The 109,234-nt window shown below is 36.8% G+C and overlaps 8 protein-coding genes across 14 annotated transcripts in view; 4 read left to right on the plus strand and 4 right to left on the minus strand.

Annotated features, from left to right (window-relative positions):
* The window catches only part of LOC145587274 (uncharacterized), a 6,298-nt gene extending 3,693 nt beyond the window's left edge, over positions 1-2,605 (minus strand). For all 3 annotated transcript variants that reach the window (XR_014101235.1, XR_014101236.1, XM_081644008.1), the window contains exons 1-3: positions 2,060-2,605; positions 1,695-1,793; positions 516-693 (exon numbers count right to left, since the gene is read on the minus strand). Coding sequence is in view for 1 of the 3 variants with exons in the window: in XM_081644008.1 (XP_081500134.1) it covers positions 516-693; positions 1,695-1,793; positions 2,060-2,515 (733 nt within the window). In the remaining 2 variants the exon portion in view is untranslated. The remainder of the gene's footprint in view (positions 1-515; positions 694-1,694; positions 1,794-2,059) is intronic.
* Positions 2,606-23,206: 20,601 nt separating this feature from the next.
* Positions 23,207-26,541, minus strand: LOC145590184 (uncharacterized). Its single transcript, XM_081646939.1, has 3 exons — positions 25,216-26,541; positions 23,747-23,943; positions 23,207-23,618 (listed from the first exon to the last, which is right to left on the minus strand). The coding sequence occupies exons 1-3, from the start codon at positions 26,539-26,541 to the stop codon at positions 23,492-23,494; spliced, it is 1,650 nt and encodes a 549-aa protein (XP_081503065.1). The 3' UTR covers positions 23,207-23,491.
* Positions 26,542-31,192: 4,651 nt separating this feature from the next.
* LOC145587275 (uncharacterized) lies at positions 31,193-43,645 on the plus strand. 5 transcript variants are annotated; one of them, XM_081644010.1, is made up of 11 exons: positions 31,212-31,616; positions 31,896-32,130; positions 32,294-32,380; positions 32,514-32,683; positions 34,583-34,719; positions 38,542-38,719; positions 38,903-39,083; positions 39,324-39,506; positions 40,655-40,767; positions 41,504-41,747; positions 43,093-43,645. In XM_081644010.1, the coding sequence occupies exons 1-11, from the start codon at positions 31,468-31,470 to the stop codon at positions 43,318-43,320; spliced, it is 1,905 nt and encodes a 634-aa protein (XP_081500136.1). In that variant the 5' UTR covers positions 31,212-31,467; the 3' UTR covers positions 43,321-43,645. The 5 variants fall into 5 exon arrangements, with proteins under 5 accessions (XP_081500137.1, XP_081500136.1, XP_081500135.1 ...); XM_081644009.1 differs by having other exon boundaries at positions 38,903-39,506; XM_081644011.1 differs by lacking the exon at positions 43,093-43,645 and having other exon boundaries at positions 31,193-31,616; positions 38,903-39,506; positions 41,376-41,508.
* Positions 43,646-44,151: 506 nt separating this feature from the next.
* LOC145587277 (putative membrane protein At1g75140) lies at positions 44,152-46,560 on the minus strand. Its single transcript, XM_081644014.1, has one exon. It carries the CDS (start codon positions 46,343-46,345, stop codon positions 44,381-44,383), a length of 1,965 nt encoding a protein of 654 aa, XP_081500140.1. The 5' UTR covers positions 46,346-46,560; the 3' UTR covers positions 44,152-44,380.
* Positions 46,561-55,151: 8,591 nt separating this feature from the next.
* LOC145589305 (uncharacterized) lies at positions 55,152-60,495 on the plus strand. The gene is made up of 3 exons (XM_081645825.1): positions 55,152-55,227; positions 55,475-56,615; positions 60,126-60,495. Coding segments are annotated over exons 2-3 (1,134 nt in total). The 5' UTR covers positions 55,152-55,227; positions 55,475-55,482; the 3' UTR covers positions 60,127-60,495.
* Positions 60,496-77,880: 17,385 nt separating this feature from the next.
* Positions 77,881-83,235, plus strand: LOC145589306 (uncharacterized). The gene is made up of 3 exons (XM_081645826.1): positions 77,881-78,012; positions 78,260-79,409; positions 82,876-83,235. Coding segments are annotated over exons 2-3 (1,143 nt in total). The 5' UTR covers positions 77,881-78,012; positions 78,260-78,267; the 3' UTR covers positions 82,877-83,235.
* A 1,897-nt stretch (positions 83,236-85,132) lies between these two features.
* Positions 85,133-88,519, plus strand: LOC145590186 (uncharacterized). Its single transcript, XM_081646940.1, has one exon. It carries the CDS (start codon positions 85,133-85,135, stop codon positions 88,517-88,519), a length of 3,387 nt encoding a protein of 1,128 aa, XP_081503066.1.
* An 8,998-nt stretch (positions 88,520-97,517) lies between these two features.
* On the minus strand, positions 97,518-104,426 carry LOC145587278 (uncharacterized). Its single transcript, XM_081644015.1, has 11 exons — positions 104,239-104,426; positions 104,058-104,142; positions 103,806-103,960; positions 103,564-103,720; positions 103,417-103,483; positions 101,243-101,610; positions 100,498-100,761; positions 99,310-99,628; positions 99,120-99,217; positions 98,966-99,028; positions 97,518-97,735 (listed from the first exon to the last, which is right to left on the minus strand). The coding sequence occupies exons 1-10, from the start codon at positions 104,423-104,425 to the stop codon at positions 98,977-98,979; spliced, it is 1,752 nt and encodes a 583-aa protein (XP_081500141.1). The 5' UTR covers position 104,426; the 3' UTR covers positions 97,518-97,735; positions 98,966-98,976.
* Between the last annotated feature and the right edge of the window lie 4,808 nt (positions 104,427-109,234).

Raw genomic sequence — 109,234 nt, forward strand, 5'->3', positions numbered from 1 at the left:
TGAATGGTTTTACATCTCTCATATTCATTGGTAGCGACTCTACCTTTTATGAGGGTCACAACTCACAACCCACAAACCGTGGCAAGTATCACACACACTGACACACATATACATAGCACAACCAAGAGATACGTATGACATCCATTCCTCTACCATTGAATCCCTCCACAATTTGCCTGATAATAAAAAAAATGCCATCAACCATCATGATACATATGTTGTTGTGTTTATACTCTTAAGACAAGACAAAAATGGACAGCATCATGTACTCAGAAATTCCATAAAAGTATACCAAGTAACCAAGAAGAAGCCAAGACTTACATCCACAACAATATAGAGCAATTGGCAGCTTGAAAGTTAATGATTTAAGTAGGAGACCAATTTATGAATATAAAACATAAAATTAGAAATTGTAATCCGCACAAATCAAGTCATCTGACAACAATTTAAGATTACAAGGAGATGAGGGAAACATAAATAAAAACCAGGTATTTACTTTTTAAAACAGGAAATACCTTTGTCCTTCACAATACGTCTTGATACATCATTTAAAATTTCAGCAACTTGGGAGTCACTCAACATTGAGGCTTTCCTTAGTTGAATCAGGTCTGCAACCGTGTCTCCATTGAATGGTTTATCATTGAATGCATAACGAAGGTACTTCCGCAGAACATCCTCCATGCTAAAACCTGTCTGAATATATCAAATTTTATATCTTTTAGCACATAGCATGAAAAACTTGAGCATGCAAAACAGCAAAAGCACATTAGAGTTTCTGAAAATCATGTTTGAGAGGTTGACAGCAACATATGTAACTTAAACTATTATACATATATAAAATATCCTTCATCCACAATAATTTTTTCTTTCCACCTTGCCTTCAACGTTGACATTATTTGCAAGTAATAGATCCCTCTCAATGCATCCACAAGGAAAGAATATCCCAGACAAAATAAGGTACCACAAATAAAGTAGAAGACTAGTTGTTGGAGAGGCAAGCTCCAAAGAGACAGAATTAAACAACACTAGTGACACGTGTGACTATAATTGCATGGTGTAACCTTCCCCTAAAGCAGGAATTAATAATTTTTTTAATGGTGGTTTAGCATTACAAAGAATGGGAGTAGATATGTTCAAGCATCTAAAATCCACCCCCTTTTAAGTGGATACTAATGTATTTCCTTTAACAACCTGTCGATGGATAGCACCAGTAAAATCACAGACCACTTCTACGGGATTTCAGTTTCCAAAGGACACTTATTTGTGTGTTTAGGGCATAACTTGCAACCAAAGCTTCTCAAAAGCATAGCTTTGAAAAAATTATTTCATAACAATAACAGGATTATAATAAAAGATAATACTGTGAATAGTATTACAAGACTATCTTAGATGATAAGCCTCTAATTGAAGAGCTAATAATATAAGCATATGAAATTACATTGAATAAAAGAAGAAGGAAAATCTCCGACGGTTAAATTTAACACTTAGAAGCTTGTAAATTGGTTAATCTTTTGGGCACATATGTCATTGCCATTGTAAGCAGTAATCATTTTAAGCAAAATGTTGTAATGCATAATTTGTAGTTAGCTTCAATACAGATTATAATGTGTAACATCTAAAAAAATTTGAACAAGGCAAGTGTCTGTTTCTTTCTCTTTTCCCTGCTGGACATTACTTAGAAGCATGCATCTCACCTTTTTCACGATATCCTCCAAAGCAGAATACTGAACTGCATCTCTGCCTTTCTCAAAGAGTTGATCAATTGACTTATTCAGTGTGGCATTTTTCCTTACCTGCAGTTTAAATCCAACAATCACTCTTTGTAAAATGTCCAAATAAGCTAAAAGCCAGCAAAAATTAGGGCTTGTTCAACCCCATATCACTCCATTAAAGCTAAACTAGTAAAAATTAACATACATAATCACAAGGGTCCTCTCAAAAATTCAAAACACAAAACATTGAAAACAAAGGAAAGTAACTAATGAATCGAAACGCAGATAAAAATTGAAACTAAAACCTAAATAAAAGTATGATTAAAACAAACGAAAAAAAAGGGTACCAATTTACGGCGTTTTTCTCTCGGGGAAGTGAATTTGTTAAGCGCCTTAAGAAAGCCAGTAACAAAAGTAATCCCCAAAACAGCTAAAGGAAGCGCAAGAAACCAAGGGAAAGAGGTCTGGCCCACTCGTGGACCAGGGATAGCTTGAGAAACAGAACCAGTAAATTCCACCAAATCCAAAGCTTTTTCTTGTATCCACGGAAGATCTTCCTCGACTTCAATTTCTTCTTCATCTTGTTGTTTCTGGGTTTTGTCATTGTCTGTTTTTGGTGTGGAGGTTGATTTGCCGAATGCTTTGGATTGTAACGAAATCTGGGATTTGTGAGGAGAGAGAAAGGATGCGGAAAAGAGGAGAGGAGCAGCGCCCTTTCCCTTTGAGGATGTCAGAATGCTTTCTCTGGATTTCGAATTGAATGATGACACACAGAATGTTGCTGTGCTTACCATTTTCGCCATTGTTGGGTTAACAACTTTGAAAGGTGACTGTGTTTATGTAATGCGATAACGGCTACCAAATTCGACTCATGTTGATGGAATTGTTGATTTAATTGTAAATGGGCAAAAGCTAATGAGCGCCCCCGGCGCGTTAAATAAGAGAATTAAATTGCAAATATTAGAGCAAAATTAACATTAATTACACCGAATGACGCGTGATTTTGTCATGCATTCCTAACTTAATACCATTTCAACCAATATAATTACTCCTTATCTAACGCCCCGGGGCGCTCGTAAGCAAGATCCTTGCAAATCCTTTCCCTTTTAAGCCCCAGAACATCGGTTACTGTTTGAAATCTACAGTGTTCACCCGTAAATGCCCTGGTTTTATTTTGGCCTTTTCGGACGGTTTTGCCCTTGTTCTTTGAATATCTTTTTTTTTGTTTTTATTTTTCCCTAATTTGATGTTTCCTCTCTTTTGGAATTTGGATTCTATAGTCAATGAGTGTGTGGCCCCTCTATTATTTATTTGTTTAGAATTTGCTGTCTTTTTTTTTTTTCCTTTTTGGGTTTATTAACGAATTGCTAAAATCCACTAAAATAGGTATTTTAATTGCCTACAGTAACTGGGAAAACTGCGTTTTCAGAGTAGATTGCATTAATTGCGTTTTGGTTTACAGTTTTTTCAAAAAAAAAAAATTTTAGAGCTTGGGTATTTTAATTGCAATTAATTTCGTTTTACAGTTTTTTTTTCGTTTTACAGTTTTTTTAAAAAAAAAAAAAAATTAAAGAGCTTGGGTATTTTATTTGCAATTAATTTCGTTTAGGTTTTGGTTTTACATTTTTTTAAAAAAAAAAAATTTAAGGTTCGGTATTTTAATTACATTAATTTCGTTTGGGTTTTACAGGTTTTTGTTTTTTTTTTATTTAAAGCTTTGGTGTGTGTTGTTTATTGTGGGTAGATTAGTGTTGGTGTGATGAGTTTGTTACAAGAGTGGTTAGATTAGTGCAGTCAATGAGAGATTTTGCTTGTGTGACTGTGGTCTTCCATATTTTAAGGCTTATATTAGAGCTGTAGCTTGTTTGACTGTCTATAGGTGTTGAATTTGTGTCTGTTTTGTTTACCAAAGTAATATTTATTTATTATTATTACCTTAGTGTGTGCTTGTATTAGATGTATATATATAGGATTCATCTTGTTTGTACCTTCTCTATCACTTGCATTTTGTCATCTAATTTCTTCTCTTGTTTTTGTGTGCTAAAAGCCTACGACAGATTGACTATATATAATTCTAAACAAAGAAAGCTCAGGTAATTGTTCACAATTGTTACATATGTATCTTATTGATTATTACATTGTTATGGTTAATGCAAGAGCTGCCAGCAATTTTAATGGACCCAGGCTATGACTATCCATGACAAATGACAATTCCATACACCACTGGACTGTGACAGGGACAAACCAGCAATTTTGTTATAATTTGCACATTGATGGATATATTATGTATGCTGTGTGTTTTGTTCATGGAATGTAGTTTATGTACTGAATAGTTATTTGCTTTATCAATGGACTGATTCTTGCAAGTAGTGATATTTGTCTTTAATCATCTGTGATTTAGCCCTGAATTTTTTTTTAGAAGAAAAGTGGTTGTTGTTTTTGTTTTTGGATGAGGTGTTGCTTTCATGCTATGTGTTGTTAGGAGGAGGGTGTGCTTTGTTAGCTTGAGTTTTTTTGGAGGGAAGGGAGGTTGTTCTGTTTCGATCATAGGGCATTAGTGAATTGTTATTTTCATTGGTTTGGTCAACAATGCTTAATGTTATGTTTATGGGATAGAATTTATGTCATGAATCATTGTTTGGGTTTCTAGATTTGATATATACAGAGAATTTGCTGTCTTTCATAGGTCTTAGAGAATCATATTTGTTTATTATTACAAAATGATAGCCTAGATTGCTTTTGTTAGTGGATTGATCAGCAGCCGTTTCAGTGTTTGGGGTGGAGTTTTAGGTGCTGATTTCTGAGGGTTAGTTTAGTGATGTAGCCTTCAGTTGTCATGGAATGTGGTTGCTGGCTGTATGAATCATTAGTGGGGTGTTCTTTTTAGTTATTCTGTGAGCAATAGTAGTCATGTGGAGGAAAAGTGCATGTGATGGTTATAGTTTGTTTTCTGTGAGGTAATCTGTTTTGTACAAGAATTGTACCTGTTAGGAAGAGTTCGGTGTGTTACCCATAAAACATGATTACTTACTATGTGGCTCATAGTTGACTCTGATCATGAAAAGTATACATTGTATGTGTGTGTGTTATACAAAAATATTTAAGCAAGTGTATCATAATCATTTACCAGCAATTGTTTAAGGAGGTGTATTCTAATGACACTTTCTGCCTGTTTATGAAAGTCTATGATGTTACACTAAGTTGGTTTGCTGCTATAGGCTTTATTAAAATTATATAGGCTTGAAAATTAAATGTGTTTCTTGGTAGTTTCAGCATAAGGGCTATGGTGAAATTCTTAGAGTGGTTGCAATGGAGTGTTCTTTAATAAGAATCACGTCTCCATCAATGGACTGATTGACTTATAATTGTTTACAGGTCATGGACTTACCGCCCACGCAAGTAATGATGCCTTTCCGTCCTCTTTTGAAGCAAATTACCAGTTACTTGGACTTTCCTGATCCAGATTACCAATTTGTCGATGAACCAGGAAGCATTGCTTGTGTGGTTATAAAGACAGACTGCGGACCCATTGCTTCTGTTTATATAGGTGGCTATACTAAGAGTGTAGAGGAATCTTATGAGGTGGCTGCTAGAAAGGCTGTCTATGATCTTGTGAAAAAATATGAGATAGTTGTTGAGGATGTGACCTATTTAAGGAAACAAATGTACGATCGATGTGGCCAATTGTTTTGGTTCAAGAAGGAGGAGTTAGAGCGCATTGAAAGGGAGGAACCTAAGATCTGTATGCATGAAGAAATAGCTACTGGCCTTGAAAATAGCCCTAAGAAGATTATAGTAGACTTTGTTGTGCTTTTAAGGGCTATCTTTAGAGCTGTTGATATAAGATGCACTCCAATTGAGACTATTGAACATTCTCCTGATAAGTTCACTTCATGGTTTACTATCATGCCTCACAAAGAAGGGGTATGCTTCCGCTGTTTGTTTAGTGATTACTGCCCAACTGCAGCTGCAGCAAAGCAGAGCTTAGCTAGGAAGGTTGTGGACTATCTTGTTGATGTGTTTAATCTTGTAATAATTGATGCTAATTACAAGGTTACAACAGCTAGGTTTGATGCCATTTTATGCACCTTAGAGAGGGAGAGCTATGTAAGTGCTAAGGAACGAGTCTTAGGCATTAAGGAGCAGCTAGAGCCTTCCACAGTTTTGATTGAACAAGATTGCCTTACCCCTCTTGGGCAGGAGTTCCAGGTTCCTGTGTCTATTCCACCTGTCTTGCCTCCTAAAAAGCGCCTGCTGCAGCACATCTATGCAGAGACAGCTCCTGTTCCCGATTCTGATTGTGAGATGGTTTCGGTGTTTCCAGTACCGAAAGATTTTGATGGCTATTTTAGGCATGCAAAGTTTGTTAGGGGTTAGGAACTCTAGGTGCCTGTGTAGAAGTCAGTGTTTTTATGGATGTATTGCCTGCCTTCTTTTGCTAATTTATTAGGCTAGGTAATTGATGTACTATGCTCAGACTATTTCATGTGTTGTTGTTAGTTTTTAATGCTGTTAAGCCTTGGTAGATGCCATTATGTAAGGCTTCTTTTGCTAAAAGCTCTCTTGGAGCTGACTCTATGTTTCATATTTGGTGAAGTAATGTAATGAAGTTATTAGAATGTTTTATTTTATTAATTTTCTTAGAGTAAATCTCATGGTCCTCTGATGAATTATTTAGTTACTTATTCACTTATTATATTTCATATTTGAGAGTCAGGATTAATGGATTGCAGCTGATAGACCCTTGGAGTTGCAATAAGGGCCTGAATATTTGTAGCTATGTAGTTCGTATATAGCTATTCAAATATGAGTATGTTCTAAACCATGTTGTTTATGCTTCATAACTAATTCAAACTCTGAAACTAATTATTCCGAACATTTTATTTGATGAGCATGTTATAGATCGTCTCTTACGAGAACCATCATCTTCGAAGGGATATAACTCTAAACGCCTTAAAAGTTTAGAGTCTGGATGTCAGGATGAATTGAACAGGTATGTATATAGACAAAGAAATCAATTAAAGTAAAATTATGTATACATGGACATGCTTTATTTAGATTACAGAAAGATTAGTATTAACAGTAGTTACTTCTGAGCCTTACAAAAAATAAGCCAACGAGAGTAAAATGTTCTGTTCCTGTTCCTTTTCTAGCTTACAGGCTCAGCCTGCTACAGAACGTGCAAAGATATCGAAGACTAGGCATCCAATTACAAGTAATCGCATTTGTCTGGAGTCATATAGTATTTTATTCCGGTTTTACTTGTTCCTTAATATATACATATATGAGTGTGTTCTCAATTTTTTATGGTGAGCAGAAACCCCTGATGCAACAATTGGTCAGAAATTACCTGCAGAACCATATCAGCTCCCTTGTCCTACTGAATGTTCTAAGTGTAGGGCACGCAAATTTGCTTTTGAAACACCACACTTCTGCTGTTGTAATGGTGAGGTTAAGATTGCTGCAAATGATTACCCTGCAGAGCTTGTGAGACTTTTAACTTCTATGGATGAGGATGCAAAGCATTTCAGGAAATACATACGATTGTATAACAATTTGTTTGCATTTACATTGCTGGGTGGAAAATATGATGCTAAGACCAAAAAAGGGATTTATGTTTTTAAGCTGCATGGTCAGCTATATCATTACATTCCCTATCTACTTCCTGGAAGGGAAGGGCCTAAGTACATGCAGCTCTATTTCTATGATGGACAGCTTGAAGCTCAGAAGCGATTAGGCTGTTTTCCAGAACTTAAGCAAGATGTGTTAGCTATTTTGATGAAAGTTACTGAGGTCAATCCTTATGCCAAGTTCTTCCGTTCGTTGAGAGAGATCCAAATTACTGAGTCTACGCAAATTTTGATAAACAAGACAACTGTACCAGATCAACGTGTTTACAATGCTCCTTCCACTGATGAAGTTGCTGTCATCTGGCCAGAGAATACATCTTCCAGTGAGGCAGAAAGTCCTCATATTTTGGTGACAGCAAAAAAGGATGCATTTCAGAAAAACACAGCTCAAGATGATTCTATTGAAGATGATTCATCACATAATGAGTCATCTGGAGGTGATTTATGTGAAAAAAAATCATGTCATAGGATAATGCATTACTATGGTTGTTATGATCCCCTGCAGTACCGCTCCTTTTTCCATATGGTGATTGTGGTTGGACTCAGGGGTTAAAAAATATGTCACATGGTGGAGTTCAACAGCTACAATCACATCAAGATCCTGTGTCTTCATGCACTGTTCATACAACAGAGGAATTGATGGAGGAAGAAGCAAGACGTATGTTTGCTTTCTTACCTTTATTATTTAGAAAAGCCAAAAGGATACAAAATCACTTTCACTTTTAAAAAAAAGGAGATTGGATGGTTACATACAGTTATTGAACATATATACCTTCCCATGTTATTGTCTATGGTTTCTGTTCTTTTTAACTAACAAAAAAAAGGTGTATTTGTAGGTGCAAATGGAGGTTCTTCGAAGACAGATAGAAACATTTCAGCAAGGGAATACTATGCATACAAGCTTCAATGCAAGCCAAATAATTTGCTACTGAGATCAGGCAGATGCTTCCAGCAATATATAGTGGATATGTATGTGAAAGTAGAGAATACTCGGTTAGATTTCTTTCGTAAGAATCAACAAACTATAAGAGCAGATCTCTATCGAGAAATTCTAGATACTATTGATTGTGGAGAGAATTGTGCAGCAAATGTTGGCCGTAGAGTGATCTTACCTCCAACATTCATTGGTGGTCCTCGAGATCTTAAGAAAAGATACCTTAATGCAATGTCATTAGTTCAGCGTTTTGGTAAGCCTAATCTATTCATTACAATGACTTGCAATGCTAATTGGTCTGAAATCAAACAGGAGCTTGCTGTTGGAGAAAAAGCACAGGATAGACCAGATATAGTTGTAAGAATTTTTAGAGCAAAAGTTCTAGCTTTAAAGCATCTGATAAAAAAGAAAAAAGTGTTTGGAGAAGTAGCAGCAATGATCTATGTGATTGAATTCCAGAAGAGAGGCTTACCTCATGCTCATTTTTTAATCATTTTAAAGCAAGAGCACAAAATCAAATGCCCTTCTGATTTTGATAAATTTGTATGTGCTGAGATACCATCTGTTTACAATGCCTATCTTAGAAAAATCATACTCAAACACATGATGCATGGTCCATGCGGTCATTTGGATCCAGAATGTCCTTGCATGAAGCACAAAGAAAGTCCTGGCTGCTGTAAATATGGTTATCCGAAGCAGTTCTGTGATGAAACCAAAAATAGCAGCGATGGATATCCATTATATCGAAGAAGAGACACAAGAGAAACAGTTACAATTCGAAAGACAATTATGGATAATAAATGGGTAATCCCATATAATCCATATCTTTCTTCATATTTTGACTGTCACTTAAATGTCGAGGTTCGCTCTATATAGAGGCGGTCAAGTATTTGTATAAGTATGTTTATAAGGGTCATGACAGAATATCTTTCAATATTGTTCAATCTAGAGATGTTGTACCTGTCCAGGATGAAATCCAACAATATCAGTCAGGTCGATGGGTTTCACCTTGTGAAGCTGCTTGGCGACTTTTTGGTTTTGATATGTATGAAATGCATCCACCAGTCCTGCCTCTTCCTGTACACTTACCTAATTCACAGTTGGTACAAGTTAGGCCCCATGAACGACTTACATCGGTGGTTTCAGATGATAAGCATTCTAGAACTTGTCTTACAGAGTTCTTTCGAATGAATTCTAAGCTGCCTTCTGGAACAGGACTGCTATACAATGAGTTTTCAGAACACTATCGCTGGGATGCATCTGGTAAATAATGGTATAAAAGACAGAATAAAAAAATTATCATTGGTAGGTTGGCTTTTGTTGGACCTTCAGAAGGAGAGAGATATTATCTCAGACTATTGTTGCACAATGTTAGGAGCCCAAAGTCATTTGAGCATCTGCGTACAGTTAATGGTCAAGTATGTGACACCTTTCATCAAGCTGCACTTAAATTGAATTTGTTAGAAGAAGATGATTCAGTTGATCTGTGTCTAACAGAAGGCTGTGCTGTTCAAATGCCACTTGCAATTCGCAAGCTCTTTGCTACTGTACTTATATTTTGTCACCCTAGCAATCCTGTCACTCTCTGGATGAAGTATTATAGTTTCCTGTCTGAAGATTTTAGACATCGATATGCTTCTAATCCACAAAAAGTGAGGCAGCTTACTGTTAAGTCAGTTGAATGGTTTCTAGAATCAATGGGTGGCTCTCTTGCTGTCTATGGCTTGGACCATTTAGTTCAGCCTGAAGATGATGAAATATGCATAACAAAAGATATAGAGGATGCATTGAATGCTCCAATACCAGCACAGTGTCTACAATGCAAAAACCAGTTGATAAGGCTCAGCGAGAGGCATTTGATGTTATAATGGATCGTGTTACACAAAAGATGCCTGAAGCTTTTTTTATAGATGGTCCTAGTGGAACAGGAAAGACTTTCTTATATAATGCTCTATATGCAGAGATAAGATTGTTGAATAAGATTGTTTTGCCAACAGCAACATCAGGTATAGCTGCATCTAATATTCCTTCTGGAAGGATTGCACACTCACGATTCAAGATTCCATTGGATCCGCTTGAATCACGTGCCTGTAGTGTACCTAAATAGGGTAGTCTGGCTGCACTATTGAGAGAAACAACACTCATTATTTGGGATGAAGCTTCCATGGCAAAAAAGGAAAATGTTGAATCACTTGATATGTTACTCAGAGACATATGTGATCCTCAGCTTTTGTTTGGAGGCAAAATAGTTGTATTTGGAGGAGACTTTAGGCAAATCCTTCCTGTTGTTCCCAAAAAAATACAACGCGAGGCAGTTGCTGCTAGCTTGGTCAGTTCTACTCTATGGCCACTATTGACTAAGTTTAGATTAACAGAAAACATTCGAGCTAGACACGATCCAATGTATGCAGCTTTCTTGCTGGAACTAGGAAATGGTGAGCTTCAAGATAGTGAAAATGCATTAATTCAGTTGCCAACAGAGATTGTAGAGTCTTGTGATGCTGCTACACCTCAAGATATGCATCTGAGTTCAGTTGCTTTTCCAGAAATGGATATGCCTCCATTTAGCACAGATATATTTACCACTCGAGCTATTCTAACTCCAGTCAATGATGATGTTGATGTTATAAATTCCATCTTAATAGAGAAGTTTCCTGGTGAAGCAGTAGTCTACAACAGTTATGATTCAATGATCGATGATAACTGTTCCATCTATCCTATTGAATTCCTAAATAAGCTCTGTCCTGGTGGCATGAGTCCTCACGAGCTTATACTGAAAATCAATAGTCCAGTTATCTTGATGCGTAACATTTTGCCATCATCAGGACTCAGCAATGGAACACGCCTAATATGCAAAAAATTCTTTCCAAACCTTATTGAGTGTGTTATTGCTGTCGGGCATCATAAAGGAGAGCATGTATTAATACCAAGAATTAATCTAAGGCCATCAGAATCTTCAGCTTACCCTTTCCAGTTTCAGAGAAAGCAGTTTCCCTTAAAGCTTAGTTTTGCAATGACCATCAACAAAGCTCAGGGACAAACACTTAATAAAGTTGCTGTTTATTTGCCACGACCATGCTTTTCCCATGGACAGCTATATGTGGCTCTTTCTCAAGCACGACAGGCATCTAATGTCAGTGTTATAACTAATGTCAATGATGATGAGCCAACTTTAGGTCATGTCAAAAATGTAGTGTCCTATGATATTCTTCGTATGGCTGGCATCATGTAGCTTTATCCGTGAGTGAAACATTTTCGTTTCTTTTCATTAATTTGTTTAGGATTCATTTGTTATTTTTAGTGCTCTTAACGGAATTTGCTAATCTATTTGCCTTCAATTATTGGTTGCAGGATACACTATCTTGCAGCAGATGTTCCTTCTGAGGCATAGTATCATTGTTCATAAATCAAAGTAGTGGTTTTCCTTTAGAATGTGGTATGCTATTTATTTAGGATTTTTTCACATTTACTACCAGCGAAAACACCACGTATCAGATTTACTACCTGTTTTAAAAAATATTTTATATTACTACCACCCAAATTCCCTAACTGTATATATTGCTACCACTGACTAACCCCGTTAATGTTTCTATTTGAGGGGCCCACAAGAACGGCTGGTTGGGTGTAGCCACCATTCAACCACCTTGCAGCCCACCCGTCCCCTCAACTGCCACCCCCTCCCCCCTGCCGGCGCCGGCGCGACCCCACCACACCCCCCTGTCGGCGCGACCCCACTCCCTCCCTTTCCCCCACCTACGCAGACAACCACCCCTCTCCTTTCCCGTTGTTGCTGCCCCGACCCCCACCCCGTACCGGAAACCACTCCCTCTCCCTTTCCCCCACCGAAAATTGCCCCCCTCCCTATTCCCCACACCGAAATCGACCCCCTCCCCTTCCCTTACCCTTTCGGCCATCCCTAATTCTAAACCACCATCCCTAAACCACCCTAAACAAGGGTTTTGATTTCGGTGGTTTGGGGCTGGTGGTTTATGATTTCAATTTCAATTTCGATCTCGAATTTTAGGGTTCAATTGGCTGGTGGTTTGGGGCTGGTGGTCGGGAACAAGAAGGGGAAAGGGGTTCGTTGGCCGCCGATGAAGAACGTGGTGGAATTTCGCGGCGGAGGTGACGGTTTAGCAGCAGGCGGGTGTGCACTGACCATGAGGTTAGGGGTGGTTGGCAGGAGGGGAAAATGGAGGAGGTGGGGTTCGCCGGTTTCGGGGAAACAGATGGCCGCCAGCAGGGGGGAGGGTGGCTGACGCCGGGAAGGGGAGGGGAGGTGTTTGAGAATATTTTTTTTTTAAAAGTTTTTTTTATATTATTTAAATTATTATTTAATGAAATATGGGGCCCACTTAACGAAACCTTAACGGATTCTGTTAAGTGGTAGCAATATATACAGTTAGGGAATTTGGGTGGTAGTAATATAAAATATTTTTTTAAACAGGTAGTAAATCTGATACGTGGTGCTTTCGCTGGTAGTAAATGTGAAAAAATCCATTTATTTATATCAAGAACTTGATAGTATGTTGTTCTGATTCAAGACAAAGCTTCACAGATTGCCAGTAGTGTTTAATGGATTTTTTCCTGGTTTCTCTGCAGTGCTCAGGACAGATTCTGGTCATCATATGCTTGGAACAAAACAAATGTACTGCTAATTTGGCTAGCCACATATATGTAACTCAATGAATAGAACAATTTCTTCTAATGAGTTAGTTATTTGTCACTATGATGATGAAGTCATGCTTTCTAATGCTCATTACTCAGCAGAATGCTTATAGTTGTGTTTCATGGAATTTAGCATATGCTATTAGTATAACTTACTAACTAAAAGTAGCCTCGTACATACTGGATCCTCATAGTCCTACGCGTATCAGGGGCTAGCCTTAGAAAACCTTGATCTTCATGCAAAGATTATTGAGAAACTAATTTGGATCCAGAAATTCTTTTTAATTAAGCAAAAAAATCCAATCAATATTGAGTTCTAATAAGATTCAAATACAAGAGATTTGCAATGACTTGTATTAAAAAGAACCACACAAAACACTGTGTATAATTCATAGCTTATAGCTATGTAAAACATTCTAAATTCTAATGTATGTATTATCTGATAAGAGGCTATAAGTTAATAATAATGATTAAAAATATGAAAATAGATATGCAACTCCATATTTAAATAATATTGAAGTACATGCTATATCTACAAAAAATAAAAGAACCTATTTTAGGGAGTAAAACTTACTGATTTTATGGGAAAAAAATACAACAGAACACTATTACCGTAAACAGTAGATTTGAATTCTTGCTTTTTATTTTGAAAATGTATTAATCAGCTGTGCACATGATTATTATAAGGGAAAAAGGACAGAGCATGTAAATGATCTAATCTTTTTTCAGACTAATAAAGATATGAAAATAGATATGCAATTCCATATTTAAATAATATTGAAGTACATGCATCTACAAAAAATAAAAGAACCTATTTTAGGGGTAAAACTTACTGATTTTATGGGAAAAAATACAACAGAACATTATTACAGTAGACAGTAGATTTGAATTCTTGCCTTTTATTTTGATTTTGAAATGTATTTTTTTTTAATATTAAACATAAGCAAGATGTATACTATAAAAACACTACTGACATTAGGTACTTTTACTCTTCATCAGTCATAAAATTCGCTATTGTAGGGTAAACCATATATAATAAAAAGGAAAGCACCAAAATAGAGCACAAGCAGAAGCTACAATCTATAGTAGCAGCATTAAAACCTCTGCAACTTGACAGGTATGATCAATTCATGTATTATTTCACTTGATTTATTTTGCAGTTTAACTAATTAGATTCGAACTTATTACTACCTAAACATTCATGCATAAAATGTATATGTCATGCCATTTATATTCCTTACAGAACTTTAGGTGCAGTCTATAAAAAATTAATTATTTGTCTATATGCATCTGTAGATTCACAGTTACATGTGTATAAATTCTGAGAGATACTAGCTTATGCTTAGACCCGTTTGGCAGATCACTACTGTAAGAACCAGGATATATATGAATTATTCATTAAAATGTAAAAGGACAAACATTTTGGGCTAAATTACTAATTACCATATCAGTTAGTCTTAGTTAATGTCATAATTATCTTATATTTCAAGTCAAGGTTACAAAATTCACTAATACCCTTGATTATATATGTGAGTTAATTCATTACTTTTACAATGCTATAGACTACAGATGTTACATAACTATTCAAATCATTAGAATCAGTTTGATTTTAGTCTTTCAATGGCTATATATTATTCATTATGTTGCTACATTTATTATCAGCATAGCTTATGGTTAACAAGGGCAATATTTTTAGCTATTACACTTATATTATCAGTATAATCTATGGCTAACAGGATATATATGAATTTATTCATCAAAATGTAAAAACACAAACATCTTAAGTTAAATTAATAATTACTATATAACTTAGTCTGAATTAATGTCAGAATTATTGTGTATTTTAAGGTTACAAAATTCACTAATATCCTTGATTATATATGTGAGTTAATTCCTTAATTTTACAATGCTATAGACTATAATTGTTACATAACTATTCAAGTCATTAGAATCAGTTTGATTTTAGTCTTTCAATAGCTATGTATAATTCATTGTGTTGCTACATATATTATCAGCATAAGCTATGGTTAACAAGAGCAATATTTATAACTGTTACACTTTTATCCACTGATTAGAATAGAAATATTATCCATTTTCTGTGTGATTAATATTTAGGAGTGATTGAAATGCATGTGTTATTGATTTTCTGTATGATTCATCTTCTAAAAGGAAGATCAAGTCAAGTAGCACCTGCTTTCTCCATATTGATGTCAATTATTTGTTAATTAGTTAGAGACAAATGGCCATAATATATGTGTATGTGCAACTTAAGCTTATTTACTTTCATTATTACATGTTGTGTACAGAATCTTGTTATGGCACCTCAACGAAAATTTCTTGATGAACTCGATACATCAAGTAAATCATACAAAATAAAGGTCAACATAGCAGAAAAAGGTCGAAAGCAAGTTTCTGAGAAAAAAATCTTATACCAAAACATTTTCTTACAAGATGATAAGGTATAATCTATACATGCCATTTCTATTCTATAACACAACATCATACATGATTATATCATAAGACATTTCTTTGTCTTAATTTTTCAGAAAAATCGGATGAAGTTGACATTATTTTGTGATCAGATTGATGCATATAAAGATGTCATCTTGTTCAGAGGGAACTATGATATTGCTAATGCCTTAATAAGGCCATTAGATCCCCAATACAGGGCTAGAGAAACAGATCTTCCATTTCAGATGACAATAGGTAGCAGGACTCTCATCCAGTCTTTGGATCCTGAAGAACAACAAGTATTCCCTAGATACCAATCTCTTGCTTCAATTCCAAGAGTCTCTCTTGATGATACTCGACATGGTAGTAAAAAATTTGTGTTGGTATTCTAGATCTATGATTATGAATTATCAGCTTATTCCATTAAGTAACTTACCACCATTTTATTTTCTATTTCAGATATTCTTGTGATTGTGCTGTATGTTGCAAGAGAACCAAGGAAAATCGTGACAACTCTGAATAAAGAATCTTTTGTGCGAGACCTGATAGTGTTAGACCATAGGTGACTTATCTTTTACTTTCAAGAAACTAACTTCCATTATATCATTACAATCCTTATGAGAATTGTACTCTGATACTTATATGCTGCTACTTTCTTTGCAGCACTGATCAATCTATCAAGGTATGCACCTGGAAAGATCTATCAGGCAACCAATGTGAGGCTCTGGTTTCTAACACTGACAATTTCAAGGTTATTGGTATCACAACTCTGCGTCCTGTCACTCGCAAAGGTAACCATAAGGCACCCTAAAAAGTATATGTCTAGCTTGATTTCTTACACTAAGTATAAATTAGATAATTACTATCTCCTAATTTCCTAAACACACAGGTTTCCAGCTTGAATCAACCATGTCTACTGTGATTATTGAACACCTAGAAGGGGAAAAAGCAGCTGCATTGACTGAATGGTATGCTGTTTACCATTTACCTTTACAAGATTCTAAACTGTACATATTTCTTGAACTATAAAACTCATACAGGCTGTATTCTCGTTGATAGGGCAAGAAAACATCGACCTGCACTGATTGATCATCAGAATAGAGTCACAGCAGCATGGAATCCACCTGCAGAGAGAATTTTAACAACAGTGGCTCGCATCAAGGCCAAAAAAGTAAAATATTATGCTATTCATTCACAGCACTTTACTCACTATCAGTAGTAATATAATAGCTCTACCACAACTTCATATTGTCGATGTAGGCAACAACAACACTTCCACAGGAAATATATTGGTTGAGAGTTATTGCATCTGACATTCAGTATGACAGGCTTAGAGCATACATAGGATGTTCTTACTGTGGAAAGCAAACACAGCTCCCCCTTGGAAGAACTTATGATTGCGCAGCCTGCGAAAAACAAGAAATAACTGCAACTCACCGGTATATATCACTCACTTTTTACATTAGCTGAAACTGATAAGAATAATGAAACATTGTACGCAATAAAAGACAACACTAATCCTTAAAATCATACAAACCCGTCAACACATCTGTGGGGCAAATTATACTCACACTTAAGACTAGTAATTCTAGCAGCCATCTCCAACACAGACATTGAACTCCCTTCGTATAATGGTTGTTCGGAATTCTTCAACAAATCCAGAAAATGCTTAGCTTGTGCATTAGGCTCCTCCTCTTCAGAAACACTCGCCTCTTCCGAATGCCCTCGGTCTTCATCTTCATTATGACCAAAAGCATCGAAGACCATTTCACGATATTCATTCACCTCTCGTTCAGGAACTTCTGGAAACCCTTCCCCATGACACATCCACTCATAGTAATTAGGAACAAAACCGTTCCGGTACAAATGAAGTTTAACCGTTTCCGAGTCCCAAAGCTTTTTGTTCTTACATTTAAAACATGGACACCTAACTTCATTGGGGTTGCTACTTTCGGGATGATCTTCCACGTATTTAAGGAATTCATCTACCCCTTTCACAAAGGCCGGATTAACAGATTGTCCAACTTTCCTTTCATACATCCAGCTTTGTTCAGTTCGTTTCATGATTACAACTTCTACACAACTCACGCAAATGTATAATCACATTAGTCACAAAATGTGTTGAATATTCATTACCCATCAAAGTGTCATGGGAATGCAAATAATATGTTATTCTCGTTTAATTAACTAAAATAAACTAAATGGCAATTAATATTTTTTTATCAAAGTAAACTAAACTAATGCTTATTATAAACCAAATAAACTAACATACATAATTAAATAAGCTATTTAATAAAGTAACATATTATTTTTTCCAAAGTAAACTTAACTACCACAAAATGTTAACATTATAAGTTAACATATATCAAACTTAATTTAACTAAGTTAACATTTTTTTTCATAATAAACAAAGCTAATGCCTATTTTTAACCAAATAACCTAACATACATAATTAAAATAAACTAAACTAAACTAACAAAAATGATAACATTATAAATAATTAACATGTATAATTAAACTAGATTTAACTAAGTTAATATTTTTTTTCAAAATAAACAAAACTAATGCCTATTTTTAACCAAATAAACTAAACTAACATATTTCTATATACAATTAAATTTATATATTCACTAACATGTCATTCATCAACTAAACTAACAATTTTAAGTTTTATAATGTCATTAAATTCTAGATCTACCCTTTTTACTAACAATTACACCAAAAAAAACCACACTTATAACAAATAAATTTAATTGACATATAATTTAGAGTGTGTAATGTGAGATTCAATTAATTAAAGTGTTTAACATAATAAAAAAATAAAAAAAAAAAGACAAAAAAAAAATAACAGAGAAGCTTACCTGAGGTGCGATGGCAGAGAAGCTTCAGGGGACAGTGGCGGTGGCAGAGAAGCCTCAGGGGACGGTGGCGGTGGCGGTGGCTGGAGAAATCTCAGGGTTAGGTTGTTCGAAAATTAAAAAAAAATAAAAAAAAAACGAATTGCGGCACTTACCTGAGGTGCGAACCGACGGTGGATGAAGGGGAGAAAATTCAACGCCTCAGGCGGTGGCGGTGGCGGTGGCTGGAGATAGTTAGGGTTAGGTTCTTCAAAAATTAAAAAAAAATAAAAAAAAAAAACAAATTTCGGCACTTACCTGTGCGCACCGACGATGGAGGAAGGGGAGAAAAATCGACCACTCAGGCGGTGGCGGTGGCTGGAGATAGTTAGGGTTAGGAACCTTAGGGTTCTTCGAAAATTAAAAAAAATTAAAAAAAAAAACGAGTAACGCACTTACCTGAGGTGCGCACCGACGGCGGACGGACGGGAGAAAGTCCGGCGGGGGTGGCGGCGGTCTTCTCTTTCTCCCTTCTCTTCCCCTTTCTTTCTCTCTCTTCTCTTCCCCTTTCTTTCTCTCTCTTCCCTTCTGTTCTGTTGCTGAGGACGCGAAAGGCTGTTTTGTGTTTAATAATTTCCGACGGAATTAAATTTCCTCGGAAAATTTGAATTGCGACGGAAATTTCCGTCGGAAAGCAATTTCCGACGGAAATTTCCGTCGCAATTTAGTTTTTGCGAGGAAATTTAATTCCGTCGGAAAATGTGCGACGGATTTTCCGTCGGAAGATCTATTTTCCGACGAAATTTTTCGAGGATGACATTTCCGTCGTAAATTTCAAACTTTCCGACGGAAATTAAGGTCCGTCGGAGGTATTCCGTCGGAAATAAGGTGTTTTCTAGTAGTGACCATTACATTAACTTTTTCTGATGGAACTGGAGCGCTGCAGCTCACTGCATTTACTGAAAGCTGCGTCCCACTTTTTAAGCTATCAGCTGAAGCCATTTATCACATGAAGGCTACGGTAAATGTTTAATAAAACATATCATATGTTAGCAATTCTCAATACTCCTTGATTTACATTCATGCTTACTGTTATTATCACCTAAAATCTATTTGCTTTCAGGATGATACCACTAGATTCCGTAGAATAACTTATAGGCTGTCAACTACATACTTCTTGATAAAGATCGGCCCTACAACTGCCTTGGAACAGAATCGAGTTTTGCAGTGGGGCTTAAAGGGTGTGGAACTGGAGGACATGATCACACCTAATGTTGTAGGAAGCAGCTCCACAGATGCTACAACAGGATCTGGAAGTAGAGATGCAGAACCAGTAGTTGATACTGAAGATGCTCAGTCTGAACAAGACAATCAGTGTGTTGCTCAAAACAAAGACCCTCTCAGCAAGAGCATCAAAAAAGAAACAGTTGCTGCATATGATCTATCAATCTTCAGCCAAGAAGAGGAAGATGCTTGCTTAGTAGCAGAGGCAATGGCTGTAGCAGAAAAAGCAGCAAAAAAAGCAACAAAGTCTACCACAGAGGATATTGTACCCAAAAGAAAGAGGGTTGATGCTGATGATCAGTTTGAGGCTACGACACCAACAAATGATGTTATTGACTACACAACACCTTCAGCTATCAAGAATGCAGATCTCATCAAGGAAAATGAGAAAGATCAAGCTATTCAAGCAGCACAAAAAGGAAAGGGAATTGAGTTTTCTGATAATGACCTAGATGGCTTTTAAATGAAGTAAGAGGATTAGGACTCATGACAGATCAGTTGGGTAACAGCTTCATCTACTAAATCTCTTTCCTATGTATATACTATGCTCTAAAGCTAAATATTTTGCTTAATGTGGCTTTTCAAAGGAACAAGTACTCTTAAATTACATGTTCCTTACTAAATCCACATAAACTAAGTAAGAATGACGGTTATGGCTAACACTTTTGAGGACTATGGTTCTGAAAAAGAACAAGTGTTTATCTATCATTTGCTGCCTAATTGCGACTGCATTAGTATTAAAAGACAGCCAGGCATTGCGGTTTTATATAGGAACAAGTTCTTACAAGCATTTGTTCCTGTGTAACACTGCTTAAAAATGTGTCAAGCTTGACACATATTGTAATTAGTCCATCTAGCTTTTGCTCTCGAGTTACCCAGGCATGTTTTGTAAACAATCAGGCATCGCCTATCTAAGGTATAAAAAGGATGTAATATTGTAGCTGACAATCATCTAATTATTATGAGCTCTTATGTGATATATATATATATATATATATATATATATATATATATATATATATATATATATATATATATATATATATATATATATATATATATATATATATATATATATATATATATATATTATGTTTTATAGTCCTTCAAGTTTTCTCTTGAGTTAGTTTCTTTCTGATACATTGACAAGATTTTCTTAGAATTGAACAATCTCTGCAGTCCTATTGTATCCTTTGATTATTATTTATATATATATATATAACATGATTAGTAATAGTGTAATGCAACAAATATATACCATGCCAAACACATATTATATAATCAGATTCCACCATTTTTATTATAATAAAAATAGCTACATCTTATTCTACAATACTTACAGCCTACTATCCTCTTTCACTAATTACACCGATTATAATTTACCCATTCCCTACATCTACCATTTCAAAAAAGCACCATTAAGAGTAAACATCACCAACATACACCAGCATAATTTCCTACCAAAAGCTAACAACCCCAAAAAAAACTAGCAACCCTTCAATTTATATCCTACCAGTGCTGCAATTGAGCCCCCAAAAAAACACTTCTGCAGCACATAACATGCAATCAGTCAGAAACTTTCATACGAAACATAGAAGAGTCTTCGCTTGTCTCTTTGCGTTGGTTCCCAAAAGCAGAATCCGACTTGGTGTCATCGTCATCATCATCATCAAAGCTATCGCCACTTGATTCTAATGCCTCATCTGAATCGACAACAACCTCTTTCTCAGATTCAGTTTCTGAGTCAGAATTCACATCCCTTTTAGAATTTCCATCAGTTTCTTCATCTTCCTCGCTCTCATCTTCTTCAGCACTTTCCTCCTCTTCCTCTTTTCCACCAGCGCCTTCCTGGAGTTTAGCCTCAGGCTTATCATTGTCTGAGTCAACAATGATGACTGGCCATTCTCCACAGCCATCCCTCTCAACTCCCCGTTTCCTTTTATTACTCGTTTCTCCTTTTTCTTTTTTGCTCTCCACTTTCGAGGTTTCTTATTCCAGCAATTTCAGATGGCTGTCCATCTGTTTCTTCAATTCAATGGAATACAAACGAAAGCTTGCCACATTCTGTTCTTTGGATTTTCGTTCATTCAGCCTCCAAATTGCTGGTGCGAATACTTTCCCAGATGTAGCAGTACTATCGGTGCTTGCCATTGTTATGAAATATAGAAATTAAGAAAATAGAAACGAGAAAATGGATGGACTTTTTAAAAGAAAAGGAAAGAGAAAAAATGAAGAAGAAAGACAGAGCACAACAACAGAAGATTCTACACACCACACTATAAGGAGAAAAATTGACCAATCAAAGACAAGCAAAGCAATCATGGACTTTATGACTTCCTAGATACAGCCGTTCAACGTCTTTACATATTCACTTACGTTTTTACTGCAGAAATAGAAAGTGACTTTTCGTAAATCTACTTATATGCACAATGTCCACGCACACGTGTGCTATCTGTTTTTCCTATTTTTATATTTAGATTTAGATAATAATTTGTCGCACAGCGTAACATTTTTCCCCGGTTTTACTATTTTTAAACAGAAATTAGTCACGCACTATAGTATTTCGTTTTACAAAATAAGACATACTTAATAAAATTAATACTTTAGTACCAACACACGGTACATCCTAAATTTATAATGCTCACCAATAACTCGGTATCTCCTGATCTTAAGACATAATACCCTTCCCATTGAATACTTACATCTAAACTCGATTTTAACACAAAATCTAATAATATTACACCGCCCATTACATACAATGCTTAAGTCGGATAAAAATGATTCATAAATTTAACGACACCATTAAATTCACCCAATCCGTGTTTATTGGGGTATCGCGCGCACCGCGCGCGATGGCTCAACTAGTAATATGAAATAGAGGTTGTACTTAGATTATAGTCAACCATTGAGGGATTAAATGATTGTAGCTTGAAAAGCTTAGGTTGGTAGAGCCAAAAAATCAACTATATAGACGCTCTTTATTCGGAAAATTATTGTTGTAACCATAAAAATTCGGAGCAATAGATTTAGCGGGAAAATGACACTCAATTGTAAATTATAACAAGTTTTTACTTTAACGACTGCCCTAGAAGCTTATTGGTTCCCATCAAAGATTGTTCTCCAAGGGTAACGCAGCTACTCCAAGGGTAACGCAGCTACTCCAAGGGTAACATAGCTACCTTCCAACTCCGTACCTCGATTCAAGGGGTGGAATAACTTCAAGAACTGATCGAATCTTTATGGGGCATGGAAGGCACATGCGTTTAGAGCTGTTGTTACTCCATGTTACGGCTTAATCTTTTTCTTAAATAATTCAGAAGACAAAGGTCGTATTTATAGAATACTCCATCCCCGATCCGGCGCAATCTTAGGGCATCAACTCTTCCACAAAGCTCCTTTCATTGGGTTCAACATCCCGCCTAGTGGTCCCAATCCATGCAACTGAGGAAGAAATATAGTACTCTAGCAGTTCGACCAATAACTTAGCGCCTAATCATATAATACAGTAATAATAAATATAATAGGTTTAAGGAAATTAAAATGGTTAGATCACGTAAATTGTAACCTTAAACAAAGTATGAGTTACAGAGTAAATCTTTAAGATCACCTCAATTAAATCTCTACCAAAGTTCACAAATTTCATCATTACAGTAATTATTTGTAAATTTCACTGTTAAATTTCCTGCCCTCAAAACTTTCACCAGAGCCACAAGGACCATAAGTGACAACAGACTTGAACGTTCAGTGAGCAAATTCCAGTAGTTTTAAAGCATCTCTGTAATAAAATAGGTTAAGAATACTAAACACTCAGCTCTTACCAATCTACAAGCTACTACAGTAGAATTACACTTATATTAGTTATATACACCAGAGTTTCTACAACTTGTACCCTGAAGTGATAAATATGTACACCAAACTCCAGAAGTTGGACTGGCTTACAATCAAGTACTAAATCTTATCTATCCACTTAATGACTTACAAAGCAACTTCTTTGAGGCCGCGCTTTTGAAGAAATTTCCAATAATAATTTAACATATGGTCATTTGGGGTTACCTGGCGCCAATTGCCAGTACAAAAAATTGCATATGCATCAGCAGCATACCTGTACAATGAAATGCAAACCAGTTACCTATTGTGGGTGAATGTTATGGACATCTTAGGAGGATAACAATAAGTCAATAACTTTGCAGGTCTTTCTAACAGTACCAAGGAAGCATCAGTTTCACTCACTTTCCAATCCCATGCAGCTGAGTCACATGTGTCCAATCATCAGATAAATACTCCCTAGATAATTGTTGAATCATTGCTGCTCTCTTTCTATGCAACCCCAAACTTTGTATCATACTTGCAATTCTAGTGACATCAGTGACAATAGCAGCTTCAACATTGGGGCACACATCAAAAAAGTGTGACAAAACTTTCCTGACCTACACAAAAAAAAAAAAAAAAAAAAAAAAAACCGCAAACAAATGTTTACAATCAATCTTGGATGAGTTGGATCCTCAAAATGAATTCAAGTATCAATTAATCCACACAAGAAATCATGACCAAATTATATGCAGTATTTCACCAAAGAAATTCCCTCCAAAGGATACACATGCGCACAAGCACAAACAGACACAAATGAGCATGAGAGGAAGATAAGAAAGCAAAACTTTAATAACTGTTAAATACTCGTTACATAACCTCATCTATTAAGCTCATCCACTTGGACAAGCCATGTTACATTACAAGACAATCGACAATTTATAAATTGCAATAAGTACAGTGTTACTACAAAGTAATAAGCAACAAAGGATTAAAATAGAAAGACACCAAAAGGGGTGTCACACAGGTAAATAAGTAGGGCAGAGGACACAGAAAATGCAAGCTCTTACGAAAACGTGAAGCAATTTATGGTATCTTTCTATGAGAAATATCCCTTGGATAATAAATGCCATATACTTCAAAATTTACGAAAAAATGAAAAATAAAATAATTGCATGAGATAAAGGCTTTAAATAAAAGCTTCATATTATATACTCTAGGACTCAACTCAAATTGATCATCCAGCAAAAGCAAGCACCAAACATCTCCCATTTCCCAACAACAAAGCTGACTAAATAATCACAAGGTATGAACTACGGGTAATTATCTATAGGCTTCTTCCTCAACTAATATACCCAATACATACAAAGTTGCTAAGGATAAAACACTACATTATCTGAAATGACACGTAAAAAACTCAGAAACCCAAAAGCAACATTTGTATTCATCAAGCACTTTGCAAAGCACCAGGATGTAATCCTGAATAATGAAAGCAACTTCAACATATCAAGTGTAGATATGACTCCTTTTCAAGAGAAACTCATCAAGAAAAAAAGTTTCATATAATGTGGACAGAGAGGAAGCAAACCTTAGAAACTAGAGATAACTTATGCCTTAATCTAAAGTCATTTCAAAAATTTCATAGAACGTCGTACTTCAATCGTTAGAAACTAGAGATAACTTATGCCTTAATCTAAAGTCATTTCAAAAATTTCATAGAACGTAATACTTCCATAATCATCTCCAATGTTACTCAATTGTTTTAAACATGAGACACAATAAATGCTCAAACAGCAGCATAAGCATGGCAGTTTAAGAAAATAATGTTTATGTTGAGGGCAAAAATAAAAAATAAGTTATTTTAGTACTTAACGCACATCATAAAAACGTACCTGGGGTCCAGAAGTGATATTTAAAAGCATACAAATCACTAACACTCTCCAGGGATCATCGGCATGCTGCTCTTGCAGAAGATTGTAAGGAGAGCAGGGTAGCCTGCAGGTACAGTCTGGTGCTTTTCTTTGGTAAGCATCAGATCGCTTCTCGGCAGCACTAAGAGTCCTGCTTCCACATTGCTGTTTACCTTTTACAGCACTACCGTCTTCTTCCTTACTCCCAATTTCCTCTTCCCTATTCAAGTAACTGTCCCCTGGGTAAGCATATTTGGAAAGTAACCCTTCAAATTCAACGTACATAGTCTTGTCAACCCTTCTCTTTTTCTTATTTCTACAGTCAGCCTTGTCTCTTTCACCATCAAATTCATTTTCCTTTGACACCTTTCTAAAGTATGGAGAGATCACCTTGGATGCCAAAGCTTTTGAACAGTTTTGGTTATCATGTATAGACCTCAGTGACAAGGGATCAAGGTCATTCTCCTGGCCAGCTGCTGAGTCACATTTCTTTTTTGCTTTTTTGGAAATGTTGCCAGCATTATTCATCTCCATGCGACATTCAAGTTTGTTGCTCTTCCTCAGCATTTTAACTTTGTTTCCTGTTTCCAATTTCTCACAAGTTTTCTTGTTTTGCTTCCTTACTTTTGGTAACGTGACATTAGTCCCAATTTCGTCATAGAATTGATCATTTTGGACTTTTTTCTTCCTTTTCCTTTTATTCTCTTCCTTACTATCATTCTTCTTCTCGTCCTCATTGTTGATAATTTCTAAGAGATCCCTTCCCTTTATTTTCTCCTCAAGGACTTGATTCTTTGTTTTAAGATCCAATGAAAGCCCTCCCAGCGAATTCCTGTCCTCATTTCCCCCCCTAACATAACAATCACCACCATCTTCCCTCTTTACTAGCACATTCAGAATTTCCTTGTTTCCCTTTTTCACAAAATATGGAGAAACAACTCTTTTCTCATTCTCATTCTCATTCATTAAACTGACAAGCAACTCCCTTTCCCTATTCCTCTCCAACCCAACAACATGATCATTCCGTAGTATCTTGTTCCGCTTCCTTTTGTTTTCCTTTTGATTGACAAAAAAAGGGGAAACGACTCTGTTCCTCCTACCCTCTAACAAATTCCCAGCAACAACCTGGCCATTTTGCTCAACAATTCCATTCCCATCATTTTCCCTCAATAATTCTCTCCTTCCCTCAATAATTCTATCACCTCTAAATTTATAATTAGACGATGCACTTAACCCTAATACGATGATAGGATTATTATTCACAACATTAAGAGTATCAGGAGGTACCTTATTTTGTTGGTACGCCATTCAATTTCAAATTTTGATGCTTTCGCTGTCTATAGGAATCAATCTCTCTCCTTCCTCCATTTCCGACTAAAGATAATTAGGGTTTCAATTTTCATTAATTCGACATCAATTTCCGAGAGTAATGTAATTAGGTTTTCGGACTCAAAATTTCTTTCTGGGAGAGTGGGAGAGTGCTCTAGTTTTGGCGGATCACATTCACATGCGACGTCAACTACGTAGTATATTTTGACTTTAGTATTATTCACACCTCTCTCTTTGACCGTATTTTGTGATTTATACGTAATGAAAAATATAATCATATGGAATTTTGTTAGATTCGTCGTGAGATATATTTTCAACATATGAATTATCAACTTTTTATAATTTTTGTTATTCGTTAATTAAAGATATTAACGATTGAAGTTGTGTATTGGTAAACGTGTCAACTAAAAGGAAACGGATGAAGCATATAATAATATATGGGCATATGGCCAAAAAAATATATACTCCACAATTCTGTGGACCGTGGTGCATTGCATTCAAGTGATGCAACTGTTGTCACGACTCACGCCAACAAAAACAAAATAAAAACCTCTACCCACTATTTATAAAAACCTCTACGGTTCTACTAAAAAAAAGTTATTAAAAAAAACTTTACCAACTAACTTATTTTGAGCTAAACGCAAAGGTTAGTTTATTCTTAACAAATTTTAATAAATTTTATTGATTTGATTGATTCTAAATATTTTCCTAAGCATAACAAAAATTATTCCAAAATTTAAGCATATATAATACTCGTAATGATTAAAGATTTCATACATTCTTAAAATAAAATAAAATGAAGCAATCTGAAATATGTTCTAGTAAATGTCTGCAATTTAATTCTTAACACTCCTTTTTCTATGAGATGGCCACGTGATACCCAATTTTGGAGGTTCACAAAAAATGGGATATATACCGTTATAAATGAATATTGGCTATTAAAGATGGGAATGCATCTAATCAGGGTCCTCAGGTAGTAAGGGATTGACACACTACTCATGTGCTCAATTTAGGGGATTAATGCCCTTCCAAAGTCACTTCCTTAGGAGTGCAAATAAACGGAATCTCGCAGTTAAAGAGAGATTACACTACCGGCATATTGTTCCTGATATGGTGTGTCCTGTGTGTGGTGCGCCCAACGAATTTATCCTTCACTCTCTCTTTGAATGCAATGCAGTAGCAGACAAATGGAGCCACTGTGTAATATCTTGGAATACAGGTGATATCCCATCTTCTTCTTTCTCTAATCGTTGGCTTTGGTTGACTAAGAAGTTGAAGGCAAATGAATTGCGCACCATGGCTACTCTAATGTGGGCAGCGCATGGGAGTGTTGCAACCTCAATTTTTTTGTAACAAACTCAAGCAAATGCAATGCTTCTAGCTACATGATATGTGAAGGTTATAGAAGGGCATAGCCGGGCCGGCCCGCGGGAGGCACGGGCCCGACACGGAAATGGCACGACACGACACATTGACCGAGGAGTGGGTCGTGGGCCATGCCGTGATGAACAAGATTTCGACAATTCGGCACAGGCACGGCATGAACCCGCGGGCGGCACGGTACTTTGGCCCGCGACAGCTCGCGAGCACGACACATGGCACGGCCAAACACGGCATGTGGCACGCCAGGCAGGCAGGCACGACACGGCCTGTGACTAATCATTCGCTGCTTCAATTGAATTAATAATGAAACTAACATAAATAATAAAGAACTATAATAATAATAATAAAAAGAACAATAATAATATAATAATAAAATAACATACTATAGGGAATATTTCAAGCATCTCACACTTGAGCCCCACTGTGATCATACACTTAAGCATGGTGACGTCTAAAGAGTAAAAGAGTCGCCAACAAGTTTTAGGAACTTGTAAACCGTTCACAGAGTGAAGGTTACACCCCTTCACGATCCATGAGATCGCTAACTCCATAGGTTTGGAACCATAACTGGATATTCAGGGATAAGGTACAAATCCAACCTAAAAGAGATTGAACCTGCCATAAAAATAGGCATCTACTTTATTCTTCTCGTATTCATGTGCTCTTTCCGACTAACATACAATCAATAGATTAACCTTAAACCTGTTTAATCTATGTTAATTGAATATTAATGCACAAACAAATCTATAATTGGCGATCACTTGAATTATAATCATATTAACCTAAACAAGATTATTAATTATCTTATTAAGCGTGATTACAAGTACAAATTCCCTTTAAACACGCATAAAAGGTGTGATCAAGCAATAAAAACAATAATATATCAAGCAACAATAATAAATTGACAACAATCATCATCATCATATTAATAATAATAATAATCTCAATCTCAAAGCAATAATAATATTAGCAAGATCCTAGGCATGATACTAACAAGATTAATAACAAACCCTAGCATGTCACTAAACAATAAAAATTAAAGCTTTATCCCTAACATGATACTAACATGGTATAAGAAAGAATAGGAAGCATCATAGAAACATGCATGATATTAGAAATCTTAGTTATTACCCTAAACATGATAATAGGAATCATAAAGACATCCTAACATGATACTAGGAATCAAAATAATTAAAGCATGATTTCTATATCAAAATAATAACAATTAAATTACTTACTTGGATGCCTCGTATCTCTTTCTAATAACAAAATACACACGTTAGTAACTTCAAGGAAAATAATAAACAAACAATTAAATTAAATAATTGAAATAGGGATTTGGGACCAAACCCTCAGAAATTATCAACCTTTGCAACTTCGAACTTGGCTAGGTGTGTCTAGAACTAATGTATGTCGAATTTTGTAAGAGGGAAGGTTAGAAAAAGAATAGAGAGAGAATAAGCTTCTAGCTTTTAGAGAGAGAATAGAGAAAGATGATGATTGTTGATAAAAAATGTCTGAAACGGGGAGATACGACCCCTATTTATAGAAAAATAGCCCGGAAACAAATCAAGTCCTACTCGGAATAAAACTGACATCTGTCATCAGGCGACAGACGACAGGATTAGCGCCAGGCGACAGATGTTAGCGCCAGGTGACAGACTTTGTCCTTTGGCGCTAATTAAAAGATAAAACGCGTTTGTACGCGGAATCCTCTTCTTAATATGATTAAGCAGCAAATTCCGTGTTTATCAAATTAAAATCAGGTTTATCATAAAACGCTTATTTTATTCCAAATAAAACTCTTTAAAATATAATTATCAATCCTAATACTATTAGAATTAAAAAGAACCTTTTACATATTCTAGAAGATTAAAATCAATCCTAATAACTTTAGGAATAATAATTAATAGGCCCTCCTCTAGATCATCGGGCCGCATATAAAATTCATTTCGGGCCAAATCTAATTTAATCCATAACTTCCTCATAATTCATCGGAATCGGGCTTATAATATATCGTTGGAAAACTCTTTTCGAGCCCGATCCCTACACTATTATTGGACCCTTATCATGGACCAAACTAAATTGGACTGGCTATTTTCATAAATAGAGTAAGAAAAGAAATGTTTTCAAAAACAAAAAGAGAGATATTTTAATAAAAACATCCACATCACTAGACTTTTCACACTTTCACCTTGTTTGATAATCAAATGATGTGAAAGGTATTCATTTTTGGGTTTGGTTTTGGGGAGACACATTTGGGTGTCTACACATATACATAAATTAATAAAATTATTTAAATAGTGTATCCATTTTAAAAGTTGTTCAAAAAAAATATATCGATTTTTTTTAAAAAAAAAAACAAGGGCGGCACGGTGACTGGCCCAGCCCGGCACGCCAGGCACGTGGGTCGTGACGTGCCGTGGTCTGGGGTGTGCGAAATGGTGGTCCGGCACGACACGACCCACCAAAATGCAGGCACGACACGACATGAGCCACCACTAGGCACGGCAAGGCATGGCCCGCGGTGGCCAGGCACGGCACGATGCCCACCTCTAGTACTGAAGCTAGTGGATGAGAACATGAAGTATTTGTGAAAGTGTTTGGCCCAGCTCAAAGAAATATAGCCATTAGTCCACCCTCATGGGTTCGCCCTCCTATTAATTGTGTTAAAATTAATACTGACGTTCACTTACCAAGTGATGGCAGGGTTGGTTTAAGTGTAGTGATACGAAACCATAGAGGTGAATTACTTGTAGTAACAGCTGTCTCTAGAGGGAAGGCTCTTAATGCAGAATATGCAGAAGCTAGAGCTATAAAATATGGGGTGCAACTTGCCAGAAAGGATGGGGTATCACAACATATGGGTGGAGAGTGATGCAAAGAATATGGTACAGGCAATACGAAGACAAGTTCAAGGCGCAACTCTGACCCACTTAGTCTATGAGGATGCTAGACAACATGAATCACATGATAGCTTATCTTTCGAGTCTTTTAATATTTCTTTTGTTAAGAGGGCATTTAACACTGTCGCTCATATGGTTGCTACTTGCTAGATGGGAGATGGGTAGTAATCCGGAAAGTGTTTGTATTGGTACCTTTTCGCAAGGGATCATTACCTTAGCGGAGCTTGATTTGATTTATTAAAATGCTCGGCTTAACCTCTTTAAAAAAAAAAAAAAAAAAACGCAGTATAACCATGATGGGTGACTGGCGTAATATTAAGATTATTTGAGTGATGATGTGGCGTCTTAAAATGTTGGGAAGGTAATGTGACACAATATAAAACAGCTTACGTGACATTTTTAGAAACGGTATAGATGACGGTGATTATCGAATAACTGAATGAGAAAGGCAGTTTTGTTTGGAGTATTGTTTATAGTTTTGGACAGTGAGTGATAAAGAGAAGAACGGGAGAGACAGCGCATATTGTGGGTTACTTGCAGTTAGAGGTTCGAATAGCGCGAAACCCTCCATTGATTTCTCCCACAGCAGCAGCAACTCACTCTCAATTGAGCAGCAATGGAGAATAAACCCAGAATGTTCGACAACTTTATGACGCTTTTTCAGCGCCGGATTTCCAGTCCTCGCTCTCCTTCCTCCTCCGATTCTCCCAATTCCATTCCCTTTCTCTCTCCTATCGCTAATTCTGTTGTCGCTCGATGTTCCAAGTAAATTGTCCTACCCTCTTCTTTCTTTTTTCTTTTTAATTATTCATTTTGATTTCTTATTATCAATTTTTGCTGATTTTGTATATTAATTTTGATTTTGTTGATTGCTATTTATGTTCAAAGTAACAACTAAAAAAATCTGTAGAATAAATTAATTACTATTGATTAGACCTGCATTTATTTGTGATACTACTAGCTATTTTCCCCAATTATGGAGGATTCGCCTGGTTGGATTGGTCCTGATCAGATAAATTGCTACTACTCCGTATTTGTTTACAGGATTTTGAATATGTCTACGGAAGATTTGTGCAGTTGTTTCGATGTAGAGAACGGTGAAAGTGGCAACAAACCAATCACCTATGCTAGACATTTGTTAGAGTTTTGCTGCTACAGGGCATTTAATGTTTTGACCGCTCGTGCTGATTATTTGAGCGATAAGGAATTCCGTCGCTTGACATATGACATGATGCTTGCGTGGGAGGCTCCCGGGGTTGACGGTGAAACTTTATACAAAGTGAGACAGCAAATTGCTTGTTGATCTTTGTAAGATACCTTGGTATTATAAGTAGCATTTGTCAAGGAATTTGCATGATGGTTAATATTTTTTGAGCCGCAAAAACTTAGTGTTTGCCTTCACCATCTGGACTTACCGACCTTGTTATGTGGTAATCTTGCAGGAAAGCGCTTCTCCCAGTAGGATGCAGAGCGAAGATGATGATGGATGGTCTTTATTTTATTCAAGCTCTACTGCGACTGCTGTTCAGGTCATTCATATGGTTTCATGCCCTAAGGAGTTTGTCAATTATTGTTTATTTAATTGCTTTATGCTCGAATGATATTTGATACTTCTTTGGCTGTTTTTTTGTATTCATTTTTTGTTGTCTTGTTGATTGATAGGTTGATAATGAGAAAACTGTTGGCCCTGAAGCCTTTGCACGAATAGCACCTGCTTGTGCAGTTATTGCTGATGTAGCAACTGTACAAAATCTTTTTGATGCACTGACAAACACTTCTGGAAATAGACTTCATTTTCTTATTTATGAAAAGTACCTTCAGAGCCTTGGTAGGTGTGTTTCCGGATCTTAAACTGGTTGACATCTGCAAGTCATCTATAGTTTTTATGTTTTCTTCTACAAAATATTTTTTGCAAACAAGTAAAGTGATTCCCTTTTTTTTTTTTGGGTATTTTATGAGCTCAAAATAATATGCTATTATTAACAATAACTACTTATTCATAACTATATGGTGCTGTCACTTATTTACATTTAACTATAATTATTAGGTTACCTTTGTTAAAGCTAACTTATTTTTCACTTGTTTATACCCTTTTTTGTTAAGCTATAATAGTTACACATACAAAGTATTAAAGCAGCAAGGGCTTTCCCATATTATTCTACAGGGGAGATTTACAAAAACTGGGATAATTTATAGTTGTGGCATTTTGGGTGATGCTATGAGGACACCTTGTATATTTTTTTTTAACAACTTTTGTTACCAGTGGCAGATCTGGGGATTTGTGGAATGGGGGTACGAAATTAAGTTTGATAAACAAAAAATAAAAAAAATAAAAATAAAAATACAAAATAATATGTGGAGTGTAATCATTTTTTGCCTTCTAATTTTTAAGTTATTAATCCATTTCACTATTGTATTACTATTTGCATGTATGATACACACATCCTCCGACAACAAGGCTTATAAATGAGTAACAAATTATGGCTTTGGGTAAAAAAGGGATTATCTAAGAGACCAGTTTGGAAGAACTATTAAACAACACCTAAGAGACCAGTTTTTGTAAATTCCAAGTCTCTTCGATTTTAACAAATGCAGTAAAAGCAAACTGGTTCGTGGCTTGGGCTATCTACGTAACAGTATCTAAGTGACCGGGTATATGATACAACAAGTCTCTTTGTTATCAATTTTTTTTTTCTAGAATGGGGGTACAACTGTACCTCTGTGTACCCCCCTAGATCCGCCAATGTTTGTTACCACATATGTGGATGCATGCTCCTATTTTGGTTTGGGGGGTTGAGTCTGAGAAAATATGTTGTTTTTGGGTCATATTTTGCTTATGTACATCTTAGGTGTCATCTGAGATATTCTGCTTGTGTTGTTGAGTTGAAGGAGTTCCAAAAGGAAAAATTAAAGCTCTTCTGACTTAGTAATTGATTTGTATTCCCTAAGGTGATTTCTATGCTTTAGTCTTTGGATCGCATCTCCTACAGGTGCCTGAAAGCTGGCTTCTCTGCCTAAACCAATTATCATATTGGTCTGTACACCTCATAATTGGAAAGGCTTAGCTAAGTCCAGGGTGCTATATACTATGTCTCATTTTTGTTCAGTTATGCTTCTACTTTTAGAGGCTCCCCCTCCTGTCATACCAAAGATGGCACTTTTTCATCCCACAGTGGTTGCCTCTTGTTCACAGATCCAACTTTCTCTACAGGGACATTTTGTGCTCGTTAGTGATTGTAGAATTTTCTTTGTATCTAGCAAACTGATAAACCTTACAGAATAAAGTCAAGGAATAGTTTTAGATTTTAAAGATAAAATGCTAATGGATATAGCCAGTGGACAAATTTATGAGATGTCAGAAAGAGGACTGTAGTTATTTGGTAAGGAGTGTTTTATTATATTTTGTTTTGTTCTTGATGTTGACCATCTTGCGTGAGGCACCATTTGATCCTCTAAATTGTGATAACTTCAAAGCTTCTAAATTTTTATATTTAAACAAGCTTTGGGGTCCTATCCATCTCTCAATTTTATTCAACATGAGGGAAACTTTGATGGATTTCTTGTTTGTTAGATTTATGATCTAGTGTAGTTCATTGCTGCTTATGCATTATGTACTGTAGATTTTTTTGTCAGGGTTGATGGTTTGTATTTTTTTTTTATCCTTGCTGGTGCAGGAAAACGTATGGAACTTCTCATGATTTGGAACTTTGTTGGTGATCTATCTTTTGCAGGGTGATCAAGAGTGCAAAAAATGTGTCATCAGTTTTATCAAATCTTGAAATTGTTGATGGGGAGATCATTGTAGATGTTGATGGTACTGTCCCTACTCAGCCAATTCTCCAGCATATTGGAATCTCCGCATGGCCTGGTCAGTCATTTCCTTCTTGGAAAACATACCGTACAATTTGAGTTAGATGATCTTTACATGATTAATTGGAAACTTTTTATTTGTTTTCTTTAATGAAAGAAAAGACTTGTTTATTTAGAATTAGGGTTGTTGAACTTGGATCTTCGTATTAATGAAGCTTAGTTGCCCTGTTTGGGCTTTCTTTCAAAAAAAAAAGAATTAGGGTTGAGTGTGAATTTTATTTAGTTAACAGAATGTCAAGTTTGTAGATTAACCATCAGTGGTCATTAGTCTTATTTTCCAAACAAGGATATCAATATGAGATTGACTATCTTGTATCCAGCTAACATGTCTCAAGCTTGCCTACACTTAGGAATTGGGATAGTTGGAATTAGTGGAAGATCTACATGGGTCTTGAATAACCCGCAAAGTTTTATAAATAATTAAATTCTACAACAACAAAAACAACCACAACAACAACAAAGCCTTAGTCCCAAAGTGATTTGGGGTCGGTTAACATGAATCGTTATAAGGAACCGTCCTTAAAGGGAAAATAGCATAGCGTGACCTGCAAAATGAGGTATTTTTGATAATTTTTTGATAGTTTTGACTTCTAATCGAATTCTAGAGGGCCAAAATGACCCCAAAATCTTAGTAGAGTAGTTTTTGGCTCGATAATCGATGAATTTTTTTTTTAATAAAAATGGAACTTAACGGCTTCCTTAGCGGAAACTGTTAAGTGGTGGTGAAATCTAACTTTTTTGTATTTTTGTATGCGGTTAAATAAAAAAGAAAAGGGAAATTCTCTTTAGTAACACCATACTTTTAAGTTTTCTCAGTGGTAAATTGCAAAAAAACTTATTATTTGTGGTAAACTCGAATTTTTATATTAAGCTAACTATAACATTAATGATTAATTTTAACTTAATAATTAACTATAGTTAGGTTTTTTTTTTGTTTACATTTAAATAATTTTAAAACTAATTTCTTTTTTTTTTTTTTAAAAAAAATCATCTTCTTCCCCAACCAGCATCCCACCACGCCGGCGTCGGCACCAGCGCCCACTCCCCTTCCCCTACCCTCGCCGTCGCCCAGCCACCTCGCACGCTGGCGCGCCGGCCTCCCCAGCCCGCCACGCGTACCCCCTATCCCTGAAACCCACTTCCCTTGCTCAGACCCACCTCCCTTCCCCCCGAAAACCCCTGGAAACCACCCCCAAAATCCCCCAGCGCCAATACTCCACCATCAAAAACCTAATCGACCCTTCCCCACCTTTGAAACCCATTGGTTTTTAGAACCATCGCCTGATTTTCGCCACTGAAACCCATAAAAAACCGAAGCACTGAGGCTGAAGTCGATTGATTTTGCTGATTTTTGTGGCTGATTTTCGCCGGTTGTTTGGGTCGTGGGTCTGGGTTCGATCTAGCGGAGGATAGAGAGGTTGCGGTTGCGTGGAAGGAGGAAAAAGAGAGGAGATTTGTGGTTGCGCGCGGTGGCCGTTGGGAGGAGAGTGCTCGGTTAGAGGAGAGAGAGGAAAGGTAGTGGGCGGTGGTTTGGACGTTTGGGGTTCCGCGTTGGTGGTGGTCTGGGTGGGGAGAAATTGGTTTTTTTTTTTTAAAAAAAATAATTTAATTATTAAAATATAAAAGAAATTAACCATGGTTAGTGAGTTTATATTAAAATAGTTATTCTCTGTGGTAGTCAAAAATTCGAGTTTACCAAAAATAATAAGTTTTTCTTCAATTTACCACTGAAAAAACTTAAAAGTATGGTGTTACCAAAGAGAATTTCCCAAAAGAAAAAGAGGTGGTTAAAAAAAAAACAGGCGTTTTAGTGGCAGTGAAATACAAATTTTCCAAATAAATTTGATACTTTTTGACATTTTTTGATGTTTATTGATAAATTATGTTATATTTGGTGATTTTTATTATTTCACTTATTGAAATGGTTAACGTTAAGATTTAAGAACACTTTAGTGAAGGCATTTATTAAAACCAAGCACCGTAAAATGCTAAGCGGAGGAAGTGTGGAAACAAAGTAAAAGAAGAGACTCTTAGGAACAACAAAATTAAAGATACCTTTGGGGTAAACATGGCAAACAATTAGTTTGTATGGTTAATTGTGCAGGAAACTTGTTCAAAAGTCCCATCGGCTGACTTCTCCTTTCTTAGCTTTTGAGTCTCCAACTCCTAGAAGGTTTTAAAGTGAAATATCTTTTATTAATTTTTTGTAAAGGTTTTAAAGGAACTAGCAACAAACAAATTCTGGCATACATATTAATGAGTTGAAAATGACACCAAGTGCTTATAACATTAAGTAAATGGGGTAGGAAAACAAAGCGGTCAGGGCTTAACAACACAAACTGAATCACCCAATCAAGTGATTCGATACCCTTTAGTGTGGGTGCCATTGATCCCTTCTCGAATGAAGAGACCATTGACATATTGTAAACCCCCAAAATTGTCTTTCGAAGGCCCCCAAACATTTCGTTTTGGGGAGTAGTGTTAAAATTGGTATTTTTCAAAGCAATAGATTGACAATCCATTACTAAGCTAAAACAGTATATTCCACAATGAATTATGTGAAGAAAAAGCTGTAATATGGGTGATTGAAGGAATATTTGTCACTTGTAACCTTTTGTATAGGCCATTTTAGCAATTACTACCTTTTCAAATAATAAATAAAATCAAATTGAATTTTACAACCCTACATTCACGTTCATCAAATTTGATACCTTTTGCACTTTTTGATGTCGTGAAAAGTCTTCATAAATGTTAATTCTACATTTTTACATTATTCCATTTATTGAATTATTGGTCAAATTAAATCATAAGTCAAAATTTTAAAAGTCTTGATGAATTTCCTAGATGTATCAAACAATCAAATTTATATGAAAGTTGCTATTTAGGCTGTAACATACATTTTTTTTTTTTTAAGAAAAGGCTGTAATTTCATTGTAGTCTATTCAGAAGGTTGTAAGTGACAATTCAGATTTTAATGAACGATATTTTAGTAACATTCATATAAAGAGACCTTTTTATTTTAACTCTCAACTTTCAAGTTTGTGTTATTAATTATTAACACTTATTGGGTACTTTCCTTGAATATCATGTAATCCCGTCCCCTTATAATTGGTCGTATAATTGAGTTATGACATTGGGATTTGTAGTATTTAATAAGTTGATTTTATCTTATCCGTGTTCCTTTTTTAAATTCGATCCACTGCTTGACATTTTTGCAGAACGCCTTCACTTTTGTCCTTTTTTTTGTGTGCATTGGAGGTGTATGCATGCTTAGGGAATGTGTTTTGTGTATGTGTTTAGTGAAAGTGAGTGCATTGTGTCAGGTGTATCTGGTCCTGTGCCTGGCCTGTTTGCTATGCTATGTATGGTTTTCATTTCAGCCTAAAGTACCCATGTTCAGTATTTGACTAATTAGCTTTTATGATAATTCATATTGGTCCGCAAAAAAATTTGTCTTGAAAAGTGGAGTACTATTTTGGACTTGTATTTGTGTTTGATGTATGTTGCCGCTAGCCAAGTCCATGTAACATTGTGTGTTTCCGTGAACAAGAGGGGCCGTGAGAGGAAAAGCAAAGACATCAATTTTATTTAACTACGTTCATTTATGCTTATTTGCTCTGGTAATGGCACCATGGGATTGCTGTGGAAGTTAATATAATAACAAATCACCCTGGCTCACTCCACCTGTGAGTCAGGGCAACATGACAGTCCTATCTGTGTCATTGTAGATTCTCTCGTAGCTTATTCTCATGATATTTATTATTGTCAATATTTTTTTACACATCTTTTGGGCTTCAAATTTTTTTGGTCTTTCTTACAGGTAGGTTGACCCTAAGCAGTAAAGCTTTGTATTTTGAGTCATTGGGAGTGGGCCAGTATGATAAAGCTGCACGATATGATCTTTCTATGGATTTGAAGCAGGTCATTAAGCCTGAATTGACTGGGCCACTTGGTGCTCGGCTGTTTGACAAAGCTGTGATGTATCGATCAGTAACACTGTATGTATTTTGATCATGTCTGCAGTATTAGGTGTTAATATTTTGAATTGGACCTGCATAGTGTTATACACTTTTACAATTTACATAGCCAAGTCTGTGTTTTATGTAGTAATGTAAAGTTATATTGTACATAATGTTATAGAGTGAACCCTACATTCAGCTGCTAACTTTTTTCATTTACAGAGCAGAGCCCATATTCCTGGAGTTCCCCGAATTCAAAGGAAGCTCACGGCGGGACTACTGGTTGGATGTCACTCTGGAGATATTGCTTGCTCACAGATTTGTTAGGAAGTATCATCTAAAGGGAATTCAGGAATCCGAAGCAGTTGCTAGGGCTATTCTTGGCATATTTCGGTGTCGTGCAGTTAGAGAGGGTTTCTATTTTTTCTTATCACATTATAAAACATTGCTTCTATTTAACCTTGCTGAGAATCTTCCTGGTGGAGATACAATTTTAGAAACTCTGTCAAGTTGTTTAGCACTTTTGAGAACCAGTAGTACTCAAACAGATTTATATTCATCTGGGAGTGTTTGTACAGAGAAACAGCATATATTATACCCAGTTTCGCTTCTAGCACTAAGAAGATTTGGATTAATTCTTCAGGAAGATGTAGAATTTGATGAGGAAGCCACATATGGTGGCGGATATATACTTGTGGGTGAAGTAGATCTTTTGGAAGCAGCAGTAAAACAATCAAAAGTGGATACAGGGAAGGCTGTAGCAGCACAGGAGACTGTCAACCAAGTTAAAGTAGACGGGATTGATGCAAATATAGCAATCATGAAGGTAATTGAATGTTTGAATATATAGTATCTTTTGGTTCTTCATTTATTATCTCTCTGCAGGAAGAGCTGAAGAAGTTTTTTTGATGCCAAGATTTAAGTGACAATATAGTTTTTAAATCCTATCTTTATGCCTGGGAATACTTGAAATTATGACATTGTGACCAAGTGAAATTTACGTGCTTGTAACTCCTATTTTACTACTGGTGCAGTTTTAGTTAAAGTTCTGTTGACGTATAGGATATAAACGTGTTTTTAAAAATACGTATAGTTTCTCTGTTGGTCTTAATTGGTCAGAGTTAAGGGGTCCTTAAATTTACTACCACCACTTTCAAAAATCACTTACTTGAATTTAATTTCTCACGCTATCTTTACAATTGAACCACCGGCATCCTCTTAGTAAAAAACTTCCAAAATTGTCAAGAGAAATGTGTGGACTAAGCTGATGAACCTGCCAAAGGCCCCAATCAATCAAGTACATGTGAGTTGCAACAAGAAGGGTGCTTTGGACAAACCACCTTGAGTTGTTTACAAGAGCAGAGTGACGTGGGAAAAAGTTGGTTACAAGAGAGAAATTAATTAGGATATATATAACAATGATTAGGGAAGTGAGAGCGAATTTATTTTTCAGTAGCCTTTTATTATAGTGTGATGATATATCTCCTAGTATACATGATAAGTCACCCAATTCTATTTTTTTTTTCCTTTTGCTTTTGATTATACGTCATAAACTTTGATATTACCCTAATGTCTCTTAAGACTAAAGAGCCATATGCTATTTTTTTTTACTTAAATTGGCTTTTCATTTAAAATGTAATGGCTGTATGCTTCTTTAGTATACAATAGCACTCATGTAAGCCAAAACATTCAGAAGCACTAATAATTACTAAGACATTTTGATTCAGTCTATCATAATCTAAACTTTAAAAAAATAGAATCACTTGGGTAGTTGGCTGCATTGGAAATGATGAATTATTTTATATGACTTGATCTAGAAAGTATGGCTTTTTTTTTCAGCTTGATATTTTGTGCATTTATGATATAGGGGACTCATTTGTCATGGTTAAATTTGCATAGTAATTTGTTTGTTTTTCTTTTGTATCCTTCTTTCCTAATCAAGTAATCTAATGATAGATTTGATCCTTCTCGCAGGAGTTGCTTCTTCCACTGATTGTACTAGCTAGGCGTGTTCAGTTTTTGGCTTCGTGGGAGGAACCTTTTAAATCATCAGTATTCCTGGTGCTGATGTGCTACTTATTTGTGAGGTACTCTTGATCTTAGTAGAGCTCTACAAGATTGAATGCTTGTTTTTCTTTCTCGTAATTTTTGGAATGCTTGTTTTTAGATCTCGTTATTTTTTTGATTGGTTGGATAATAAATGTATTACTTTTATTTAATATATTTAGCTATATTTCTTGTAGCAGAAATGGGCTGTTAAAGTGTTTGGAATTTGGTTTTGGTATCCATATGTGAGAATAAGCAAGCTTCAAGACGTGCCAAATAAAGTTAGACTCGGGTTTTAGGAGCCTTTTTCAGATTTGAAATCTTGAATTCACACTTTACATGATGACTGGCATACTCATAATGTGTCAGAACCTAATCATTTTTAATGCCTGTGTGCTTAAGCCTTAAGACATAGTTGAAGGGAATACCAGGTTGCCATGTGGGGCCTTATCTCATTATGCTATAGATTCTTTCAGGATCTTGAGAATGTTGAGATTGCAATGGATACTTAATTAGAACACAAGCTCGTTTTTATCTAGACGTAGACTCCAAAATGTTAAAGCTTATTTGTGTTGTAACTTCCATGGTTTTTGAATGAGATTGCCACGGATGCTTATTAGAGTATATGCCCTTTTTTATGTGGATGTAGATCACAAAGGCACAAAGTTTTAGAGCTTATCATTGGGATGTGGCAACTGGTTGTATTATCTTTACCCTCTTTTAATTTTCTTTTGTCCTCCCAGATGTTTGAATAGAGTGTATCATTTTTATTTTCAGTGGATGGTTTAAGTTTGTGCTGCCTTTCATTCTTGTTTCCCTTGCGGTGCTTATGCTTTGGCACCGTTTGGCCAACAAAGGGAAGCTGGTAGATGCCTTCAGAATCATAGCGCCTCCCAATAAGAATGCTGTGGAGCAGCTGATTACATTACAGGAAGCGATTTCTCAGGTAGAAACGCTGGTCCAGGCTGTGAATATTGTTCTCCTGAAGATGAGAGCCCTTCTATTTGCTGTACTTCCAGAGGTATCTCTCCCATCCGAATAACTGAACATAACTTCTGTTTTTTGCTTTTTTGTCCAGCTCTATGAACTTTTTGTCCTGTATTTTCTGCTTATTACAACTTACTATATATAGATATCTGAAAGTGTATTTTTCACTTATATTATAATTGCTAGACATTGAGAAAGATTAATATCACAAGTGTATATTGAAATTAAAGAAGCTATCTTTTGTAATCTCTTGTGCTGGAAATCTCTTAAAAGAAAGAAAGCTTACACTTTTTTGGAATGAGATTCCTATGTGATATAGGAAACAACTTTTTTTTTTCGGGGGGTGGGGGGTAGGCTCTGCAATGAAAATTGGAAATTCATATTATATTCATCAAGGAGATGGAGATTAGAAAGTGACCTCTGATTTGACATTTGTCTTCATCTATTCTTCTGGATTATGAGTGCATGTATTGATACTTATGTCCATCAATTATTTTCTTTGTGCATGTGATAAGAGTATGTCCTTCGTAGATGAGATGCTCAGAAACAAGAATAACTATAATGAAGCTTTTGTCATGCCTGATGATTTGCTAGAGAGATCTCTTTTGAAGTTTAGCAATGCTTAAAAGACATACAAATGGATGCATAAACTTTTGAACTTTGTGACTGAAATGTTTTGAGAAAGTTCCCTTTAACCTTAATAGCTGTCTTTTAGAAACTTCAAATATCCTTGCATCTTGGATTTTTATTTGTGAGATTTACTATAACACCCCATATTTTCCCACAAGCCTAATGAGAACAAGGCAAAACGGAAAGAATATAATCCAACCTTCCTTTTCTTGTTTTATACTTTCTAGGACTTTTTTTATTAGTTTCCGAGGTTTTGGAGGAAATTATTATGTTACTGTCAATCAGGAAAATAGTGTAATTTAAAAATAAAGCTCTTTAAGGAATGATGGTCAACGAATGAGAGTCAAAGCTTCCTTCTTGTGTTGCTTTGCTTTAATACTTGCAATATTGCCTATCTGCACCGCACCCCCCCCCCCCACACACACACACACACAAGGCTTGAACCCTTGCCCAACATATAGCAAGAGTGCACCATTCTGTTGTCAAAACACCCAGATCATGACGCCTTGGCAAGGGTTTTGCGTCTGATCCCATTTCAATTGCTTAGTCTATGACTCACCTTGGCAGTGGCTGCCCTCCCTCACTATCCCCTATGAAATTAAGCATAAATCAAGGCATAGCTATGTTTGTACTAGCTCCATTCAAAGCTTTCCATGACCCTAAGTTCTGAAGTTTGAATCCTCTTACTACCTTTTTCATTTTGTTTTCCTTATTTTTGTGTCCTAACCTTATCTTCTTCTGCTCTTCAGGCCACATACAGGGTTTCCATCTTTTTACTTCTTACAGCGGCATTGTTCATACTAGTACCTTTCAGATTTATAATCCTGTTTGTTCTAATGGAGCCCTACACTAGGGAAATGCCTTTGAGAAGGGAAAACAGCTACAGGTGGTTGAGGAGACTAAGAGAGTGGTGGTTTGGGATACCTGCTGCTCCAGTTCAGCTCATCAAGCATGAGGACAGTAAAAAAAAGAAATAACCCCTCGAATTTGTGAAAGTGGATGACTAGACTGTTTTCACTGCTGTAAGAAGCCTTTGTATTTAACTTATATGACAGCAAAAGAACCTGCTGCATCACATTTTTAAGTTATCTGAGGAGGATGATTTTTTATTTGAATTTAAGCTGTTTTGTTGTACACTTTGTACCGAATACATCAATATAAAGTTGTAAACTGTGAACTAGTGTGTGCTTCAGGTTTGCTACATTGAATATCATACTGTATTATTTGAGTTCCTAAAAATGAACTGAAGTACATCTTTGTATTATTGTTGACTTTGACAAATTATCGAATAATTGTAGTCAGAAGCTCAAATACTGTGTATCCAATAGAATGAATAGATTCATGTATTATTGAAATCAGAAATCCCCTATAACTGAAATATCACTGGCTTCTTAACAATATGTTATTGTCTCAAAAGTTTACCTTCATCAATTGTAGGATTTTTTGTTCGTCCATTTACATGTATTTAGGAAACAAACACCGAACTGCATTCTACGGAATTTAGGAAACCAACAACGAACTGCATTCTACAGAAATTACCACTTTCAGAAAAATGGAGATATTGAGTATTAAGAATAGACGGAATACCCACCAAAAATGCGTATTTTAAGTCAAAGCTAAAGCAATACAGTTCCTTTCAGGAATTGGTAGCAATTGTTCGATTGTTGGCAGAAATCAGTTTTTCCTCACAATCACTGATATCATGCGTAAGAAAAAAGAGAAATTTTACAAATACAAAAAACTGCAATGACCAAGAAAAGAGTATCACAATACGCTTTCTGAGCATTGTAATAACGTTTTCCTAAAGAAAAGCATAACCCCTGTGGAAATATATATAGATAGAACTATAATAAGTTCTAGCATTATTGTATCCATCTTCACAAGTGAAGATTTTAAAATTACAGCTAGGGTAGAGGCTCAAACAGAAACACTGCATATGAACACATATTGATGGAACATGGAAACAAAAACAAAATTCAGTGAAAACACCTGTCACCTAGCAGGCTACAACACTTCCTGAAAGATTTATCTTACATGTCAATTTCCATCATCATACATGTTCTCTCTACGTTTGGGGAAAGCAGAAGAGTCGAGATTAGAACCTCTGAATTTCAGCTCCGAGGTTGCTCTATAATTGGGATCAACAGATAACGGTCTGGAGCTAGTGTCCACGGCACTTGGCCTAAAAGAGTTGCCTCCTCCACCAGAATATCGGGATGGAGAAGTATACCTTCTTGAAGGACCTCGCAAACCATTATTCCTCATATCCATGATGTCAGCATTTCTTGATGACGAATCAGTATAAGATCTATCTCCTGACCCAGACCCTAATGAGGCTCCTCCACTCGTGACTGAGGTGGAATTAAATGGATCATCTGGGCCCCATGATGTAAGTGCTTCCTTCTTCTTGGCAAAGAACTGCCACGCTCCAAAGAGGAAGAGTATGAAGAACAATACAGGACTTGTCCAGAGTACTGTGCTGGACTCTCCTCTGGAAATTGGAAGTTTTGAACGGTACATTCCCACATATCCTCCTCCAAGACCAAGAATAACAAGCTTTTCACGGTCACTAGCTATTAGTGGTATTGCTTTTTCCTTCCCACTCTCATCCACAGCTTGACCAGGTAAAAATGATGATTTGATCTCCTCTATACCAGCAGAAAATGTTAGACGAGGAGCACCAGACCTATAGTGCTGAGTTGAAACATTATACACATAGATCTTTTCTTGGCCTATGATTAGTAAGTATCCCTTGATTGCCTGAAATGCAAGAGGATCATCCATGTCAAACTTTTTCCTGGATCTAACCCTGCATTTGAAATTCGTCACATCACCTAATAATAATAGATGAATCAATTCGCCAGATGATGTAAACCCGTATGCTTTTGACCGCTCAGTTGCATCAAACACATAGTTAGACACTGTGGAATCATTCAGACCTTCACATTCAGTCTCCCTAATCTTCATAGTCCTCAAGTCCAAAGATCCAGCACCCTTCTCCATCAAGAACAAAAGCCTTTGTTTCAGGAAAGCCAGGGGGCGGCTTGTTGGCACAGCCAACCCATACAAAGTACCATTCTCTCTAAAAACCTTGATTTTCCCATTCCCTTCCACTGACAAAATGTATCTAGATCTTGCAACATGATGGACTTCCAAGATTGAGACTGGGGCGCCAATCGACCCAGCTTCCCCCGTACCCAATGCCACATGATTCTCCATGTGAAGGGAACTCAAATCCTCAGCAAGCGACGTCTCCCAAAGCCTATGAGCCAAAATAACCCCATTACTATGTCCTGTAACCAACATGCTCTCGTTCATATAAGCCGACATATAAGAAAGCATAGCAGTAACAGGTGAATCAGTCAAGGTATTGAACTCAACCAAAACATCCCCATTCCTCAAAAAGACATAAACTCGGCCGCTATCATCGCCAACCGCGATATACTTACTAGCACCCTCGTAATCTCGAAAGGGTAAAACATTAACACTAGTAGCAACTGAATCCAAACTCACAGCCGACATAAACTGAAATTTCTCAGACCAAAAAGGGCTGTACTTTGTAATGGAACCCGCTTTCAATCGATTCCCTGGCGCAGCAGTAGCCTTGCCTTTAGAATCTTCATCATGAATTCCAGCATCTCTGCCCACAGTATGAACTGATCTATCACCCTTATCTTTGTTATTAACATAGTTTTTTGAATCATCAAATTTGGACTCTAATCTTGTAACTAGCTCACTCAAATTCCTCACTAATTGTTCAAGCTTATCAATTTGAGATTGGTGTTGATTGTGCAGAATAGGGTCACCATTATTATTGTCATTGTTAGTGCTATGTTTATCAATATTATTATCATTGCAATTAGGAAGGAGCTGATTATCAGGTAAAAGGGTATCACAGTTTACAAAAAACCCATCAAAATTTTCAAAGATTATGGAAAAAGAAATGCAAAAAACAAGAAAAGGGACATAAAACTTGCCTTCCATAGAAGTATTATTGAACATTGGATTTTTCTGAGAAGAAATTAAAAAAGCTTCTCCTTGATTTTCGTAGCTGCTAGCTGATCATCCAAATCAAAGATAGAAAATAAAATCTGGGATTTGCAGATTGATGAACAATATTGATGGGGATTTGAGAAATGGTGAGGAGAGAGAAAAAGAGTTAGTGAGTTAGAGAGAGAAAGATTGCGGGTGTTTTCCAAAGTTACGGGCAGAAAGGAGTGAGTTGCCAGTTGACTGAAGGCGGTTTCAAAGGAGGTCTTAAATCTTACACAGAATTTTTACTCTAGATTTTCATGTCACGACAATTTCATGCCCACTCATTTTTACTCAACTGTTTTAAGACACACTAATCCTTTTTTTTTCTTCTTAATTTTCAGGTTCAATTAAGACACTATGATAGATAAACTTTCATATTAAGTACACCCTATTCTCTGCATCCTTTTATGTTTTTCACATTTTTCTACTTGAATATTCCAAAATGATCATTCCATTTCATGTTTTTTCCTTTTCAATATCTTTGTTTCACAATGACAATCTCACTTGTGGAGTAGAATGTTATACATAAATTAAAAATGGAAATAAATGAAAGGTTGTCCAAACATTGAATGTGGACGAATATTTTGTCCAGCCGTTAGATTTTAACATTTTTTTATTGTTTTGTTGGAAAGGTGGGTTATATTGACGAGTGTTAGATATTTCTTGAGTTATTTCTCAGCAATTTTAGAGAATTAATTTGAAATTTTCACCAATTAAGCATTTATGTTTGTTGCTAATGATACAATCGCAACCAACAACCCTGAATATAAAAAGATCCAAGTAATTATGAGGAGAGAAAATCAAATGTAAAGGGAGCAACGATTTTAGATGTGAAAATGAAATTTTTAGGGAGATTAATGATTAAACACTAACATCGTGATGATCAACCTAGAAATTGCCCCAAATTTAACAGATTTACATAATTCAGTGGAGCAAGAATTTGAAGGAGGAGAAAGAAAGTTTAGGTTTGGAATTACTTGCAGGCTTCTACATGTCTTGCTTTTGTGGTTAAGAATATCATAAAATTAAGACAAACGAATTTTTTTTAAAAGAGAGACAATGTTAGGATTCTAGAGAGAGCGAGGGGGATGAAAGAATTGGAGATGTTTTTGAATGTGGTGGAATACTGGCTACTAAGTAGTTAAGAGGTTGAAATAAATGGTTGACTAATTTAATATGGGAAGATGTTTTTAAAACACATAAAATGGAACATAGGAAGATAATTGTAAAACAAAAAGAGTACTATATTTTCTTCATACAATATTATCGTTACAAAAAATTTTAAAGACAATTTTGTCGCCATTGTTTTTTAATAACCATACCCATGTTGAATATAAAATTCATGGAGAACATCCTTTTATGCACGTGGATTAATTTTTTATGGGGAACAAACGCATGGGACACAACTATATTTGAATAAAAATTATCGTTAATCATGTAAAGTCCCAATTAGGGATGGCAATGGAGCAGAGGTGGGTCGTGAAGGTATTGTGTCCTCGCCTCTAGTGCAATTACTAAATATAATATGGATCGTATTATGGAGATAATAATTCGTTTATTTGGGTCGTCTTTACGTCTTGCTAGAGAACGCTAAAGACCTTTGGGTTAGAACGAAATAAACCCGAAGCCCGCCTAAACGGATCCTACGAGGTCACACGTGAGCTTGGATCAATAAAAGAAACCCAAAGCACATGATGGGCTTAGGGGTGGCCGGCCAAGAGAGAGAGGAAAAGGAGAGGAAGGCCCAACCCTAATTAGTTTAATCAGATTATATTAATTAGGGCTTGGGAGGAAATCAAGATACAATATTCTTTTTGAAAAGAATTTACATCAGTTTTCTCTTTCTCTCTCTCTCTCAAAACACTGGTTTTGGTAAAACTCCAAGGAAGAGGAAGGTTTTCCCGTCCAACTAGCATTGGTGGAGTGTTGATTCAAGCCGGTGGACTGAATAGGGGAGTCACGCTTGAGGCTCTACATCTCTCGCATAGTAGAAGGTCGCAGAGTAGAATATTGCAGAGTCGAAAGTTGCAGAGTAGAATTCACGCATCAAAGGTTAATTCTAAACTATTTTGTGATCTTTTAATTGTATATGCATGTGATCCTGTTTAGGTGCGTATGAATATGATTAATGAAATTCCGCTTAGAGTACCTAAAATCCTACAGTGGTATCAGAGCCCCTTGCATATAATTTATCGGTCACAATAATATGATTATTTTGATGTGATTAAGGCTAATTTTAATTTGGTTAAAGGGAGGAATTGAATTATGGATTGAATAACCCAATTAAAATATGATTTTGATTGATTGGAATTAATTAAATGGAGATTTAATTGCTCAATTTCTTCTAGCCCTAGCCGAAAATTAAGAACCCTAAAAGCCCTAATTTATTTCGAAAATTTTGATGTGTTATGAACCCTAATTATTTTCGAAATTTTAAGTGTTAAATTCATGTAATTTAATCTAATTTTTCATATTTAAAATTTGTTTAGGTATGATTAATTAATTCATGTGAAAGAGTTTTATATAAATTAGGGATTAATTATATGAAAAGCCCCAAATTAATTAAAATGGAGATTTTAGATTAATTTTATGAATTAGGCATAAACTGTTTATGTTTAATTTAATTAGATCATCAAATTAATTTTGCAAAAGTTGTAAAATTAATTTTACTCAAAAAAAAAGAATGATGGGTTGAGTGGGAGCAGCCACAGCTGGGTGGCCGGACCACCTGCATAGTGAGCCACGGTGGCTGCTCCGGTGGTCAGAAGGGCGAGGCAGAGGGGCGGTAGAAAAGGGGAGGGGTGGTGGCCGGACTGTGCAAGTGCACATCCCATCCACTGCCCTGCTGGTTGGTGCGCTAGGCTTCTACCTGGTGTGCCAGCCAGCGCTGCTGTGGCTGGGTTGCTGCCTGGCTGCGGCGGTGGCTGTGTTGTGGCTGGGCTGTGAGCTCAGTCACACACCCTATATTTTCAAAAAAAAAAAATTATTTAATTAATTTTAAATGTTAAAATTCAAAATTAGCTTTGGATAAATTTTAAAAATCATAATTTTAGGAGATATTTGAGCATATTCCAATTTTGGTTATTTGACTAGGTTATAAGATAATTCCATAATTTGATTTTTTAATCTAATTAAAATTATGTGGTTAGCAAGTTATTAGGATGGACTTAAATTGGTTAGGATAATCCTAGAATATAAATATGATTTATTTTCTTAGATTATTTATTTAATTCTATCTCATGCCTAATTTAATATATGATATTTAATTATGGTAATGAATAATATGGAGATATTACCTAATCATGTATTAAAATATGTAATATTTTAGGAATACTTGTTGCCTTAATTAAGAATATCTGATATTTTAGTTTAGGCAAAGTATAATATGTGATATTATTATGTGGCATCTAATATATATGATATATTATTGCTTTAAATGACTAGTATGGCCCAAATTTAGATTAAATACGATCTGCGTATCGTGATGTATTTTTGTAATCTAAATACGATCTGCGTATCGTTAAGTATTTTTGTAATTTATTTTAATTGAGAATTATTTAAATTATGTAAATGCTTATGTAATCCAAAGAAGAGCCCAAGTTGAGAAGGCCCATGACGAAGGTGGATGGAGATCCATGAAAAGTCCAAGGAGATGCCCAATCAAGCTTAGTTCTTAGAATTAGGGGTCATACTAGCTCATATTTAATTTTATGCATTTTATTATTATTATTCTTAAAATGCTTATAAGTTTATTGTATGTTGGTTATCAATGCGCTAGAGTTCACTAATTAATAACAACATAATAAACTTAGGTCCTGCAAATATTGAGGCTCGTTTTTCCAAATATAAAGTACTTATTAACCCTTGATTAATAGTAATAGGTCATGCCTCTGCAGGATGTTATTATTAATTTTGGGAGATAAGGTGAAATTGCGAATTCTGCACACTTAATTTGGTTATCCTCAACAAAATCATCAAAAGCGTTTTGGATTTTGAAGCAAGAGATAGTTGAGCATGAGATGTTTTTCTATCTAACCAAGAATTACAAATGTTGTAATTAGTAAAGAGTTTACTTACCTTGAAAATGCAACTTTGAGAAAAGGCCTCCGTCTGCTTAACGTTGCATGTTGATAGGATCTTGGAATCACTTATTCAAATTGGGACATTAAAATTGAATAGAGTGCTTAAGTAGCCTAGAAACTTTGCATGTTTTAGGTGCTTTTAATAAACATAAATTGAACTTTGCCTTTTTCTGCCTATAGATATCTTGAATAACAACAACAACATCTCTTCAATTCCAAGCAAGTTGGAAATAAAATTGAACTTAACAAATTTCCTTGAATGGGAGAGGAACTTGAGAACTGTTCTCAGGTATTGCAATTTGGAATATCCTTTGGATCGTCCTTTCCCATGTGAACATGACGAAGGCATGACTACTGAGTCATATGCGAAAATAGTTTCGAATACAGACATGGTACTTAGACTCATGCTGAACTCGATTCCAAGTAGTTGGAGTACGAGATTTGTAAGCTATGAACCCTACATGTTGCTAAAGCACCTCTGTGACATTTGTAGAGGGAAGGTTCGTAGTTACGGAAATGGTAATGCTGATAGAAATGTTGTTGACATCGTTAATTCGATTACGAGAATCAACAATCCTTGGAATAATGGCTTGAGAGTTGAATCTTATAACACTCATGCTAAGGTATTCAACAATAAATTCAAGCCAGGTGGTTCATTGCGAGTCCATGTGTACACAATGATGAGATTATTTGAACACTCGAAATTGCTGGGATCTCCATTGGATGATGTCATTGCCCATGATGTCATGTTATATTCTCTCCATGATGGGTTCGACAAGGACAGACTTGCGCTGGACAGTGACGATTCCCTGAGTAAGCTGCTTGATTTACTTAAGACGGCTGAACTGACTGGAGATTATATTAAGGAAGATTGGTGCAAATGTTTCTATTGTGGTGATGATGACCATAATGACATATGCCCCAAATACTTGAAGGATAAGAAGTCGGGTGCTTCCACTTCAGGTATTTATGTTATAGAAATCAATTTGACTTCTACTTCTTTATGGGTATTCGATACCGGTTGTGGTTCTCACATAGTTAATGATGTGCGGGGACTAAAGAGAAGTAGAAGGCTAGCGAAGGGAGAGGTAGAGCTTCGCGTCAGGAATAGATTAAGAGTTGTTGCACTCGCCGTCAGAAGTTACAGTTTACGCTTGCCTTCTGGTTTAATTTTAGAACTTAATAATTGTTATTTTGTTCCGTCAATTACCAAGAACATTATTTCTGTTTCAGTTTTGGATACTGAAGGTTTTTGTTTTGAAATTAAGAACAAATGTTGTTCCATTTCTTACAATAACATGTTCTATGCTAGTGCGAATTTGATTAATGGTTTATATGTGCTTGATAGCACAATACAGGTCTATAACATAGAAAGCAAGAAACAAAAGTCGAATAATTTGAACCTAACCTATCTATGGCATTGCCGGATGGGTCATATAAACCAAAAGCGCATCCAAAAGTTATAAAAGGATGGAATCCTTACATCATTCGATTATGAATCTTTTGATGTTTGTGAATCATGCTTGTTGGGGAAAATGACAAAATCACCTTTTACAGGAAAGGGTGAAAGGGTCAATGACCTCTTGGCACTCATACATACAGATGTTTGTGGGCCTATGAGTTCAAAGGCAAGAGGTGGGTTTAGCTACTTCATTACTTTTACTGATGATTTAAGTCGATAGGCTATATCTACTTAATGAAGCATAAGTTGGAATCATTTGAAAAATTCAAAGAGTTCCAGAATGCGGTATAAAATCAGCTTGGTAAGACAATAAAAGCATTACGATCTGATCGTGGTAATGAATATATGAGCTAAGAGTTCGATGATCATCTAAAGGGTTGTGGAATTCTTTCACAATTGACTCCACCGGAAACGCCACAATTAAATGGTGTCTCTGAAATGAGGAATCGAACTTTACTGGATATGGTTCGATCAATGACGAGTCTTGCTGATCTTTCAATTTCCTTTTGGGGATATGCTCTACAAACGGATGCACACACACTAAATAGGAGCTCGTCAAAGGCTGTAGAAAAGACCCCATATGAGATATGGAAAGGAAAAGTTCCAAACTTATCTTTTCTAAAAATCTAGGGTCGTGAGGTCTATGAGAAACGTTTACTATCAGACAAACTCGCACCCAAATTAGATAAATGTCTCTTTGTGGGATACCCAAAGGAGACAAGGGGTTATTACTTCTATAATCGTCAGGAGAACAAAGTGTTTGTTACTCGTGATGGTGTCTTTCTCGAAAGGGAGTTTATTTCCAGAAAGACAAGAGGGAGTAAAATAGTTCTCGAAGAAGTTCGAGATGAGCAACAAATGGATGTGGATCAAACCGCGTGTGAGGCAAGTGATGTGTGTATTTTATATGCTTTTTTATTGCCCGTCCCATGGTCATTTTTATGTATATTTGAGCTCTTCAGAGCTATTTTTTGTACTAATATGTGGTTTCGAGTGTTTTGTAGAGTTGGCATTTATTTTGTAGGAATTTCCGAATTTTTGGTGATTTCTATGGTTTCTTGGCCACTACGAGATATCGAAGCTATGATCATATTCATGACCGTTTTTCATAGCCCAAGACCGAGGATTTCAATGACTAAGGGCTTGGTTCGTGGAATTGGTCCAAGCATTGGACCAAGGAAGAAGAATTTGGGCCAAGAGGAATTAAAGCCCAAAGGAAAGAAGAGAAAAAGTTTGGCCTACATAAGACCGGGCCCGATCAGGCGGATCATTGCCCAATCGGGCGGATGCTCAGATTACGAGAGTGTGGAAAAAGGCGAGCCCGATCGGGCGGCCTTATGCTCGATCGGTGCGTGTTTCTCCTAAGCCGTTTAGAATTTGTTTTTGTTATTTTTTTCAAGGGGAATACAAAAAAAACTCTTTGGTTAGCTTTTATTAGAGACGTTTTTAGATTAAGATTGGATCATTGGTTTTTAGAGAGATTTTTAGTTGGAGATTATTGTTGAACTCAAGTTTTCCCCCTTTTAGTGCAAATTCATATTTCCTTCCTTCGGTATTATTTTCTCATCTCTTTTATCGTTTAATTTATTGCTTTTGAATTTAATTTCTTTGATTATTATTGTTTTGGTTTCAATCATATTTCTATTATTGGCTTTGATTAGTTTAGATTTAAATATGTGTGAGTAGTTTAATTCTAGGGTTCTTGGGGGGTCCATAATTAATATGAAGGGATAATTTGTTGTTATTGATTATTGATGTTGCATGGTAATTTCTTAATGATGAACTGTTTTAATTCTTTGCAATTAGATTATAAATCGAGCAGATGTGATTTGATTGTAAAAGTATAGCAATACTGAATTGATGAATCGAGCAGATGTGATTTGGTATTAAAGGCTATTTTCAATAGGAACTTAGATCTAATAAATTGCGAAAGCCTGTTAGATCTATGTTGATTAATAAATTGCGAGAGCCTGTTAATCATGTTATTTGCAATATCAACTGTTGATCGTTATGTTTTTTCCCGAAATATTAATTATTGGTGAACCTGCGATCCTAGGCCTTTATTATTGATTTTTCTCCCTACTTTAATTATTGTTATAGTATACTTCCCAATAATCTTACTTGTTCCCTGATAGTTTAGATTATAATTATTAATTAGGAATAGAAGAACATTGTTTCCCTGTGGATTCGACCCTACTTCCCTGTCTATATTAGTTAGAGGAATTTAGGAATTACTTTTGATTAGGTGATACGACTTTACCCTGTCAAAATTTGGCGTTGTTGCCGGAAAAACGGTTTTATTTTTTATTTCTGATTATTTTTGTAGTCTAGATTATTTTCTTTCGTCTCAGAGAACGCAAGTTCTTTGGGACAGTTTCTCATATTTGTTTGTTCAGTTCTGTGTTTATGCCTAGGGGTTCTAGATCAGGTTATATTCCATTTGATCCTGAGATCGAACGCTCTTTTCATAGACAGAAGAACCTCTATAGACAGGTACAAGTAGGTTCCAGAGGCAACATACCTTTGGACCCTCCATCTAATTCTAGCAACACAGGTTCATCTAAAGATCAAGAATCAGACATGAATCCACCACCACCACCTCCGGGTCGCAAGCTTATTGATTATTCGCAGCCTTCCTTGGCAGATCTCCCACACCTTGCTCCTCCATCGAATCTCGAAGGAGTGCAATTTGAAATCAAACCTCAGTTTATCAGTATGATTGAAAGGAAGAAATTTGGTGGTACTAAGAATGAGGATCCTAATCTTCATATTTTAGATTATTGCCAATATTGCAACACCATTAGACAAGCTGGGATTACACAAGACCAAATTAGGGAGATTCTTTTTCCTTTTTCTTTATGTGGTAAAGATAAATTATGGTTTTCTATGAGGATATTAGGAGATTGAAAGAAGTTTTTTATTTCTTTAAATGTAGTCATGTCCGTAGATCGGGTAATACCTTAGCACACTTGATTGCTAGACATAGTACAAGTGAATCTCCGTATGTATGGTTTAACGATTTCCCCCAAAGCTTTCTTACTTTGGCGGAAATTGATATAATTTAATAAAATGCCCGACTAACGGTTTCTTCAAAAAAAAAAAAAAAAAAAAAAAGGTAGAGGAAGCTGATGTGGCACATGAAGGGCAATTCCGTCCGGACACTATTCATTTGCTATGCTCCGCAATATAAAGGGTAGAAAAATACAAGTAAATGAAATAATGAAAAATCTTAGGGTTTCATTCATCTCACCGTTTAATCAAAAGTCCCCAATTTCCTTCTCTGTTTCTCTATCTCTCTTTCTCAGGTATGATTCCTAATTCTCTCTGAAATAATTTATCAGGTCGATGGTAGCATATGTTTGATGAATTTCTGTATTCGATGATTGTTTTGATGTGAAATTATGGATTATAAAATTAATTAATTCTTCGGTTGTTTGATTTTATGTGATGTGATAATCTAGAAAAATCATGATGAGTGGGTGATGTTTATGTTTGATGTTAATTTGAATTTTATGTGATGTAATAAACTAGTTGTGTTTGTGTTATGATTAGGGGAAAAAATGGGACGGAGGAGAAGAGGTGGTGGGTCAACTCAAAGGAAGTGTCAGAGTATTGAACAAGGAATTGAAAGAAAGATTCTGGTGCGGTCATTGAACAATATTGAAGATAAGGTACAATACCAAAACGAAGATGGTAATATGGTTGAAAAAATCTTTAGACGAGAAGAATTCCACATAGTGGATCTGAAGCTGGACAAAATATATCATTATTGTTTACCATCACTGCGAAGGGCTGCGAGGGTTGGTGAAATGGTGGCTTTGGGTCAGTCCATCTTCATCTTTGGTGGTCTGACTGAAATATCATCACCCCTACCCGATTCTCAATTGAATTATTACGTGGGCGCGTCTCACATACATTTTGGTGTTGGTGTTGGTGGGACATGGGGCCCAGCTCCGATCAATGATCCTAATGAATACAACTACACCTGCCTTAATGGGGATGTCTACTGCATTGGAAATGTCCTTGCTCCAGAGGTTCTTCATGTCGATACCACCAATGGTGTGCCCCATGGCCCCTGGAAGTCGCTTGGCCCTTTGCCTTCCAAACTGGTGGATTGTAGTCCATCTACGCCAGTGATTCCGGACCCTACCAACAATCGCATTCTAATTCACTTGAATGACGGTCAGCTTTCCTCGTCTTCCCTCTATGCCTTTTATCCTCCCACTCATGGTACTTGTGCTGGTACATGGAAATGTCTAGACTCCAATGTCTCTGATTGGGACAGAGTACAGGATGCTGCACTTCTTGATGGTGTCCTCTATCTTCATGCCCATAAATATCGCAATCTTGTTCATGCATACGAGGTTGCCACCGCAAAGTGGTTTGACGTGCAGTGGTCCACTCGGGTTATTGAAAAAGATTTCTCTGTAGATGATTGTACCTCCTTCAGGTTTGATTCGCTGTTTTGTCTAGACGACACCAACAAAATCTTGTGCTTGGCCATTTACTCGCCTGTAGTGCCGATTGTTCCAGGTGGTGATCGATGTGATCGTAGCTTACCTACCAACACCACTCTTCTCTTCTTCAAGTTTAAAGCGGAGCGTTGTGGTTCCACCATAACCCTCACTCCCCTTTATACCCGCTCATATGAAATTTTATCCACTTACCAAGTGCTTGACTTCCTCCCGCTTTAGTGAGTACCCTCATCCCTCTTCTCAACTCTCTCTTATATGCATAAATTGATTGTTTCTTTTCATATTCTCTTTGGCTTGTTGACCTTGTGCTGTTGCAAATTCATGTTCATTGTTGCTAAAACGTGATTGTACATGCTCTATAATTTAATTTGAAGATTTGTTTGATTTTTTTGTATCGCCTTTAATTTTCATAGAAATTCAAAAAACTTTCGTCTTTATACCTATCCATGGATTATACCTCCATTAATCTTCAATTTCTTTGTTCTCCTTTATTCTTAGATAATCCTTTCTGCCTCCCTTATTTTTTTCCCCTTATTGTCCCATCTTCTCTAAACAAAGCTCTTCTAGGTGTAACTCCAAATACAAGATCCCTCGCGTCGGGAAACATTGTGAAATGTCATCACAACATTCCGACAACCGTCAAAGTAGGGGCTCTTTTAGGAGTTAATTTCTTTCTACTTTTTCTTTTTCTTTTTTATTTATTTTTTTTTATTTCTTCTTAAGAAGTTTGTTGGACATTGTACTCAAGGAAGCAGCCCAACTGAGTCACATCTACACATATGGACCTCATAGCCATAGCAATTGAGCTCATGGTTCTAACTTCATCATCTGTGTATACTCTCTTCAACCCCACTTCAAATGTCTCAGAAAGTTCGTCTGTGTCTACTTCGAAGTTCATACATTGCCCTCCTACATATATTAATACAAACTTCCTCTTCTTAAATGTTCCACCATGCCACATTTTAACGGAAGCAACTTCTCCAACTCCCTACATTTAGCAATTAAATTATAATGTCAACTCAAGATTATTTTTACTCATACTCAAGGTCTGCATATCATCACTATTACCATCGCAATTAAGAAAAGAAAAAAAAAACTGCAATTAAAGACACAGATTACCAACACAACAACATATATTAAGAAAAAAACGCAGATTAAAGTCCCAAAACTAAATTAACGCATAATAAACAACAATTGGTACTGCATCTTACCATTATCGCAACTAATCATATCCGTAATTACCACAATTTCAGAAAATCTTGCTGCAAATTGGAACTCTTAATTGATTGAACTCGTAATTGACAACAAACTAATATGGGAAGCAAATGACAATTGGTAACTGAAATGGGTAACATATGGCAATTGCTAGCATCACCATTAATTTCCAAATAGAGAAGGGTTAACAATGGCAGAGGAAAGTGACGAGGAAGTGACGAGGGATGAATGTTTATTTTTTCAACCGAGTTTTAGTTAGAGAGGGAGAGGAATATCATTTAGTAAGGTAACCCACTAGATTTTTTTTTACCGGTTCTTTAAGTTGCCTATGATGGTAGACTATTTAGGGAAGGGTTATTGTATAATTAGGATTAATCATAGTTAAAAAATAGTTAGGATTAATTTGAGAAGACACTCCATAGTTTGGATTATTTTTGTTGATTTTTCCTTAGAATTATCATTATTGCTAATGTCCACATGCTAATGTGGTCTCTAAATCCATATGAATTCAATTGTATGTTGTATTGTCAATTTTGTACTTAATAACACATTGCTAGCATACACTAGGTTATTACTTGATCTATCTACGTTGAAACTTGATAATGTGTGAACTATAATTCTACAAATAGTGCAAGTATCCGAGACAAAATATGTGGATGAATTGAAAAAGTGGATGAATTTGGATGTCAATCAAGGGGTGGGATCGAATCAATAAAATTTGATCATAGGATCGTACTTACAAGCAAAAAAAAGTACACTACAAATTGACTTAAAGTTATGCTTTTCTACTTTCAATACTAAAAACAATTACTTTGCTTTCGACATTCATTTAACTACAATAATTAATTGATAAGTTATGTGCAAGGTTGTCAAAATAAGGTTTTAACTATGATTGACGTCAAAGTTATAGATGGACAAAATTATGTGAATTTCTTTGAAATGTGTTTATTTAGTAGCTATGAATGAATACTTTAAACTAATGTGTATATGAACTTCAAAATACTTGATAAAAAAAAAAATTAATAACCACTCCTAATTAATTAACTTCATATGTAAAAATTAATTAACTTCTCAAATTATCTTTAAATGTAGGATCGGATCATAGAATTGTAAAATTGTAAGATCATATTAAGATCCTACCACTCCTAAATTTTATCCTACAAATCTTACGATTCGGATCGATCTCATAGTTTTGTACTGTAGGATCGAATAAAGATTTTAATAACCACGCTGTCAATATAACATGGACATCAACTATGAGTGTATTAATTATTTTGTTAGGAGCTCATCCCTAATATGATCTTATTTTTGGTAGATCTCATTATCAATGTTAGAAATTTCCAAAAAAATATAGAAAAGGAAAAAATATAGTTTAGAAAAGCTTAGATAACATAAAACCCAAAACAGTAAATAACAAAACATTATGGCATAAGGTATGTACCTTAGTGCCTAATTGCACATGAATTTTATTTTATTTTTTATTTTTAATTTTGATCCTCTACTTATTTCCTTTCCCTGCTATTGGCAAACAGGGGTAGGTACCCCATAAATAGTATGGGGAGGGAAATATGGAGTGAAGATAGTTGTTGCCACTTCATATATTGTTAGTAGTATCATTGAAAGAAGTGAGTACCATGTCTGAGGGGCAAGAAAGGGGTGAAGGAGAGAACGACTAGTTAGGCTTTTGTGGATTTTAGATCAATTTCATGAATGTGCAATTGATGCGTGATAAGAAATTGTATGTGACTTGCAATTATTGCATTGATCTATGTCAACTTAGACAAGTTTAGACGAGGACAATCATTCTGAATGACTATTTTCATCTAATTATGGTTAGCTAGCTAGTAGCTTCGATTAGAGCTTCATCTGTTTTTACAATCTCTGGTGTGCTTTGCTATGAGGAGCAGGTTTCAGCTATCTTTTTCCTTAATCGTTTTAGAAGCTCTATTACCTATTGGATCCTCGTGGTGCAATTTGAAAGTTATGTGTCAGCTATAGCACCCTTTTACTTTAGTTGTATCAAGAGTGGGGGCTATATTGGGGAAGAAATATCTAATTGAATAACCTATCTACCTATACATTGCCTCATTTACTTAGTTCTGTTACCTATTGGATATTTGTGGTGAACTCGAAACTCATGTCAGCTGTTGGATTCTCTTACTTCCGCTGTATCTGAAGTGGAGACGATTAATATAGAGAAGGAAGGTTGAAGGGAATACACGGCCTCAGATAAACGAGCAGGCTGTATACGTGTATTCATTCCATATAATTTCTAGTCAAAGATTATGGCTGTTCGAAATGTAGAGGCATATGGTTGAGAAATTGTTCAACAAAAAGTCAACCCCTAGGCATAGTTGCATTGCTCAGCATTTATTCTACTTCGTATTTAGTTGTTCAAACATTCTGGTTTCTTGTTGATTGTCATTGTTATGTTTCCTCGGCGTTGTGGTGCAACAGGGTTGAGACATTTGATGGTAGTTGAAGCTAACTAGATGATTTTTAACATGTTACAGGGTAGTTCTTGATGATCAGTAGCTCCTGTCACCTGCATTTTGTGCACGTACTGTTAATGCTACTGGACTGTGAAAGGGCGTTAGTTGTGCTTTTTGGCTTTTGTTCTGCCTTGTGCTTTTTATATGAGCAAGATCAGAGTTTCTTTAGGCTAATGTTATTTAGTTAAGTTTATTTATATATCATTTGTGTCACTGGGCGTGCATTAAGTACTCTAATGGTTATGGGTCTATGTTGTTTAATAGTATCAGTGAACTTTGGGATTTGGCTCATTATTGGTAATTAGTTTCGGCTTGCTACACTAAATTAAGCTTTGGCAGTTTGGCTCCACTTCCAATTTAATAAAATGGACTTTAGTTATTGATTGAAAAATGGCATCGTTATATACACTAATTGCATACAACTGAAACCTATTTATATAAAAAAATTTCCTATAATCTGATTCAAAGCAACTGCATGCCGGGTTTGGGGCAAGCTTACTTTAAGAGCATCATATAGCCATATATAGGTAAAAATGAAATTATGAAACATAATCAGATCGATTAAGAAATTGCTATCCTAATGTTCTCTATTTACATACGGAGTATATTTGAATCTATTTATTTTATAAAAAAATATCTATAATCTAGATCATGGCCGACTTGCATATAGATGCAATAAATTAAGGTTTGCAGATCCCTAGAATAAAAAAGGTAATAAGAGTGCAATTCTGTCATCAACTCATTACTGATAAAATTGTATTATCAGACAAGGAATAAAATACTTCGTACAAGTGTAGACGAATTTCAGAGTATACATGATCCTTCAAAAATACGCATAATATTTTTACATTAATATCGCGAGAAACACAATAAGATCCAACTTTCTAATATGAACTTGTTTACAATGTTGTTCATAGGCAGATTGTAAAATAGGCACTACATTTTGGCTAGTAATATTAGGAAATCTGCTGAATGAGTATTACCAAAATTCGTCGCACAGTTGGTACTTTCTTCCTTCTCCATCAATATGTGATTTGTTTGTACTTAAATAAAAATCTTCACTAGCATGAAATCCTTCAAGGTTTTGGTGGTTTAATCTTTGGTTTTGAAGGTTTCACCTTTGTACAAACCCTAACATCAACCTCTTCTAAAACCTCCTTACCATCAATAAAATCCAGAGCCCTTCTTCCTCATTTAGTTTCCTCTACAGATCTGAGAACTATATCAAGTGCTTCAAAATAATAGTCAGATAAAACCTTCCTAGCTTCACCAGATTCATAAAATCGTTTTGGCAAAGGAGAGTCAGCCTCAATTGAGTTAATAAGGTCAGCCAAGATCTCAGTTTCATTACCGTCTTCACTGGCAAAAAAAGCTTCATGGAAGGGGATTAACAGCCATTTTTAGGGACTTAATGAACAGATCTGACAAATTTAGCAAGATCTGAAGACGAATAAAGAAGAAAAAGGACCAGATCTGAGTGAAAATTGGTGAGAGAAAGAGAAGTTGTTCGAGAAGATGAACAGTAGAAGAGAGATCTAGAGATGAGAGAGAAAATATGGCATCTAGGAATGTTGAATGGGGGTTAGGGTTTGTATAAATTGGGGGATGAATGTTAAAAGTTGTTATGATTTAATTGGGGATGAAAGAATTGAATGAGATTAGCTGGGAGTTGATTTAATTTTGGTGGGAAACATTAAATTGATTAATTTAGTTTAATGATTTAATGAAATTTGATTAAGTGACTTAAGTGCACTTTACTTTTTTAAAAAAAATAAGGGCAGTAAAGTAATTTCACACAAAAAAATTATTAAAAGGGAAAAGTTTTCCTTTGTTGCACATAATGTGTAGTTTCTGTTTTAGGAAAATGTTACAAATAATTCGAAATGGAGGTAGTTGTAGACACTTAAAAATGTCTCTCCAAAACCAAACCCGATGGTGAACAACCTTTCACCGAACTATTGGTCGGGTCGAGTATTTAATCCCGGGAGTGCTTAAAACCCATGTTCAATTAAACTCAGCTCACAAAATAGTCAATGGATCAGTTCTAATGTTTAGTCAAAGCATAGTCCAATTTACATTTTGGCCCGAACCCTTTTTATTCATTTCGTACTATTTATTAATTGAGCCCAATTAGTGAATATTAAACTTAAAACAGCCCAAAATTATGACACGGAACTTAATAATACCGGGTATAATTAGGTTTAAAATGAATTTGGACGCAAAAAGGGAAAAATGGCCACCGCGACACGGTACTAGTTGCCGCGCCACGGTGGACTATCCCGCGTCACGGCATATTTTGCCGTGTCGCGGCAAACATGCCGTGACACGGGAATTTCCCGTGTTTGCTCCGCGTAAAACCTGAACGTGTTTTATCTTTTTAGGGCTGCTATTTCCCCGCGTCACGGTACAACTTCCCGTGTCACGACAACCATTTTTAGGGTTTTATCATTTTAGGGTTCTGTGTGTTCCCTCTGCTCATTTTCCCTATAAATACCCCCTCATTTCTGCAGTTTGAGGCATCAATTAACTCTCTCTTCTCTCTTCTATGCTCTAGCCTAAACACTACCCTACCCTATTCTTCCAAAATACTTCCGTTAAGCACTCCAAGGAGTCCATACTTTACCCGAGGTGCTGCCCTTAAACCAAGGCGTGAAAGGTAGAATTGTTTGAGGGTTTGGACCAAATCAACTCTATTTAATTTAAATTTAATTATTGTTTTATTGATTTCCTTGAAGTTACTAACGTGTTTATTATTTTGTAGTTGCAAGCAAACGAAATCAAAGTAAGGAATCATGTCCTTTTGTTTATATTATTTTTCTAACGATTTATAAAATATTGTTGGATTATTGTTGAATTGCTTCCAATATTAATGGTTATTCTATTGTTATTATGATCACCATATTGCATGTTTAAAGGGAATATGTAATTGAAAATCACGCCTAATAAGATAATTTGGACAACCGGTTTAGGTTCCTTTAATCTTATTATTTAATCGAAGTGATCACGATATTTTAGAATTATGTGTTGCATTAATATTCAACCAATTTAGCATAATAATAGTTTGGAGCGAATTGAATATTTGTTCGTATGCCTTTGAGATCGCAGGAATCACTTTTCACTATAAGAATCGAGTAGAGGCCAATACGGGCGAATGTGACTCCTCCATGACTCATTCGTACCATCATCCCCGATCCTCCTTTCGTGGTTCTGAACCATATAGAGTTAGTAATCTCATGGATTATGAATGGGGTGTAACCTTCACGGGTCAATCGTTGTTGCCTTACGTTGTCCCTTATTCATGGTTGTCTTTTATGATCCGTGAACGGTTTACAAGTTCCTTAAAAACTTGTTGGCGGCTCCTTACTTTCCTTGTCCCTAATCGTATTATATTAATTCTTTTTCCTATGAGTGTCAAGCATATTCACACATGCTTAACGTAGGCGCACTTCAAACGACGCCTACAGTAGTATTAAACATCAAATTTCAAAAACCTTATCATCCAAAACTGAATTGTGCCATCTTTTTATGTACAGTACACAAGTTTGTACATAAATAAAAATCTTCACTAGCCCTATTAAGATAAAATTAAGAGGAAGCCTTTCCAATTTGAAAACCTCCAAAGTGAGAAATCCAAATTTTCAATCATTGGTTACAAAAATCAAGTTCTGGGCTTCTTTGGCGTGCCATTAGATCCAGGTTTCAGCTTTCCGTTTGATTCCCAAAAAGTGCTCTACCTGAAAGACACAATTGAACTTAAAAATTGGCTTGCACAAAGTTAAATATATAATATCACAACACAAATACATCAGAATACTTTATAAAGTGAACCACAAAGCTCACAATCAATATTACTTAAATCGTTCATTATATTTTGGGTACCTGTGACGGGTATTACAAATTTATATACTCCGTACTAAACACTCCCATATGAGTGTATAATATGCGTGACAATTTATGGCCCATTTGGAAAGTGGTAATGGATATGAATTTGCACATAAATCTATATCAGAAATTGAAGTCTATTTTCATGGAGTAATGAACTTATGATAGTTCACCCCCAAATTATTTTTCTTCACAAATTCTTTTGACCGTCCATTACCATTTGAGGGGGTGGCATTGGGTAAAAATGGACATTTATGAAGGAAAAAGAAACACAAGTTTTGGGAATGAGATTGCATTACTATGGACATTAAAATGTGTTATTTTGCTAGCCAAATTACACTTACATTCTTCCCATTACCGCTACTTAAAGTCAACTTACAATTATACCCTAAGTATTTATTGCAACGCCTCAATTATCTTAGACCACATCTAGAGGAAAAAAAATTGGGATATGCTTACAAATGGGTAAGAGATGTGAACTTAACAGGATCTATCAAACAAGTTAATCTATAATGTGGATATGCATGCATTTTTTTAAATGAAAGGCAAATGCAAGTCTTCTAGTATCAAGAATATGTTTAAAGATTGTCATGTCCCAGCACCCAGGTCACAAGTATCCCATAACAAATTGACCCAACCACAAAATCATCCGACTTGAACCTGATTTAACGACCCATTTTTACAAGTCTAGTTACAGCCCTACAAGTCTCTTACCAGCCTTATCTTTGCTCATTGAGTGGGAACTGGGAAATGCATGATATGATATATATTTTATGTATATATATAAAAAAAATAATAAAAAAAGCAACGAGCAAAATGAGAGCTTACCTTTTTATCGCCAAGCATAGGTGTCAAGCAAAATGAGAGCTTCCAGGGACATCCTTCTCAACAGTTGCAAAGCAACTCCTAGGATCACTAGTTTGCCCGATTATAAGTGTCAACAGGACAGAGTCAGTCGAATCAGAGCCTTGATTTAATTAATACATTTTAACTTATATTCCAGGGAAAACATGAGGGCATCAAATAGATGAAAGATAATAAGCAAAAATGTAACCGCCTAAGATGATATAACGTAGCAAATACAGAAAAAGCAAAGTAGGAGTATCTTCTTTACAGTTGTAAATCTTGTAATAATTGCAAATGTTTCCAAAAAGTGCATCACTTTTATTTTTAGGTCATCGAGGTCCGTTCTCAAAACTAAACTCATGTCCTGAGAAATACTCATACACAACTACACAAGTAAAAAAGCAAAGTACTAACCCACTGAGAACAAGATAGGGTGTTTTCAATTGAGCTTGAGCCTCTCTCATTTTATCCACAGACTGTGGAAGTCATCTGCTTCTGCTTTAGTTCATTGAGATACTGTTTCATCTGCTTTTCCTGTTTCATTTTCATCCACAGACTGTCCGTTCTCAAAACTAAACTCATGTCCGTGAAATTTATGAGAAAGCAAGCGAAAGGCTTGTTTTGGAGTTAGCTGCAAAAGAAGATACAGAGGATCTAAGAATGTATCATCTTCCCGTCACAATCCTGTCACAAAACCAATTACGTCGGGCAAAAATCCCGTCGCAGAAGCCAATTGCGACAGGCAAAAATCCGGTCGCGAAAAACCATTTATGATCAGATAACCCTGTCGCAATTTTATCATTTGCAAACCTGCTAATAGAATTGATATCAATAGATTCTTTGGTTCACTAATGTAATAGTTCAAATATTAACATGAATAGTAACAAGGTCATACAAAGTGAAACAGAAGTTCCATATAAAACCAACCACATTTTGTATATCTAGAAATGGAGAAGAAACAAAATTGATAAGAGATGTGTACAATTTTAAGACTAAACAAAATAGAGTATTTGTGCAATGTACAATTGAAAGTTTTAGAAGTTTAACAAGTTTGATGAAATTTCAGAGCTTGAGCTGCGCCCTATATTGACAAAGTCGCGTCCACAAGAACCAGCCTTTGACATGATTGACATCAGAGAGTTAAGCAGTGTCATCAGGAAATCTGCAGTAAAAGAGAAGCCTGCCACTGATAAAAACAGAAGATATTATTACTCCTGATACTTGTTGAACACCACCAAGATGATTATATTCACAGATTAACCATCTATAAACCTTTTCTACTTCATGCATAAAATGATGTTATAAACCTTTTCCGGGTAACAATGCATAAACCATCAGTGATTGCAGGTTGCTGTGGGAAACCAGAACATCTGACTAAATGAGTGTTCCATTGTTATTTTCTGGTAAAACAAGCTAAGTTGCAATTCTGTTGGTAGGCTATACTATACTCTTTAATATTAGGTCTCTACATTTCAAGAGATAGTTGAGATCCTAACATTGGTTTTGAGAGTGCAAATAACATAGACAAATAATTCATATTTGGCACAGAATGTTCCTGACAGATTGAGGTATGGCTATTGTTCTTAATAACAGTTTACCTAGACCGGTATTTTTGCCACATAGCAAACCAACAGATGTTACAGGTTGAGTTGAAACACAGCAAAGGGACTGTTAGGTGCGGGCAAAATCTATAACCGCAGTAAATTTTGAAAGCCTTTAATTAGAGGTCTGCCTAGTGGAGGCTGCTTTTTGATATGAAATGAAAGAAAAGAAGAGAGAGAAACAAACCTTCAAATCAAAGATTTTTTGCAATTCCTAACTCAAATCAACGATTTAGTAGTCCTTTTGAAGCCGAATCCCACGAACAATCGATACAACACTTTTTTGTTTTGTTTGAAAAAGAAATTAAAGCTAAAATTGAGTAATTAACCTAAATCAAAGCAAAAAATCAACTGAACATCTTGAATCAAAATTTGCAACTAATTTTTCTGGAAAAAACTGGTGTATTTTGATGGAGGAAAAATCAGTTGTTGATCTTCTTGGAGCAACGAAAATGGAGTTTTGGTACTATATTATGGTGGAGAGAATAACAGAAAATAAAGGCCTTTCTTTTGTTTTTGTTTAATTGAGGTTTTAGTTGTCATAATAAGAATTGGGTTGGGCTTTTAGTAGAAGTTGGATATGTTTTATGACGGGCTAAAAGATTGTCATTAAAAGTGACATGATTTAAACCCCGTCATTAATGGACTGTCATAAAAGGATCAAGTTTTTGTAGTGTATTCTAATAAATAACAGAATTAAATGCTGAGCATGCAACACAACTATGAACTATGACCATGGATTTGGTAGATTTATTGCTGAACAGATTCTAGAACGCAGGCCTCAAAAGCAAACATACCTCATCAATGATCAACTCGGAAGTAAATGGTTGAGATCCTCCCACTCATTCTCACGTAACGATCTAATAAAAACAAAGATGTACTAGTTCTTTTAGTTTTTGTTTCTTTTTAGAGATAGTTATTGAATTGACAAGTCAAATTAGGTACACTTACCTATTATTCATACAATCACAAAGACATCCAAATATAGTAACGCAATAATCAGGAAAATATGCCTCCAGATCTCTCTCAATCTCTACATCAGTCAATTTCTGCCAGAATGAAGAAAACATAAGAAAATACACTATTACAATATATAATAACATAAATCAAGCATGTTACATTCACACAAATATAAACAAACCTTCCACTTGCGATCTATTTTGTAGTCCTTGTCATTAACATGGGAATAAGCCGCATTAAAAAATCGTACAATATCCACTTCTTTTTTGTAAGAAGTAACAGTCTTTTTAAGTTGAGCAGTATTCCATATTTTGAAATAAACACCTGCGAGTCCATCCCACCAATTTTTGAAAGCACCTAATCGTTTCATCTGTTTTTGAACCACTGCCTCTGTATGTTTCGTCTTTTTGATAAACTTCTTAAGCTTCAAGGCAAAATCAATTTTCTCTTGAACCGTCCAAAAAAATGGATGTTTAACAAGAAAATATGTCGGTACTCTCCTAAAGTAAAACAAACACATCAGAAACAGAAATTCATTCAAGTTTATAGCCTTAGTAAACATAAACCTAATATGTAAGCATCAGCTAACACACAACCTAAGCTTTATAATAAAGGTGAAACATTACAAACTAACAACATATGTATTTATATACATGTGCAACTTGAAAACTAACTAAAACGATCAAGAACACCATTCTCTAACATTTTGAAACAGACGCAACCAACCATGGTCTAACACAACACCACCTTGATCATGAATGCTGATAATAAGGATAATAGTTATCTTGACACATGCATTGACAACACAATATAAAATTTGTAACATCGCAATATCTCTACGCTAGACAACATAAAAGTCAAGTTCGATATCATTCTATCCACTCATCATACTCGAAGCAAAACCTCCTCTCATCCCTATGCAAGTTTAATGCTTTCCTTAACCATACCCGCCTTAAATTCTTATCTCATCAATTTGCAGAAATGGATAATAAGAAAACCATCATAAGACAACAACTAGAGTAGTAAAGATACTGAAAACTTCAAAAGGAGAACTTACGATACTCAAAAATCCTAAAATCAGAAATTGAAGAGGAAACTTACAAATCAGAAATTCAGCAAGTAAGTCTTTTATGAACTTTCTAGTGTTTAAATCGGTTATAAATGTCAAACTATATGCAATTAAATGGGTGGTGGAATCTAACAGGAACACCCAAGGAACCAAGAACAAAACTTCAATTGACTCTCACCATCAAGAATAGGTGCAAATGAATATTAAAAATCCATCATCCAGAAAATCAATTAAGGATAAAAAAATTCATGCAATAATGGTTATGAGTTTTTCATGATGATGACGATAATGATGAAACTTACTGCATGCGGGGAATGAAATCCAAGAGTCTACTCAAGTCACTCGGAAGAACAATGACAGGAGTAGATTTTCCTACGAAAGGAAAATATACAATATTGTTCAGTAGCTGAACAAATTGAGTCACATCTTCTTCACCTTTCTTGGACTTGTCCAAGGAGGGTAGGATCCGCCCCCTACCACCAAATGTAACGAAAGTGTTGAAAGATAAATCCCCACAAGCATAATTAGTTTTCTCATGCAAAAACACCAACCCTCTAGCCACATCCCTACAATTACAATGACCAAAAACATACTTAATAAACATATAATGTATGTGTTAGAAACATTCAATTCCTATAATGAAAAAACAAATGAAAATTCTGCATGTTACTTTACTGCTTTGAAAATTCTATGTGTAACCCTTACTGATAATATTATTTGCATGGCATCATAATTTGTCAATTTTTAGTCTTACAAATATAGTATATGCTTCTTTTTAGCTATGCATTATGAACATTTGCTCGGTTATAAACCCAATCTAATAAGAACAACTTTACAAATTCATTTAGGTTACATAATGAGAGTTATATAAGCAAACAATTTAACTTACAATGCTTGAATTCAAAGAAGATATAACTTTTATACTTGTTTTTTGCAAAAGAAAAATTAAACTCTAGCACAAGAAAATATGTAAGGATTGGTACATTGATTTAAGTAAGAGTATTGCGTATAATTTCTCATATATAAATGAAGAAAGGAATTGTTTACCTAAAGATTCTCCAGAACATCCCAGAAATATGATCCCACCACATTTCCCCCAACGAAGTCTCATCGGCGAATATGTTAGAACTCTTGAGTTTCTGATACTCGAGAGAAAAAAACTCCTCGATAGAATAAACTATTTCTGTGACAAGAAGCTTCTCAGACATGTCAATGGGGTTTAATATTAAATGCTCCACATTGAGTAAGCATTCGTAGTTGCTGCACAATGTCACTAGCTCATCACATTTGTCAAAGTGATATGATGAAGCTCCACAAAAGACTTCGGCAGCTTGCACAATTCACTTTGAAGACTTCCTATGAAGCAATTCCACCCACTTTTTTTCTCTAATATGCCATTGAAGGGAACATTGAACTACAACATTTATAAACCGAAATACATTATCATTATCAGATATAAAAGAAAACAAGACAATGCCAAAGCCAAAGCGAAAGCCATGTTCATGTACATAACTGGTTTTGTAGAAGGCTCAGAGGCTGACGAAGAAGTCTCTGAAGGAGACTTATCAAGCAAATTTAGAGTAGAAGGAGGTGGTACTGGTGAAGAAAGTGTTATAGTACTAGATGGAGCAACAGAAGGTGGTGGTATTGGTGAAGTAGAGCTAGATGGAGCTGGAGCTGGAGCTGGAGCAGCAGGAGGGGAAGATTCATGACAACGCCTCATTTCATAAGCCAAAGTGATTTGAAAATCATTAAATGCTTTTTGATCTAACCATCTCCTATACATTAAAGCAAATTTTAATATTCATAAAAAAGAACGATAACTAATATAGAGAATACACAATAACAAGAGTTTGTACCATTGTGTGTTCAAGTGGTCACCGTTTGGAGATAGTTTACTGCAAATGTCACCCAAATCAAGCTTGACCTTGGCTTTAGTGTTTAGGTAATTAGCAGGTTCACGTTGCTTAATCTGAATATAATATAGACAGAGACGAATATAAGAAAGTATAGACATGAAATTTAAAAGGTCGATGACCAATAACATTTAACAAGTTGGGACTATTACCACAACCAGCCGACAAGTATTGGTCTTCACAAGAGAGATGTAATCTTGTGGATGACTCATGATTTCCCTGGTAGATGAATCAATCACAACCTACACAACAAAACAATGAGATACTCCGTAGATTAAATAATGTCAAACAAGCCAAAATAATAAAATAAAATATTGGAAATGGATCGATTTGTTACATTATCTAGAAGGAGGATTATACAAAACTGCTTCACTGATTGAAGTTCCATATCATATATTGAAATCATGTACTGATTGTTGTCAGTTCTTAGAGTGAACTTCAAGTGGCGATCAGATTTCACAACTTCCAATTCCTGCAAATCAACCATGTCTGATGGGAAAACTATTTCACCAGTAACATATTTGGTGAGCTTGAGAATTCCAGCCTTAATTGTGTCTGAGGTAACGATCAATTCACTCATATCCTTTCGTCTTTCATTTTCCTGAACGCACAACATTTGTAGATCCTATAAAACACATATAGATAACATTTGTTTCAATAGGCTTATAGGCATATAATTAATTGATTCAAATTCGAAATGAAAACGTACTGCCACCTACCAAGAAAGATTGTGAGTCCAATTGACTATAGTCAATTAAAAATCTCCAATTAGCAAGAGCAGTAGAAAGCTTCTCTAATATCACTAGAAACAGGTCATCGATCCCGATAGACATAATCGACAGCATGTATCCACGTTCAAATCTTGTAAACAATATCGCTTTAACATACAAACCAAAATAATCATTAATAAAATAAATATATAAGGGGCTGTTTGGTTGGGGGAATGGGGAATGGGAAAAGGAACTTGGCCCGTTAATTCCCTTAGTTAGTGTTTGTTTTGCATTTTTTTCTCTTCCCCTTTCAGCCTTTTAATTTTCAAGTTCCCCAATACTTATTCTTAGCCATTCCCACCTTATTCCCCCATAGATAAGGAAGAACAAGAGGATACCAACCATAGCAAACATCCAACCTCCATGACCAAACCCACCACCACCTCCGTCAAACATCGCCGCAAATCGAATAGGAGCAACCAACACAAATTCGACCATTGTAGAGTCGAGTGAGAAGGTAAGATTGCAGTTGTTAGGTTGAGAATGATGATTATGGATAAGCTTGATTGACAAATTCATGGTTTTTGCTGTTTTCTTCTTTCTTCACCAAACGTTTGAAAAGGCAAATTAATCAAATAAGGTGGGTAAATTTGAGGGTTTTGATTAATTTCCCTTTCTTTCTCTTTCTTGTTTCCATTCCTTTCCCTACCCCTCAACCAAACAGCCCCAAAATTCAAAATGAAACAAAGACATAATAAATTAATGGGAAATTCTCAATGGTACTCTTCAACTTTTTTTTTTCTCAATGGTAAACACTAAAAAAACAAATTATCAATGGTAATCTCTAAGTTGTAAAATAATTCAGTGGTAACATTAGTTAAGCATTTTTATAAAATATTAACTATGATTAATGTTTTTAAATGGAAGGAAAAAGGAAATGCCTAAAATACCCATATTGAAAAAACCCACCACCCACTTCTTCCCCGCCAACCCCTGCCCGCCCAACCTCGACACCTAGATCCAGGCTGGCGCCGGCCGCGACTACCTAGATCACCTCCCCGGCGTTGGCGCCAGGCTTCTCTTGCCGCCGCGATTCCTTCTTCACCGTCACCAATTTGCAAACTCACCGAAAACCACCATCGCCATTAATTTTCCACCACCACCACATGTTCTTCACCATCGCCATTTGCAAACTCCTTCCACCACCACCACCTGCTCTTCACCATCGCCGTTGATTTTCCACCGTGATTTAAGAAATCCGACCCGGATAACAAACTCACCGAAAACCACAACAAATCTAAGCCAAAACCACCATATTCGAGCAAATTCGAGCCAAAACCCCCATTTTCAAGCATAAATCGACCCAAAACACCCTAACACACCTTGAATCGAGCAAATAATGACTGAATATTCAAATCAAAAGCTGATTATTTTGCCTCCAAAAACCCTAGAAATTTCAACCAAAAATTCGAAAATATGAGTTTGGTTTGGGTTACTTTTCAGAGTAGTTTTGTCTTCTGGAAAATGTGACGGAAATTTGGAGAGAAAGAGAGTGTTCTGCAAATTCGAGAGAGAGAAAAAATTTGTGAAATTTATGAAAGGGTGGTGACTGAGCTTAGAATCAGGGGAATGAGAGAGAAACAGGGGAAGGAGAAAGAAACAGGGGAAGGAGAAAGAATCAGGGAAAAAGATATGAGGAAATCGCGGAAGGTGAGGGTCGCCGGCATCAGGGGAAGGGAGGGAGAGGCCGTCGACGCCATGGGAAGGGAGGGAGACCGTCGCCGGCCGTCGCTGGCAGGGGAGGGGGTTGGCAGTGGGTTGGGATTGGGTGGCTGGGGTTTTTTTAATTTTTTTTATTTAATTAATAGGGTTATATTAGTCATTATGCCTCTAGTTAACTAGGGTTAAGCTAATAATAATGGAATAATGTCATTAATGTTACTACTGAATTTGTTTTACAAATTATAGATTACCATTGATAATTTGTTTTTTTAGTGTTTACCATTGAGAAAAAAAGAAAGTTGAAGAGTACCATTGAGAATTTCCCTAAATTAATTAAAAAGACTAATAACATACTTGTGTCATTCAATTTGCTCAGACATAAAAAAATTTTTGATCCACCTTCCAATAACAAGTCATGCACTCTCTGACAGTAATCTTCATCCATCTTCGGTTCTTTATCTACAATACACTGAATTACACCGTACCCATCAATGGAGCAAATATCACCACGTTTGAACGCGAGTATTGAGAATTTATCTGCGTACCACTCCAACGCGGTTTCTCGCACATCTTGCAAAACACCATTCCTCTCATCAATAATTGTGATTCTCAAGTATCCTGAGTCGAGCAAAATACATAGAAGGTCTGAATTTGGAAGACCAGAAACTATAATCTTCAATTGAGTTTTGTTGATCTTGAAACTTTCTTCAATATTTTTCAGATGCGGAAGTATAAATGTTCCAATCTTATCTCCTATTTCTCCCATTGTTTGACTGGGAAGTGCAAACGAAGAACAGCAAGAAAATCAACGAGCCCCTATAAACCCTAAACCCTATTGGTTAATACCATTCTACGAGTATTTCGATTTTCTCTTTCTATTTTTTGGTTCTAAATTCGATTATTTTTGCAACAAAATAGAACACTTTTTATACGGGTAACTTAGATATGGGCCGGAAGAACTTAATTTACCCAAATTAAGATTAAAAATGTTTTTTTTTTAAAATGATTATTTTGTCCTCACTCATGCACACCCCGAGAAAACTTTTCAGGAGGTCACTTATCCCAAGTAGAGCTGTCAAAAGTTGACCCGACCCGAAATACCGACCCTAACCCTAACCCGTCAGAACCCGAAAAAAATGGTGACCCGAACCCGACCTAACCCGACCTGAAACCAACCCTAGACCCGAGTTGACCCGAGTATTTGAGACCCGAACCCGACCATGAACCGACCTAGAGAGGACCCGACCCGAATGTGACCCGTAAATTATTGACCTGAACCGAACCCGACTCGAACCCGAGAATGACCCAAACCCGATTCAACCCGTCAAAACCCGAATTCAACCCGACCTGTTACTAACCCGACCCGAGTTCAACCCGACCCGTTCCTAACCCGACTCGAATTTAAACTCGACCTGAAATCAACCCGACTTGTTATTGACCCGACCCAAATTCAACCTGACTTGTTATTGACCCAACCCGAATTTAAACTCGACCTATTACTAACCCGAATTTTAGGATTTAGGAATTTTTAGGATAAAAAGAGTACTCCGTATTGACTATTGAGTTTCAAGCTCTTTTTCAATTTATTAACATGGATTCCAATTATAAAACAAAAGTGGCCTTTCTCATCTTACTTGACTTATCTCTTGCATAATCCTCGTCAAAGAAAAACAGAACTGGACAGCAGCCAAAAAAAAAAATTAAACAAAAAAATAAAAAATACACAAGACCCAGACAATAGCAGGTCTTTCTCATCTTACTTGACTTATCTTTTTTTTTATTTTATTATTATTATTTTTTGGGAAATTCTCTTTGGTGAACTCCAAGTTTTTACTTTTCTAAGTGGTAAACGTTCTTAAATTTTATCATCAATGGTAAACCTAAATTATTGAATACCATTGATAAGTGTTATTTTAATAAAAATCCTTAACTATAGTTAGTTTTTTTTTTAATAATTAAGTTATTATAAAAATATTTTTCAAAAAAAAAAAAAAACCAAACCTCTCCCCCACCCAACCAGCAGCCCCTCCCCCTCCACCACCGTCGTCAGCCCCGACCACCAGCCCAACCCCCAACCTGATTTACCCCCGACCCCCAAATAACCTCCCAGCCCAACCCCTGACCACCGAAACCCCTACCCGACTTAACCCTGACCACCGAACAACCTCTAAGCCCAACCCCCGACCACCGAATAACCTCCAAGGCCAACCCCCGACCACCGAAACCACCACCTGACCTAGCCCCAACCCCTAAAAACGCCACCCCGATCCCAAACAGCAACGAACTCTAACAAAACCACCGCCACCCCCACCGCAAAACTCCCCTCATTCCCCACCCTTGCTGCCCACCCATCCCTGCTCCATTTCTCCCCAATCCGACACCCACCTCTACCCCAAACCACCCCAATATCCGCCCCATCCCTTCCCCGAAATTACCCCTCCCCTGTTTTTCGGACACCTAAAACCCTAATCACCCCCCTAAACCATTCTAAAACCCGAAACCTCCCTGAAATTCGTTCTACCCGTTTTCTAGGGTTTCGGATTTTAGGATGGCTTCGGGTTTTAGGGTGGTTTCGGGTTTTTAGGGTGGTTTCGATTGGGTTTAAAGGGTTTGGGGGCCGAAAAACTGGGGGAAAGGGAGAGAAGTAGAGTTGTCGACGCCGTGGTTGGGTAGGGGTGTCGGCGCCGATGGTTGGGTAGGGGTGTCGGCCGCCGACAGGAGGTGGAGGGCTGGGCGGTTGGTGGGGGAGGGGTGGTTAATTTTTTTTTTTTAATTGTTAAAAAAAAAACCTAACTATAGTTAAATTTTATTGTTACAAAAATTAAAAAAAACCTAACTATAGTTAAATAATTAGAATAAATCATTATTAAGGTTACCAGTTGATTATTCATTCTATTTGGGGTTTATCATTGAAAATAAGTTTTAAGAATGTTTACCACTTGTAAAATTAAGTAATTGGAGTTCACTAGTGAGAATTTCCCTTATTTTTTTTAAGGGAATTCAAATTTTATTATTCACTTGTCTGTTTACTTTTTTTTTTTTCAGAAAATGTTTTAAATTACGTAATTTAATTTGGAGTTTTAAATAAATTAAAAAAATTAAAAAAAAATGTAACTGGACCCAATATGACCCGACCTGATATCAAACTTAAACCCTATTAATCCAATATTTGATACCCGAATTCGAACATGACCCGACTTGATTATTATAACACGCAAATTATTGACTTGAATAGAACCCGACTCAAACCCGATAATGACCCGACTTGGAAATGACCCGACTTGATTACGACCCGCAAATTATTGACTTGAACCGAACCCGACTCAAACCCGATAATGACCCGACCTGATTATAACCGGAAAATAATTGACTTGAACCAAACCCGACTCGAACCCGAACACGACCCTAACTCATTTAAACCCGTAAAAACCCGAATTTAACCCGACTTGTTTTTCACCCGACCCAAATGCAACCCGACCTTTTATTGACCCGACCTAAACCCGACCCGAACCCGAAAAGATGTATGACCCGACGTGACCCGACTCAATCATGACCCAACCCGACCCACATAGGTCCTGACATTAACCCGTATTGACCCGACCCGAGATGACCCGACCCACACAAACCCGACTCGAACCCGACCCATTTACCCGAATTGACAGCTCTAATCCCAAGACTACTCCCAGCCAAACACGCTTAACTGAGAAGTATTCTTAGCATATGAGCTCCCTAAAAGGAAGATGCATCTTGTTAACACGAGTAGTGTATTAAATCCTTTTTTAAAAGCAATCATGAGGGGTATTACACAATGGTGGAAAGTTATTATGATTTGAAATTTTCGATGTAGTTTTTTTTTTCTGCAATTGAATCTCTAGACAAAGAGATTAAATCGAATATTTTTAATCAACTGATTACTTACATTGACATAAAAAATAGTAATATAAACATTGTAATTTTATAATTATATAGGTATATACATATATTTGAATAAGAATTTAGTAGCTAATTAAATCAATATTATTTTCAAAATAATTTGCAATAACCCTGAACCCTAAACCCTAACCCCTAACCCCCGAAACCTGAAACCCTTAACCCGAAACCTTGAACCCTAAAAACCCCGAACCCTAAAAACCCTGAACTCTAAACCCTAAAACCCTAAACCCTAAACCCTCGAATTTCGTGAAGGAGGGTTATATCATAAAAATTTAAGAAGCTTTTGTGAATGACTCCCTAAACATTTTTATGACCTTAAAGTTACGGGGTTGCAAAATCAAGATATTGATCTGGGAACTCAATTTTAAGGGGTAAATGATTTTTGTTTTTCTTGAACTCTAAGAGATGGAGCTTTGTATGATGAAAACATAAGAGATTTTCGTGAATGAATCACTGTAAAATATTTTACGAATTTAACAATTATGAGGTTGGAAAGTCTAGATTTCAGTTTAAATATTCAATTTTAAGGGAAAAATAAAATTTGTTTTTTCGAATTTTGAGAAAGCGGGGCTTTATATCCTGAAAATTTAAGTAACTTTTGTGAAAAAATCACATTAAAATCTTTTACGAGCTTCAATTTATGGGATCGCAAAGTTTAGATTTTGATTTAGGACCTCATGAAGGGAAAAATGAACTTTAATTTTTTCTAATTTTGAGAAGATGGAACTCTAATTACTCATGAAAATATTAAAAACTTTCATCAAAGAGTTAGCCTTAAATCTTGTAGGAGCTTAAAGTTATGGGTTGCATATTTGATATTCCGATTTAGGACCTCAGATTTTAATGAAAAAATCAATTTTAGTTTTTTTCGAGTTCTGAGTAGACAAACCTTTATATCATACAAAAATATCAACTTAAAAACCAAAATTATATTATTTAATTTCCTAGATATATTTTTATTTAATATTAACTTAAAATTAATAAATATTCAGCCGAAATCATGGTCAAACCGTCCATAACTCAGCACGAAATAAAAAAAAAAGGAAAATAAAAACACAAAGGTAGAGGAAGCTGACGTGGCACATGAAGGGCAAATTATCGTCCGGACACTATTCATTTGCTACAGTACCGGATGCTCCGCAATATAAAGGGTAGAAAAATACAAGTAAATGAAATAATGAAAAATCTTAGGGTTTCATTCATCTCACCGTTTAATCAAAAGTCCCCAATTTCCTTCTCTGTCTCTGTTTCTCTATCTCTCTTTCTCAGGTATGATTCCTAATTCTCTCTGAAATAATTTATCAGGTCGATTGTAGCATATGTTTGATGAATTTCTGTATTCGATGATTGTTTTGATGTGAAATTATGGATTATAAAATTAATTAATTCTTCGGTTGTTTGATTTTATGTGATGTGATAATCTAGAAAGATCATGATGAGTGGGTGATGTTTATGTTTGATGTTAATTTGAATTTTATGTGATGTAATAAACTAGTTGTGTTTGTGTTATGATTAGGGGAAAAAATGGGACGGAGGAGAAGAGGTGGTGGGTCAACTCAAAGGAAGTGTCAGAGTATTGAACAAGGAATTGAAAGAAAGATTCTGGTGCGGTCATTGAACAATATTGAAGATAAGGTACAATACCAAAACGAAGATGGTAATATGGTTGAAAAAATCTTTAGACGAGAAGAATTCCACATAGTGGATCTGAAGCTGGACAAAATATATCATTATTGTTTACCATCACTGCGAAGGGCTGCGAGGGTTGGTGAAATGGTGGCTTTGGGTCAGTCCATCTTCATCTTTGGTGGTCTGACTGAAATATCATCACCCCTACCCGATTCTCAATTGAATTATTACGTGGGCGCGTCTCACTTACATTTTGGTGTTGGTGTTGGTGTTGGTGTTGTTGGGACGTGGGGCCCAGCTCCGATCAATGATCCAAATGAATACAACTACACCTGCCTTAATGGGGATGTCTACTGCATTGGAAATGTCCTTGCTCCAAAGGTTCTTCATGTCGATACCACCAATGGTGTGCCCCATGGCCCCTGGAAGTCGCTTGGCCCTTTGCCTCCCAAACTGGTGGATTGTAGTCCATCTATGCCAGTGATTCCGGACCCTACCAACAATCGCATTCTAATTCACTTGAATGACGGTCAGCGTTCCTCGTCTTCCCTCTATGCCTTTTATCCTCCCACTCATGGTACTTGTGCTGGTACATGGAAATGTCTAGACTCCAATGTCTCTGATTGGGACAGAGTACAGGATGCTGCACTTCTTGATGGTGTCCTCTATCTTCATGCCCATAAACTTCGCAATCTTGTTCATGCATACGAGGTTGCCACCGCAAAGTGGTTTGACGTGCAGTGGTCCACTCGGGTTATTGAAAAAGATTTCTCTGTAGATGATTGTACCTTCAGGTTTGATTCGCTGTTTTGTCTAGACGACACCAACAAAATCTTGTGCTTGGCCGTTTACTCGCCTGTAGTGCCGACTGTTCCAGGTGGTGATCGATGTGATCGTAGCTTACCTACCAACACCACTCTTCTCTTCTTCAAGTTTAAAGCGGAGCGTTGTGGTTCCACCATAACCCTCACTCCCCTTTATACCCGCTCATATGAAATTTTATCCACTTACCAAGTGCTTGACTTCCTCCCGCTTTAGTGAGTACCCTCATCCCTCTTCTCAACTCTCTCTTATATGCATAAATTGGTTGTTTCTTTTCATATTCTCTTTGGCTTGTTGACCTTGTGCTGTTGCAAATTCATGTTCATTGTTGCTAAAACGTGATTGTACATGCTCTATAATTTAATTTGAAGATTTGTTTGATTTTTTTGTATCGCCTTTAATTTTCATAGAAATTCAAAAAACTTCCGTCTTTATACCTATCCATGGATTATACCTCCATTAATCTTCAATTTCTTTTTTCTCCTTTATTCTTAGATAATCCTTCCTGCCTCCCTTATTTTTTCCCCTTATTGTCCCATCTTCTCTAAACAAAGCTCTTCTAGGTGTAACTCCAAATACAAGATCCCTCGCGTCGGGAAACATTGTGAAATGTCATCACAACATTCCGACAACCGTCAAAGTAGGGGCTCTTTTAGGAGTTAATTTCTTTCTACTTTTCCTTTTTTTTTTATTTTTTTATTTTTTTTTATTTCTTCTTAAGTAGTTTGTTGGACATTGTACTCAAGGAAGCAGCCCAACTGAGTCACATCTACACATATGGACCTCATAGCCATAGCAATTGAGCTCATGGTTCTAACTTCATCATCTGTTTATACTCTCTTCAACCCCACTTCAAATGTCTCAGAAAGTTCGTCTGTGTCTACTTCGAAGTTCATACATTGCCCTCCTACATATATTAATACAAACTTCCTCTTCTTAAACATCCCACCATGCCACATTTTAACGGTAACAACTTCTCCAACTCCCTACATTTAGCAATTAAATTATAATGTCAACTCAAGATTATTTTTACTCATACTCAAGGTCTGCATATCATCACTATTACCATCGCAATTAAGAAAAGAAAAAAAACTGCAATTAAAGACACAGATTACCAACACAACGAAATATATTAAGAAAAAAACGCAGATTAAAGTCCCAAAACTAAATTAACGCATAATAAACAACAATTGGCACTGCATCTTACCATTATCGCAACTAATCATATCCGTAATTACCACAATTTCAGAAAATCTTGCTGCAAATTGAACTCTTAATTGATTGAACTCGTTATTGACAACAAACTAATATGGGAAGCAAATGACAATTGGTAACTGAAATGGGTAACATATGGCAATTGCTAGCATCACCATTAATTTCCAAATAGAGAAGGGTTAACAATGGCAGAGGAAAGTGACGAGGGATGAATGTTTATTTTTTCAACCGGGTTTTAGTTGAGAGGGAGAGGAATATCATTTAGTAAGGTAACCCACTAGATTTTTTTTTACCGGTTCTTTAAGTTGCCTATGATGGTAGACTATTTAGGGAAGGGTTATTGTATAATTAGGATTAATCATAGTTAAAAAATAGTTAGGATTAATTTGAGAAGACACTCCATAGTTTGGGTTATTGCTGATGTCCACATGCTAATGTGGTCTCTAAATCCATATGAATTCAATTGCATGTTGTATTGTCAATTTTGTACTTAATAACACATTGCTAGCATACACTAGGTTATCACTTGATCTATCTACGTTGAAACTTGATAATGTGTGAACTATAATTCTACAAATAGTGCAAGTATCCGAGACAAAATATGTACATATGTAGTATGTACCCTAGGAAGTATGAAGTGAAAAAGTGGATGAATTTGGATGTCAATCAAGGGGTGGGATCGAATCAATAAAATTTGATCATAGGATCGTACTTACAAGCAAAAAAAAGTACACTACATTTTGACTTAAAGTTATGTTTTTCTACTTTCAATACTAAAAACAATTACTTTGCTTTCGACATTCATTTAACTACAATAATTAATTGATAAATTATGTGCAAGGTTGTCAAAATAAGGTTTTAACTATGATTGACGTCAAGTTATAGATGGACAAAATTATGTGAATTTCTTTGAATTGTGTTTATTTAGTAGCTATGAATGAATACTTTAAACTAATGTGTATATGAACTACAAAATACTTGATAAAAAAAAATTAATAACCACTCCTAATTAATTAACTTCATATGTAAAAATTAATTAACTTCTCAAATCATCTTTAAATGTAGGATCGGATCATAGAATTGTAAAATTGTAAGATCGTATTAAGATCCTACCACTCCTAAATTTTATCCTACAAATCTTACCATTCGGATCGATCTCATAGTTTTGTATTGTAGGATCGAATAAAGATTTTAATAACCACGCTGTCAATATAACATGGACATCAACTATGAGAGTATTAATTATTTTGTTAGGAGCTCATCCCTAATATGATCTTATTTTTGGTAGATCTCATTATCAATGTTAGAAATTTCCAAAAAAAATAGAAAAAGGAAAAAATATAGTTTAGAAAAGCTTAGATAACATAAAACCCAAAACAGTAAATAACAAAACATTATGGCATAAGGTTATGTACCTTAGTGCCTAATTGTACATGAATTTTATTTTTTTTTATTTTTAATTTTTGATCCTCTACTTATTTCCTTTCCCTTCTATTGGCAAACAGGGGTAGGTAACCCGTAAATAGTATGGGGAGGGAAGTACGGAGTGAAGATAGTTGTTGCCACTTCATATATTGTTAGTAGTATCATTGAAAGAAGTGAGTACCATGTCTGAGGGGCAAGAAAGGGGTGAAGGAGAGAACAACTAGTTAGGCTTTTGTGGATTTTAGATCAATTTCATGAATGTGCAATTGATGCGTGATAAGAAATTGTATGTGACTTGCAATTATTGCATTGATCTATGTCAACTTAGACAAGTTTAGACGAGGACAATCATTCTGAATGACTATTTTCATCTAATTATGGTTAGCTAGCTAGTAGCTTCGATTAGAGCTTTTACAATCTCTGGTGTGCTTTGCTATGAGGAGCAGGTTTCAGCTATCTTTTTCCTTAATCGTTTTAGAAGCTCTATTACCTATTGGATCCTCGTGGTGCAATTTGAAAGTTATGTGTCAGCTATAGCACCCTTTTACTTTAGTTGTATCAAGAGTGGGGGCTATATTGGGGAAGAAATATCTAATTGAATAACCTATCTATACATTGCCTCATTTACTTAGTTCTGTTATTTATTGGATATTTGTGGTGAACTCGAAACTCATGTCAGCTGTTGGATTCTCTTACTTCCGCTGTATCTGAAGTGGAGACGATTATTATAGAGAAGGAAGGTTGAAGGGAATACACGGCCTCAGATAAACGAGCAGGCTGTATACGTGTATTCATTCCATATAATTTCTAGTCAAAGATTATGGCTGTTCGAAATATAGAGGCATATGGTTGAGAAATTGTTCAACAAAAAGTCAACCCCTAGGCATAGCTGCATTGCTCAGCATTTATTCTATTTAGTTGTTCAAACATTCTGGTTTCTTGTTGATTGTCATTGTTATGTTTCCTCGGCGTTGTGTTGCAACAGGGTTGAGACATTTGATGGTAGTTGAAGCTAACTAGATGATTTTTAACATGTTACAGGGTAGTTCTTGATGATCAGTAGCTCCTGTCACCTGCATTTTGTGCACGTACTGTTAATGCTGCTGGACTGTGAAAGGGCGTTAGTTGTGCTTTTTGGCTTTTGTTCTGCCTTGAGCTTTTTATATGAGCAAGATCAGATTTTCTTTAGGCTAATGTTATTTAGTTAAGTTTATTTATATATCATTTGTGTCACTGGGCGTGCATTAAGTACTCTAATGGTTATGGGTCTATGTTGTTTAATAGTATCAGTGAACTTTGGGATTTGGCTCATTATTGGTAACTAGTTTCGGCTTGCTACACTAAATTAAGCTTTGGCAGTTTGGCTCCACTTCCAATTTAGTAAAATGGACTTTAGTTATTGATTGAAAAATGTCATCGTTATATACTCTATTTACATACAACTGAAACCTATTTATATAGAAAATCTACCTATAATCTGATTCAAAGCAACTGTTTGGCCGGCTTGGGGCAAGCTTACTTTAAGAGCATCATATAGCCATATATAGGTAAAAATGAAATTATGAAACATAATCAGATCGATTAAGAAATTGCTATCATTATGTTCTCTATTTACATACGGAGAATATTTGAATCTATTTATTATATAAAAAAATATCTATAATCTGGATCATGGCCGACTTGCATATAGATGCAATAAATTAAGGTTTGCAGATCCCTAGAATAAAAAAGGTAATAAGAGTGCAATTCTGTCATCAACTCATTACTGATAAAAATGTATTATCAGACAGGGAAAAAATACTTCGTACAAGTCTAGACGAATTTCAAAGTATACATGATCCTTCAAAAACACGCATAATATTTTAACATTAATATCGCGAGCAACAAAATAAGATCCAACTTTCTAATCTGAACTTGTTTACAATGTTGTTCATAGGCAGATTGTATAATAGGCACTACATTTTGGCCAGTTTTATTAGGATATATCTGCTGAATGAGTATTTCCAAAATTTGTCGAACAGTTGGTACTTTCTTCTTTCTCCATCAATATGTGATTTGTTTGTACATAAATAAAAATCTTCAAACTTGTTGTCCCTTATTCATGGTTGTCTTTTATGATCCGTGAACGGTTTACAAGTTCCTTAAAAACTTGTTGGCGGCTCCTTACTTTCCTTGTCCCTAATCGTATTATATTAATTTCCACTTCCTATGAGTGCTAAGCATATTCACACAAGCTTAACGTATGCGCACTTCAAACGACGCCTACAGTAGTATTAAACATCAAATTTCAAAAACCTTATCATCCAAAACTGGATTGTGCCATCTTTTTATGTACAGTACACAAGTTTGTACATAAATAAAAATCTTCACTAGCCCTATTATGATAAAATTAAGAGGAAGCCTTTCCAATTTGAAAACCTCCAAAGTGAGAAATCCAAATTTTCAATCATTGGTTACGAAAATCAAGTTCTGGGCTTATTTGGCGTGCCATTAGATCCTGGTTTCAGCTTTTCGTTTGATTCCCAAAAAGTGATCTACCTGAAAGACACAATTGAACTTAAAAATTGGCTTGCACAAAGTTAAATATATCATATCACAACACAAATACATCAGAATACTTTATAAAGTGAACCACAAAGCTCACAATCAATATTACTTAAATCGTTCATTATATTTTGGGTACCTGTGCCGGGTATTACAAATTTATATACTCCGTACTAAACACTCCCATATGGCCATATGAGTGTATAATATGTGTGACAATTTATGGCCCATTTGGAAAGTGGTAATTGTACGGGAGGATACCGATAATAACCGTTAATTAGCCGGCAACATCTTATAATGCCGTTAAGCAACTGTGAACTAGCATATAAGCTCAAATATCCATAACGGCCTTCCTACCGGCCACGTGGAGAGCTGCTCTGGACCACGTAGGCACCTGCTGCCTACAAGGTCGGCTTGCCACCTATCGTTATAGGTGGCACCAGCTTGGTTGTCTCTCTATATATATCCAAGCAAACATTCACCCAAAAGGACGATCTTTCTTTTCTCTCTCTCTCTCTAAACACTTTCTCTCTCTTCATTCCTTCTTCTTATCGGATTGCTAACTTTAGCATCGGAGAGGTTATTCCCGGATAACCCCCGGGTTAGCTTATCTGTGTTGACTGTGCAGGTGTGTAATTGGACGGTAAACCTTTACCAACCCGCGAAGATTACCGGCACCGGAGCTCACCCGGAACAATTGGCGCTAGAAGGAGGGGTAGTAATAACTTCTATCGTCCAAAAACCTTCGGCAGTCATGGAAGGAAACAATGAAACTACAACACCGATACCAGAAGCCGAGAACCGCCAGTGTGACAGCAACATCCTCAATCTTAATGCAAACAAAGTCGTGAACACTGCACCCGGGATCGAGGTGGAGGATGAAACTCATCTTCTCCGCAAGAATACCGTGAACACACCGGTAACACCCGAACGGAGCCGGGCTCCCACGCCGGATCCCCTGGAAGGGTTTACCCCGGAAGTGCTCGAAATAACGGCTAAGGTAATGCAAGCAATGTCTCGGAAAAGGAAAGAGGTTGAAACAGCAGCCACCAGGGCACGAATAAACATACCGGCAATACCTGTGGTAGTGAACTTGGAGAGTCAATTCAATCAAGCGGAACAACCGCCACCTCAGCTACAAAGCCGAGGGATAGTTATCCCGAGCGAGCGCCAACCCACCCATGATACGCCAATAGGGGACTCAGGATCCCGTCAGCATGAAATTAGTAGTGGGCCGGTAAGACGCATAGCTAGAGCTGTAGTTAGGCCGAGGGTATCTCCATTCACCCAGGAAGTGTTGGATCAGCAAATGGAAAGAATCAAGATGCCGTCATGTACCTTTGACGGCAAAGGGGACCCCAAGCGATATGTAACGGCATACGAAAGCCACATGCTGCTGTACACCGACACCGACGCAGTATGGTGCAAGGTGTTTCCGACAACACTAACGGGTCCCGCCTCGGACTGGTTCTCCAATCTGGAGCACGGTTCAATTGATTGCTTCGACACCCTGGTTGAGCTATTTACCGGCCAATATATCAGCAACAGCGCCAGGCAAAGAACTTCTGGAGAGCTCATGGCAGTCAGGCAGAGAAAGGATGAGTCTCTTAGGGACTTCATAAGGCGATTCAATAATGAGGCCAATACAATACCGAAATTACAGCAAGAAATAGCAGTAATGGCTTTAATGAGCGGTTTGGGTGACAATGACTTTAAGAAGTACAGGGCGAGGAAATCTTTCCCGAATCTGGGCGTGGCATTTGGCAAAGCCTATGAATACATAAAAAGCGAGGAGCTACTGAAAACTAGTAGTCAGATAGCATCACCCGAACCCTCGCGAAGGCAAAATGACAATATTGTGCCTAACCCTTACGCTGGGGGAGTGAACAGACAGCAGCAGCAGAATCAGCAGAGAACCGGCAGGCCATCTAGAGGTCTAGGCCGATACAGTAGTTACACACAGTTGAATACGCCTAGAGCCGCCATATACTCGATAAATCAACATAAAGAAGACTGGACTCGACCGACAACCATGATAACCAAGGGTCGAGATACGAAAAAATATTGCATGTTTCACAGGGATGTCGGTCACTACACCGAAGAATGTACTCAGTTGAAAGAAAATATAGAAGACCTTATCAGAAGGGGGCACCTGTCACAATATCGGGCTCAAGCAGGGTCAAGCCGGCAGCAAGCTCCACAACCCAGGCAAACTGAGTACAGAAAACAGGGCGACTTGTCCACGCAAGAGGACACCTACCGGCGTAATCACGCTGGGGAATACCGGCAGGGAAATAACACGTCAGGTCCCAAAATTACGATAGAGGTTATTACCGGTGGTCCGGTGCATGGGGGTTCAGTCAGCGGGGCGAAAAAGAGCCTGTCGGAGCACAAGCATACGGTGAATGCACTAGGTGTAGATGAGCGACCCAGGCCCGCCTCGATCCCTTCAGTATCTTTCTCGGAAGCAAATGTTAAAGGCCTAGTGTTCCCTCATGATGATCCACTGGTTCTAATTTTGACGGTTAACGGAGCCAATATCAAGCGTGTGTTGGTTGATGGAGGAAGCTCCGCTAACATTCTGTTTGCAGAGGCGTTTGACGCAATGAAGATAGGCCGGAAATACTTGACCCCGGTGTCGTATCCCGTCATCGGTTTTAACGGCTCCACAGTGAGACCGGAAGGAAGCATTGCTTTGCAGGTTAGAATTGGTGAAGGCATGGCAGCCAGGGATGTCATGACAGAATTTCTGATAATCGATGTGCCGTCAGCATACAACGCTATTGTCGGCAGACCGCTGATTCATGATATACAGGGTGTGGTTTCGACATACCATCTGACGATGGTGTATGTTTCAAATCTTGGGAGGACAGAGCGCGTTAGAGGAGGTCAGACAATGGCCAGGGAGTGTTATGTAACAACTCTGAAACAACCAAGCCGGCAGCCCACGATTGAGCAGACAACACCGAAAAGGAGGCGTGCCGTGTCCGCACATGACTTAGCAATGGAGAATTTTGATACCCGGCCGGCAGCAGTTCCCCGTCCCTCGCCGGGAGGGGAGACAGTGGAAATTGAGTTACAACCTGGAGTGCCGGGGAGGGTTGTGCGAATTGGATCCGACATGGATGTCGATACACGATGCCACTTGGTAGAACTTTTGCGGGAGAGCGCAGATGTGTTTGCCTTCTCGGCGGATAAGATGCCTGGGATTCACCCCGATGTTATGGTACATAGGCTAAACGTGGACAGAAAGGCTAGGCCAGTTAGGCAGAAGAAACGAAACTTCTCGACAGAGAAAATAGAGGTCATACAGGCTGAAGTCAATAAGTTGCTAGCGGCAGGGTTTATTGAGCCTTGCACATATCCTGAGTGGTTAGGAAATGTGGTTATGGTGAAAAAGCCGTCAGGAAAGTGGAGAATGTGCGTGGATTTCACGGACTTGAATAAAGCTTGTCCAAAGGACTGCTATCCGTTACCCCGGATAGATAGGCTGGTAGACTCAACTTCCGGCCATGCTTTACTCAGCTTTATGGATGCCTTCTCTGGGTATCATCAAGTCAGCCTGTACGCGCCAGATAGAACGAAAGCAGCTTTCATCACTGATGCCGGCGTATTCTGTTATAAGGCAATGCCATTCGGGTTGCGGAATGCAGGGGCCACGTACCAGAAGCTGGTAGACAAGGTCTTTGCGAATCAGAAAGGGAGGAACGTTGAGGTATACGTCGATGATTCCATTGTAAAAAGCCGGTTAGCCACCGATCACATTGCAGATTTAAGGGAAACATTCGAAACCCTACGCCAGTACCGGATGAAACTGAATCCAGAGAAGTGTGTCTTTGGAGTTCGGTCGGGGAAGTTTTTGGGATTCATGGTTAGTGAAAGGGGGATAAATGCAAACCCCGATAAGATCGAAGCTATCCTTAGCCTACCACAACCAAATACAATAAAAGACATACAGAAGCTTACCGGACGCATGGCAGCGCTGACAAGGTTTATTAGCAAGTCGGCTGATAAAGCCTTACCATTCTTTGTGGTCCTTCGCCAAAATAAAACATTCGTTTGGGGGGAAGAGCAGGCAAAGGCGTTGGAGGTGGTAAAAAACCATTTAAGGTCCCTACCGACCATAGCAAGGCCGGAATAAGGGGAGAGCTTGCAATTATACATCTCGGAATCTCCAAAGACAGTAGCAGCAGTACTGCTAGTAGAACGGAAGAAAACTCAAATGCCTATTTATTTTGTGAGCCATGTTTTGAATGCGGCTGAGAGGCGGTACCCCCTGGTAGAGAAAATCGCGTATGCAGTAGTCATTGCCGCACGAAAGCTCCGACCATACTTTGATGCACACACCATTGAAATCCTAACAAACCAGCCGTTAGAAAAGTCTTTGCAGAAAATGGAGACGTCTGGAAGATTGCTTAAATGGGCGGTGGAGTTGTCGGAATATGTGATGGTTTACAAACCGAGAGTATCAATAAAGGCTCAGGCGTTATCTGACTTCATCGTTGAAACGTCCTACACAGAAGAAGAAGAGGTCATCGGAGTATGGAAGGTCTCCGTTGACGGCTCCTCAGCGTCAACTGGATCAGGGGCCGGTATCGTTATGATCTCCCCGCAAGGAGACATATTCGAATATGCTATCAAGTTTAAGTTCAAAGCCTCGAATAATGAAGCCGAGTACGAAGCGGCCCTGGCGGGAGTGCAGTTATGCGTAGCGGCTGAAGCAAGTCGTGTAGAACTGACAACTGATTCACAGCTGGTAGCAAGTCAGTTTGACGGTACTTATGAAGCTAAAGAGCAAACAATGATGGCGTACTTGGCCAAGTTAAAAGCAATAACGGCCAATCTGGAGAATTTTGAAATCAAGCTGGTACCGAGAGCCCAGAACACACAGGCAGATGCGTTGGCAAAGCTGGCAAGTTCCAGCTTCAATGATCTAGAACGCACCGTAATGGTTGAACTCTTGGAGCACAAAAGTATCGATTCGGACAAAGCTCCGAAGGAGGTGAGTTGCGTAGATGGAGGCCGAGACCATGATAACCGAGAATGGTATAATGACGTGTTGGCCTACAAGGTGCATAATGTCCTACCAACGGGCAAAACTGAAGCCCAAAAGGTTAAGAGGGATAGCATCTGGTTTGTCATGTTCAGGGGGATGCTGTATAAAAGGGGATTTTCGTTGCCATTACGAAGATGTATATCGGCCTATGAATCAGCTAGGCTGATAGAAGAAATACACGAAGGAGATTGTGGAAATCATGCTGGGGGACGGTCAATGTCCTTGGAAGCAATGAAAAGAGGGTATTACTGGCCAACAATGAATGCTGATACTTTAGAGTATGCAAAGAAGTGTGATAAATGTCAAAAGTTTGGGCCGGCAATAAACCAACCACCAAACGACTTGACACCAATCCTCAATCCGATCCCGTTTGCGCAATGGGGAATGGATATTGTTGGGCCTTTCACGTCAGCAACAGGAAACAGAAAATTTCTGATAGTAGGGATAGACTACTTCACCAAATGGATAGAAGCGGAGCCGGTAGCAAGAATAACAGCGAATGAAGTCAAGAAGTTCATCTGGAAAAACATATTTACCCGATTTGGGTTACCGGTGGCAATGGTATTTGATCACGGTTCCCAATTTGATTGCGGTCCAATTAAGGATTTCTTAAGCATATACAAGGTAAAATTTGCATATGCGGCAGTCTGTCACCCCCAGTCAAACGGCCAAGCGGAGGCCGCAAACAAGCAGATGCTGATAGCGTTAAGAAAAAAGATAGAAGATGCCAAAGGCTTGTGGGCAGACTTGGTTCCGGAAATACTGTGGGCAAATAGAACGACAACAAAAGAAACTACTGGGGAGTCGCCGTTTAACCTTGCTTTCGGCTCGGAGGCCGTTATCCCGGCTGAAGTCGGCCTCCCAACGTTCCGCATCCAGCATTTCTGTGAAGAGCAAAATGACTTGCTCCTCAGACAGCAATTAGATTTCTTACCGGAGGTACGACTTACGGCTGCCGTCAAATCAGCAGCATATAAAAATCGCATGAGTCAAGCATATAATAAACGCGTCAATTATCGGCCTTTGGAAGATGGCGACTTGGTCCTGCGTAGAACCGCAGCAACCGGTAAAGAAAATGCGGAAGGCAAGCTCACTGCGAACTGGGAGGGGCCCTATCAGGTATACGAAACTCTGCGACAAGGTTCATACCGGTTGATGACTTTAGAAGGAATACCGCTAAAGAATGTTTGGAATGCAAGTGTCCTGAAAAAATACTATGTTTAAGAATTCATGTTTAGTATCGGCATGACATGTGGTCATGGTTTAGTAGTGTCATTCTATCTTCCTTCTTAGAGTAATTTCTAACTTGTAATTTATTTACAAACTTTGGCTACGGCCTTTAATACAAGCAATACGTAATACGAAATGGAACCATCCCCTACTTTCGATATGAACTGATAAACAGCCTAGCTAGCTGTCTCACTCATTCAAGTGAGGAGGAAGGTTGGATAACAAATGCGCCTCAAGGCGAGTTGAAATAATGGTCTAATCCACTGTCTTTACTCGGCCTGCTAAAGGTTGCATGTATACGAAAATCTCGAAATCTAGAGAACCCAAAAAGACAGCTAAAGAGTTCCGAATTAAATTTCTAAGGAAATTTATACGGAACTAGGGGGCATATGCGTATATGTAACACAGGCAAAACCGTAAAAGCCGTAAAAGCAAAATGTCACTCCTAAAGAGCCACTTTTTAGGGCAATTTGTTGGAAGTAAATATGGTTTAGTAAGAAAAAATCATAAGCATACAGACTTTTCAAAGTGGATTAACGACAAAATCATGCGGAAAAATGACAATGAAATAGTTCAGCTATAAAACGTAAAAATTCAGACAAACACAATAAAATTATAAAATAAAAATAAAACTAAGTGCTGACGGATAAAATAAAATTGTCAAAATGTACAGACAGTAAATCGACAGCCATCATCCAAAATTCAAAACATATATAATTGTTTAACAGAAACAGACATAAACTGCTCAACATTGAGCTTTCGCAGTTACAGAGAAAGAGGACCCGCATGATTCTGATGATGACTGCCCACCCCATCAATCTTTTTTCGGCTCAGATTCCTTCGCAGGCGCAGCTTCAGAAGTGCCAACGGCTTTGTTCTCGCCGATAGGACTAGCAATTAGAGCATCATCAACTCTTCTTCCGGCAAATCTCGCGGGTCCTGGTTTGTCAATATCTCATGTGGAGGAGGGAAATCAAAATAGTCTTCCTCATAGCTGGTAGGGGAAAGGTGCATATCATTACCATAGGCAGTCTCAGCTGCCTGCCATTTTTCTGCACCCCAATTCTCAGCTTTGCACACACAACGGTGTGCAGCTACCCATCCACCAGTATATCGGTCCACCAGCAGATTCCGGTAGAGATCAGACTGCATAAACCGGTTAACTGCTCGGCGCCTAATACCGGGCTTTTCCTCCTCAGCTTTTTTCAGCTTCTCCTCCAGTTCCGCCTTGGACTCTTTCTCTGCGTTTAGCTGCCGCTCAAGGTCGGCAATCCTTTTCTGCATGGAATCCTGGTTGGCCAGCTTTGTGTTCAAAACGACCATCTTGTTCTCCAAAGTTCTGACACCAGCCTTTAACTTCTCATTCTCGTTAACAACGGCTTGTCGGGCGTGTCACATTTCTTGAACTTCGTCTCGGCCTGATCGTGACAGCGCTGATAATACCTGTACATGTGTACCACCTCGACAGCCGAGTTGACAGTCTAAAAAAAAAAGAGAAAAGGAAAAAAGAGGAGAAGAAGATTTTCTTAGAAATTTTCATACACATATTGAAGTAATGAAAACTAAAAGACAAAAACGGCAACAGGCTAATGTCTATCTTACCCGGAGCATGTCGTTCATCATTTGGCCACAAGGAGCATTAAGCTTATCTACCGGCCGGTCTGCCGGCGTGGCCAAGTCCTTTAGCATCCTCCAACCCATGCTACCGCCGGTATTAGGGTCGTCGCAGATAACAGACTCTCCCCGATTCACGTTGATACGGGGATGCCACGGTTCGCCAGCAGTGCCGCTAGGAACCAGATACTCCTCGGCCACCTCGATAGGCACCTTCACGTGGGGGATCTCAATATAATCCCCGGTTAGTACCGGTATGAAGGCGTTCTTGCTGCTAGCAGACCTCCCTGACGCTCGAGTTTGTCGGTCCCTCGCAGAAGGGTCGTCGGCCGTCACCAGATTATCAGTTGTAATAACCCTCTCGGCACCAACAGCGCTTGCATCAGTTGGTTTGCGCAGGTGAATGTTCAGCTTCTTGATACCAGGACGGTCACCATCGTCCTCTAAATTTACAACATTCAAATCCTTCAGCATCTCTGCAGCCTTTTGTTGGTTCTTAGCAGCGTCATCATGCTTTTGCTTCTTGAGTTGATCACGACCTGATGGCTCGCCAGCTCGTTTGGCGGCATTAGCCCCGCCTCTTTTGACAGGAAGAGTTCGAGGCTTATTTCTGCGCTGCTCAGTTAAAGTCATGTCTTGTCTTCTTCTTTTCTTCCCTTTCTGAGCGCGTGTACAATACACCGGTAGCGTATCGTAACTGTCTTTTGGGTTCGGAGGGCACTGGTACTTTACCCTACCGTCAGGATACAGACCCAAACTTGCAAAATTTAACCTGTTAATACCTGCAAGCCAACAGACACATATAGAGTAAATACAGGTAGCGATGTAAGGATGGTCAAGGAATGTGAAAAACAAAATACCGGTACGACAGTCAGTTATTTTAAAATAACTGGTTCTTAGTATTGAAATATGCAAATTTACAGCTAACAAAAAAAAAAAAAAAAAAAAAAACTATTAACATGAAAAGAACCATACCAAATTCATCAGTCCTGCAGAGACCGACATGAGACAGAGGGGCGTTACCCAAAATATAATTACAGTTGGGCAGTCACACCCCCGGTACAGCGTTGTTCTTACTACCAGCCCTTACATATGTACAGTTAAAAAAATTACAGGCATACTTCTCTAACTGACCTAACTTCCTACTCCTAATGGTATCAAACATACTATGGGGGGATAGAAACATCTGCGAACTCTGTAATCCTCAGGAAAACTTAGAAAATAAAAATTTTCCATCCAGCCCTTACAAATGGTCAGTTTCGGCCAGACTGTACATTTACCACGGGCCGTGAATAATGACCAGAACCCTGGCGATTGACTGTCTCTTTTGATCCAGTGAAGCGTGCGAAACAGGTTCAGTGTGAGAGGGAAATCCATAAATATCATAACCCACACAAGCGAAATAAGGGTGCGGATAGCTATGGGCGTTAACTGCGCCACGCACACATTCCAGGCCCTAAAAATTTTCTCGATAAAAGGATGCAACGGAAACCGTAAACCAAACTCAAGATGCTTAGCATAAACGACGATATGGCCGTCAGGACAGTCAAGAGCAGTCTGACCCTCTTGGGGCAGTGTCAAATCATAGCCGTCAGGAAGGTTGAAAAAATGAGCACCGATGCGACAATACTCTTTCTCGGTAGCCTTCTGAAGCCATTCTGGGTCAATTTTAGTAGATACAACTTTGTAATCGGGCTTCAGTACAAGGGGTTCTCGGTATTTTGGGTCATCATCTTCAGAGTCATATTCTTCATCTAAACTCTCTTCTGCCAATACAGCGTCGCTTCTCTCGGCGGCCTCCCCTCTCGAACCCTTACCGCCAGTTCACTCGTTTCTGTGTCGTGGCTATCATCACCACTACCGGCATTCCCAGATTCATCATCACCACTCTCATTCTCATCCCGGCTGTTACCCACACAAGGATCATCTTCTTCCATCTCACCCAGAGACCTCTCAACTGATTGAATGTGCTCATCACCAACGTCTGATGTCTCCTCAATCACAGGTTCCTTGCCTGCACGGCGCTCGGAGGTCTCGGCCTCATGAGGCTGATAACTAGTCCTTTTAGTTCTCGGCATTGCCGTTGTTTTACGACCTATCTTGCCTAAATTCGAACCGTATTGAATAATCTCAAAAGTAGATTCCAATTGTGCACAAATGCTTATCGGCGAGATCGAAACGATTTCAACGTCTTCTAAAATACTAGACCAAGTAGGCTGACAAGACTTTTCAACTTCTTTCTCTGGAACTGAGGACAAGGGTGCAAACGGGTCAGCCTCGCTGGCCTTACCCGAAGTCGAGTTTTGAACAAATTCAGGCATAACCTTAACAGACATACAACCACAGGACACCACTAAGGAGAAAAATTCAACTGACACTCTAAGTACGAAAATAAATGAAAAGTTAGGGCTTTTTACCTCGTTAAACCGATCGACTTTCGCAAATACGAGTCTTCGCAAAACCACGGAAATAGAACGTAGCAGAAACTTTTTCTTCAAGGAAGCGTTACCAACAACTCTCTTTTGATGATTGAAATTGATCGACGAAACCCTAACAATGTTCGTAGCAAATACTTCGAGAATTTTTTAGAAAAACGAAGAGCAAATGATGAGTTTTTGCTCATCATTCGAGGCTTATATACCCCAATGAACAGTGGCTATTGATATGACAGTTTGCGCATGCAATCCGACGGCTAGGAAAAAACGCTTTTTCATCAACAAACATATAGGAAGAGTGACACGCGTCCCACTCATTTTTGATTTTTCCCGCCCAAACCATTATTGCAATTTATAAACGTACAAACAAAAATACACAAATCCCTATCGGTACTTTGTTCACTGGGGGGGCAAATCGGAGATTTTTAAATCTCAGTTCATGTTTTAATTGACCAAATCCCTATCGGTACTTTGTTCACTGGGGGGGCAAATCGGAGATTTTTAAATCTCAGTTCATGTTTTAATTGACCAAATCCCTATCGGTACTTTGTTCACTGGGGGGCAAATCGGAGATTTTTAAATCTCAGTCCCATTTTGATTCCCTGCAAATCCAAATTAAAGTGAGAACGCCGGTGCTACCGCCGTCCTCACTTGGGGGGCTAGTTGTACGGGAGGATACCGATAATAAGCGTTAATTAGCTGGCAACATCTTATAATGCCGTTAAGCAACTGTGAACTAGCATATAAGCTCAAATATCCATAACGGCCTTCCTACCGGCCACGTGGAGAGCTGCTCTGGACCACGTAGGCACCTGCTGCCTACAAGGTCGGCTTGCCACCTATCGTTATAGGTGGCACCAGCTTGGTTGTCTCTCTATATATATCCAAGCAAACATTCACCCAAAAGGACGATCTTTCTTTTCTCTCTCTCTCTCTAAACACTTTCTCTCTCTTCATTCCTTCTTCTTATCGGATTGCTAACTTTAGCATCGGAGAGGTTATTCCCGGATAACCCCCGGGTTAGCTTATCTGTGTTGACTGTGCAGGTGTGTAATTGGACGGTAAACCTTTACCAACCCGCGAAGATTACCGGCACCGAAGCTCACCCGGAACAGTAATGGATATGAATTTGCACATAAATCTATATCAGAAATTGAAGTCTATTTTCATGGAGTAATGAACTTATGATAGTTCACCCCCAAATTATTTTTCTTTACCATTTGAGGGGGTGGCATTGGGTAAAAATGGACATTTATGAAGGAAAAAGAAACACAAGTTTTGGGAATGAGATTGCATTACTATGGACATTAAAATGTGTTATTTTGCTAGCCAAATTACACTTACATTCTTCCCATTACCGCTACTTATAATCAACTTACAATTATACCCTAAGTATTTATTGCAACGCCTCAATTATCTTAGACCACATCTAGAGGAAAAAAAATTGGGATATGCTTACAAATGGGTAAGAGATGTGAACTTAACAGGATCCATCAAACAAGTTAATCTATAATGTGGATATGCATGCATTTTTTTTTAATGAAAGGCAAATGCAAGTCTTCTAGTATCGAGAATATGTTTAAAGATTTCATGTCCCAGCACCCAGGTCACAAGTATCCCATAACAAATTGACCCAACCACAAAATCATCCGACTTGAACCTGATCTAACGACCCATTTTTACAAGTCTAGTTACAGCCCTACAAGTCTCTTACCAGCCTTATCTTTGCTCATTGAGTGGGAACTGGGAAATGCATGATATGATATATATTTTATGTATATATATAAAAAAAAAATTAATAATAATAAAAAAAGCAACGAGCAAAATGAGAGCTTACCTTTTTATCGCCAAGCATAGGCGTCAAGCTTCCAGGGACATCCTTCTCAACAGTTGCAAAGCAACTCCTAGGATCACTAGTTTGCCTGATTATAAGTGTCAACAGGACAGAGTCAGTCGAATCAGAGCCTTGATTTAATTAATAAATTTTAACTTATATTCCAGGGAAAACATGAGGGCATCAAATAGATGAAAGATAATAAGCAAAAATGTAACCGCCTAAGATGATATAACGTAGCAAATACAGAAAAAGCAAAGTAGGAGTATCTTCTTTACAGTTGTAAATCTTGTAATAATTGCAAATGTTTCCAAAAAGTGCATCACTTTTATTTTTAGGTCATCTAGGTCCGTTCTCAAAACTAAACTCATGTCCTGAGATATACTCATACACAAGTAAAAAAGCAAAGTACTAACCCACTGAGAACAAGATAGGGTGTTTTCAATTGAGCTTGAGCCTCTCTCATTCTATCTACAGACTGTGGAAGTCATCTGCTTCTGCTTCAGTTCATTGAGATACTGTTTCATCTGCTTTTCCTGTTTCATTTTCCCATGCCCTTTTCCATGAAATTTATGAGAAAGCAAGCGAAAGGCTTGTTTTGGAGTTAGCTGCAAAAGAAGATACAGAGGATCTAAGAATGTATCATCTTCCCGTCACAAAAGCCAATTACGTCGGGCAAAAATCCCGTCGCAGAAGCCAATTACGTCGGGCAAAAATCCCGTCGCAGAAGCCAATTGCGACAGGCAAAAATCCGGTCGCGAAAAACCATTTATGATCAGATAACCCTGTCGCAATTTTATCATTTACAAACCTGCTAATAGAATTGATATCAATAGATTCTTTGGTTCACTAATGTAATAGTTCAAATATTAACATGAATAGTAACAAGGTCATACCAAAGTGAAACAAAAGTTCCATATAAAACCAACCACGTATTGTATATCTAGAAATGGAGAAGAAACAAAATTGATAAGAGATGTGTACAATTTTAAGACTAAACAAAATAGAGTATTTGTGCAATGTACAATTGAAAGTTTTAGAAGTTTAACAAGTTTGATGAAATTTCAGAGCTTGAGCTGCGCCCTATATTGACAAAGTCGCCTCCACAAGAACCAGCCTTTGACATGATTGACATCAGAGAATTAAGCAGTGTCATCAGGAAATCTGCAGTAAAAGAGAAGCCTGCCACTGATAAAAACAGAAGATATTATTACTCCTGATACTTGTTGAACACCACCAAGATGATTCTATTCACAGATTAACCATCTATAAACCTTTTCTACTTCATGCATAAAATGATGTTATAAACCTTTTCCGGGTAACAATGCATAAACCATCAGTGATTGCAGGTTGCTGTGGGAAACCAGAACATCTGACTATATGAGTGTTCCATTGTTATTTTCTGGTAAAACAAGCTAAGTTGCAATTCTGTTGGTAGGCTATTACTATACTCTTTAATATTAGGTCTCTACATTTCAAGAGATAGTTGAGATCCTAACATTGGTTTTGAGAGTGCAAATAACATAGACAAATAATTCATATTTGGCACAGAATGTTCCTGACAGATTGAGGTGAGGTATGGCGATTGTTCTTAATAACAGTTTACCTAGACCGGTATTTTTGCCACATAGCAAACCAACAGATGTTACAGGTTGAGTTGAAACACAGCAAAGGGACTGTTAGGTGCGGGCAAAATCTATAACCGCAGTAAATTTTGAAAGCCTTTAATTAGAGGTCTGCCTAGTGGAGGCTGCTTTTTGATATGAAATGAAAGAAAAGAAGAGAGAGAAACAAACCTTCAAATCAAAGATTTTTTGCAATTCCTAACTCAAATCAACGATTTAGTAGTCCTTTTGAAGCCGAATCCCACGAACAATCAATACAACACTTTCTTGTTTTGTTTGAAAAAGAAATTAAAGCTGAAATTGAGTAATTAACCTAAATCAAAGCAAAAAATCAACTGAACATCTTGAATCAAAATTTGCAACTAATTTTTCTGGAAAAAACTGGTGTATTTCGATGGAGGAAAAATCAGTTGTTGATCTTCTTGGAGCAACGAAAAATGGTGTTTTGGTACTATATTTTGGTGGAGAGAAGAACAGAAAATAAAGGCCTTTCTTTTGTTTTTGTTTAATTGAGGTTTTAGTTGTCATAATAAGAATTGGGTTGGGCTTTTAGAAGAAGTTGGATATGTTTTATGACGGGCTAAAAGATTGTCATTAAAAGTGTTATATTAGTGACATGATTTAAACCCCGTCATTAATGGACTGTCGTAAAAGGATCAGGTTTTTGTAGTGTATTCTAATAAATAACAGAATTAAATGCTGAGCATGCAACACAACTATGAACTATGACCATGGATTTGGTAGATTTATTGCTGAACAGATTCTAGAACGTAGGCCTCAAAAGCAAACATACCTCATCAATGATCAACCCGGAAGTAAATGGTTGACATCCTCCAACTCATTCCCACAGAACGACCTAATAAAAACAAAGATGTACTAGTTCTTTTAGTTTTTGTTTCTTTTTAGAGATAGTTAAAGAATTGACAAGTCAAATTAGGTACACTTACCTATCATTTATACAATCACAAAGACATCCAAATATAGTAACGTAATAATCAGGAAAATATGCCTCCAGATCTCTCTCAATCTCTACATCAGTCAATTTCTGCCAGAATGAAGAAAACATAAGAAAATACACTATTACAATATATAATAACATAAATCAAGCATGTTACATTCACACAAATATAAACAAACCTTCCCCTTGAGATCTAGTTTGTAGTCCTTGTCATTAACATGGGAATAAGCCGCATTAAAAAATCGTACAATATCCACTTCACATTTGTAAGAAGTAATTGTCTTTTTACGTTGAGCAGTATTCCATATTTTGTAATAAACACCTGCGAGTCCAACCCACCAATCTTTGAAAACACCTAATTCTTTCATCCGATTTTGAACCGCTGCCTCTATATGTTTCGTCTTTTTGATAAACTTCTTAAGCTTCAAGGCAAAATCAATTTTCTCTTGAACCGTCCAAAAAAATGGATGATTAACAAGAAAATATGTCGGTACTCTCCTAAAGTAAAACAAAACACATCAGAAGCAGAAATTCATTCAAGTTTATAGCCTTAGTAAACATAAACCTAATATGTAAGCATCAGCTAACACACAACCTAAGCTTTAAAATAAAAGTGAAACATTACAAACTAACAACATATGTATTTATATACATGTGCAACTTGAAAACTAACTAAAACGATCAAGAAAACCATTCTCTAACATTTTGAAGCAGACACAACCAACCATGGTCTAACACAACACCACCTTGATCATGAATGCTGATAATAAGGATAATAGTTATCTTAACACATGCATGGACAACACAATATAAAATTTGTAACATCGCAATATCTCTACGCTAGACAACATAAAAGTCAAGTTCAATATCATTCTATCCACTCATCATACTCGAAGCAAAACCTCCTCTCATCCCTATGCAAGTTTAATGCTTTCCTTAACCATACCCGCTTAAATTCTTATCTCATCAATTTGCAGAAATGGATAATAAGAAAACCATCATAAGACAACAACTAGAGTAGTAAAGAAAATGAAAACTTCAAAAGGAGAACTTACGATTCTCGAAAATCCTAAAATCAGAAATTGAAGAGCAAACTTAAAAATCAGAAATTCAGCAAGTCTTTTGTGAACTTTCTAGTGTTTAAATCGGTTATAAATGTCAAACTATATGCAACTATAAATGGGTGGTGGAACCTAACAGGAACACCCAAGGAACCAAGAACAAAACTTCAATTGACTCTCACCATCAAGAATAGGTGCAAATGAATATTAAAAATCCATCATCCAGAAAATCAATTAAGGATAAAAAAATTCATGCAATAATGGTTATGAGTTTTTCATGATGATGACGATAATGATGAAACTTACTGCATGCGGGGAATGAAATCCAAGAGTCTACTCAAGTCACTCGGAAGAACAATGACAGGAGTAGATTTTCCTACGAAAGGAAAATATACAATATTGTTCAGTAGCTGAACAAATTGAGTCACATCTTCTTCACCTTTCTTGGACTTGTCCAAGGAGGGTAGGATCCGCCCCCTACCACCAAATGTAACGAAAGTGTTGAAAGATAAATCCCCACAAGCATAATTAGTTTTCTCATGCAAAAACATCAACCCTCTAGCCACATCCCTACAATTGCAATGACCAAAAACATAATTAATAAACATATAATGTATGTGTTAGAAACATTCAATTCCTATAATGAAAAAACAAATGAAAATTCTGCATGGTACTTTACTGCTTTGAAAATTCTATGTGTAACCCTTACTGATAATATTATTTGCATGGCATCATAATTTGTCAATTATTAGTCTTACAAATATAGTATATGCTTCTTTTTAGCTATGCATTATGAACATTTGCTCGGTTATAAACCCAATCTAATAAGAACCACTTTACAAATTCATTTAGTTTACATAATGAGAGTTATATAAGCAAACAATTTAACTTACAATGCTTGAATTCAAAGAAGATATAACTTTTATACTTGTTTTTTGCAAAAGAAAAATTAAACTCTAGCACAAGAAAATATGTAAGGATTGGTACATTGATTTAAGTAAGAGTATTGCGTATAATTTCTCATATATAAATAAAGAAAGGAATTGTTTACCTAAAGATTCTCCAGAACATCCCAGAAATATGATCCCACCACATTTCCCCCAACGAAGTCTCATCGGCAAATATGTTAGAACTCTTGAGTTTCTGATACTCGAGAGAAAAAAACTCCTCGATAGAATAAACTATTTCTGTGACAAGAAGCTTCTCAGACATGTCAATGGGGTTTAATATTAAATGCTCCACATTGAGTAAGCATTCGTAGTTGTTGCACAATGTCACTAGCTCATCACATTTGTCAAAGTGATATGATGAAGCCTCCACAAAAGACTTCGGCAGCTTACACAATTCACTTTGAAGACTTCCTATGAAGCAATTCCGCCCACTTTTTTTCTCTAATATGCCATTGAAGGGAACATTGAACTACAACATTTATAAACCGAAATACATTATCATTATCAGATATAAAAGAAAACGTCCTAGGAGCGGCCTCTTGTCAAAAATTGACAAGGGAAGGCTTGCCCCCTATACACCCTTGTGGTGGGACCCTTCCCCGGACCCTCGCCTAGCGGGGACGCCAATGTGCAACGGGCTGCCCTTTTTTTTTTAGATATAAAAGAAAACAAGACAATGCCAAAGCCAAAGCGAAAGCCATGTTCTATTCAAACAATAAAAAGCTCATTGGTAGCTAAATACGAAAACTTGAATAACATGAGCCTTAACTTCAAGTAAATATTAATAATTATTTGATCTTTGTTTTGTCATATTAGATGTTCTCATAGATTCATCATAAATTTTCAGACACAAACGATTAAACTTGGTTCAAGTAAGACACAATTTTACCTATTACAAAAATATCAATATAATACTCAATACACAATTTCTCACACAATTGATACTCTTGACTCGTAATCAGGAGTCAAAAACAAGCTCAGTTTTTTAATCATCAAAGCTATGAAACAATAGATCTTAATTTCCTTCCTTCAATCTAAAATGGCCTAAAGGCCCAAAACTTTTTTATCTTTTCATTTTTCTTTCTAAAATTCACAAGGAAGTATTTCTACAATCAAATCATGCAAATAACTAAATCACACACGAAAATCAATTACGAAATTTAAACTTGAATAAGTACACTCCAGTGAAATAAACAATTCAAATCTTATTTAAGCTCATATGACCATTAAAGGTCCAAAAAGCTTCATCTTCTTTTCCTTTCTAATAATATGCAAGAATTCTGTAGGTACATCATAAAAGTATCTAAGAGAGATGCATGTTCAACTATTGCACATATATATAGTACATACCAAATAAAACAAAGACCTTTTCCAATTCTCTCTTCACTTCTCATCAACACTATCTATACATGTGGCTATCCCAAAGTTAAATGTTCAATGAACATTATACTTTTGTTGACTTGAGTGCAACCCTTCCCACCTCAATTTTTTTCCTTTTTTCTCCTCGCCATATTATTTTTTCCCTTCGTTCACACTTTTTTTTCCAATCTCTTGCTTCCCTTCACTCTTTGCTCGATTCACTAACCTTGACACCTTCGAGCATGTCCACATTTCTTCCATCGATCATCTCAATATGCTCAAACACGATATTCATCTTCAATTTCATGCTCTTATTTGTGTCTACCATAAAACCCTAAAAATTTAAGAACTGATGGTGATTTGGGAAAATTAACAGGTTGTTTTTTATTGGGATGTTGTGATCGATTGGACTTTGAGATTTTTAAGCTATTGTTGTTTGCGAAAATTTGGTTTTTGAGGGTGTTTACCTACTACCTGCTAGGTATGTGACCAATAAGGCTTTGATAAATTAAAACTTAAAAAACTAAATTTCATGGATTTGAATTAAACAATATGGTAGATATTAACATAGTTACATAGTCATATGTAGCTCCCTTGAACCACATGTCTATATTAGACTTTTGGAACAAACTTTATGATATTATGTCCCTTTGTATTGCAGCTTAGTGCCAACAAATTAGGTTCGTTTACTCTTTCTTGCTCATGTAACTACCATGACGTACTTTCATTTTAAGTTATTATTGCAAACTAATTCCTTAAAACAGATTTCTGCCTTTTTGGGGGGACCATCTGTGATCAACTCGTGTTTTAAGAACTAGGTTTTTTATTCTTTTTCCAATAATAACCCCATATAGGTATTTCTAATTTATCCGAAGCACACATATAAAGCAAACTACTAAAACTATGAAAAACTTACCTCTTGAGGTTGCCACTCAAGTAAGACAGGATTACTAGTTCCACCATCCTCTCCGATTCCCATGTCACTATTTCACAAAGAAGGGAAAAAGTTTATTTAAAATTTTTATAAAAGAACAGTAAAATAATGTAAAGTATTATAACTAACCTAATAGATTTTAAAGCTTCCTTGAGGTTTTCTTCCATGACCTTTGTGACATTTTCTACATTCTTCATCTTTTCTTTTTTTCGCCTCATTTTATTTTGAGTATCTTCAGCTTTCTTTTTCTCCCTCTCCTCAGCCTCAATTAGCTTTTTTGCTTCATCTAGAAAATTTAAATTGATCGTTAAAAGGTAAATATTATCTAACTTTTTTTATTAGTGAAAATTTATATATTTTATTCATCATACCTCTTGCCAATTTATCAGCTTCTATTTCTTTTGTTATCTTGGTGATAGAACACTCAAGGGCATGTTTCAATTCCGGTTCAATTTGTGGCTTGTTCAAACCTATAGTACAAGCAGCAAGAGCCTCATCTAACATCCCTCTCTTGAACTTTCCAGCCCTACATAAACAAATAAGTTAACATTATTTTCTTTATTTAATTAAAAAAAAAAAATCATTACTCATGGAATTGAAAAGGTGAAAATATTGAAATATACCCAAATATAAAATAGGATTCTGCATTTTGGAATTTATAATCATCTCCTTGCAATGATCTGCATCTACAAAGAGCTTCAAACGCCTCTACAACAATAAATTTAATGGGATTAAATATATCTAACAAATTTAAGAAATAAGAGAAAAAAAAAAAAAAAAAAAAAAAAAAAAAGCGTAACTTACTATCATAATCTGCACCAGTACCACAGTAACAATGAGCGAGTTTCTCAAGTAAAGAACAAACGTTATCTACATTTTCCATCTTGTGAACTTCTTTTTTAATCAGATCAATTGCATCATGATACAATTTAGCATTTGTCAGTGATTCAATAATCGGTAGAACAATACTCATCCTCTGTGAATCCCCCATGTTTGATCTGCAGAGACAAAATTAATTAAATTGTACAGAGAAGAGAGCATATTTGACAAATTGGTGTATAAATTTTATCTTCTTCAATTTTTTTTCATTTTTTTTAACTTCACCACCTTAAAACTATCAAGTTTTTCAAGAATATAAAGTCTAGAAATTCACATGAATTTGGGATTTTTCTAAACTTGTTTGATTTGCAATGTTGGGAAGTAACTTCCCATATAAATTCCTATTTACCTAGGGGAAACTAGGTAATTAAATTCCTACATTTTGTGGGAAGTAAAAATTCCTAGGATTTTCTAATTTCCCCATTCCACCATTTTTTTTTTGTTAACCAAACAACTATCCCTAGTTACAATTCCTACGATTTTCCAATTCCCATATTTTCTTATGCCAACCAAACATCACCTAAATTATATCAATATTTCATTTCCATGTTCCCAAACTATTTGAAAATTTACTTTTCCTGGTTTCCTCATCCTCTCGCTTCTGATTCTGTTTCCGCATCAGTTTCCATTTCCTGATTCTGTGCAACTTAGATTATCAAATTAAACTTCAAATGTAACATAAAAATGTTTCTCACTTAAGAATATCTGCGTAAATTTGGACCGTTTTTATCAACAACAAAAAAAATGAATATCTAAGTAAAGTTGTACAATAGTTAAATTCTAGCAATGAAATTGCTAGTTATAATATTTCATAACTTGAGTTATTAAAACCGAATAGTTCAATAATCCACTTTAAAAGAACCCTAAATTGAATATACTGACAATTAAAATAACAATAAACCCTACATTGTGATATTGATATTCGATTATCAAAAATAAAAATCTTACCTCAGATGCTGCTACAAGGGACGAGCGAGCGCTCAGAAGCCGCTTCAATGGAGAATTCAGAGTACCATTCAATGGAGAGAGAGAGGCGCAGTGTAACAGTGAAAAGCTTCAAACTTTGGCTTAATATCATCAACGTAAAAGGTGCACACAGCAAAACTCTAGCAACAAAATCACTCGTTATTAACTTTCATAATTTCAGTAAATATTTCAATAATCCACTTTAGAAGAACCCTAAATTGAGTATACTGACATTTAAAATATACATATATACCCTAGATTGTGAAATTAATATTACACACCCAAAAAAAAAAAAAAAAAAAAAAACCCTCACCTAAGAAGCTGCCTCGTTGATGGGCAAAAATCTCAGGAGCCACTTTAACGGAGAATTTAGGAGGAGAGAAAGTTCAGAAACCGCTTTAATGGAGGTTTTAGAGTAGCTTCAATGGAGGAGAAAGAAAGAGGCTCAGCATAAAAGTGGAACAGGGAAAAAAAGTGAAAAGGCAGGAGGAAGAGTATTTGATACGCATATAATGTGAATCGTAAGATCTAAACATTATCAACGGTCAAGGATCATTCTTGCTTTTTTTTTTTTTGACGGGAGGATATTCTTATTTCAAACAAGGTAAATAAGGATTATTTTGACATTCATATTGGCTATAAATAGTGGTGTCAAATTGGGTAATCATATAAAGTTTGGGTTGATTCGTAATGGGTCGGACAATAACAGGTCATTTTATTCTAATAGGGCAAATTAAGTTGGGTCGAGCTTGATTAAATTCGAGTTAAATTAAGAGCTCTTAATTAAACGTACTGTAACAAAACATTAGTGAATCGTAAGCGGCGCCCACAAATTTATCACAATCGGTCACAATATTTAGTGAACTTCTAATTATATCCTTTGTCTTCCTCCCTCTCCTAACACAACCACCACCACCCGTCACAACCTCTTTCGGCTACCCTCTCCTCGAGGTATGATTTGAGCCCTTTTTCCAAGTTTGTGATTTGCACCGTCTCCATCACCGCCAACATGACGCATAGTCATTATTGTAGATATTCATTAATATTAAACATAGTAATAACCAACATTGTAAATATAATAAACATAAAATCCAACATTATTAACTATTAACTACCAAAAATTGAATTTTTCTAAACATTATTCTAATTAATATTAACTTAAAAACCAAAATTATATTATTTAATTTCCTAGATATATTTTTATTTAATATTAACTTAAAATTAATAAATATTCAGCCGAAATCATGGTCAAACCGTCCATAACTCGGCACGAAAGAAAAAAAAAGGAAAATAAAAACACAAAGGTAGAGGAGGTGAAACTTGATCGTGAACCGACAAGTGAGGAGGTGAAACAAGCGCTTTTCCAGATGCACCCTAATAAAGCTCCCGGAGTTGATGGTATGCACGCTCTTTTCTTTCAGAAATTTTGGCATATTATAGTTAACGATGTTGTGCATTTTGTGAAGGAATGGTGGAGAGGGAATGTGGATATTGAGAATATAAATAGGACGTGCATTGTGTTGATTCCAAAATGTAATGATCCTAAATTTATGGGTGAATTTAGGCCGATTAGTCTTTGCAATGTACTCTACAAAATTATTTCGAAGACCTTGGCAAATAAATTAAAACCCTTCCTTGACTCTATCATCTCTATTAATCAGAGTGCTTTTGTTCCTGGGAGATTGATTTCGGATAATGCTTTGGTGGCTTTTGAGATCTTCCATGCTATGAAACGGAGGGGGGAAGGGAAAGATGGCAATGTAGCTCTGAAATTGGATATGAGTAAAGCATATGATCGGGTGGAGTGGACTTTTTTGGAGAGAATGATGTTGAAGATGGGATTTAGTGTCGGATGGGTTCAAAAAATCATGGGTTGCCTTTCAAGTGTTTCTTTCTCGTTTAAGATAAATGGGAAGATTTTGGGGTCTGTTATTCCGACTAGAGGCCTTCGTCAAGGTGATCCGATATCCCCGTATCTTTTTCTGCTATGTGCTAACGTATTTTATACTCTGATTGCAAATGCAGAAAGACATGGGTTGATTCATGGTGCTAGAGTTTGTAGAGGGGCACCTCGGGTTTCTCATCTTTTCTTTGCTGACGATAGCATTCTATTTGCTAGAGCAAATTTGCATGAATGCTCTAAGATCGCTGATATAATCAGTATTTATGAGAGAGCATCCGGACAAAAGATTAATCTAAGCAAAACTGAAGTGACCTTTAGCAAATGTGTAAATGTTGATCGGAGGAAAGATATAGTGGAAACGTTGGGTGTTAGGGAGGTGGTTAAACATGAGAAGTATCTTGGACTGCCAACAATCATCGGAAAGTCTAAAAAGATCATTTTTGTTGGACTTAAAGAGAGGTTATGGAAGAAATTGAATGGGTGGAAAGAAAAGTTGATGTCATGGGCCGGAAAGGAAATTCTGATTAAAGCCGTCGCACAAGCCATTCCGACTTATATGATGAGTGTGTTCCGTATGCCGGATGGTTTGCTTGATGATATTCATGCTCTTATTGCCCGATTTTGGTGGGGGTCCACAAATGCTACTTGTAAGATGCATTGGCACAGTTGGATTCTATGTGTATGCCTAAATCGATGGGAGGGCTGGGGTTCCGTGATCTCAAGTCTTTCAATCAAGCTTTGCTGGCAAAACAGGCATGGAGATTGCATAATGATACAAATTCTCTACTGCACTCGGTGTTGAAGGCCAGGTACTATAAAAATGATGATTTTTTGGAATCAAAAAAAGGTTACGACCCGAGCTATACTTGGAGTAGTATCTGGGGTGCTAAACCTCTGTTACTAGAGGGTTTAAAATGGAGGGTGGGCAATGGGCTGAGCATCCGGGTATGGGAAGAGGCGTGGCTGCTAGGTGATAGTGCATCAATTGTGCCCACTCCGAACATAAATGCGGACCCTAATCTTCGTGTCTTAGACTTAATTGATTTTGACAATGTGAGATGGAATGAGGAACTGATTAGGAGTATTTTTTTGGAGGATGAATGTGAGCTAATTTTGGATTTACCCCTGTCAGAATTTTGGCCTGCTGATTAGAGATACTGGTGGCCTATGGAGAATGGGTGCTACACTGTCAAATCAGGCTACCTACTTGCAAGGCTTGGGAAGCAGCGTGCATGGTCTTTGTCTCATGGGGTCCTTGAAGAGGAACTATGGAAGAGAGTATGGGGAGTCGAGGGTCCTCTTAAGTTGCAACATTTTGTGTGGAGAGGGTGTCAAGGGAGTCTTGGGGTCAAGGAGAGGCTGTGGGTTCGTCACATTGTTAATGACAGCATTTGCCAAGGGTGTGGGGCTGTTGCAGAGACCATCAATCATGCTCTTTTTGACTGTCTTGATGCAACAATTATTTGGTCGTATAGTGCTTTCTAGGACCTGTTAGCTTATGCCCCTAATTCCTCATTTTCTGATCGTTTTTTGTGGGTGGCAAATAGACTGAGCAAAAACGAACTGAGTCTCTTCTGTATGCTGTGTTGGGCTGCTTGGTTTTGTAGAAATGCAAGAGTGCATAATGAACCTGTGGCTGATCCGAGTGGTGTTGCTGCAAATTTCACCAAGATGCTTAATGATTATAAGGAGCATGCGGAAAGGGTGTTTAGGCCAGCTGGGTCGTGTGATGTTGCTCCCCTTGGGACGTGGCGTCTTCCTGATGTAGGCAACATTAAGGTGAATTCTGATGCCCATCTCGTTGCAAATAATATAATTGGTTTGGGTGTGGTGTTGCGGGATGAGGCGGGGAGCATTATTTAAACGTATGAAGGCACGATGGAGTGTTGAACAGGCTGAAGTAGTTGCTACCAGGTGGGGGATGCAGATTGCAAAGCAGTTGGGACACTTGAGGATCGAGCTTGAATGTAACGCGGCTAATGTAGTGAACATCATCAACAGAATTGATATGGGGTACTCAACCTTAATGCTTTTCTATGAGGATATTAGTAG

Source organism: Chenopodium album, chromosome 17 (assembly GCF_948465745.1).
Source record: "Chenopodium album chromosome 17, dcCheAlbu1.1, whole genome shotgun sequence".
NCBI classification, from domain to species: domain Eukaryota; kingdom Viridiplantae; phylum Streptophyta; class Magnoliopsida; order Caryophyllales; family Amaranthaceae; genus Chenopodium; species Chenopodium album.

Bases quoted from the DNA above. Each gene is read 5' to 3' on its own strand.
- LOC145589305 (XM_081645825.1), top strand. From the start codon at position 55,483: ATGGGACGGAGGAGAAGAGGTGGTGGGTCAACTCAAAGGAAGTGTCAG.
- LOC145587275 (XM_081644009.1), top strand. From the start codon at position 31,468: ATGGAGAATAAACCCAGAATGTTCGACAACTTTATGACGCTTTTTCAG. The intron at 32,131-32,293 runs GTGAGACAGCAA...GTAATCTTGCAG, and splicing joins ACGGTGAAACTTTATACAAA to GAAAGCGCTTCTCCCAGTAG. The intron at 40,768-41,503 runs GTACTCTTGATC...TTTTATTTTCAG, and splicing joins ATGTGCTACTTATTTGTGAG to TGGATGGTTTAAGTTTGTGC.
- LOC145590184 (XM_081646939.1), bottom strand. From the start codon at position 26,541: ATGGCGTACCAACAAAATAAGGTACCTCCTGATACTCTTAATGTTGTG. The intron at 23,944-25,215 runs GTACGTTTTTAT...TTTTTTGTGTAG, and splicing joins ATATCACTTCTGGACCCCAG to GTCAGGAAAGTTTTGTCACA. The intron at 23,619-23,746 runs GTGAGTGAAACT...TTCATTGTACAG, and splicing joins CAGCTGCATGGGATTGGAAA to GTATGCTGCTGATGCATATG.
- LOC145589306 (XM_081645826.1), top strand. From the start codon at position 78,268: ATGGGACGGAGGAGAAGAGGTGGTGGGTCAACTCAAAGGAAGTGTCAG.
- LOC145590186 (XM_081646940.1), top strand. From the start codon at position 85,133: ATGGAAGGAAACAATGAAACTACAACACCGATACCAGAAGCCGAGAAC.
- LOC145587278 (XM_081644015.1), bottom strand. From the start codon at position 104,425: ATGGGGGATTCACAGAGGATGAGTATTGTTCTACCGATTATTGAATCA. The intron at 99,218-99,309 runs GTTTGTTTATAT...TCATTCTGGCAG, and splicing joins AACTAGATCTCAAGGGGAAG to AAATTGACTGATGTAGAGAT. The intron at 99,029-99,119 runs GTAAGTGTACCT...TGTTTTTATTAG, and splicing joins TGTGATTGTATAAATGATAG to GTCGTTCTGTGGGAATGAGT.
- LOC145587277 (XM_081644014.1), bottom strand. From the start codon at position 46,345: ATGTTCAATAATACTTCTATGGAAGGCAAGTTTTATGTCCCTTTTCTT.